This window comes from Nymphaea colorata, chromosome 13 (genome assembly GCF_008831285.2).
Source record: "Nymphaea colorata isolate Beijing-Zhang1983 chromosome 13, ASM883128v2, whole genome shotgun sequence".
Lineage (NCBI taxonomy): Eukaryota > Viridiplantae > Streptophyta > Magnoliopsida > Nymphaeales > Nymphaeaceae > Nymphaea > Nymphaea colorata.
The window spans coordinates 14,793,720-14,937,898 of NC_045150.1; the positions used below are offsets into that span (position 1 = coordinate 14,793,720).

The 144,179-nt window shown below is 37.9% G+C and overlaps 4 protein-coding genes and 2 pseudogenes across 5 annotated transcripts; 3 read left to right on the forward strand and 3 right to left on the reverse strand.

Moving 5' to 3' along the window:
- Window positions 1-43,755: 43,755 nt before the first annotated feature.
- LOC116266707 (proline--tRNA ligase, chloroplastic/mitochondrial-like) lies at window positions 43,756-68,456 on the reverse strand. The gene is given in 10 exon segments (XM_050081128.1): window positions 43,756-44,215; window positions 44,311-44,394; window positions 44,954-45,153; window positions 45,692-45,853; window positions 46,279-46,416; window positions 47,038-47,244; window positions 47,332-47,445; window positions 48,512-48,598; window positions 48,738-48,802; window positions 68,414-68,456. Coding segments are annotated over 10 exon segments (1,242 nt in total). The 3' UTR covers window positions 43,756-44,073.
- On the reverse strand, window positions 54,736-63,244 carry LOC116266708 (cationic peroxidase 2-like). Its single transcript, XM_031648019.1, has 4 exons — window positions 63,097-63,244; window positions 60,375-60,625; window positions 59,983-60,162; window positions 54,736-59,874 (listed from the first exon to the last, which is right to left on the reverse strand). Exons 1-4 carry the CDS (start codon window positions 63,242-63,244, stop codon window positions 59,683-59,685), a joined length of 771 nt encoding a protein of 256 aa, XP_031503879.1. The 3' UTR covers window positions 54,736-59,682.
- On the reverse strand, window positions 63,705-67,451 carry LOC116267059 (proline--tRNA ligase, chloroplastic/mitochondrial-like; annotated as a pseudogene).
- Window positions 68,457-71,305: 2,849 nt separating the features above from the next.
- LOC116267249 (uncharacterized) lies at window positions 71,306-120,291 on the forward strand. 2 transcript variants are annotated; one of them, XM_031648875.2, is made up of 9 exons: window positions 71,306-71,556; window positions 71,649-71,779; window positions 73,055-73,185; window positions 74,110-74,254; window positions 74,384-74,424; window positions 117,569-117,628; window positions 118,146-118,262; window positions 118,376-118,616; window positions 119,956-120,291. In XM_031648875.2, exons 3-8 carry the CDS (start codon window positions 73,182-73,184, stop codon window positions 118,378-118,380), a joined length of 372 nt encoding a protein of 123 aa, XP_031504735.1. In that variant the 5' UTR covers window positions 71,306-71,556; window positions 71,649-71,779; window positions 73,055-73,181; the 3' UTR covers window positions 118,381-118,616; window positions 119,956-120,291. The 2 variants fall into 2 exon arrangements, with proteins under 2 accessions (XP_031504735.1, XP_049937116.1); XM_050081159.1 differs by having other exon boundaries at window positions 71,312-71,431.
- On the forward strand, window positions 103,404-104,821 carry LOC126410680 (uncharacterized). The gene is made up of 2 exons (XM_050081158.1): window positions 103,404-104,211; window positions 104,508-104,821. The coding sequence occupies exons 1-2, from the start codon at window positions 103,440-103,442 to the stop codon at window positions 104,543-104,545; spliced, it is 810 nt and encodes a 269-aa protein (XP_049937115.1). The 5' UTR covers window positions 103,404-103,439; the 3' UTR covers window positions 104,546-104,821.
- Window positions 120,292-134,188: 13,897 nt separating the features above from the next.
- LOC116266581 (pentatricopeptide repeat-containing protein At1g73710-like) lies at window positions 134,189-137,566 on the forward strand (annotated as a pseudogene).
- The last annotated feature ends 6,613 nt before the right edge of the window (window positions 137,567-144,179 follow it).

Genomic DNA, 144,179 nt, shown 5'->3' on the forward strand with positions numbered 1-144,179 from the left:
AGTTTTGGATATGGTTTGCAAATTGCTTATATGAGATGGCTGCACATTGCCCAGCATTCAAAGCTTTTGTAAGACCTACTTTCTTTGATCCATTCCACATACTTTGTATGCATGAATATATTTATTTGGACAATACAATCTACTTATTTATTAAGAATTTTATGACTTTGTACTTTTTGATATGCCACCTTATACTGAACAACTTCAAGGCCTTCCTCCTGCAACACATGGGTAAGATGATTATTCAGTCTCATTACTATGTAGCACTGGTCTGGATGTAAGAATTCCTCTTTGCCAATGTCTGTACCCTAATTGCTGCTCATGGAGCGTCCAAGATCTTTTGGGCTTATAGCCTTTATACTGTCTATTACCTTCTTGCTATTTTTAGTAACCTTACTTGGTCTGCTTAATCCTTTCTCTCGATCTTATCTTGGTATATCTTCTATTAATGCTGATTTTATTTCTAGAATGTGGTTACAGGTGGCCAATGCACTCAACAAATAGAATGTATTGGTGAAATTATAAATATAATTCTTAAGACTGGTGGCACACCTATAGCTATTGGAAACAAGTTACATGTCACAGGTGTAATCTACTTACTAAGCATAGTTGTTGAAACACATAGTTGCTGTTTGAGACATGGTGCATTTGCAAAGAGCTGCCACTCTTTAATGTAACAGTATATATTCTCATGATTTGGTTTGTAAACTACTTTGCTCCTAATACCTTAAGACTGTAACAGTTTGAATTTCTGAATTTCCTCCTTTTCTTTGTAGTTTCATCAGTATCAAGTCAATTTTAGTCGGAACTTGCATTTTGTCCCTTGGTGGCATGAAGCTGGTTTTGACTTAGTGGATCATGAGTTAATTTCTCTTCTAGAGAACATCTGAGTCATCTCATCAGATCTGAACTAGTTATGGTCCAATCAGGCACTGCAGATGTGGATGTCAGCAAGGAGCAGAGAGTTATTCAAGATCTAGACTCGATGGGCATGATTGATTCACAGAAGCTTGTCCTTTCTAAGGTGCATGCTAGATTAGTTTCTTCCACTTGTAGAAGCTTGTCCTATCGATTAAGGCTGGTTAGTTTCTTTGTGCTGAAAACTGATCTATTCTTTGATCTTGGATCTTGTAGGCAGAAGTTGCTGTGGAAATCAAGAAGCTCCCGCCCAATATTGTTGAAGGAAACCCATCCTTGGATTACATCAAATACATCATTTTTCCATGGCTGGGAAGTTTGAAGTAGAATGGGAGGAATGGTGGAAACAAGTAAATTTTAACGATTCTTTATTTTATAAATTTATTCTTCATTCAGATTTGATAGGGATGTCTAATCTGAATCTGTCGTTATCCATGTAAATTTTCAAATTTACATTTATTTGTCAAGTTTTCTCAACACGGGCATGTCATTGGATAAATGCTGGGAATGACCAGTCCGTGCACTTCTAAAATGGTGGCAGGTGATCTGAGGCTAACGAAACGTTTTTGGCAACACTGCAAAGGGCAAGGACTAGTATTGGTCTTTTGTGAGTTGGCAATAAACTTATTTGCAACGACAAAAGGCATTGCCAATAGCTTGTCTTCATTGTTGTGGTTGTATTTGTTTCACCAGGGACCAGAGCAGGTCGAAACTCCCCCCCGTCCCACCTTAAATCTATCATTTTTAATATACGTAGATTTAAGATCCATGCTACATAAATCTTTGGTTTGTTTAAGCTGAGGGTCTTTTAAAGCTTACCTTTTAATGCTACAACGAACTATCAAGCACAACTTAAAGTACGAAGGAGGATCGAACCAATCTCTCAAACCATCCGGACATGAGTACACCATCACAATTTTCTTTGTCACTTTCGATGCAAACTCTGCTGGGAGTTAGGCTGCCATCCCTTTTAGTAGGAAGAATAAGTAATGAATCTACATCAAAGATTAACTTTGTCAATATTACTTGAACATCCCCTTCCTGACGATATGGGTGCCCACGCACTATTTTCTTTGTCTTTATATGTTTTTTTTTATCAATATTCTATTGATAATGATTTTGTTTTTCTCAACTTCAGCAGTACATTATAATAACCTTCGTACACGTTTGCAAAATAATATACTTTGTTATTTTTTTGAAATTTATATCTATCAGTTTGATCTAATTTTATGAAAATGTTTTTGACGATGATATTTGCAGGGCCGGGGAAAAGAAAATGTGGATGAAGTTGGTGCTATGCTTTAAGAGAGAACCAATTAAAATTAAAATATAGAGATCTTCCCTAGTGCCAGAGCCTATTATGTATAAGGTCATCCACAATTGCAGGTACATTCAAATTCAACTAAATCATCTTGTGTGATGGTAAGTCCCGTGGTGGAGCTACATGATGGATGGTGCCGCACAAACTTTAGTTATGTTCATGTTAATAACTTCACACATTTCAGGCAGCCACTTCTGCAGTATAATTTAAAACTGCTTTCAAAAGACCGTGCTCAAACAACTGATCAATGCAAATGCACTGTGATGGTTTTTATCCACATAAAACAAAATAAATAGCTGATTTCAATTCCTTTATATATATATATATATATATATATATATATATATATATATATATATATATATATATATATATATGTATGTATATATATATACATATATATATATACATATATATGTATATGTATATATATATATATATACATATATATATATGAACATATGTTGTACTTGTAAGTTTTAGTTACCAGAAATTAATTGTATCGGTTCGTCTTAATTGGATGCAAGGGCCAGTTGAAGGAGAAAAAATTGGCTGACTTTTCTTTGAATCCCAGGACTGACTTTTCTTAAACGACGATGACATGCTTTCAGCTTCCATTCGACCTGGTCGGATCGAGAGCAATGTGCTATACTAGTGCAAGGATGGAACTTGGAAGCACTATGTATGCCAGTTGAAGGACATTTGACTCTACTCACATGGGCATGGGCATTATGGAAAGCCGGATCTAAAATTAGTGTCTTATATGGTCTTATGCATGAAAATTTATGCATATGGGTGCTTAATAACCTAGATAACATGTCTAAGTAAAAAAAAAAAGTCTTCTAGAAGGACAAAAAGGGTTTATGAAAAAGTAAATATTCCAAAATATACACTTCTTTATAAAAAAAAATAAAAAATACTCCAACCTTGCACCAACCTACACGATCCAATATCATTGGACATGCGTAGGGGTGTAAAAAGGGAGGCCCAGGCAATCACCGAAAAGAAATCATGGGACTAGGAATAAGATTATTTAATAAAATATAGAACTCTGCATGCCAATTATAATGTGATCAAATGTCGGGCCGATAACAAACTGGTACAATTCAAATTGGTTGATCCGAATCAATTTTCACAGATAAAATGAAAAAAAATTATAAAATAGATGACAAGAAAGCACCAAATTACAAATTAAGAACAGCAAAGAAACGACAATAGAAGCAAAAAAGAGGAGTGAGAAAGACAAAGGATGTCTAGAAGGCTATGAGCTAACAACAACCAAAAGGTCGACCCATCTTCTGAGGACAAGAGTTTGACTTCAAACATATAGAGAGAACAAGACCCAGCCCTGATGTCAAGATTGTTCCAGCTAAGTTTTGATTCTCTTAACCTAGCAGAGGGTTCGCCACCACAAAAAATTTGTCGGTTAATAATATTTGTGGGTCTTTCATGTGAAACCAAGTCCTTCTCAACGCAATCTGGAACCTTTCACAGTCTTAAGGTTGGATAAAATTCACCCAGTGCGTGACTTTTGTTAATATAAGATATTGCTAGTGGCCATACAATACCTGCTAATAAAAAAGACTTCATCCTTTTTTCTTGAGAAAGAACACCCAACTCATCCATGATTTGTCATCTTTTAATAGGAGAAAGTATCTGAAAATAGAGTTGGGCCCCATACATCGGCCTGAGCCAAGTTGAAGCAATATTGGCTTTTTATTTCAGATTCAGGAAATGATTGTCCAGTCATCTTTGCGTAATTGCATGTCTCACATACTGGAAAATTGTAGATGAGCAAAAGAAACACAGTTTTGAGAATTAGATCACACAAATGTCCCAACCTATAGTGCCATAGGAGTGATTCTTCATTCTTCTTGTCAGCTGGAAGTGCCTTGTTTGTGTTCAAGTTAATGTAGTAGATAGAGCTCATCTCTCTCATAACCATCACCAAGCCTCTTCCGGGATTTCTGGTCCAGCAAAATGACCTTCTAGTTGGAGAAAATATTCAGAAATTTCTGTAACATAGAGCTGTGCTTGATTTGTTAAAAATGATAAGATCTATGGAACAGATACGATCAGGATCAGTTACAAAGGACAGGGTACAGTTTCCAATACTCAAGAGCTATCCAAAACTGACCAATCTTCTCTAAATGAGAAAGAAATCATTTCCCCTATCTTCTCCTATAATTCTGCCCAAATCTGTCATGTAAATCAAGATCCTAAAATCAAGAATCTAAATTGTATAAAGTGATTATAAATATCTATACTCTCTCTATGTGGTTTTTGAATAGAAGAGAGAGTTTTTGTGTGGATGTAGGCCGATTTTAGCCGAACCACGTTACACCTGTGTGTTCATCTTTTCTTTTAACTTGGTATCAGAGCCTGCAACTGCTTTCACCATGGTCTTCCGTATCCTGCATCTTTCTAGAGCCACGCTTCACCTGTCTGGTGCACGACCATTGTTTGATGCCGGCACCATCGTTTTCCAGCCACTCTCTGCTGCGTCCCCTGTTGCGTCTCCTGTTCCTCTTCCTACATCCAGAGTTTTTTGCGTAACAAGGGAAACCACCGAGGAGTGTGCGGTTTCATGCTCTTTTTTTTTGTGGTGAGCAAGTGAAAGCCACCAAGGCCTTCACTGAGGAGCGTGTTGCTTCCTGTCTGCATCGAGGAGCGCATTGTTTAACTAAGGAGTGTGCTGCTCCTTTTAGTGTTTGAACAAGAGTGTGGCACCGAGTGTGTTGTTTTTTACCTTCATCGAGGCACGTGCCTTCCTTTTGGAGTGTGTTATTCCCTGCCTTCAGCAAGGCACATGCCTCCTTTTTTGTCTAAGGAAGGCCATGCTCTTTCCAGCCATCACCAAGGAGCATGCTGTTGACTTCCTTTTCTATGTCTCAACAAGGGAAGGTCATGCTGTTTCCTTTTGTGTTCACATGTTCATCGAGGAGCGTGCTAACATGGGAGTGCCACCGAGGCGTATCTGCCCCTTCAGTCACCCGATCCGCCTCCTCAGTCACCTTTTTTTTTTATCAGACTCAAATCGTATTGACTGTGCTTGTCGGCTGTTGATTGAACGAGTGAGATTTTCTAGTATAACATGGCTGCATTGTCCTCTTCTAATGCTCCTTGCACTCCTACTCCACCAGGTACACAATGGAATGCTTTCTCAAGCTTGATCAATCAAATTATCTTCTCTGATGTTCTTAAATTGAAAGTGTTATGAAAAGTCAAAATTTGATCAAGTATGTTATTGGAAAATGTTCTGCTCTACCTGAATTTCTTGATGAAGCACACACATAATAAAATACTGCATATGATTTATGGAATCGTGAAGACCAACTTGCAATAAGTTGGATCAAAGTCACTGTGACTCAACCAGTCATGTCACAACAGGTTCGTGTTGGCATGGCTATAGATGCTTGGTGCATCCTTGAAAAACAGTATGCCTCACAAAATAATCTTCATATTATTCAGTTGAAAAGAGAATTACAAAACATAAAAAAGGGAGGAATGTCTATGACTGAATACCTTCCACATATTAGTTTCTTACATGATTCTCTTAGCAGAGTGCAGCACTTTGTCTCAGATATAGATGTTGTTCTCTATAACTTGAATGGACTGAATTCTGAATATGAATCTTTTATTACCACGGTTACTGCATTCGAAGATCTGCCTTCATGGTCTGAATTATATGATATGTTAATTACTCAAGAGCGATGACTTGGAATGCTTTCTTCATCCCAGATGACTCAGGTTGATGCCACTGCCACTGCCTTTATTGCAGAACAATTGCTGAACAAGGGCGTGGGCATGGCAACTATAATGGTTGTAGGGGTGGAGGCTGTAATGGAGGAAGAGGAAACTATGGAAAAAATAATAATACTAACAAGTCTAGCCAAGGAGTAACTTGTCAACATTTTGGTAGAAGAAATCATACAGCTCGACAATGTTATGATATTCCAAAGTCGCTTATGGCCATGGCACTCAACATAGGAAAATCTGATAATGCATCTAGTAGCCGAGAAAATGTTAGCAATACTCAAGACTCAGCCTGGTATCCAGACGTAGGTGCCTCCCACCATGTGACAAATTCAGAACAAGATATGCAAGGTAAAGTTCCATATCATGGTTCTAATTCTACTATAGTTGGCAATGGTAGTAAGATGCAAATTAAAAATATGGGGAATGTGTACCTACCTACCAAGACGTGATCCTTTGTTTTGAAAAATGTGTTGGATGCTCCTAAAGCACACAAGAATCTTATGTCAGTAGCAAGGTTTACCAAAGACAACCAATGCTCTATTGCATTTTCCTCTAATGGTTTTATTGTTAAGAATATGCAGACAGGCAAGATTCTTCACACAGGGCCGCTTGAGATAGGAGGACTCTATAGATGGATGAGAGAAAGGAATGACTCTACTAGCAATCCTATCAGTATTGGAGATGACGAACAATAAAAGACTGCTAATACTTCTTTGGTTTCTCAAAATTCTTACTCAGTCATTTAGTTATGGCATTTGCGTCTAGGACATGCTCACTTTCAGTTGTTAAACTCGTTGAAAGTTGCTGATTTAATTTCTGTTGATGAAAGAAATAAATTAAATTTTTGTTCTTCATGTGTGCTTGGAAAAATGCATAAAATTCATTTTCCTAAAGCTGAGTTTCATGTGACCAAACCTCTTGAAGTGTTACATGCTGATATTTGGGGACCAGCACCATGTGCTTCACGAGAAGGTTACATGTATTATTTTTTAATGGTTGATGACTACTCTCACTTCTCATGGATCTTTCCCTTGTCAAAGAAAAGTGATACGCTTCCATGTTTTAAAACCTTTTTAAGCATAGTAGAGCATCAACTTGAAACAAAAATGAAATTTTCCATTCAGACGGAGGAGGAGAATTCATGAGCAAAGAATTTATCACATTTCTTGAAAATCAAGGTATTTGTCGATGGATAACATGCCCTTACACATCCCAGTAGAACGAGATAGTAGAAAGGAAGCATAGGCATCTAGTGGAAATGGGACTCACCATGATTATTCATGACAATATGCCACAAAAATTTTGGTTTGATGCTTTTAAAACTTCTGTTCATCTTATTAACAGGTTGCATATTGCAGACATGCAAATGACGCCGTATGAGAAGCTCTTGCATGAAGTTCCCAAATATAGTCATCTAAGGACCTTTTGGTTGTACTGTCTATCCAGTGAATGGCTTCAAAACTAGAACCCAAAGCTCAAACCTGCGTCTTCATTGGGTATGGGAGCTGTCATAATGGCTGTGTTTGTTACAATCCAATCTCTAATTGTGTCATCATATCTAGACATGTTATTTTTGACGAAAGAAATTTTTTATACTCTCATTGTGGTCCCTCTTTTACTGCCTCAAACATTTCAAGTTATCTAAGGTCATCATCCAGATCTGAATGTGTTAAGCCTAGACCTATTGATAAGCTAAAAGAGAGTTTACCACTTATTGAGTTGCCTAGAATCATTCCAAGTTCCTCAAGGTCCTCAGCAGTTCAAACTGGTTCCAATCACTTTCATGTGCACATACCATCAATTTCAGCATACTTAGACCTTCATGGAACTAGAAACACATGTTACAGACAATTCCAACACAAGGGTGTCACAGTGTGCTTCATATATCTATATTATGAAAATAGTACCACATTATATATATATTCATTCACAAACAGCTCATGTATTACCCTAAAAATACCCATTTATTTTTCCCAAACAGGTAATTACACCTCATACATGCATATATATATATTTATTTTTAGGCAATCAGAGATGTCTAAGACTAAGAGTGTTGTGTATCATTTCCAGAATATAACACTTCACACATCTATTCATATCTAGGCGCATAAATACATAGATTTGCTACTATAACAAGCATACATATATATATATATATATATATATTTACAAACAACAAAGGTACAAGGTTTACATTTTGCAGTCATAGCTGAGTATTGCCATACCTTATTGCTCTATGCTGCAATCAATTCAGTCCGCCAAGAGGGCTGCCATTCCAAGGCAGTGTAGCATGATTTCCTTGCAAAACATGCATTTACATGTATAATTTCAGCCCCACCAAGTAGAATTCTCTTTGCTTTATATATATATATACCTACCTATATAGATTATTTATAAAAGAAACATTATAACACTTACGAGGGTCTCTCTAACTGTACAGCCCCTGATTTTTTACTGTCAGCACCCTAGCTCCTTGGCGTTCTTGATCCTCCAAGCAGCGGATAACAGTCACGTGGACCAGTGCCTCTTTGCTCTTGATCTTCACCCCAAGGTGCAGGAAAACAAGGGTTAGCTCTCAGTTTTTCCTAATTTCTAACTGCTGGAACCCTTCCCCCTATGGCTGCACCAAATGGGAACCTGGGGTATGGGGTTAAATAAGGCCAATACATGGTGAGCAACACCCCCAAATGATTTTTCTCAGGAAGGCTTCTCGGCTGCACTCAATCATCTTTTAGTTTCATTTAATATTTTCAGTTACCACTTCTACCTAGGTATATATTTGGTAACCCATTCATTTCTTTCCATGACTGCCCTCTTTATGATATAATTGACAGTTTCAACTATTTTTATCAGTTATTGAATCTACCAATTATAGCCTATACTCTTATTAAAATTTTTGTGATAATAAAGAAAAAGAAAAAGAAAAACGTGGGCATTACAGCAACCATCCGGTTTGAGCCGAAAGTATTGGTTAGAAGGCGATCAGTTCTTAGAGATGATGTTAGCGACCATCAGTTTGTTTGATCAACTTTCAAAGGTCGCGAGTTATAATGACAAATTCAGCTTTTGGTATTGTTTTGGCTGCAAGAATGATATGTATAGAGGGATAAAATTTTGATATAGAAAGCATATTTAGATGGGTGCTTTGTGATGTTAGAGGTGCTTTCCTTCCAGTTTTCACTTTTCACCTGTACAAATCAGACCTTAGGCATGCAATATATTGGATCATATAGATATATATCCCTCCACGTACATCATTAAAAGGATCTCAAATGCCCACCTAAGCAAAAAATTAAGTCTAAGGTCACCTAGGTTCTTTAGAGAGACCTTTGCCGTTGACCATCTGTGTCGAAAACTCAAGCTGCATCGACTGAAAAAATTGACAAGCGACATCCCATGACAACGCTGGTGGCTAAAGTTCAGTTTCTCCTCCACCACAAACCCCCTCTCCTCTTTATTCTTCTTCGGCCACTTGAATCTGTGGAACTGGTCAATGCCCGATATGAGATATGAGATCGAGTTCCTGCACACTTCTGTGGATCGACATGTATACAGTATCATAGGAAAAAAGATGAAGATTGGGTTATTTCTGAATTTTTTAGTGACGTACTATGTCTATTTTACACTTTTTAAGTTTTTCATAACCTTTTTTTACCCTTTTAAAATGTTCCTTTTCTACTATAAACAGGGATATTTTGGTCATTAAGTACCAATATACACAATTTTTTTCATATAACTTGTTTTGACAACCCGTTTCTACAAGATATATATATATATATATATATATATATATATATATATATATATATATATATATATATATATATATATAATCAATCTTCCTAGTCATCTTTTTCTTACAAGATATATCTTCTCTATATAGAGTACCTTCTTGGACCGGACACTCTTTTTCGCTACGACTGTGTTATTAATGCAAATATGTTCGTGTTGGCCCATGTCCAAATGAACTCAGCTGAACACTCTCCACTCATTGCTTTCATCATGTGCAACTGTCATCACCCTCTTTCTCTCTCTCTCTCTCTCTCGCTCTCTCTGATTTGGCCTGATTTGTTTTTTTATTCTGAAACAGCTCTTAAGGTGGAAAGATTAACGGAAGATGTGGACTGCAAAAGAGTCATGCATGGAATCTTCTTCTGCCAGATTTTTCTTTCTTTGACAAGTAGCCTAAACCAGTGTTGTTAGAGGTGCACACCTGTGTGTATCGAAATCGGGTCAAGCAACTGACTGTTGCAAATAAATATTGTTAGTATGTAACGCCAGCCAATTACTGCTAATATATATATATATATATATATATATATATATATATATATATATATATATATATATATATTCAGGCCATATTCACATTCACCCACTTAACGGTTGAGAGAAAGATGAAGAAAAAAAAGTATAAACTAATACTAGATGACAAAAATACCCATTACTTTTCTTTCTTAAGTTTTCTCATCCATTCATTATAATGAATCAAATAGTCCTTATGAACGAGTAGAGTAACATTGAATAATCAGAGTCACCATTTAATTTTTTGCTACATATATAAAAATATAAAAGAGGCATATGAAGAGCCTCAAGAGCAGTTGTCCAGGGCGCTGGGCAAAAATTGAGCTGGGAAATAAAGCTGCTACTATCTGGGAGGTTGTTCCATGTGAAGAATTGACTGAGTCTTATGGGGAGGAGGATGAAATTTGGTGCAGAAGGCAAGAAATTGTAGATGCAAGGTGTGATAGAAATCCAAGTTGTTTTCAAGTTGTGGTTCAAATAGAAATTATTTTTAATGATGATTAATTCTAACATTTAATTAAGAACTTTATTTTGATTTGCATGCTGGGAAGGCACAAAATGACAAGAAAATGTGGATGAAGCTGGACTAGGGCTAGATGATAAAATCTTGAAGGGTCTGGTAATTAATAGGCTTCATTTTCTTTCTTAATAAGACTAGAAAAAATATGTTATCAATTAAACATTTTCATGATTTGGGTCAAATGACTCATAAATCCAGTGTTTCTTTGGTCAATGTTTGCCATGAGCCAAACCCAACTAGCATTCAATCGACCATATTTTTTGTGTTAATACTGAACCAACTTAAAAAATAAGTACACTCTATAGAGATCTTCCCTTGTGCCGGGTGAGCAAGACGGGTATTTCATCCTACCGCTCAACAAGAAGGGTATTTCATCCCTAGAGCCAAATGCTGTGTCAGGTGTCCCACAGTTGCAGTTTCATTGAAATTTGACAGAATCAGCCTCTGTGATGGTAAATCCTAAATAAAATGTACTTATTTCATTGACAGAAAATAAATAATGAATCATGACTAGTTTACACATATAATTGAGCAAGGTCATCTGTAGACTTAGATAATGTTTGTTATTTTTTGGGTTAGTCATCTTCCCGGATAGAAAACATACTAGAAGCATCAAATAAAGCAATGCTAGTGGGAATATATATATATATATATATATATATATATATATATATATATATATATATATATATATATATATATGAGTGTGTGTGTGTGTGTGTGTGTTGAAATTAGGCAGCTATTTCTGTGCCCAGATGGTTATTTTGTATTGTTAAAAACTGCCATAAAAGTTGGATTCCATAATTGAAAAGCATGGTCAAGCAATTGATCGTTGCAAATGCATCTTTTGTGATGTTTTTTATGGACACCAAACAAACAAATAACCATCCAGCCGTGGAGGTTCATCTTTGAATCACTTGAATATTCAGAAATGATCGCCCCAATCTATTGTTAATCACCCATTTTAATTACCCTTAAACATGTTTAAAGTATGATGACATTCGTTTATTTTCCAGTCAACCTTGTACAATAGCTGGACCATATGAATATCCCATCAAAGGATGTAGGATGGCCCAGCAAGGCAAAATTACTATGATCTTTCAAAAAATTGTTTCCTCATGACTTGAATAATTTCACGCTAGCCCTCCAACTTGTTATCTCAAACCCTTCTTTAGTGGTGGAAACAAGACTTTTTGGATGAAGGGCACGTGAGTCACCGACCTGGGTCTGATGTGGGTCAATGGTGCACAGCAACCCACACTTCGCTTCAATACTTCCCTTCTTACAGCATGTTCACCGCTTATTGTGGTTACCTAATGAATACATTAAGATGTCTCTCTTATTGATCAAATGGTGATTGGAATTCTTCAACACAAGAATATTCAAACGCTATTACTTAAAATTGCTTGGATTGTGGATAATGGTGCAGAAAACACAAAAAGTTGCATGCAAACCCTGGTAAATGACGCAAGAACTTGTTACATCACTAGCTAATGTCACCAGCCACCGTAAGTCCCGTAGCAAAATGTTCCAATCTTGGTGTCTATAAATTATGACATAGAAAGAGGATTAATTACTGTCATTTGTATATTTAATTACCTGTTTGATGTCTCATGAATAGAATGAGGGGCTCCCTCGACAGTTTCCAAATGCAAGAAACCTATTTGATTTCACAAGCAGTGGCTGCTGGAAGTTCATGCAGTGCAATTACATTATTATACAAGAATTTTTGTTAGTTACTGCAAAACTATATATTTTGAACTTAGAACATGGTAACTCCTCAACTTGATTGCAAGATAAGCTAAGCAAGGTTATAATCAATCACCAAAATATGGAGTACATCACTAACTTGTGGAGTTTGGTGCATGTTGGAGAGTCTATGCTTCACGCCTTCAAACTAAGCAGAGTCCAAAAATCACCAAAATGGTTTTCAGCAAGAGATCAAGCTGAAGAAAAATAGAACCCTAAAGGCGTAGTGGCAAAGCCGAATTTCTGACTGGGGGTAGTATTAGTTTAACTTTCAACTTTAAGGTACATAAAAAAAAATTAAAAAAAGAAGTATCAATGACTGGTATGGGAAATTGCTTACAAAATCCGCAACACGGCTCCACTACTGTTAAGTAGTCATTTGGCAGCAGGGACCACTCATACAGTTTTCATAGTAAGAACAACCCCTAAATATGTAGACAAAATGGGGGATGCTTAGCAGAAGTCTAACCGAGCATGAGTGACTATACACAATTTCCCTGGATCTCTTTCCTCCAATGAAAAAGATTGAAAGCAGAAAGTGACAAAACAGAACACATAACAACTATGAACCATGAAGAAGAGAAAACAGATCTACTTAGATTGGTGCTTTACGTTACATCATGCCTAAGAAGGTGCGGTCCTTCCAGTTTTCACTTTTAACCAATATAAATCAGACCTTAGGAATGCAATATATTGGATCATATAGATATGTAGCCCTCCATATACATCATCAAAAGTATATCAGATGCCCACCTAAGCAAGAAATTAAGTCTAAGATGTCTGAGAAAACTTGTTCCTATAGATGGATCAGCAAATGCTAGTCCATCAATTAAAGATCCAATTCCAGATTTTTTAAAGTAATATCTCATCCACAGCATCGCATCGATTGAGGAATCAACAAGCGATAACCCATGACAATGATGGTGGCCAAAGTGCAGTTTCTTCTCTCCACCGCCTGCGGACCCGAAGCCCAGATATGAGATTGAGTTGCGTGCACATCCGAACTCACAAGTATGCAGTGGAAAAAAGATGGGGTTTTGATATGTTCAATTTTTTTAATAAAGAAATGTTTATTTTAGACTTTTTCAACCTTTTCATAACCTTTTTTCTACTCTTTTAAAATGTTTCTTTTTATTATATATAGAGAAAAAAGATGGGGTTGGGGTACTTTTGAATTTTTTAATAAAATGATGTTTATTTTAGACTTTTTAACTCTTTCATAATATCTTTCATATATATATATATATATATATATATATATATATATATCCTCTTCTTTGAAGATATGTCATTTCTATAATACCTTTTCTTGGACCGGATTCTCTCCTTTCATTATGGCTGTTACATTAATACAAATATGTTCATGTTGTCCCATGTCCACCTGAACTCTAAACCTGGTTATATATGTCATACTAATGCAAAAAAATTTTGTGCGCTGGTTATGATGAAAATAGTCCCAATTCACACCAAAAAAAAATTGGGAAGACAAAAGTGGAAGTCCAAAAAAAAAACCTATCAAGGTCATACCTTTTGAAAATTACTAAAATGTCCCCTTACTCTTGGGTATGTACATTGGGTACCCTTAACCGGGCACTCAACTCAATCTACCCGAACTCAGCTGAACGCTCTGCACTCACTACCTCTTCATGAGCAACAGTCACCACCCTTTCTCTCTCTCTCTCTCTCTCTCTCTATATATATATATATATATATATATATATATATATATATATCTCACTTTCTGATTTAGCCTGATTTGTTTCTTTATTCTAAAACAGCTCTTAAGGATGGTGGAATGATTAATGGACGATATGGGCTATTAGAGACAGAGACATGCATGGAATATTCTTGTGTCAGATTTTCATTGCATCCATGGGTCACATTTTTCTTCCTTTGACAAGCAGCCTAAACCATTGCATCCGGCATTGTTAGCCGACATGAGGTCTGTGAGCATGACCTAGAAGAACGCCTCAGTAGGAAGCATATAAATATTAAACATCAATCAAGAAGAAGTTGCATGGTGGGTCCGGCCATCTGAAGAGCATGGCTGGACCCTCGATGTAACGAGCCCAGTTTCTTGGACTGGCCTGCCCTGATTCCGTTTTGAGAAATCCAGGACTTGTCAAAAACTCATCTTTACTCTGACAACGCCAAAAATGACTGACAATTATGGTTTGCAGCTAGATATTTATCACCTGTTTTACATATTGTCCACATTCTTGTTTATAGAATACCTCACAACATGAGTGTCAAACTTCCCTCTTAGCAATCTCATCTAGCTTAACCACCTCTTTATGCACCACCTGATTTTTGAAACACCATAGCTTCCAGATTATGATATTGAAGCAGGAATGCCAACACCATCCGGATTCTTTACATGAGAACCTCTTCGTCCACCACCAGTTTCAGACAGAGAAAAAGTCTGATGTATGGAATTTACCAACTCCAAGCCATGAATAGATGTATTGCTAAATGTTCATAGCATTAGTATATGATAAAAGAAAGTGAGATAGATCTTCACAAGCCCTCCACATAACTTAAACACAGAAACAATGGAAGACCCTACATGTTGAAGTTTGGCATCAGCAGGTTGAAGTTAACAACTACAAACAAACACAACCAGTTAGCTCTAGGTAACACTTTTGCGTTCCACAATCTACTGTGCCATGTAACTACCATTCCTTTAATTTTACATGGTTCCAAACTTGGCTCCTGAGCTTTGCAGGTTTACGATTTTCTTTAGAACAAAGAAAATCTGCACTTTGCATGAGCCTAAGTTGAAGGCAATCTCCAATGCATTGCACATGTTGCCATAGATTTAGCTCAATGTGGTGTTGTATTAGCATTTACTTAACCGACTTTCGAAGGAAAGGTTCTACTTGCCAAGCAGATCCAATGGAATCTACTTGAGTAAAACATCCTCCGTAGAACTTAGCAAGCTCTCCATTCATGACATTTCAAGTAACAGATTTAGATCCCACCAAGAGAAGAAATATTGGGAACCATTTCGACATCTGGTGAAAAATTAATGTACACCCTGGAAACAACCGATTAGCTTCATTGACCTCTTTAAGTTTTCTAATGTCGAGCCCACCTTCCTATTTAGGAAAAGCCAAGACATTCCAGGCAATTAAATGAGGCTTACCCCTGCATCTGACTCTTCCTATAAAAAACTGCACATAATCTGTTCCATTTTCTTAATAACACCAAGATGTGTCTCCACTGCAACGATTGTTTGGCAATGGGGATAACAATTAATTGTTTTATGAATCTGACAAATATTAAGATAGGTTCGTAAAATACTGGAATAGTATTTCAGAAATTTAAACTAATCTTCAAAGCAGATTCATAAAATATTTGGTTACTGTTTTCATAGCCAAAAACCCCTTATTATAATACATCGATATTTTTTTTCACATCTGTAGTTTGTTGGTGACTTTTTTTCACATTTTTAATTTGTTGGCTTAGTTTGTAATCGTGACCATATAAGCGTGATCTCCATATCCAAAAGCACATGATATATGAATGTCGTGTCAACGAATATATAGAATCTATAACAGGAGAAAGTTCAACAGTTAATTTTTTAATACTTGTGAAATCTAGTCTACATGTTGGAAAAATATTTTACGTCCATTCGTGGTTTCTAATTCACGGAGGTCACAACCATCTAAGTAGAAGCTCGATAGTCAATACTTATGAATATGCCTTTTTGCATATGCGTGTGTACAAATGTATACATAATCCGCCATTTGTGTAATGTGGATTACACATTTTTCTTCTTTCAATTGTGGGAAACAACCATGTAGCAAAGCAAAATTTTCTAACAAAGATAAGAGAGCCGTAGAAGAAAAAGTTGCTTCGTAGATTATTGATTCCACTTGAAGCTACAAATAAACAGTAGATGTGCTGCCTATAGTTCAGCTGATCCTCGCAGGATTAGAGTATGCGAAATCACTATTCTGAATTGGCAGAACATCAAATGCTTCTAACAAATTTTTCACTGTACAGTAACTATGATTCATCGACGAATAGGTATAGGTACACCGACCACCCTTATAAACGACTGCTTAGTTGACAGCACCACCTCAAAAAGCAACATCATGTAACTTGGGCTGCCAACCTCGTCTAATGCTATTTGGAAGTTTGCCACGCTATGCAGAGTCCCTGTGATTAATGCAACAGGAAAATCAGTTCTGGGACAAAGTTTTGAATTGTATGCTTCGTGAGTTCGTGGCAACCTTTTGTTCCAGATAGAGTTGTGAAAGCTACCATCAGCAATTGCCACTCTGTGAGCATGTAATAGGCAAATGTACTAAATGAGAATATCAAGTTGAATCGTGGTGATGCGCAGCAGGATTCTTATATTGTTCGTGAAGAGACGTCAGTTGTCACCAAGCCTTCAGCAACAAGGTACATTCTGCTGTCAAAGTTTTCATGAAGTGATTCATGGTTCTAATCTAATTCAGAAAGGTATTGCGACCGCTAAAAAATAAAAATAAAAAGATATGGTCTCGATTAATTATTGCTGACCGGATGAACAACTCCTTAGCATACAGACATTTCCTAAGAAAGAGTGCTGTTTAATTTATCAGTTATCCTGCTCCTAAAGCCTTCAACAATCAAGGGTTCACATAGACTAATAATTGTTCGTCCACGAAAGCTTTCTCTTAGTATTATATTACAAAATTCATCAAAAATTTCCAATTTCTGCACTGGAGGAGAATCCATGTACCCATGTCAAATAACGCAGAAATCAGGCGCCTTTCATACTTGAATATATATATACATATATATATATACACACACACACACATATATATATATATACAACAAAGAGAACAAAGAAAAGAAGGCAATTCGTACAGGAGTCAAATTTCAAGGACGTACATCCATTTAAGAAAAAAAGCTTAAGCTCTCTCTTTGACCTTATTTTACCTTCATTTAGTGATTGAATTAATTGCACATCTATAGAAGATATATAATGTGTGTGTGTGTGTATATATATATATATATATATATTATTCGATATCCTTCAACATAAAGATCGCATTTGACTTTGCAATATCAACAATAAAACTTTGTTCAATTGAAACTTTCCCGATTCTTATAAATAGATATTTACTTTAATTTGCTAAAAAAAATTGGAGTTCTCATGACAAGCTACAAGCCATCTTTAATTTTCCGTCTAATGTTAGTTAAACATGCTCAACCTCTCTATTAAGAAGACGATCAAATAATTTTTTCATAACACATAAAAGAAGTGAGAAATGTGGCTAGTTTTTCTAGGATGAAATAAATTAACAAGAAGTATCTTTTAGACCTTCATAATTAACAAGAAGCAACAGAGTTTGCCACGTTCCTCTGCAGCAGAGTTTGCCTTTGAGCAACATAAGCCAATGCAGTTTTGATAGTTTCGATATGCATCTCAATATGCTAGTTATGTTAGATATTTCAGCCTACTAGTCAAACATGCATGCATAATCTTTACCTAAAAAGTTCAAAAAAGGAAAAAACAAGACAAGATAGAGCAGCATTAAAAAACATAAGAGTTCAGAAAATAAAAACAGGAAAAACAGTGAGAGCAAGAGCAGGCATCATGATTCATGGCACCATTGATCAGGCATCATTCAACAAAAGGCTGATACAAGATTGGCCTCTCTTGTATGCTAGCAATTAAAGAAAGAAAAGGAAAATTTTGTTGTTTTGGTGTGTAGACCAATGTCTTGTATCCTTGGTCAGTAAAATCTCGGTAGCTTTGTGAAGCATCAACAATGCCATTGTTAATTGGGCACCTTACCATTGTTAATTCAAAAGATTTGTTTTTTGTCTTGCACGGGAAGAAGAGGACAGCCTGAAAGCACAAAATGCTATGGGTCAAATCTGCTGCATTTCTATGGCAAGGAGGTAAAGAACCCTATTTCGTAAAAGAAGACTCTTCGTCTTGCCAAACTATGTATAATATTCGCTACAAAAAGTGAACATGAGGCCGAGACTTCGAGCCTCTCACACCGCAAATGAGTAACAACTTTTTTTTTCTTTTCATTTGTCCCTCATGTTCGCTGCCTCTTCTGTTAAAGTTGAGATCTCATTCTCTTTCCATCCGCCTTCTCTTTTATTTTTTATGGGTTCTCCAAAAAGATCAGCAAGAGGAAAAGATCAATTAAGTTTTACTCATTATTTGGTCATAATTCATAATTCATAATTCTTTTGCCATTACTTAACATAATAGAGAGTTTACAAACAAAACCTAGAATTGCTACTCAATTGCTCAGTGAAGGCCACTCTATGTACAAAAATATCAATCAAATGCAAGACTCCGATTAGATTGGATCAGGCAAATGACAAATTTGAGCCCTTTACGTTTCCTTGAAGAGGCCTAGGAGGCATAGAATTAGGATAATGGAAATTATGCAGGGGGAAGGGTGGATTTATGCATCCACAACTCGTTTTTAAGGTTTCAACCTAACACCATGTATACATATACATATGAACTTGTGATTTCAATCATTGAATGATATTCATTATAGATGTAATAACAAGTGAGACGCATTACATTAAATATAAGTGAGTAAATGAATCGCTTGAATCTCATTCATTTTCTTTTAAACATGTAATTTCTATCCACTAAATCATTCAATATGGATGTAACAACAACATAAGCACATCTAGTTAAATAAGTGTGGTTAAATGAATCACTTAAATCCCATTCGTATTGATAGGAACTTGTGATTTCAATCCCTTAAATCGTTCACCATAAATGTAATAAGAAGTTAAACTCATTGGATTAGATACAAGGGATCAAACAAATGCATTGGTCCCAATTGTATCCATATAAACTAGTGATTTTAATCATTTAAATAATTCATTATAGACATTGTAACAAGCGAAATATATTAGATTAACTATGTGCGATGACATGAATGAGTTGAATCTCATTCAATTTCATACAAACTTGTGGTTTCAATCCACTAAATCATTCAATGTGAATATAACAACAATTTAACCACATTCAATTAAATATGTGTGATCAAATGAATTAATTAAATCTCTCTCGTATTGATACAAACTTGTGATTGAAATCTTTGAGATCATTCACTGGATATATAACTACAAGTTAAACTCATTCGATTAACTACAAGAGATCAAACTAATGCATAGATCACATTTTAATTCATATGAATTTTTGATCGCAATCATTTAAATCATTCACTATAAATGTAATAACAACTGAAACACGTTATAATTACTGTGATTGAGCAAATGAATCACTTGAATCTCATTCGTTATCATTTAAACTTGTGATTTCAACCCACTAAATCATTCAATAAGAATTAACAACATGTTAAGCATATACAATTTAATATGCGTGATCAAATGAATCAATTAAATCCCACTATTATTCATACGAACTTGTAATTTCTTTCCCTTAAATCATTCATTATAGATGCAACAACAAGTTCAACTGATTGGATTAACTACACTGTTCTAACTAATGCATATACATATGAACTTGTGATTTCAATCATTTAAATCATTCATTATAGATGTAATAACAAGTGAGACACATTACATTAAATATAAGTGAGCAAATGAATTACTTGAATCTCATTCATTTTCTTTTGAATTTGTGATTTCTATCTACTAAATCATTCAATATGGATGTAACAACAAGTTAAGCACATTCAATTAAATATGGGTGATCAAAAGAATTACTTAAATCCCACTCGTATTGAAACAAACTTGTGATTTCATCCCTTAAATCGTTCACTATGGATGTAACAAGAATTTAAACTTTTGCATTGGATGTAAGGGATCAAATAAATGCATTGGTCCCATTTGTATCCATATAAACTAGTGATTTTATTCATTTAAATCATTCATTATAGACATTGTAACAAGCAACACATATTAGATTAACTATAAGGGATCATATGAACGAGTTGAATCTCATTGATTTTCATACAAACTTGTGATTTTAATCCACTAAATCGTTCAATGTGAATGAAACAGCAAGTTAACCACATTCAATTAAATATGTGTGATCAAATGAATCAATTAAATCTCTCTCGTATTGACACAAACTTGTGATTTCAATCTCTTACATTATTTATTAGAGATGTAAGAACAAGTGAAACATATTATATTTACTGTGATTGAGCAAATGAATCACTTGAATCTCATTCATTATCAATTAAACTTGTGATTTCAGTCTACTAAATCATTTAATATGGATTAACATGTTAAGCGCTTTCAATTTAATATGCGTGATCAAATGAATGAATTAAATCCCGCTATTATTGATATAGAATTAATATTTCTTTCCCTCAGATCATTCATTATAGATGTAACAATAAGTTCAACTGATTCAAATAACTACAAGGGATCTAACTAATGCAAAGATCCCATTTATATACATATGAACTTGTGATTTCAATCATTTACATCACTCATTGTAGATGTAATAACAAGCGAGACACATTAGATTTAATATAAGTGAGCAAATCAATCACTTGAATCTCACTCATTTTTTTTTAACTTGTGTTTTCAATCCCCTAAATCATTCAGTATGTATGTAACAACAAGTTAAGAACATTCAATTAAATATGCGTGATCAAAAGCATCATTGAAATCCCACTCGTATTGATAGGAAGTTGTGATTTTAATCCCCTAAATCGTTCACTATAGATGTAACAAGAAATTAAACCTATATGATTAGATACAATGGATCCAAACAAAAGTATTGTTCCCATTTGTATCTATATGAACTAGTGATTTTAATCGTTGAAATCATTCATTATGGATATTATAACAAGCGAAACATATTACATTAACTATAAGTGATCAAGTGAATGAGTTGAATATCCTTCATTTTAATACAAACTTGTGATTTCAATTCACTAAATCAGTCAATGTGAATGTAACAATAAGTTAACCACTTTCAATTAAATATGTGTGATCAAATGAATCAACTCATTAGATATGTAACTACAAGTTCAACTCATTGGATTAACTGCAATGGATCAAACTAATACTTAGATCCCATTTGTATCTATATGAACTTGTGATCGCAATCATTTAAATCATTCATTTTAGATGTAATAACAAGTGAAACACATTATATTTATTGTGATTGCGCAATTGAAGCACTTGAATCTCATTCCTTTTCCATTAAAATTGTGATTTCAATGTACTAAATCATTCAATATGGATTAACAACGTCTTATCCACATTCAATTTAATATGCATGATCAAATGAATCAATAAAATCCCACTATTATTGATACAAACTTGGGATTTCTTTTCCATAGATCATTCATTATTGATGTAACCACAAGTTCAACCGATTGGATTAACTACAAGGGATTGAACTAATGCATAGATTCCACTTATATACATATGAACTTGTGATTTGAATCAATTAAATCATTCATTATAGATGTAATAACAAATGAGACACATTAGATTAAATATCGATAAGCAAATCAATCACTTGAATCTCATTAATTTTCTTTTAAACTTGTGATTACAATCGACTAAATAATTCAATAAGGATGTTACAACAAGTAAAAAAAATTCAATTAAATATGCGTGATCAAAAGAAACACCTAAATCCTACTCGTATTGAGGGAACTTGCGATTTCAATCCCTCAAATCATTCGCCATAGATGTAACATGAAGTTAAACTCATTAGATTGGATATAAGGGATCGAACAAAAGCATTGGTCCCTTTTGTATCCATATAAACTAGTGATTTTAATCTTTTAAATCATTCATTATAGACTCTATAACAAATGAAACATATTAGATTAACTACAAGAGATCATTTGAATGAGTTGAATCTCATTCATTTTCATACAAACTTGTGATTTTAGTCCACTAAATCATTCAATGTGAATGCATCAACAAGTTAATCACTTTCAATTAAATATGTGTGATCAAATGAATGAATTAAATCTCTCGGGCATTGATACGAACTTATGATTTAAATCTCTTAGATCAATCATTAGATATGTAACTACAAGTTCAACTCATTATATTAACTGCAAGGGATCAAACTAATGCGTAGATCCCATTTGTATCCACGTGAACTTGTGATTGCAATCATTTAAATCATTCATTATAGATGTAATAACAAGTGAAACACATTATATTCAGTGTGATTAAGCAAATGAATAACCTGAATCTCATTCAATTTAATTTAAACTTGTGATTTCAATCCACTAAATCATTTAATATGTATTAATAAATTATTATACACATTTAATTTAATATGTGTGATCAAATGAATGAATTAAATCTCACTATTATTGACACAAACTTCTGATTTCTTTTCCTTTGATCATTTATCATAGATGTAACAACAAGTTCAACTGATTGGATTAGCTACAATGGGTGTAACTAAGGTAATGATCTCATTTACATTCATATGAACTTGTGATTTCAATTATTAAAATCATTCATTATATATGTAATAATAAGTGAGACACATTAGATTAAATATGAGTGAGCAAATCAATCAGTTGAATCTCATTCATTTTCTTTTAATCTTGTGATTTCAATTCACTATATCATTTAATATGGATGTAATAACAAGTCAAGCACATTGAATTAAACATGTGTGATCAAAAGAATCACTTAAATTCTACTCGTAATGATAGGAACTTGTGATTTCCATTCCTTAAATCGTTCACTATAGATGTAATAAGAAGTGAGACACATTAGATTAAATATAAGTGAGCAAATGAATCACTTGATTCTCATTCATTTTCTTTTAAGATTGTGATTTCAGTCTACTGAATGATTCAATATGGATGTAACAACAAGTTAGGCACATTCAATTAAATATGCGTCATCAAAAGCATCACTTAAACTAACTCGCATTGATAGGAACTTATGATTTCATCTCTTAAATTGTTCCTTATGTATGTAACAAGAAGTTAAGCTCATTGCATTAGATACAAGGGATTAAACAAATGCATTGGTCTCATTTCTATTCATATAAAATAGTGATTTTAGTCATTTTAATCATTCATTATAGACATTGTAACAAGCGAAACATATTAGATTAACTATAAAGAATCATATAAACGAGTTGAATCTGATTGATTTTCGTACAAACTTGTGATTTCAATCCACTATAACATTAAATGTGAAACAAGTTAACCACATTCAATTAAATAGGTGTGATCAAATGAATCAATTAAATCTCTCTCATCTTGATACGAACTTGTGATTTCAATGTCTTAGATCGTTCATTACAGATATAACTACATGTTCAACTTATTGTATTAACTACAATGGATAAAACTAATGCATAAATCAAATTTGTATTCATATAAACTTGTGATTGCAATCATTTAAATCATTTGTTATATATGTAATAACAAGTGAAACAGATTATGTTTACTGTGATTGAGCAAATGAATCACTTGAATCACGTTCTTTTTCCTTTAAACTTGCGATTTCAATCAACTAAATCATTCAATATGGTTTAACAACATGTTAAGCACATTCAATTTAACATGTGTGATCAAATGAATCAATTGAATCCAACTAATATTGATACAAACTTGTGATTTCTTTCCCCTAGGTCATTCATTATAGATGTAACAACAAGTTCAACTAATTGGATTAAGAACAAGGGATGTAACAACAAGTTCAATCATTCTTAATAGATGTAATAACAGGCGAGACACATTACATTAAATATATGCGAGCAAATGAATCTCTTGAATCTCATTCATTATCTTTTAAACTTGTGATTTCTATTCACTAAATCATTCAATATGTATGTAACAACAAGTTAAGCACATTCAATTAAATATGCGTGATCAAAAGAATCACTTAATTCCCATAAATTGTTCACTATAGATGTAACAAGAAGGTAAACTGATTGGATTTTAGAAACAATAGATCAAACAAATGCATTGGTCCCATTTGTGTCCATATAAACTAATGATTTTAATAATTTAAATCATTCATTATTGACATTGTAACAAGCAAAATATATTAGATTAATTATAAGGGATCATATGAATGAGTTCAATCTCATTCATTTTCAAGCAAACTTGTGATTTCTATCCACTAAATCATTCAATGTGAATTTAACAACAAGTTAACCACATTCAATTAAATGTGTGCAATCAAATGAATCAATTAGATCTCTCTCGTATTGATACGAACTTGTGATTTAAATCTCTTTGATCGTTTATTAGAGATGTAACGACAAGTTCAACTCATTGGATTAACTACAGAAGATCAAACTAATACATAGATCCCAATTGTATCCATATGAACTTGTCATCACAATCATTAAAATCATTCATTGTAGATGTAATAACAAGTAAAACACATCATATTTTCTGTGATTGAAAAAATGAATCACTTAAATCTCATTCGTTATCATTTAAACTTGTGATTTCAATCAACTAAATCATTCAATATGAATTAACAACATGTTAAGCATATTCAATTTAATATGCGTGATCAAATGAATCAATTAAATCCCACTATTATTCATACGAAATTGTAATTTCTTTTCCTTAAATCATTCATTATATATGCAACAACAAGTTCAACAGATTGGATTAACTACATTGTTCTAACTAATGCATATACATATGAACTTGTGATTTCAATCATTTAAATCATTCATTATAGATGTAATAACAAGTGAGACACATTACATTAAATATAAGTGAGCAAATGAATCACTTGAATCTCATTCATTTTCTTTTAAACTTGTAATTTCTATCCACTAAATCATTCAACATGGATGTAACAACAGCATAAGCACATCTAGTTAAATAAGTGTGGTCAAATGAATCACTTAAATCCCATTCGTATTGATAGGAATTTGTGGTTTCAATCCCTTAAATCGTTCACTATAGATGTAATAAGAAGTTAAACTCATTGGATTAGATGCAAGGGATCAAACAAATGCATTGGTCCCAATTCTATCCATATAAACTAGTGATTTTAATCATTTAAATCATTCATTATAGACATTGTAACAAGCGAAATATATTAGATTAACTTTGAATTACTTGAATCTCATTTGTTTTCTTTTGAATTTGTGATTTCTATCTACTAAATCATTCAATATGGATGTAACAACAAGTTAAGCACATTCAATTAAATATGGGTGATCAAAAGAATTCCTTAAATCCTACTCGTATTGATACAAACTTGTGATTTCATCTCTTAAATCGTTCACTATGGATGTAACAAGAATTTAAACTTTTGCATTAGATGCAAGGGACCAAATAAATGCATTGATCCCATTTGTATCCTTATAAACTAGTGATTTTATTCATTTAAATCATTCATTATAGACATTGTAACAAGCAAAACATATTAGATTAACTATAAGGGATCATATGAACGAGTTGAATCTCATTGATTTTCATACAAACTTGTGATTTCAATCCACTAAATCATTCAATGTGAATGAAACAGCAAGTTAACCACATTCAATTAAATATGTGTGATCAAATGAATCAATTAAATCTCTCTCGTATCAGATTCATATTCACACGAGCTTGTGATTTCAATCTATTATATCATTGAATATAAATGCAATAAGAAGTTCAACTCATTGCATTAACTATAATAGAGTAAATGGATGGCTTCAACTCTATTTGTACTCATATGAACTTGTGATTTCAGTCCTTTAAATCATTCAATATAAATTATAACAAGTTGAACACATATTGGTTAACAATGACGGATTAAATGATTGGCAGAAATTATATTCGTTTTCAAACAAAGTTGTGATTTCAATCTCCTAAATCGATAAATATAAATGTAACAACAAGTTGAACTCATTGGATCAACTATGATGGAGAAAATGAATGACTTATATCTCATTCATAGTTACACAAACTTGTGGTTTCAATCACTTAAATTATTCGATATAAATATAATAACAAGTTTCATTCATTGGATTCACTATAATGAATCAAATGAATGGCTTAAATCTCATTCGTATTCATAGAACTTACGATTTGAATCCCTTAGTTCTTTCAATATCGATATAAAAACAAGCTACACACTGGATCAAATATAGGAGATGAAATGAATGGCTGAAATTTCATTCATATTCATATGAAATTGTAATTTCAATCCCTTAAATCAATCAACAGAAAGATAACGACAAGTTTGACTCATTCGCTTAACGATAATGGATCAGATGAATGTTTTGGACCTCATTTGGATTCTTACAAACTAGTGACTTCAATCCCTTATGTTATTGAATGTAGATGAAACAACAAGTTATACTCGTTCGATTAACTATAAGTATCAAATGAATGTTTTAAATCTCATTCATGTTTGTATGAACTTGTGATTTCAATCAATTAATTTTTCAAATATAGATGTAGCAACAAGTTGAACTCATTGGCATAACTATAAGGGATTCAAAGAATGGCGTAACTCTCATTCATGTTCATACAAACTTGTTAACTCAATCATGTAATCATTTAATATAAATGTAACAACATGTTGACTCATGGATTAACTATATGGGATCAAATGAATGACTTCAATCAGATTGGCATTCATACGTACTTGTGATTTCAATTTATTAAATCAGTCAATATAAATGCAACAAAATGTTAAACTCATTTGATTAACTGCAAGTGACCAAATGAAGAGCTTAAATCTTATTCATATTCGTACAAACTAATGATTTCGTTCCCTTAAATCATTAAATATAAATATAACAACATATTTAACTCGTTGGATTAACTATAAGTGATGAAATTAATGGCTTAAATCTCATTCGTATTCACATGAATGTTTGATTTCCATTCCTTAAATCATTCAATATAGTTGTAGGAGCAATTGAAACTCATTTGATTAACTATAAGGGATCAAATGAAAAACTCAAATCTCATTTGTGTTCATATGAACTTGTGATTTCAATCCTTAAAATCATTCAATATTTATATAAAAACTGGTTAAACAAATATGATTAATTAATTACGATTGTATAATTGTTCAAATTAATGACTGAAATCCCATTCGAATTCATAGAACTTGTGATTTCAATCCTCTAATTCATTCAATATCGATATAAAAGCAAGTTAAACACATTGAATCAACTATAGGAAATCAAATGAATGGCTAAAATTTCATTCATATTCATACGAAATTGTGGTTTTAATCTCTTCAATCAATCAACAATATAAATGAAACGACAAGTTAAACAAATTGGCTTAACAATAGTTGATCGAATGAATGTTTTAAACCTCATTTGAATTAGCACAAACTAGTTGTTTCAATCCATTAAATCATTGAATATAAATGTAACAACATTTTATATTCATTACATTAACTATAAATATCAAATCATACAAAAATGTGGTTTTAATCTCTTCAATGAATCAACAATATAAATGAAACGACAAGTTTGACAAATTGGCTTAACAATAGTGGATCAAATGAATGTTTCAAACCTCATTTGAATTACTACAAACTAATTGTTTCAATCCCTTAAATCATTGAATATAAATATAACAACATTTTATATTCATTAGATTAACTATAAATATCAAATGAATGTATTAATCCCTTAAATCTTCAAATATAAATAACAAGTTAAACCATTGGATTAACAAAATGTCTTGGAATCTCATTCGTATTAATATGAACTTGTTATTTCAATATCTTAAACTATTCAATATAGATATAACTAGTTGAACACATTGAATTAACTATAAGCGATCAAATGAATGTCTTAAATCCCATTTGTATTCATATCAGCTTTTGATTTCAATCTCTAACATCATTCAATATATATGTAACAACAAATTAAAGTCTTTCGATTAGCTATAAGTGATCAAACAAATTGCTTAAGTCTCATTCGTATTCATAGAAACTTGTGATTTGAATTCTCTAGGTGACTTAATATAAATATAAAAACAAGTTAAACTCATTACATTTACTATAATGGATCAAATGAATGACAAAACCCATTTGTATTCATGATTTCAAATCATTTAATAATCAACATAGATATAACAAGGAGTTGATCTCATTTGAATAAGTATAAAGGTGTGCGTACGAACTTGTGATTTCATTCCCTTAATCATTCAATATAGATACAACAAGAAGTTAAACACATTGAGTTAACTAGTGATGGATCAAGTCATTCATATTCATACGAACTTGTGATTTCAATCCCTTCAATTACTCAATATAGATAAAACAATATGATAAACGCATTGGATTAAACATAAGGGATGTAATGAATGACTTAAGTCTCATTCGTATTCATATGAACATGTACTTTTAATCCCGTAAATCATTCAATCTAGATATAACGACAAGTTAAATACGTGGTACAAACTATATCGGATCAAATGAATGCTTTAAATCCCATTCGTCTTCATGTGAACATGTGATTTAAATCTATTAAATCAATCAATATAGATATGACAACATGTTCAACTCATTGTGTTAACTATAATGGACAAAATGAATTACTTAAATCTCATTCATATTTGTACGACCTTATGATCCCAATCTCTTAAATCAAATTGAACAACAAGTTGAACTCATTAGTTAACTATAATAGATCAAGTGAATGACCTAAATCCTATTCGTATTCATATGAACTTGTGATTTCAATTTTCTAAACCAATCAATATAGACGTAACAACAAGTTGAACTCATTGGCATAAGTATAAGGGATCCAAGGAATGGCTTAAATCTCATCCATGTTCAAACAAACTTGTTATTTAAATCCCTTAAGTCATTCAATATAAACGTAATAACATGTTTAACTCATTGAATTAAGTACAAGGGATTGAAATAAGAGCTTAAATTTCGATCCCTTTGATACATATTTTACAACAAGTTAAACACATTGGATTAACTTTAAAAGATCAAATAAGAGCTTAAATTTCACTCAAATTCATACATACTTGTGAAATCTCAAGGATTCAATGAATGGCGTCTCATTTGTATTCATACAAACTTGTTATCTCAATCCCGTAAACATTCAATATAAACGTAGCAACAAGTTCAACTCATTGGATTTACTATAAGGGATCAAATGAATGACTAAAATCAGATTCATATTCACACGAGCTTGTGATTTCAGTCTATTATATAATTGAATATAAATACAATAAGAAGTTCAACTCATTGCATTAACTATAATAGAGTAAATGGATGACTTCAACTCTATTTGTACTCATACGAACTTGTGATTTCAGTCCTTTAAATCATCAATATAAATTATAACAAGTTGAATAAATCATTCAATATAAATTATAACAAGTTGAACACTTATTGATTAACAATGACGGATTAAATGATTTGCAGAAATTATATTCGTTTTCAAACAAAGTTGTGATTTCAATCTCCTAAATCGATAAATATAAATGCAACAACATGTTGAACTCATTGGATCAACTATGATGGAGAAAATGAATGACTTATATCTCATTCGTAGTTACACAATTGTAAATGAAACATGTTTAACCCGTTGGATTAACTTCATGTATGAAATGAATAGCTTAAACAATTGCGTTCATTTGAACTTGTGATTTAAATCCACTCCTTAAATCACGTAATATGGATGTAACAACAAGTTGTAGTCATTCGGTTTTCTATAAGTATTAAATAACAAATTCAACTCATTGGACTAACAATGAGGGAGTAAATGAACGGTTAAATCTCACTGGCGTTCAAACGAACTTACGATTTCAATCATTTAAATCGTTTGATATAGAAATGACAAGTTTAAATCTTTGAATTCACTACAAAAGATCAAATGAATGTATTAAACCCAATTGTAGTCACTTAATTTGTGATTTTAATCCCCTAAGCCAATCAATGTGAATGAGACAACAAGCTGGTCCCACTTGATTAACTATAAGGAAGCAAATGAATGACTTAAATCTGGTTCATATTTATGGGAACTTGTTGTATCAGTTTGAACATAACAACATGTTTGACTCATTGATTGAATATAAGGGATGAAATGAATGCTTAAATCTCATTCGTATTCATTCAAACTTGGGATTTCAATTTCCTAAATCAATCAGTACAAATGCAATAAAATGTTAAAATCATTCGATTAACTATAGGTGATCAAATGAATGTTTTAAATCTCATTCGCAGTCTTGCAAACTTATGATTTCAATCCCTTAAATCATTAAATATAAATGTAACCTGTTTAACTCATTGGATTTGCTATAAGTGATGAAATAAATGGCTTAAGTTCCATTCCTATTCACGTGAACCTATGATTTCCATTCCTTCAATCAATCAATGTAGATGTAAGGACGATTGAAACTCGTTGGATTAACTGTGAGGGATCGAATAACTTGTTTAGTGTGTTGGATATCAAATGATGAAAGGAATGGCTTCAACAATTGTGTTCATATCGACTTGTGATTTAAATCCACCCCTTAAATAACGAAATATAGATGGAACAACAAGTCATACTCATTTGATTAACTATAAGTATCAAAGAACAAGTTCAACTCATTTGATTTACTATAAGGGAGTAAATTAACGGTTAAATCTCATTGGCATTTGAACGAACTTATGATTTCAATCGTTTAAATCATTCGATGTAGAAATAACAAGTTTAAATCTTTGAATTCAGTACAAAAGATCAAATGAATGCCTTAAATCCCATTTGTAGTCAAGTAAATTTGTGATTTTAGTCCCCTTAGCCAATCAATGTGAATGAAACAACAAGCTGGTCCCACTTGATTAACTATAATAGAGCAAATGAATGATTTAAATCTCATTTATATTTGTATGAACTTGTTGTTTCAATCCCTTTACTCATTCAGTATAAATGTAACAACATGTTTAACTCATTGCATTGACTATAAAGGATGAAATGAATGGTTAAATGTCATTCGTGCTCATTCAAACTTGTGATTTCAATTTCTTAAATCAATCAGTACAAATGCAATAAAATGTTAAAATCATTCGATTGACTGTAGGCGATCAATTGAAGGTTTTAAATCTCATTCGCAGTCTTACACACTTATGATTTCAATCCCTTAAATCATTAAATATAAATGTAACCTATTTAACTCATTGGATTTGCTATAAGTGATGAAATAAATGGCTTAAGTTCCATTCCTATTCACGTGAACCTATGATTTCCATTCCTTCAATCAATCAATGTAGATGTAAGGACGATTGAAACTCGTTGGATTAACTGTGAGTGATCGAATTACTTGTTTAGTGTGTTGGATATCAAATGATGAAAGGAATGGCTTCAACAATTGTGTTCATATCGACTTGTGATTTAAATCCACCCCTTAAATAACGAAATATAGATGGAACAACAAGTCATACTCATTTGATTAACTATAAGTATCAAAGAACAAGTTCAACTCATTGGATTTACTATAAGGGAGTAAATTAACGGTTAAATCTCATTGGCATTTGAACGAACTTATGATTTCAATCGTTTAAATCATTCGATGTAGAAATAACAAGTTTAAATCTTTGAATTCAGTACAAAAGATCAAATGAATGCCTTAAATCCCATTTGTAGTCAAGTAAATTTGTGATTTTAGTCCCCTTAGCCAATCAATGTGAATGAAACAACAAGCTGGTCCCACTTGATTAATTATAATAGAGCAAATGAATGATTTAAATCTCATTTATATTTGTATGAACTTGTTGTTTCAATCCCTTTACTCATTCAGTATAAATGTAACAACATGTTTAACTCATTGCATTGACTATAAAGGATGAAATGAATGATTAAATGTCATTCGTGCTCATTCAAACTTGTGATTTCAATTTCTTAAATCAATCAGTACAAATGCAATAAAATGTTAAAATCATTCGATTGACTGTAGGCGATCAATTGAAGGTTTTAAATCTCATTCGCAGTCTTACACACTTATGATTTCAATCCCTTAAATCATTAAATATAAATGTAACATGTTTAACTCATTGGATTTGCTATAAGTGATGAAATAAATGGCTTAAGTTCCATTCCTATTCACGTGAACCTATGATTTCCATTCCTTCAATCAATCAATGTAGATGTAAGGACGATTGAAACTCGTTGGATTAACTGTGAGGGATCGAATAACTTGTTTAGTGTTGGATATCAAATGATGAAAGGAATGGCTTCAACAATTGTGTTCATATCGACTTGTGATTTAAATCCACCCCTTAAATAACGAAATATAGATGGAACAACAAGTCATACTCATTTGATTAACTATAAGTATCAAAGAACAAGTTCAACTCATTGGATTTACTATAAGGGAGTAAATTAACGGTTAAATCTCATTGGCATTTGAACGAACTTATAATTTCAATCGTTTAAGTCATTCGATGTAGAAATAACAAGTTTAAATCTTTGAATTCAGTACAAAAGATCAAATGAATGCCTTAAATCCCATTTGTAGTCACGTAAATTTGTGATTTTAGTCCCCTTAGCCAATCAATGTGAATGAAACAACAAGCTGGTCCCACTTGATTAACTATAATAGAGCAAATGAATGATTTAAATCTCATTTATATTTGTACGAACTTGTTGTTTCAATCCCTTTACTCATTCAGTATAAATGTAACAACATGTTTAACTCATTGCATTGACTATAAGGGATGAAATGAATGCTTAAATTTCATTCGTACTCATTCAAACTTGTGATTTCAATTTCTTAAATCAATCAGTACAAATGCAATAAAATGTTAAAATCATTCGTTTGACTGTAGGCGATCAATTGAAGGTTTTAAATCTCATTCGCAGTCTTACACACTTATGATTTCAATCCCTTAAATCATTAAATATAAATGTAACCTGTATAACTCGTTGGATTTGCCATAAGTGATGAAATGAATGGCTTAAGTTGCATTCCTGTTCACGTCAACCTATGATTTCCATTCCTTTAATCTATCAAAGTTGATGTAAGGACGATTGAAAGTCGTTGGATTAACAGCAAGGGATCGAATAACATGTTCAATGTGTTGGATTTCAAATGATGAAAGGAATGGCTTCAACAATTGTGTTCATATCGACTTGTGATTTAAATTCACCCTTTAAATAAGGTAATATATATGTAACAACAAGTCATACTCATTTGATTAACTATAAGTATCAAAAAAGAAGTTTAACTCATTGGATTTACTATAAGGGAGTAAATGAACGGTTAAATCTCATTGGCATTCGAACGAACTTATGATTTCAATCGTTTAAATCGTCCGATGTAGAAATAACAAGTTTAAATCTTTGAATTCAATACAAAAGATCTAATGAATGTCTTAAATCCCATTTGCAGTTATGCAAATTTGTGATTTTAATCCCCTAAGCCAATCAATATGAATGAAACGACAAGTCGATCCCACTTTATTAACTATAAGGGAGCAAATCAATGACTTAAATCTCATTAATATTTATACGAACTCATTGTTTCAATCCCTAAAATCATTCTGTATAAACGTAACAACTTGTTTAACTCGTTCCATTAACAATAAGGGATCAAGTGGACGCTTTAATCGCAATCCCTTTCATTCAAACTTGCGATTTCAAATTCTTAAATCAACCAGTGCAAACGCAATGAAATGTGAAACTCATTCGATCAACTATAAGTGATCAAATGAAGGTTCGAAACCTTATTAATAGTCTTGCAAGCTTGTGATTTTAATCCCTTAAATCATTAAATGTAAATGGAACATGTTAAACCCGTTGGATTAACTTCATTTGATGAAATGAATTTCTAAAACAATTGCGTTCATATGAACTTGTGATTTAAATCCACCCCTTAAATCACATAACATGGGTATAACAACAAGTTGTACTGATTCGGTTTTCTATAGGTATCAAATAACAAATTCAACTCATTTGACTAACTGTGAGGGAGTAAATGAACGGTTAAATCTCATTGGCGTTCAAACGAACTTACGATTTCAATCACTTAAATCGTTCGATATAAAAACAACAAGTTTAAATCTTTGAATTCACTACAAAAAAGCAAATGAATGTCTTAAATCCCAATTGTAGTCACGTAAATTTGTGATTTTAATCGCCTAAGCCAATCAATGTGAACGTAAAACCAAGCTGGTCCGACTTGATTAACTATAAGGGAGCAAATGAATGACTTAAATGTCATTAATATTTATACGAATTTGTTATTTCAATCCCCTAAATCATTCAGTATAAACGTGACCACTTGTTTAACTCGTTGAATTAACAATAAGGGATCAAGTGGACGCTTTAATCGCAATCCCTTTCATTCAAACTTGCGATTTCAAATTCTTATGAACGCAATCCGGTGCAAATGCAATGAAATGTGAAACTGATTCGATCAAATATAAGTGAGCAAATGAAGGTTCGAAATCTTATTCATAGTCTTGCAAGCTTGTGATTTCAATCCCTTAAATCATTAAATGTAACTGGAACATGTTTAACCCGTTGGATTAACTTCGTGTGATGAAATGAATGGCTTAAACAATTGCGTTCGTATGAACTTGTGATTTAAATTCACCCCTTAAATCACATAACATGGATGTAACAACAAGTTGTACTGATTCGGTTTTCTATAAGTATCAAATAACAAATTCAACTCATTTGATTAACTATGAGATAGTAAATGAACAGTTAAATCTCATTGGTATTCAAACGAACTTACGATTTCAGTCATTTAAATCATTCGAAATAGAAACAACAAGTTTAAATCTTTGAATTCACTACAAAAATTCAAATGATTGTCTTAAATCCCAATTGTAGTCACGTAAATTTGTGATTTTAATCGCCTAATCCAATCAATGTGAATGAAAAACCAAGTTGGTCACACTTGATTAACTATAAGAGAGCAAATGAATGACATAAATCTCATTTATATTTATACGAACTTGTTGTTTCAATCCCTTTACTCATTCAGTATAAACGTAACAAGATGTTTAACTCATTGCATTGACTATAAGGGATGAAATGAATGCTTAAATTTCATTCGTATTCATTCAAACTTGTGATTTCAATTTCTTAAATCAATCAGTACAAATGCAATAAAATGTTAAAATCATTCGATTAACTGTAGGCGATCAATTGAAGGTTTTAAATCTCATTCGCAGTCTAAAAAACTTATGATTTCAATACCTTAAATCATTAAATATAAATATAAATTGTTTAACTCGTTGGATTTGCTATAAGTGATGAAATGAATGGCTTAAGTTGCATTCCTGTTCACATGAACCTATGATTTCCATTCCTTTAATCTATCATAGTGGATGTAAGGACGATTGACACTCGTTGGATTAACAGCAAGGGATCGAATAACATTTTTAATGTGTTGGATTTCAAATGATGAAAGGAATGGCTTCAACGATTGTGTTCATGTTAACTTGTGATTTAAATTCACCCCTTAAATAACGTAATATAGATGTAACAACAAGTCATACTCATTCGATTAACTATCAGTATAAAAGAACAAGTTTAACTCATTGGATTTACTATAAGGGAGTAAATGAACGGTTGAATCTCATTGGCATTCGAACGAACATATGATTTCAATCGTTTAAATCGTCCGATGTAGAAATAACAAGTTTAAATCTTTGAATTCAATAGAAAAGATCCAATGAATGTCTTAAATCCCATTTGTAGTTATGCAAATTTGTGATTTTAATGCCCTAAGCCAATCAATATGAATGAAAGAACAAGTCGATCCCACTTTATTAACTATAAGGGAGCAAATGAGTGACTTAAATCTCATTAATATTTATACGAACTCATTGTTTCAATCCCTAAAATCATTCAGTATAAACATAACAACTTGTTTAACTCGTTGCAATAACAATAAGGGATCAAATGGACGCTTTAATCTCAATCTCTTTCATTCAAACTTGCGATTTCAATTTCTGAAATCAACCAGTGCAAACGCAAAGAAATTTGAAACTCATTCGATCAACTATAGGTGATCAAATGAAGGTTCGAAATCTTATTCGTAGTCTTGCAAGCTTGTGATTTCAATCCCTTAAATCATTAAATATAAATGGAACACGTTTAACCCATTGGATTAACTTCATTTGATGAAATGAATGGCTTAAACAATTGCGTTCATATGAACTTATGATTTAAATCTGCCCCTTAAATTACATAACATGGATGTAACAACAAGTTGTATTGATTCGATTTTCTATAAGTGTCAAATAACAAATTCAACTCATTTGACTAACTATGAGAGAGTAAATGAATGGTTAAATCTCATTGGCGTTCAAACGAACTTACGATTTCAATCATTTAAATCGTTCGATATAGAAACAACAAGTTTAAATCTTTGAATTCACTACAAAAAATCAAATGAATGTCTTAAATACCAACTGTAGTCACGTAAATTTGTGATTTTAATCGCCTAAGCCAATCAATGTGAATGAAAAACCAAGCTGGTCCTACTTGATTAACTATAAGGGAGCAAATCAAGGACTTAAATGTCATTAATATTTATAAGAATTTGTTGTTTCAATCCCCTAAATCATTCAGTATAAACGTAACAACTTGTTTAACTCATTGAGTTAACAATAAGGGATCAAATGGACGTTTTAATCGCAATCCCTTTCATTCAAACTTGCGATTTCAATTTCTTAAATCAACCAGTGCAAATGCAGTCAAATGTGAAACTGATTCGATCAACTATAAGTGAGCAAATGAAAGTTCGAAATCTTATTCATGGTCTTGCAAGCTTTTGATTTCAATCCCTTAAATCATTAAATGTAAATGGAACATGTTTAACTTGTTGGATTAACTTCATGGGATGAAATGAATGGCTTAAATAATTGCGTTCATATGAACTTGTGATTTAAATCCACCCCTTAAATAACGTAATATAGATGTAACAACAAGTCATACTCATTCGATTAACTATAAGTACCAAATAACAAGTTGAACTCATTCGATTTACTATAAGGGAGTAAATGAACGGTTAAATCTCCTTGGCATTCGAACGAACTTATGATTTCAATCGTTTAAATCGTCTGATGTAGAAATAACAAATTTAAATCTTTGAATTCAATACAAAAGATCAAATGAATGTCTTAAATCCCATTTGTAGTTATGCAAATTTGTGATTTTAATCCCCTAAGCCAATCAATATGAATGAAACGACAAGTCGATCCCACTTTATTAACTATAAGAGAGCAAATGAATGACTTAAATCTCATTAATATTTATACGAACTTGTTGTTTCAATCCTCAAAATCATAAAGTATAAACGTAACAACTTGCTTAACTCATTGCATTAACAATAAGGGATCAAATGGACACTTTAATCGCAATCCCTTTCATTCAAACTTGCGATTTCAATTTCTTAAATCAACCAGTGCAAACGCAATGAAATGTGGAACTCATTCAATCAATCCCTTAAATCATTAAATGTAAATGGAACATGTTTAACCCATTGGATTAACTTCATGTGATGAAATGAATGGCTTAAACAATTGTGTTCATATGAACTTGTGATGTAAATCCACCCCTTAAATCACGTAACATGGATGTAACAACAAGTTGTAGTGATTCGGTTTTCTATAAGTATCAAATGACAAATTCAACTCATTTGACTAACTATGAGGGAGTAAATGAACGGCTAAATCTCATTGGCATTTAAACAAACTTACGATTTCAATCATTTAAATCGTTCGATATAGAAACAACAAGTTTAATTCTTTGAATTCACTACCAAAGATCAAATGAATGTCTTAAATACCAATTGTAGTAACGTAAATTTGTGATTTTAATCGCCTAAGCCAATCAATTTGAATGAAAAACAAAGCTGGTCCCACTTGATTAACTATAAGGGAGTAAATGAAAGACATAAATGTCATTAATATTATACGAACTTGTTGTTTCAATCCCCAAAATCATTCGGTATAAATGTAACAACTTGTTCAACTCGTCGAATTAACAATAAGGGATCAAATGACCTTTTTTCTTTTTTCCCCTCATTGATTGCCAACAGCAAGATGGCATTAATGGTCCTTTGTCGAAGAATAACTGTAAATTTGATAATCTAGGAGGAGATAAATGCTAGTCTCCAATCCCTTAGCCTGATTTATAAATGTTCCATGTCATAAACACTAACGCTCAATTCTGCCAATGATATCTTTGTGCCATTGGAATGCCATATTTTCATCAATCATGATAGTTTTACACTTCACAGAGTAAAATCTGCATCACAAAGCCCTATTGTAAAGGGTAATCAAGTAATGGGGCATGTTAGACATGATTTCCAACATTAAATTTTTTGTTATTTTTAGCCTGACAGTGAAATGGTGGTTGTCATTGATCATGCTGTTGGCGTATTTCCCATGGCAAGCGCTGCTGTGCTGCTGGTTAAGTTGTGAATCTGATGATATTAAAGATAATGGAGGACGTGGTCATGTGAAGTTTTGGAAAAAGGGAAAGCTGAAGCTGCTAAATTTGGCAATTTAATGGCGTAAGGTAATTATCAGCTGCACTTCTAACTTCTAAGTACTGCAGAAATTCATCTGATCGAGCACCGCTGAGTCCTGCATTCTAGCTGTCTACTTCTTAATGAGCAGTAATTTTCCTTAAACAACATTAACTTCTACTGAAGAATCTGGCACGGTTCACACAGTTGCTAGAGTACAGAAGTCAATGGTTCACTCATTATCTGACTCTGCCGAAATTTACTTAGTTAGAATAAATCTAATTTACTGCGCCCATTCATGCACCTACTGAGCTGCCATTCTGTGGGCTTATGTTTGAACGTGGATTTAAATACAATTGAAGAGAAATCATATCCGGATTCGAAATCCAATTTCACAATCAAGAATTTTACATTCATGAATCTGAATTTTGGATTGAAGTCGATTCATTCGAAATCATTTTTGAAATGTAAGAGTATTGGATATAAGATATTTATTTAAAATTAAATTCGATTTAAAACTTAATTCAAATCTAATCAGATATTTATTTATATCTGCATATGTCATTCTTTAATTTTCAATCCGAACCTAATTTACTAATCAGATATTAATTTTTTTATATCTCATTTTTTATGTCATATTTAAATTAGATATACTGCCATCCCTGTTTCTGTTTCGAATGCAAAACAAAAATCAAGATTCGCCACAGTTGGCAGCATAAATAACATGGTGGACATATGCACCAATGGCGTGGACGGGACTGACATCGTTCCCCTCTTAAGCGGACAATCCTGAAACGTCCACGAAGCTCATTGATTTTCCGCCACAGGAGATAAAAAGAAATAAATGCACGCATACTTAGGCATTTACACAAACATACATAGATGCTGCTGTCATTTATTCCTGCGACCTATTTGATTTTCTTCTTTATGTTTTGATAGTTCATATTTCATGTAAATGTGATGATAGAGATTTGATATGCAGGGTTGGTTTGGTGACAAGTTGATTCCTGAATCAATGAAAGCTGAACTTGAATGGAGGACCATAAATGAAAACGCATCAAATTTATTGGGATTTTCTACTAGGTTATTTTCCTTATATTATATTATATATATATATATATATATATATATATATATATTTGTGTGTATATGTTATTTGCATTTGGTATTTATAGCTCTATATTCAAGGAAGAAAAAGCTTTCAATGAAAAAAACGTTTATTATCACCATAATTTTTTCTAAAAGAATGTATTCCTTTTATTCCAACAAGATTTCAGTTATTTCAACAATTTTTACGGCGATTGGATCTAATTTCAAAACTTGGGCTCAAGCTCACCCCAAAACAGACTTCTGGATCCATATCCAAATTCAAATCGAGATCCTAGACCCAAGACAGACTTCTAGAACTATATCTAAATTCAAATCTCGACCCTAGACCCAAGACAGTCTTCTAGATCGATATCCAAATCCATTTCTTGATCCTAGATCCAAAACAGACCTTTAGATACATGTCTAAATTCAAATTTCAGCCGTCGATCCAAAACAAACATTTAGATCCATATCTCGGTCCAAATTCAAGGTGTAGATCCAAAATCTAACTTTAGATCAAGATTTGGACCCAAATCCAAGTCCTAGATGCAAAATTCAAACATTGATCCAATATACGAGGCCAAAGCCCATAATCGAGCCCAATAAATGAAATCGAGCTCAATTTTGGAAAATGGATCCACAAAGCTGCTCTCGAATACAAATTAGACCCAAAATCAAAGTTTGGATTCAAATCAAGAATATCAACTGAAAATCCCAAGTTGAAATCAAAATAACAATGTCCAATCCCATTTAGCGTCACCCATGCGCGCACAAACCTTCCATTCGTTTTGCATCTCAATCTTGCATTGAGACTTTAAAAGACATGTTTTAAACTCAAAACATTTATCTAACCCTTGATCCCAGCCTTGGGCATCGATCAGAATGCTTTCGCGATCAAAGAAGCCCAAAACAAGCCCGGAACAATCCAAAACGAAGTTAGATCCATTTTTTACGAAGAGACCATTTTACCTTTCAAAATATATATTTTAATATATTAAATTAATTTTAGTTGGGACCCATCTTTGGAGGCCTGGAAGGCAAAAGCCACCTATTCTCTGCCAATAAAGAGGCATTTTGCCCCCATCAGCATGCCTTGGCCGAGCGCACAATAATGCTAGGGCCGTGCACAGGTAAACACCTACCCCCAAAGGGTGGTTTTGGCATGTTGGGTGGGCACTACCCTGCCAACATCTCCAAAGGGGTATTGGCAAGGCTAAGTGTCAATCTTCTTTGGTCAATGCCTATTAAAAAATTAAAAATAATTCAAAAAAAATTAAAGTTCGCATGAAAGCCTTATTAAATTAAAAATAAATAAATTTTGAGTTTTGGCTTCAAAATTCTCTATAAATACCCCTCAAATATTCTCTCTTAAGTATCTACTAACCCTTGAAGAATTTCTAGAGTTTTTTCATTTGAAATTTTGAAAGTTCTAATCTCTTTCTCTTCTTCTTCTTCTTCTTTCTCTCCAACCTTTGGTGCAAGCTTCTTCCTCAACCCCAACACCACAAAGGCTCATTTGGAACGTTTTGGGATCATCTGGAGAAGAATATTCGTTTTCTCAAGCATTTTAATTACCGGTATGTAGTTAATATCTTAAGTCATCTCCTCATGGCCATATAAGTTAGTTTTAAGATCTTTTCTTCGAACTCAAGAGCTAATCTTGAGTGCACCGAGAGCATGAGCAAAGTGAAATAAGATTTCATTTTCTTTCTAGGTTTGAAATATTTCTTTTTTTTGCTCACTCAATGTGTGCATTATTCATGTTTAGATAATGTTAATGCATAGTTAATTGATTTTCCAATTAATATGAACTTAAGAACCAGTGCTTGGGTTGTGATGTCTTTGTTATTACATTAATTTTTGAAGTTGAGATTTGTTCAACCTGAAAAAACCCTTACGAATGTGTATATGTTAAAATGTATCTTCATGACATTCTTATGTTTAGCATTTCTCTTAATCTCTTGATTAGAGATCCCGATAAGAGCTTTCTTACATTATTAACTTTTTATTTCACGTATATTTGATTTTCTCTTATATCCAATGGTAGGAAAATTAGTTTCCTTGTAATAAATGCAATACCTATTGCTTTACATGCTCCTATAAAAATATTTTGAATCTTATTTTCAAAATAATTTAAAAAATAGGAACATATTTAATGAAGTCTTAGTCTAGGCTCTTGTATGAGTCCAAGTTCCTCTCTGGCCTACATAGAAAAATCGAACTCGAAAATTATTCAAATTTTCTATTGATTTTAATTTTCATATATGCATATATGTTTATACATGTGTGTATACATATATATATGTACATGAATATCTCTCTCTATTTTTTTCTTTTTGATTTAACATATTTTTTATCGACTTTCACACACATACACATATTATGCATCTCTCACTATCTTTTTAAAGTCTTTTTTTTCTTTTCAAAAGATCTCTTTCTCTCTCTCTCTCTTGTTTTAAAATCGTTTTTATGAATGATCATATATGCAAGTGCATTTATGCATATGCATATATACATATAGATGTATGTAATTGTATGAATGTTTTTAGATGAATGTTATGGTAGGAATGAATAATTATTTTTCAAGCATATAGAATTAATACATTTATGCATTCATATTCACTTGTGGAATTCACGAATGATCACAAGCACTTCTCTAAAAGAACTTAAGTAAAATAAGATGAAGCTCTTGCTAGGCAATAACCGAATTAGAACAAAAACTTAAACATATTTAAGTTCGTAAGGAAACACTAAATTGTTTCTAAAAGAAATCTTCAAAAACCTACATTTGTTTTCAAAGATCTCCAAATGATACTTGCAAAGATTCTTGATTCAAAAGTCTCAAATCAAAATGGCTTAATCTCTTAAATGATCTTTCAAAATTTTCTTATCTAAAAGTCTTTGAAATATCAATCTTCAAGATTATTTATAACCACTACACCACATTTAACGTAAAAAAGATATTTAAGTAAAAATGAAATGCATTAAGAAAAATATAGCCTTTGAATTAGTTACCTTCGGTAAAGGCGTCATAAATGACAAGTCTTTTTCTCTCTTTTCAAAACATAACCTTGTTTTTCTGAAGCACTAAAAAACCAAAACAAAATTTGGAATGTAAAACGACGTTTAACAGAAAGAAAAAATTATGCTACACACAATATAGATATCACCAGCACACACACAGTTCGACCAAAGGATTTCAGCTCCTTATATATATAAACTGTGACTCTAACATACTTTATCAAGGAAATGCCTAACAAGGTCATCCTATTTTTTATTTTTTATTCGTTTATAATGCAATGCACGATGGAAGAATGCTCCCCCCCCCCCCCTCCTTCTCCAAAGCCAGATTTTTTTTGGCTAAGAGGTAATGTTGTACAAATTTTCGTTTCTCCCACACAAAACTGTCCGGGAGATTTCTCCTTCCTGCTCCTCCGCATTCATCTCGCTCATTGCAAACTCTCCCGGAATCTCTCCCTATAATCTCCTTCTCGCAGGCATTCTCCATGTCTCTCCTCACGTTGCCAAAGTAACCCTCACACACGCTCACAGTTGCTGTCGCAGGTTAAATATCTTTCTCTGTCTCTCTCTCCCTCACGGTGCACGAAGACGAGAGATGTTAGATGAGCCGCACAATCCACCACCTGTTGTGAACTGCCATCATGAACTTGGAATTTCATAATCCTTACATGACCTTTAAGTTTTATTGGATACTATTGAACATAAATATCTTGTCTTCATCTTACACAAACTACGCTGACACAGCTGAAGATTTCACAAGTTGCTGTTGAATTGTAAGCACTACATCAGCATTATGACCAAGGACTCAACTGGGTATAGCAGTAAAATAAATTCTTTAGACGTCAAGCCCACAAGTTTACAATTCTTGAAAGAGCGGAAGGAAAAATTATCTTACAAATTATTGGAGAGTGTGAATGGTGACCCATAAATTAAAATGGCATTTAACATAAATAACAAAAATGCAGATGCAATGGCATCATAGGAACAATACAATAGCATGGCACAAGGGCTCTCTAATATGATTTTGCAAATATAGCCACCTCATTTGCACGGTTTCCCGTCATGAAACACGTTTTCAGCCCTTCTGGCTGCTCAAAAGGAAAGCACCTAATAGTTGCACCTGTTTCTTCCTTTATCCGTAATTCTTCAGCATCGCTGTTTTCAACAAAGAAGAAAGTAACTTATGGTGAATAATCATAAAACTACAAATATAACATGGAAAAGAAAAGCATACGGAGAAAAATTTTAACCTGGCCGACCAAGGACCCCTTGCCCATCTGCCCTCAGCAATCGCTGCCTTAAGCTCATCATAGGAACTCACGTCAACAATATTGCTGCATATAAATTCAGAAGTTCAAATTAAGTCAACAACACCAAGATCACTTGAAAGTGAAACACAAAAACTGGAAACGAGGCTGCAGTTAAATCAACTTCAAATACTAACACATACGCCAGTAAGGCCATGCTATTTTGTAGAAGGTGTCTTCTGCTGGAATCCACTGATGAATTAAGCCACAGTTTAGTTGTCAAAAGAAAAGAAAAGAAGGAAATAAATGAATGAGCCCTGAGGAGGATTTGTGGGTCGAGGGACAGACTGGGCACTTGTAAATGAGGAAATGGCTTTAGCCATGGTTCTTACAGCTTATTTTCGACCAAATGTACCAATAAACACAACAATTTAATACTATAATATGTATTCTCCTTCTGAAAGGAGACCCAGCCATAGTTCTTACAAGTGAAAGCAACAATGTTAGCTTCACTGTTAATCTTTGTTTAGGCTGCCAGCAAAGGCATCGTACGCATGAAGGCTACCATTCTGACAGATCTTAATGTCATGATGATGCAGGATAACAAGAATTTAATATTTAAACAAAGCAAATATAGATCACACACCTGTCACGGAATGTAATAGCCCTTTCAAGAACAGATGCTTGAACATCTTGCAGCCTGTCCCTGATATATGGGACCAAAGTTGAAGGTTCCATTGATATTCCAAAAACTTTTCCTTGTTTTCCTGGGATGTCTCTTCTAGAGATGACTACACTTCCATTTGAAACATCACGAGGCCCAATCTCAATCCTTAATGGTACTCCCTGGTTAGTAACATGTATTCACTGAGCATTATAAGCAGTACACAGATATTGACACAAAGACTATCAAAAGCCTTGGCCAATCTACTTTTCAGCCATCAAAAACCTCAAAAAGTATTTGATATTCAATAAGCAAACTTATGCAACTTCAGTGCAACAACTTTTACCAACCGTAGGTTTGCACCAGGAACAACAGATATTTGAGTTCTTGTGATTTTCATGTGCGATGAAAAGACATAAACCATCAAATTATGGCATCGCATGATAGCAGCATAGTAATTGTTTTACTTTTACCTTAGCATATTTCTATTTTTTGCGATAGAAGTACGGGAAAATAATTGTTAATATCTCTAGCTGTCTGTTCCCTAGCGATGGAGAATTTGCTTCTGCTCTGTATACATAGATACATAAATAAAAAAGCTTGTTCTTTCAGGACCTACATTACACAAGTTAATATAATGAAATCATGATTAAGCGGCACAATTTGTATCTTCTTAAGGATAGAGTTTTCTGGAACAAAGAAGAAGAATTGTGTACATACTTTCATCTCCCAGAAGTTGAATTTCCATCCAGGGGTCTTCTGCTCTGAACTGTCAACCTTAACTTTCACACCAGCTGATTTAAGTGCCTCCTCCACATGTGTTGCAGCACTAAGAACACCTGCCTTTTCATCACTTTTTTTCCAAATGGGAACAATTATCACCTAACAATCAGAATTTTCATTAGTCCAGGAGAAAGACATAAGCATCATCTAAGGATAATCCTTGCAAGTAAAATACGTATAGAATGGGACAAAATTTGAAAAAGAAAATTTTCGCAACTTTGTCCCCTTTATCTGATCAAAATGAGAAACATTCTGCTCCACCCAATGTCGTTGATTAAGTTTGGAATGAGCCTTCAAACAGTACTTTTGGTCACAATAGGTTAAATCAAAATCAGGTCAAGTGCATAATTTACCCGCGCGGGTCAAGCACAATTAAGTGCCATAGCAGCTCATGTTCCATAATTTACATGCCTATATGAAAGCTACTACACAAATTTTAAACGAAGAGGTTATCCATGCACAAGCTTAACCAACAATAGGCATGACAAATCATGAACATGAAGCACAGAAGAAGTTGCGATCACCTGTATTGGTGCTATACGAGGAGGCAGCATCAAGCCAGCATCATCTCCATGAGTCATGATAATACCACCAATGAAACGAGTGCTAATTGCCCACGATGTCTGCGATACATATTGTCTTTGTCCATTTTCATCCATGAACTGCACATAACAAAATTTCAGTTTATCAAAAGGAACAGATTTTAGTTTCAATTAAGCTAGAATAACCACCAAGTTAGCACATGTGCTCTACAGAAAATAAACATAAGAAAGGTGTCACTGATCTTGCAGAGGTAATTGATGTGGTTAGTGTATAGGCAATTGATATGTAAACATGTACTCTCAAACGTCCATAGTAATTTGACACTTGGTCAAAGTTAGCAGTTTGATGAACTATGCTCCTTTCCTGAACTGCCACAGGCATTTTGCTAATCCAACATTCTTGTGATCTAAAAGTGTAGAGAAAATCTTGCTTGATGAATACAGGTGCATGCATGCACTTCAAAGGGTTTATAAGATTTTTCCAAATGATCTTCTTTGGTTCTATGTCTTCCCAGATATATCTAACCATGTGCATTGATCTTTAGGTGCTATGCCTTGTTTATCTCTTTCATTCCTCCTTTTGACGTAAGACACACCCATGTTATGGCCATAGATTGTATATCAAGGTATTAACTATGATAGTCAATTGTCAAATTGGAGGGATTGCCAATCACAAAAATTAGTTGGTGCCAATCCTTCATATATCTTGGAACAGCAAAAGCTTCATGAAATTCTTATCACCTGAGTGCCAAAGGCATGGGAAAAATTCTGTCCAAGATTGTGACTTGTTCCAGCCTGCAGAGCCTTTCGATCACCCATCATTTCTTCAATTGTTTAGGTTCGGGAAGCACCTGCAAATGTTTCAAGTCTGGACTTTTGTCCTGTAATGACAGGCATTGCAGCTTCTTCATAAGCAAATTTTGTATAAATATCAATCATTTGCAATGCCTGCAGCAGAGGAATATCAAAATCTTATTTGAACATGATATATTATGTGTTCACTGGTCTGAATCATCCTGTTTACTAAATAGATACCTCTTTCTCTGCTTCAATTTCTGTTGCATGAGCTGTATGCCCCTCCTGCCAGAGAAATTCAAGAGTCCTCACAAATGGTCTTGTGCGCATTTCCCACCTTGTGACATTTGCCCACTACCAATGCATTATGCAACATATAACAGCCAGATCAGACATTTTTGTATACAAGGTAAGAAAAAAGAAAACCCCTCATTAACGTAGGAGGCAGAAATCATAGAAAAAAAGCAGCAAACTCCAAGATAGTGCAGGTATAAAGTATAAACACAAAGAACATAAAGATGTGCAGGAATACTAGATCCTGCCAACCACATTAAAAGGAAGACTTTTCAATATCCACATTGAATGCTCTGAGTGGCTAGGATTCATAGAAGTTTGGATTTAGTATTCCAATTTCCACGCAGCTATACAAACCAATGCTTTAAATCCCAGTAAGGACTCGATCATGACTTGATAGGTCAGCTTGGTGGCTTGAGCCAGGTGTACTTAGCTATTGTTTTTGAAAAACAGACTATATAACTTGTCATTTAAACATAAAAAAAGGGTTATAGAACGATTTGATCTCTTGTATAATTAAAAAATAAGTGAAATTAACGTCAAGGCCATGACTAAGATATTTTTACTCATTTAATAAAAATAAACCAGACCATTAAGCTGATCTATAGTCTATAGTTGCATGCTTTAACATAATTGAGTCACACCTATCAACGATTCAACATGTCAATGAAAAGTAACAACCAAACAGAACCACTAAAGTCATGATAGCATCTGTCGCCAAACTTAGAGAAAGCCTTACTGAGTTTTGGATAAAACCAAGCCCCCTTATTGGATTGACCTGTCAAGGGGTCAAGTCAAGCCGAGTCAATGAGTTGACTTGGCAAGTTTTTAAATATTGATACATGTGTATATACATGCAAGGAATCTACAGAAAACTTGGCAAACTAGAAAAACTTAATGGAGACAGCATGAATGTTGTTTATTTTTTTCTTCTTCTTCTTTTGTGTGTGTTTATCTGTGTGTGATTTATGTGCAATTCGAGGATCACCATGATTGCATAGTAATGTCTGTATGTATACAAGTTTGTGCTTTTGCATGTGCAAAGAATATAGGCACACACACAAAGGGGATGAGATAGTTGGAAGTGTATCCATCATACACCTACCTAAACAGAGACGGAACTTACTTGATTAATCATGAGAGGAAGATCCCGATAACTATGAATCCACTGGGTGAACATATGGTTCACAATAGTTTCACTAGTTGGTCGAACCTGTCCATAACCTCAAATGTGCATTTCATAGAAACCAAATGAAATGTCTAGGCTACATACGAAGAGAATCTAAATTGCATATGTGCAATCTGAAATTCAAAAGCTAATGGCTTAAATCAAGTCAATAAATAAAACTTACCACGAGCTTTTCCTCAAGTTCTTTTCCACCACCAATTGTTACCAGTGCTAATTCTGGGCTCAAACCTTGGCAAGGTAGCGTACTGGGTGGCAAAGTAGTCCGGCTCTTATAAGGACTCAGGTTCGAGTCTTTAAGTGGTCACTGTCACGTTTCGGTGCGTTTTACTTCTAGTCCGTAAAAGGGCCCGAACCATGCTATGTGAAAACCCGGGGAGGGGGGACAGTGATCTTTCTTAGGGACGGTAGAATGAACCACTCACCCTTTAAAATAACAAAAAAAAGAGGGGGCCAACTTGGGATGTGTTATAGTTCGACTCTTACTCTTGTACCGTACATGTAAAATAGAAGAAGAGTTTTGGCTCCCACTTACCCAAAACGTATGCAAAATTTCATATTGTTCATACAATGTTAATAAGAATCCAATAGGAGGCTCCTCTGGTCAAAACTCATCAAAACATGACACATGAATAATTAATATATAAAGTGATAAATGAGGATTAGCAAAAGCAGTACCATCACATTCCACTCAGTTATATGCTTAGAGAATTTATGAAAACATTATATATTCCAAAATTATCAAAACATTGTATACCCATACAGAAAAAACTAAGAAAAGACACCCAATATTATTGGGATGAAAAAGATAGAAAACATACAATTAGAATACAAGAGATGCAAAAACCATCCAAAATTATATTTCCCACACCAAACATGAAATTTCATTTGGAATAGAATCGGACGCATAAGCAAAAGCTACGGATCAGTATTAAAATATACAAATGAAAACGAAACACACATATATTTAAGCAGGCATCATTCAAGAAGTTTCAAAGAGAATCAAACCAAGTGGGAAATAAACCGCAATGCAATTTATTATGCATTACTACATTTTGAGATATATGTTGTCTTCACAAAATTCATTGTGAGAACAGATAACACACAGGTAAAACACTGGATTAAATCGAAATTAGAAAATTCCATTGTCAAAAAAGATATTAGAAGGTTAGTTAATGAAATTAAATTATTTGACTTCTCCATTGAACTACTAACGTCAGCTGAGAATAGTTATGCCAATATATTGTACAGGAACCCACAGCTGGATGGATAAAAGAAACAGATATAAGGATAATGGAATGGAGAAACCCATATCACATCTGAAAATCATATAAGGATTTATGAGGAGTTGCGGCATTAAGCCAAGTCTATCAGAAATAATATCTGAACACAAAGATACACATCCACTTGCAGAAACGTAGAGTTGCGGGATAAAACCCAAGTCTCTCTATGAATACAGATTTATAATAACAAGACTCCAACTTCCAGTTACTGAAGAATGAGGTCCTTAACCTCAAAGAGAAAGTGGAAGTATTAAAAACACAAATTACTAAACTTATGTCCTTTGTGAGAGATGTACAAAAACAACTGAAGAAGTATCAGACCCAGATCCAGAGAGAATCTAAAAAGGACCAGTCCCAAACCCAAATAGAAGGAGCCCAGACCCAGAACACAGAGGAAAATCTGCCCGCACAAACAGAAAATCAAACTAAACCCATATTCTTCAAAAACCATAACTTGAATGCTTGGTTTTATATGAGATTTTCTGTTCCAGATCTGGCTTCTTGATTCAAAACGGATGGTTAAATGGACCTGTTTATTCAGCTTAGTGATTGGTTTCACATTAAATTTCCTAATCAAAACCGGGTCACTTTGAAACATTGCAGTTCTTTGGACCTGCTTATTTTGTAAACGCATTAAAAAATTTCCAGCATAACAAAACGCGGATTTTTTTTTTTTGACCATTCCGAAAGCATGCCCGTTAGGGCACGCACTCTCCCGTCGGGCTCCCCTCGTCTTCCTCTTTTCTCTTCGTCGACGCCTCTATGTGAAATGGAACTATGGAAGGCAAAGAGTACCTTTTCCTCCGACCATTCCTCAAAGTTGCACCTACAAATTATGTGTCGTGGGCTATGGAATCCATCCTTTCATCTTATCAACCTTCAACTTTCGCCTCAGCTTTGGAAGTGGTGTTTTAGTTGGATAGGAGCGCTGGAATTAACTTTTTCGCCTAGTCATTTTTTTTCCTTTTTCTCAAGGAACCCTTTTAATAGGAGAAGTATGAGGAATTCATCTTGTTATGAACCCTTCCACCACAAAGCCCTATATTTACACGAGCAGTTCAAGGGGAATGATTTCTTGCGATGTCTAGTTTGCAAAAACCATCCTAGTCGGTTTTCTACTTCCAACCATAGGTCACTTGGTTTTATCAACGTACTCATTTTGAAGGAAAAGGGAAAACAATCTAGGTAATATATCACTTGACGTCAAGAATTTTTTAATAAACTTTACCAACTATTTTGAAAAAGAATTTTGCTGCACTACGATGTACCTTCGCTTTGTCTTAGATATTCCTTTGAGTGTAAAGGAGGAATTTTCAAGCCCTTGCTATCAGTCAATTGAAGGAGAAGACTGGAAAGATTCTTTGTGTGAGCTATCAAGATGGGTTCAGTGATGTCGAGGAACTCAAGGATTAGGAAATGCTATTCGCCTTTGCAATCAAACATCTACAAGAATCAAACATGAAAGTGTGATGAGGTGGAAACCCGAGTGTTCTTTGAAACCTTGACAGATAGCAAAATTAGTGTTGAGAGATGGGCTCGGGGCGAGTGTAGTTGTTCCTCTGGGTTAGTAATCGAGAGTATTGAGTATGCATAAAGGTGATTTATGTGTATTCCATGAAGATAGCAACCTATGAACATTTTGTCTCGTTGAAACTCACAAGTTGAAGTGGGTATGAGGCGTGACAAAGCTACACAAAACCATCAAAGAGAGATGGTGTTTTGTAGTAGCCTTTGGGGTGGTGAGGTACTTCCCTCAAAGGTGAAGGTCGGCCTAAAAAAAAAAAAAAATCAAAACGACAAAGAAGGCAAGTAAAAAAAAAAGAAGCAATAATAGAAAAAAGAAAATCAATGACAAAAGAAAGCAAGAAAAAAAAAGTGTCTGCCAAGGGATGAAGGACATGAAGGCTGAAGTCTCTAACATTGATTGTAGATCCTTTGTGGGCGAATGATTCAAGGTTAATATCCACTCCTTTTCTTTGGTTTCCTATGAAGCTGAGAACAATTTCTTTATTCTCATACCTTGAAAATGGAAAGAAATCCCTTCATGAGATTTGATAGCATCGGTGCGATTCCAAATCCTAATACTTCATCGAATACTTTAGGTAAAAGAAGGTTATGTCTTTTGCACACAACATGCACTAAAAGCCCATGGTGAAAATTTTTGAAAAGAATAAGCCATTTCAAAGTTCAATTCTTTGCAAAGAAAACTTGACGTCTTTTGCTATATTCCTAATTGGTGAGGATACGAGGCAATACTATTTTAGTTGAGGTTTGGTCTTATTGTTGAATGTCAACCTGGTTTAGAGTCCTTAGACTTTGAGACCCATGTTCAATATTTATTTATGGTCATGCTTCGTTTGAGTCCGTTTTATGAAGTGCGTAATTTGGTCAGAGTACTTATTGTGTATACTCTAGCATAGTAGGGACATGGGTTAAAGTAGTGTTGTGGTTCCATGCTTGTTTAAATCTTAATTATAGTAGTTCTTGTTTGATTGTTAACTGTCGTGTTCTTTTCATTGAGCATTTGATTCTGTTTAAAACCATGTAGCTAAGTTGCACATGTCCTAGCTATACCAAGGTATGGTTCAGAAGAACTGTGAATGTTGGAGTTGTTAAACCTTGGTATTGATTTAATGTGTTTGTTGGTCTTCACTAGGATTATCAGAAGTTAGAGCATATGCTTATTGATTGTATTTTTTAAGGCTTGAACCAAGTTAGTTAGCTGAGGTGGCTAGCCAAGCTACTTGGCTATGATTTTAGCATTGAATATAAGCGTGGGCCTGAAAATACAGCAGTTGATTCGCTGTCATGCCTAAACGAGCCGTTGATGACATTTTCAGTCTTGGAGACCGATGTATGGAGTCGGATTTTAGCTGCACTTCCAATATATGGAGTCGGATTTTAGCTGCACAAAACGAGGACCTAAGTTTGAGATTATTGATAGTTTCCTTGCGCCAAAACCCAAGATCTATACTCCATTACAGCTTGAAGGGCGAGTTATTGCAGCACAAAAAACGAGTTGTTATACCTAAGGGATCACCCTTGAGGCATGAACTTTGCACACTTCCATACTTCGGCAGCCGTGGGCCATGTGGGTGTGACCAAGACCTCCAGCCGCATCAAGGCACAATTCTGGTGGGAAGGCTTCAAATCGGATATACGTGAGATGGTGAGACAGTGCCAAGTCTGTCAAAGGGAGAACAAAGGGAGAAATACGAGGCAGAGTGCCAAGTCTGTCAAAGGGAGAACAAAGGGAGAAATACGAGGCAGTCAAGCCTTATGGATTATTGAATCCCTTAGCTATACCGACTAGGCCTTGGGTAGACGTCCCGATGGATTTTATAGATGCCTTGCCTAAGTCGGAATACAAGGAAGCCATGCTTGTAGTCGTAGATTGCTTAACCAAGTAGAGTCGCTTTGCTATGTTGCCCAAGCATTATCATGGGCCTATGGTGGCTGAGGTATGCCAAGACTACATTGGAAAGTTGCATGGATGCCACACACTATTGTGTGTGATCGTGATTCTATTTTTCTAAGCTCATTTTGGAGGGAGTACATGGAGATGGCGGGAACTACACTTCTTTTTAGTACCGCACACCATCCCCAAACCGACGGTCAGAGTGAGATCGTCCATCGCACTGTAGAGACATGGCTGAGATGCTATGCAGTGGATAGGATAGACCGAACACGTGGGTTCGATATCTCTCTTAGGCTGAGTGGTCATACAACTCCAGCCAACACTACAGGACATGGGTAACCCCATATGAGGCTTCGTCCACCGATGATCACGAGGTATGAGGGAGGCATGGCAGTAGATGATGAGATCGATAGCAACCTGCATACCCACGATGAGGTATTGGCTTCTTTGAAACAAAACATCTGCAGCATTGGATGAAACAGACCTACGACCGAGGCGGGAAGGATAGGGAGTTTGTAGTCGGCGGTTACGTTTGGTTAAAGAGGCTTCCAATGAGACAGAAGTCCCTCTTAGGCCAGCCATATTCCAAACTCCTCCCACAGTAGAGTGGGAAGGACCTGACAGCGGGACCTCATGGGAAGAAATGGATCAGATTTGTCTCTAATTTTCGGATGCGCGAGCATGGGGACAAGCTCGTTCTAAGGACGGTGGATTTGTTACAAGACTACCTAGGACTATGCCGAGAGAGGCCAACGAGTGCCGAGAGTGAGTACCGCAAGTAGGCAAGGCCAAGGGCGCCGCAGTGCGTTGGAACGAGGATGTGGGTAAGGTCTACAACGGGCAGACTGCGGAGAGCATATCACCAATAACAGGAGATAGCAGCATGGAGTGTCCAGGGGGCAGTGAGGCTAACAAGGCTACAGGTTCAGCCGAGGTGCGGGGCTGAACATATTGTGAGGCTATAGCGCAAGAGGTGGCAATAGTCGCCTATGCCGCGAATCAAAGTGAGGTTATACGGGAGCATGAGCGCCCAGCAGCCTTGGCAGCGACAGTCCAAGGTGCAGGGGGGGTTGAGTCAAGAGCGCAGCGAGATAGTAGTCAACAGTCAGCAGGTCAACGAAAACCAGACCACCGAAAATGGGTTCAAGTCAGCGGAAGACTCTAGCAGCCTAGGGCGAACCTAGGCAAGTGGTGAGCCTTGTGCTCACACGTTCAGCGAAGACCAGTTCGAGGCGCGGACTCAGCAGGACATAGAATAAAACAAACCGACTCGGTCAGTCCGATACGGTTGTAAATGATTTACTTTGAGTTTTGGTTCCTTCCTGATGTGTCATTCGCACGCAGGGCTAGGGCTTTCCTTGTATCGTCTCGGAATGAGACACGGGCTTGACCCAGAACGACGTAGCACTATAAAAGCTACAGTTGATGTAATAACCTAATCATCTTTTAATCATAATGAAGATTTGAGTTCGTTTTCTCCCGCGGGAGTTCTCCCCTCTTGGTGGCGAGCTTGGCGCCAGCCTCACCCTCGTCGGAATCCCATTTCCGTGAGGAGAGATTGGCTGAAAAACCAGAGGGGCGACGCCGGACATCGCCACCAGAATCTCAGGCAGCGTGTTTTCCCCGATTTCGCTCAGAAATTGGGATTTGAATGCGATATGGTGACTTGTTCTACTACCCCTTGATGTTAATTGATGATCTGAACTGTTATTAACTGATTTTGTAATCAATTCGGGAGAAATCCCCAAATTCTGCTGAAGAAGGATGAGAATCGTCACGGGAGCTCTCTGTTCGTCATCGGGCAGAGACTGTTGTTTCAAGCAGGAGTTTTTCTGCATGTGATTCTTCTGGAGAGCTAACTTGAAGCTGAGCTTTGGGGTGTCTAATCCTCATCACTTCGGCAAGCTACTGCCCAAATTTCAGAAGCAACGCTGCAGGGATTGAATTTATAAAATTCGGAGAGCGTCTACAATCCCTGTGCATCCCCTGAACCACCTTGCGAGGGGGGATCCTCGCTTGCGCCCCCATTCTGTAATCTGTTTGGGTAATCTTTGAAATCTGGTGATGACCCTAGCTTCTGAGCATTTCATTCCTATTACATTGTTTGGATTTGATGCTGTTATGTTTTGGATGCTGAACCTATTCGAGAGGAGCTGTTGAAGAAGAGGACGAGCGCTGCACTGAACCTGAAGATGGAGAATATGCGCTCGCCTGTGCTACCGGCAGTTGCCACGCCCCAATTCCGAAATCTCCTGGGGTTCTATACTATCTCCGGTGACGTATTTGTTGATTAAATTTCCTAACTTATTGTAATCAATAGTGACTTCTCTGCTTGCTGTTTTGGGAGAATCCTGCGGCTGTTCAGCAGCGGGGAGCTTGGCCAAGTCGTGGGATTGCGTGGAGATCGCAGCGTTCGCCGGCGCTTCCGGCGATTGCCTCCCCTGGATCAACACTTGACTGGGGTTCAATCAGTCACACGGTGACGATCTCCACTACTGAGGTTCATCAAGCGACAGCCATTGCAGCAAGAGAAGGGAAAGCTGCTGGCGGTAGCCTTGAACCGGTTGTGGCAGAGAGAAGGAAGGGCATCCGCCGGTGCCATACCAGCGACCGCTTCCTCCAAAACGTTAATCAATTTGGGGCAAACTGGACCGCACTGAAGTGCATACCCTTCTCTCTGCCATAGTAACTTGTCAGACAGTAACTATTTGCTCCTCTTGCGCTAAGCAAGGACATGCGGCAGCACTGCCCGATTGTAGCCGAGAGCAATCAATGCCGAGGAGAGGATTTTGCTGGATACCAAGGAACAACTCTTGCTGTGGACTTTCTTCCTTGGTGGCGTCGCCGGACTAGCTCCGGCAGGTGAGCTCTAAGACACCCTGTAGCTGCGGGGTGGGAGTTATTTGATTTCAGCTTGCCTTCTTGCCTTTTAGCCGGGCCGGCAGGGTTCCCTCCAAAGCTATAGCTACTTTGACCTTCCTAGAGCACTTGGTGATGGGTTACACGCACTAGGGATTGTATAGCAGGATTTATGTGTGTGGACGGAATGCATGGGAGTGAGCTGAGTGATATTTAGTAAATGCTCGCACTTGTAAAGCCTTGCAAACACCAGCTCTTGTAGTAGGTTGAGACCCGGTTTTGGGAAAACCCTTCTTGTATCTCTCACCTACGGGCTTCATTTGGCTGGGGTTGAGATCTTGGGCAGGAGTGCAGTCTTTGGCGTCATTTTTGGCAGCTACAAGGCGACACCCTAACAGTATTTCACCATGAAGACGAACTCTGTCCTGGATGGTACTGTCGCACCATTTTCATCCTCTCCATAGCTATAATGCTTCTTCCGATTCTGTCGCCCCCTCCAAATCTCTTTCAAAAACGAGTTCTCCAACGAATAGAAATAATTGTATGGCTTCACGTGCTCTGTGGGAGCCGTTCATTGTGAGGGATGACGTTGGATCAAAGTACACATTATGCCTTCTATGATTGTCAATCAAATCGTATCAATAATGAAAATAATCTTGATGACATTTAGGGTAAGCGTATTGTCCTTTACTATCCCTGATCGACCTACAGTGCTAATGTTAGAGTAAAGGTCCTCCTCTTAGAGCGAGGCTATTTTGCATGGCTGATATAATTCACTACATGGCATACATAATCCATCACTGAATGTTTTCAGTGGGGAAAAAATCGTTCCTCTCTTTTAAACCTCTCAGCCTCAGGCTTCCCCTGCGTCGCCCCTCTTCTTCTTCAACTGCCATTCAACCCGTCTTCCTCCGAGCTCCCGCTCTTCTGTCCAGCGCTAATCGCTGGTGGGTGTTCTCATATGAGGTCGTTTCTGAAACATCTAGGTTAACCTGTTCTCTCTCTCTCCCTCCCTCTCTCTGTCTTGCTAAAGGCTCTGTGTCTGCCATGGCGGATGCAGCTCTTGTATGTTATCTTTTCTTGGGTCTCTCACTCATTTGTTGTCTTCAATGTACTAGTCCTCAAGTTGTTTGATGAAATTTTTGTGTGTATGTACACTTTGTTTTTTTATGTTTCAACAACACTTTTTTGTATTTCATTCACAATGGAGTACGTTAAGTCTGTCATTAGCTTTCATAAGTGTATTCTCAGTTAATTTAATTCTTTAACTTCCCTTTTTTCATGTTATTCTTTGAGGCGTCCGAGGAGAAGCAGAATTATTTAAATCAATATTGATTTTTTTCTTGTAGTTGTTAAAAGTGAGTGAACATATATGTATATAATCATCATGTGATCATCGATTGTTTTCCAATCCAGTTATGATATTTGTATATCTGTATGCATTCATTCATATGAGTTCTTCTGCATTGGAATGCCAAGGGATTGGTTAAACGAGTCTTGATCTGTTGTGGTATACATGATTTTCAAATATTGCAATGAAACATTGAATATCTTTTACTATAGATGGCATCTACCATGTTAGGAAGTCAGCAGTATGTTTTTTTTTTTTTGGTAATCTCTTATTTTTTATTTTCTTATCTTTGTAATATTTTATTATTTTTTTTATTTTCTGCTTTCGCAGCTGAATATCTTAGCTGTAGAGAGCCGAGGACTCTGCAAAGGCTATGTTTCAAGCCGTTGGAGATCCTGTTCTTTTCTGTTTGTTGGCTGATCAAGCTCTTAAAGAACTATTTTGTGAGATATTTAATAAATTAATTTGGAATTCAGACATGTGATAGATTTGCCTGTTCGTGAGATATTCAGTTTGTTCACATGGTATCATAGCTTGGCTATGTGTGATTAGTTTTGTTCGTCTGCAGCTTTAAATTTTTTTGATTGATTCTGAATTAGTTGTCGACTGATTTGAAGATCTGCATCAGTACCAATTGCTGTGGCAATTAGAAGACTGGTTGCATATGTTTGTAGTTTTTGACAAGAAGTAGATTGAATCTTGCTGCTGCTGATTAGGTTGAGAAGATTGACCTGTCATGTTTTTCATTTCTAGTGTGTTGTTATATCTTTTCAATAATCTGAGTTAATTATTCTATGTGAAATGGAACTATGGAAGGCAAAGAGTACCTTTTCCTCCGACCATTCCTCAAAGTTGCACCTACAAATTATGTGTCGTGGGCTATGGAATCCATCCTTTCATCTTATCAACCTTCAACTTTCGCCTCAATTTTGGAAGTGGTGTTTTAGTTGGGTATTAACTTTTTCGCCTAGTCATTTTTTTCCCTTTTTCTCAAGGAACCCTTATAATAGGAGAAGTATGAAGAATTCATCTTGTTATGAACCCTTCCACCACAAAGCCCTATATTTACACGGGCAGTTCAAGGGGAATGATTTCTTGTGATGTCTAGTTTGCAAAAACCATCCTAGTCGGTTTTCCACTGCCAACCATAGGTCACTTGGTTTTATCAACGTACTCATTTTGAAGTAAAAGGGAAAACAATCTAGGTAATATATCACTTGACGTCAAGAATAGGAATTTTGCTACACTACGATGTACCTTCGTTTTGTCTTAGATATTCCTTTGAGGGTAAAGGAGGAAGTTTCAAGCCCTTGCTATCAGTCAATTGAAGGAGAAGACTGGAAAGGTTCTTTGTGTGAGCTATGAAGATGGGTTCAGTGATGTCGAGGAACTCAAGGAAGAAACATGCAGTGGTGCCTATGGTATGTCCACCTGCCAATTTGCAAACATAGTACAACATTAGAGACTTGAATGAAGTATCTTTGAAAGGAATTTCTTTGTGAGCAGGACCAAAAACAAGGAAACCCTGTGTGTCTTACAATTTTGAGACAATTAAAATGGCTTTCTGCAATTTTTTTCACTTTTAATGCTGGAAGCATATTGCTTTTTACTGTGGTAGATGCTGAAGACTTCACTGGATTCACAAATTACAGGTCCAGCAGTGGCTGTAAAGGGGTCTTCTTTTGAGTTATGTTCTGTCTGATGATTGAAGTTTCCTTTTTGGGTGGTCAGGTTCATATTCACTGGGTGTCTGGAGTTGAACCTAACTGCTGGGGCCTATTGCTTTATACAGTGATAAGATCAGAACTACTTCTCTGAATTCACAAACTACATGTCCTGCAGAGGCTTGTAAAGGGAGAACAGGGTCTTCTTTGACTTCTGTTTCTGTCTGACGATTGAAGTTCTGTTTCGGTGGTTATTGGTAAGTTTAAAGATTCATTCAATTCCCAAAATTCATCCAATCTGAAGAAAATATCCAACATTTTCATGATGGCAGAGCAATTTTCTTTGTACTAAAGTCAGCAGTTGTTGAGATTGAAGGTTAAAAGAAAAACCTGGTGGCATCTAAGACGCTAAAATACCTTTCAATGCAGTTAAAAAGAACATGATTTAACCATTCACACTGAAAAAATAAAGAGACAAACATTGAATTGCAGTTTCAGCGTCATTGCCACACCACTGCGACTCAGGATTATCAAAATCAATGAAGGTAGAGCTTCTTTTTACCTCCACTCAGAAGAACCAAGTCTGCAGCAGAGAGTCCCTTCGTTGCGAACTTCGATTTAAGTACATCAATCGGATCATCGACGTCCGGCATGATGCTTGCATCAGAAATCGCAGAAACGCGGCCATATCTTCTTCCTGTCTCAACTTCGTAACGTGGTCCTCCACTCTGCAGCAAAGAATTTGACTTCAGTTTCCCCAGTCTTTCTCTTTTATGGATTCAGATAAAATAGTCTGCTAGTACACGAAATGCCAACTTAAAAATTGAGATTTTTACCAATGCAATTGCGTCCCTTGCTGCCATTGCCACTATGTCTGAGCGGGAGACAACACCAGGGCATGTCTGTTCCAGCTGAGATTTCACACCCTCAATTAATTCATACCCTCTTACACCGGCATGGGGGCCGCTCCTTTTCTCTGCATTCGGCCCATCAATGAGAATTGAGCCATCACATCCCTGTCAAAGAAGCACAGAGCGTTCCAGTTGATCAAATTGCAGAACGTAGCAGACAATGCACTTGACAAAGGAACAGCCTCATGAAATTTTGGTTTTTCTCCCTACAATTTCACTAGATAGCAACAGATTGGCAACATACTGGTGCCTCTCAGGCAGAGCATTAGGACTTTGAAGAGAATATCTACAAGATGACGGGGGAATTGTGCTGTTACCTGAACGAAGCAGTCATGGAAGTGTAGGTGGAGAAGGGAAGCGGCTATGGTCTTGTCGGCATTGACAGAAGACTGAACGGTGGAAGCCACAATGGACTCTGCAGAAGGGCAGGTTGAGGCATAGAAGCCTACCTGAAGTGCACCCCATGAATCACATAGCAGAAACTGAGAGAGAAGAAAAGAATGATGGCCTCTGCAGCCATTAAAGAGAGGTTTAGAGAGGTGCCCAAGTAGATCAACTGGGTGCAGCTCTTATAAAGATCTTAATAGGTAGGGCAGAATATTATCTTTTTGAGAAAAATATTATTCTAGTTTGCCTTTGTGAAAATTTGCATAATGGTTTGGTTTTGTTGTCACCAATTTTTTTGTTGTATTATTTTGATAAGGACACCAAGGATTTAACCTTTTTTCTTTTTTCCCCTCATTGATTGCCAACAGCAAGATGGCATTAATGGTCCTTTGTCGAAGAATAACTGTAAATTTGATAATCTAGGAGGAGATAAATGCTAGTCTCCAATCCCTTAGCCTGATTTATAAAAGTTCCATGTCATAAACACTAACGCTCAATTCTGCCAATGATATCTTTGTGCCATTGGAATACCATATTTTTATCAATCATGATAGTTTTACACTTCACAGACAGTAAAATCTGCATCACAGAGCCCTATTGTAAATGGTAATCAAGTAATGGGGCATGTTAGACATGATTTCCAACATTAAATTTTTTGTTATTTTTAGCCTGACAGTGAAATGGTGGTTGTCATTGATCATGCTGTTAGCGTATTTGAAAATTTGAAAGTTCTAATCCCTTTCTCTTCTTCTTCTTCTTCTTCTTCTTTCTCTCCAACCTTTGGTGCAAGCTTCTTCCTCAACCCCAACACCACAAAGGCTCATTTGGAAGGTTTTGGGATCATCTGGAGAAGAATATTCGTTTTCTCAAGCATTTTAATTACCGGTATGTAGTTAATATCTTAAGTCATCTCCTCATGGCCATATAAGTTAGTTTTAAGATCTTTTCTTCGGACTCAAGAGCTAATCTTGAGTGCACCGAGAGCATGAGCAAAGTGAAATAAGATTTCATTTTCTTTCTAGGTTTGAAATATGTTTTTTCTTTTTTTTTGCGCACTCAATGTGTGCATTATTCATGTTTAGATAATGTTAATGCATAGTTAATTGATTTTCCAATTAATATGAACTGTAAGAACCGCTTGGGTTGTGATGTCTTTGTTATTACATTAATTTTTGAAGTTGAGATTTGTTTAACCTAGAAAAACCCTTACGAATGTGTACATGTTAAAATGTATCTTCATGACATGTTTGGCATTTCTCTTAATCACCTGATTAGAGATCTCGATAAGAGCTTTCTTACATTATTAACTTTTTAATCTTATTTTCAAAGTAATTTAAAAAATAGGAACATATTTAATGAAGTCTTAGCCTAGGCTCTTGCATGAGTCCAAGTTCCTCTCTGGCCTACATAGAAAAATCGAACTCGAAAATTTTTCAAATTTTCTATTGATTTTAATTTTCATATATGCATATATGTTTATACATGTGTGTATACATATATATGTACATGAATATCTCTCTCTATTTTTTTCTTTTTGATTTAACATATTTTTTATTGACTTTCACACATACACACACACACATATATTATGCATCTCTCACTATCTTTTTAAAGTCTTTTTTTTCTTTTCAAAAGATCTCTTTCTCTCTCTCTCTCTCTCTTGTTTTAAAATCGTTTTTATAAATGATCATATATGCAAGTGCATTTATGCATATGCACATATACATATAGATGTACGTAATTGTACGAATGTTTTTAGATGAATGTTATGGTAGAAATGAATGATTATTTTTCAAGCATATAGAATTAATACATTTATGCATTCATATTCATATGTGGAATTCACGAATGATCACAAGTACTTCTCTAAGAGAACTTAAGTAAAATAAGATGAAGCTCTTGCTAGGCAATAACCGAATTAAAACAAAATCTTAAACATATTTAAATTCGTAAGGAAACATTAAATTGTTTCCAAAAGAAATCTTCAAAAACCTACATTTGTTTTCAAAGATATCCAAATGATACATGCAAAGATTCTTGATTCAAAAGTCTCAAATCAAAATGGCTTAATCTCTTAAATGATCTTTCAAAATTTTCTTATCTAAAAGTCTTTGAAATATCAATCTTCAAGATTATTTATAACCACTACACCACATTTAAGGTAAAAAAGATGTTTAAGTAAAAATGAAATGCATTAAGAAAAATATAGCCTTTGAATTAGTTACCTTAGGTAAAGGCGTCATGAATGGCAAGTCTTTTTCTCTCTTTTCAAAACATAACCTTGTTTTTTTGAAGCACTCAAAAAACCAAAACAAAATTTGAAATGTAAAACGACGTTTAACAGAAAGAAAAAATTATGCTACACACAACCATACACACAATATAGATACCAGCTTCTCACACACACAGTTCGACCAAAGGATTTCAGCTCCTTATATATATAAACTGTGACTCTAACATACTTTAGTATCAAGGAAATGCCTAACAAGGTCATCCTATTTTTTATTTTTTATTCGTTTATAATGCAATGCACGATGGAAGAATGACCCCCCCCCCTCCTTCTCCAAAGTGATGGAGCCAGATTTTTTTTGGCTAAGAGGTAATGTTGTACAAATTTTCGTTTCTCCCACACAAAACTGTCCATCCCCTCACCATGACCATCCGATAGCACCTGCGAATCAACAAAATCGGATGGTGTAAATGGGAGATTTCTCCTTCCTGCTCCTCCGCATTCATCTCGCTCATTGCAAACTCTCCCGGAATCTCTCCCTATAATCTCCTTCTCGCAGACATTCTCCATTTCTCTCCTCACATTGCCAAAGTAACCCTCACACACGCTCACAGTTGCTGTCGCAGGTTAAATATCTTCTCTCTGTCTCTCCCTCCCTCACGGTGCACGAAGACGAGAGATGTTAGATGAGCCGCACAATCCACCACCTGTTGTGAACTGCCATCATGAACTTGGAATTTCATAATCCTTACATGACCTTTAAGTTTTATTGGATACTATTGAACATAAATATCTTGTCTTCATCTTACACAAACTACGCTGACACAGCTGAAGATTTCACAAGTTGCTGTTGAATTGTAAGCACTACATCAGCATTATGACCAAGGACCCAACTGGGTATAGCAGTAAAATAAATTCTTTAGACGTCAAGCCCACAAGTTTACAATTCTTGAAAGAGCGGAAGGAAAAATTATCTTACAAATTATTGGAGAGTGTGAATGGTGACCCATAAATTAAAATAGCATTTAACATAAATAACAAAAATGCAGATGCAATGGCATCATAGGAACAATACAATAGCATGGCACAAGGGCTCTCTAATATGATTTTGCAAATATAGCCACCTCATTTGCACGGTTTCCCGTCATGAAACACGTTTTCAGCCCTTCTGGCTGCTCAAAAGGAATGCACCTGATAGTTGCACCTGTTTCTTCCTTTATCCGTAATTCTTCAGCATCGCTGTTTTCAACAAAGAAGAAAGTAACTTATGGTGAATAATCATAAAACTACAAATATAACATGGAAAAGAAAAGCATACGGAGAAAAATTTTAACCTGGCCGACCAAGGACCCCTTGCCCATCTGCCCTCAGCAATCGCTGCCTTAAGCTCATCATAGGAACTCACGTCAACAATATTGCTGCATATAAATTCAGAAGTTCAAATTAAGTCAACAACACCAAGATCACTTGAAAGTGAAACACAAAAACTGGAAACGAGGCTGCAGTTAAATCAACTTCAAATACTAACACATACGCCAGTAAGGCCATGCTATTTTATAGAAGGTGTCTTCTGCTGGAATCCACTGATGAATTAAGCCACAGTTTAGTTGTGAAAAGAAAAGAAAAGAAGGAAATAAGTGAATGAGCCCTGAGGAGGATTTGTGGGTCGAGGGACAGACTGGGCACTTGTAAATGAGGAAATGGCTTTAGCCATGGTTCTTACAGCTTATTTTCGACCAAATGTACCAATAAACACAACAATTTAATACTATAATATATATTCTCCTTCTGAAAGGAGACCCAGCCATAGTTCTTACAAGTGAAAGCAACAATGTTAGCTTCACTGTTAATCTTTGTTTAGGCTGCCAGCAAAGGCATCGTACGCATGAAGGCTACCATTCTGACAGATCTTAATGTCATGATGATGCAGGATAACAAGAATTTAATATTTAAACAAAGCAAATATAGATCACACACCTGTCACGGAATGTAATAGCCCTTTCAAGAACAGATGCTTGAACATCTTGCAGCCTGTCCCTGATATATGGGACCAAAGTTGAAGGTTCCATTGATATTCCAAAAACTTTTCCTTGTTTTCCTGGGATGTCTCTTCTAGAGATGACTACACTTCCATTTGAAACATCACGAGGCCCAATCTCAATCCTTAATGGTACTCCCTGGTTAGTAACATGTATTCACTGAGCATTATAAGCAGTACACAGATATTGACACAAAGACTATCAAAAGCCTTGGCCAATCTACTTTTCAGCCATCAAAAACCTCAAAAAGTATTTGATATTCAATAAGCAAACTTATGCAACTTCAGTGCAACAACTTTTACCAACCGTAGGTTTGCACCAGGAACAACAGATATTTGAGTTCTTGTGATTTTCATGTGCGATGAAAAGACATAAACCATCAAATTATGGCATCGCATGATAGCAGCATAGTAATTGTTTTACTTTTACCTTAGCATATTTCTGAGAAAATAATTGTTAATATCTCTAGCTGTCTGTTCCCTAGCGATGGAGAATTTGCTTCTGCTCTGTATACATAGATACATAAATAAAAAAGCTTGTTCTTTCAGGACCTACATTACACAAGTTAATATAATGAAATCATGATTAAGCGGCACAATTTGTATCTTCTTAAGGATAGAGTTTTCTGGAACAAAGAAGAAGAATTGTGTACATACTTTCATCTCCCAGAAGTTGAATTTCCATCCAGGGGTCTTCTGCTCTGAACTGTCAACCTTAACTTTCACACCAGCTGATTTAAGTGCCTCCTCCACATGTGTTGCAGCACTAAGAACACCTGCCTTTTCATCACTTTTTTTCCAAATGGGAACAATTATCACCTAACAATCAGAATTTGCATTAGTCCAGGAGAAAGACATAAGCATCATCTAAGGATAATCCTTGCAAGTAAAATACGTATAGAATGGGACAAAATTTGAAAAAGAATTTTCGCAACTTTGTCCCCTTTATCTGATCAAAACGAGAAACATTCTGCTCCACCCAATGTCGTTGATTAAGTTTGGAATGAGCCTTCAAACAGTACTTTTGGTCACAATAGGTTAAATCAAAATCAGGTCAAGTGCATAATTTACCCGCGCGGGTCAAGCACAATTAAGTGCCATAGCAGCTCATGTTCCATAATTTACATGCCTATATGAAAGCTACTACACAAATTTTAAACGAAGAGGTTATCCATGCACAAGCTTATCCAACAATAGGCATGACAAATCATGAACATGAAGCACAGAAGAAGTTGCGATCACCTGTATTGGTGCTATACGAGGAGGCAGCATCAAGCCAGCATCATCTCCATGAGTCATGATAATACCACCAATGAAACGAGTGCTAATTGCCCACGATGTCTGCGATACATATTGTCTTTGTCCATTTTCATCCATGAACTGCACATAACAAAATTTCAATTTATCAAAAGGAACAGATTTTAGTTTCAATTAAGCTAGAATAACCACCAAGTTAGCACATGTGCTCTACAGAAAATAAACATAAGAAAGGTGTCACTGATCTTGCAGAGGTAATTGATGTGGTTAGTGTATAGGCAATTGATATGTAAACATGTACTCTCAAACGTCCATAGTAATTTGACACTTGGTCAAAGTTAGCAGTTTGATGAACTATGCTCCTTTCCTGAACTGCCACAGGCATTTTGCTAATCCAACATTCTTGTGATCTAAAAGTGTAGAGAAAATCTTGCTTGATGAATACAGGTGCATGCATGCACTTCAAAGGGTTTATAAGATTTTTCCAAATGATCTTCTTTGGTTCTATGTCTTCCCAGATATATCTAACCATGTGCATTGATCTTTAGGTGCTATGCCTTGTTTATCTCTTTCATTCCTCCTTTTGACGTAAGACACACCCATGTTATGGCCATAGATTGTATATCAAGGTATTAACTATGATAGTCAATTGTCAAATTGGAGGGATTGCCAATCACAAAAATTAGTTGGTGCCAATCCTTCATATATCTTGGAACAGCAAAAGCTTCATGAAATTCTTATCACCTGAGTGCCAAAGGCATGGGAAAAATTCTGTCCAAGATTGTGACTTGTTCCAGCCTGCAGAGCCTTTCGATCACCCATCATTTCTTCAATTGTTTAGGTTCGGGAAGCACCTGCAAATGTTTCAAGTCTGGACTTTTGTCCTGTAATGACAGGCATTGCAGCTTCTTCATAAGCAAATTTTGTATAAATATCAATCATTTGCAATGCCTGCAGCAGAGGAATATCAAAATCTTATTTGAACATGATATATTATGTGTTCACTGGTCTGAATCATCCTGTTTACTAAATAGATACCTCTTTCTCTGCTTCAATTTCTGTTGCATGAGCTGTATGCCCCTCCTGCCAGAGAAATTCAAGAGTCCTCACAAATGGTCTTGTGCGCATTTCCCACCTTGTGACATTTGCCCACTACCAATGCATTATGCAACACATAACAGCCAGATCAGACATTTTTGTATACAAGGTAAGAAAAAAGAAAACCCCTCATTAACGTAGGAGGCAGAAATCATAGAAAAAAAGCAGCAAACTCCAAGATAGTGCAGGTATAAAGTATAAACACAAAGAACATAAAGATGTGCAGGAATACTAGATCCTGCCAACCACATTAAAAGGAAGACTTTTCAATATCCACATTGAATGCTCTGAGTGGCTAGGATTCATAGAAGTTTGGATTTAGTATTCCAATTTCCACGCAGCTATACAAACCAATGCTTTAAATCCCAGTAAGGACTCGATCATGACTTGATAGGTCAGCTTGGTGGCTTGAGCCAGGTGTACTTAGCTATTGTTTTTGAAAAACAGACTATATAACTTGTCATTTAAACATAAAAAAAGGGTTATAGAACGATTTGATCTCTTGTATAATTAAAAAATAAGTGAAATTAACGTCAAGGCCATGACTAAGATATTTTTACTCATTTAATAAAAATAAACCAGACCATTAAGCTGATCTATAGTCTATAGTTGCATGCTTTAACATAATTGAGTCACACCTATCAACGATTCAACATGTCAATGAAAAGTAACAACCAAACAGAACCACTAAAGTCATGATAGCATCTGTCGCCAAACTTAGAGAAAGCCTTACTGAGTTTTGGATAAAACCAAGCCCCCTTATTGGATTGACCTGTCAAGGGGTCAAGTCAAGCCGAGTCAATGAGTTGACTTGGCAAGTTTTTAAATATTGATACATGTGTATATACATGCAAGGAATCTACAGAAATTTTGTGTGTGTTTATCTGTGTGTGATTTATGTGCAATTCTAGGATCACCATGATTGCATAGTAATGTCTGTATGTATACAAGTTTGTGCTTTTGCATGTGCAAAGAATATAGGCACACACACAAAGGGGATGAGATAGTTGGAAGTGTATCCATCATACACATACCTAAACAGAGACGGAACTTATTTGATTAACCATGAGAGGAAGATCCCGATAACTATGAATCCACTGGGTGAACATATGGTTCACAATAGTTTCACTAGTTGGTCGAACCTGTCCATAACCTCAAATGTGCATTTCAAAGAAACCAAATGAAATGTCTAGGCTACATACGAAGAGAATCTAAATTGCATATGTGCAATCTGAAATTCAAGAGCTAATGGCTTAAATCAAGTCAATAAATAAAACTTACCACGAGCTTTTCCGCAAGTTCTTTTCCACCACCAATTGTTACCAGTGCTAATTCTGGGCTAAAACCTTCAACATGGGCCGCCTCTTTCTCGATAAAAGAATAAGGCATAAACTGGTTGGAGGTTATGAATGAAGTATTAGATATGAAATGTCGAAGCAAGAAAAGAGGATCTACAGCATCTTAAGTTTACAAAAATAAATAAAAGCTTAACTCTGAAAACGTCTGGTCATTATTTTAATTTTCAATAAGGAAATATCCTATCAGGAAGTTTTAAACTTTCAATACAGAACAGGTGCAGAAACAGAAAGACAAGGATCTCTTGACCATACTTATATTCTACGCCACAAAATTCTTACAGAAGAGCATCAATTTAAATAATCATGTGCATACATACATTTATGCATTTAAGTAGGCAAACATAAAGTCAACATCTCAATGTCTAGTCTATAGAACACACTTTTGAACATAAATCACTAAGGGATGAGCTTGACAGCAGTTCATCTTGGTAGATGACTCTCAGCAGAACTAAGGCATATATCTATATGATTAAAAAGACAAATATATAAAAAGTCAAAGATTACAAGAAACTCATATAAGAACTGTCTGTCACTCAACAATATAGGGAAACCCACAAATACATTAAAAGCCACTTGAATCAACAAACAGCCAAGTTCCCTAAAAACAAAATGCTGAGATGGGCATGCAAGTTGCTGGGGAAAAAGATCCTACAACTAGATCCTATTGGCTAGGTACCGGTTGCATCTATTCTCAGCATCTACATATAGATAATCGATCACATCAGACCAACATCTATATAGCTAAACACACTGCACATGAACCTGAAAAACAAAATCTAAGAGAAAACTTCCAATGGACAATCCTCCAAAGACCTGCTTCTTGTTCGTTTATGACCATTTATAAGGTATGCGCTAACAGTGTAAAGGAGAACGCAACTCACAGGACCTGTGACGGGCAAGGACTCACAAAAGATAGGTGAAACACGAAAGAACTGCCCAATTTTGAACAGCAACAACATTTTATATAATTTAATTTCAAAGGGCATAGATTAAAGGGGCAAGGTAGCGTACTGGGTGGCAAAGTAGTCCGGCTCTTATAAGGACTCAGGTCCGAGTCTTTAAGTGGTCACTGTCACGTTCCAGTGCGTTTTACTTCTAGTCCGGAAAAGGGCCCGAACCATGCTATGTGAAAACCCGGGGAGGGGGGGCAGTGAACTTTCTTAGGGACGGTAGAATGAGCCACTCACCCTTTAAAAAAAAAAAGAAAGGGGCCAACTTGGGATGTGTTATAGTTCGACTCTTGTACCGTACATGTAAATTGAAGCATGTGTAGATAGAAGAAGAGTTTTGGCTCCCACTTACCCAAAAAGTATGCAAAATTTCATATTGTTCATACAATGTTAATAAGAATCCAATAGGAGGCTGTGGGTTCCTGTGACGAGCATGACACATGAATAATTAATATATAAAGTGATAAATGAGGATTAGCAAAAGCAGTACCATCACATTCCACTCAGTTATATGCTTAGAGAATTTATGAAAACATTATATATTCCAAAATTATCAAAACATTGTATACCCTTTCAGAAAAAACTAAGAAAAGACACCCAATATTATTGGGATGAAAAAGATAGAAAACATATAATTAGAATACAAGAGATATGCAAAAACCATCCAAAATTAGATTTCCCAGACCAAACATGAAATTTCATTTGGAATAGAATCCGACGCATAAGCAAAAGCTACGGATCAGTATTAAAATATACATATCAAAACAAAACACACATATATTTAAGCAGGCATCATTCAAGAAGTTTCAAAGAAAATCAAACCAAGTGGGAAATAAACCGCAAAGAGCTAATTGCAATTTATTATGCATTACTACATTGTGAGATATATGTTGTCTTCACAAAATTCATTGTGAGAACAGACAACACACAGGTAAAACACTGGATTAAATTGAAATTAGAAAATTTCATTGTCAAAAAAGATATTAGAAGGTTAGTTAATGAAATTAAATTATTTGACTTCTCCATTGAACTACTAACGTCTGCTGAGAATAGTTATGCAAATGTATTGTACAGGAACCCACAGCTGGATGGATAAAAGAAACATATATAAGGATAATGGAATGGAGAAACCCATATCACATCCGAAAATCATATAAGGATTTATGAGGGGTTGCGGCATTAAGCCAAGTCTATCAGAAATAATATCTGAACACAAACATACACATCCACTTGCAGAAACATAGAGTTGCGGGATAAAACCCAAGTCTCTCTATGAACACAGATTTATACTAACAAGACTCCAACTTGCAGGTACTGAAGAATGAGGTCCTTAACCTCAAAGAGAAAGTGGAAGTATTAAAAACACAAATAACTAAACTTATGTCCTTTGTGAGAGATGTACAAAAACAACTGAAGAAGGATCAGACCCAGATCCAGACTGGACCAGTCCCAAACCCAAATAGAAGGTGCCCAGACCCAGAACACAGAGGAAAATCCGCCCACACAAACAGAAAATCAAACTAAACCCATATTCTTCAAAAACCATAACCTGAATGCTTGGTTTTATATGAGATTTTCTGCTCTAGATCTGGTTTCTTGATTCAAAACGGATGGTTAATTGGACCTGTTTATTCAGCGCAGTGATTGGTTTCACATGAAATTTCCTAATCAAAACCGGGTCACTTTGAAACCTTGCAGTTCTTTGGACCTGCTTATTTCACCCGGGATACGGATCCTAATTTATTGGATAAAGGTTTTGTAAACGCATTAAATCGATGAAATATTCGAATACGAACATCCTTCTTATCCTGTAGCTGAGGAAATATATTTATTTTTAAAAAATTTCCAGTGTAACAAAACGCGGTTTTTTTTTTCGACCGTTGAGGTCGATTCAGAAAGCATATTTGTTTTGCCCGTTAGGGCACGCAATCTCCCGTCGGGCTCCCCTCGTCTTCCTCTTTTCTCTTCGTCGACGCCCTCTTTTCTCTTCGTCGACGCTGCTGCTGCGTCAATGCCCTCGTCGTCTCTTTCGCCCTCTCACTCTCCTACTGTGTAGGTAATCCTCTCTCTCTCTCTCGCTCTTTGTCTTGCGAGTTTCCCCGTGTACCTGAGAAACGAGGTCGCTGAGGGCTTCGAGGGCGCTACTCCATGCCCTCTGACTTACCGTGTGCGATGTTGTTGGTAGGTCGTCTGGTGATCTTGTACGCACGTCACATCTGTTTTCTGCACTTATCAGATCTTAATCCCTACTTGGGTTCGGTTCTATTTTGCAGAGATCGAAATCCCAAAGAAAAGCGGTGGCGAACTCGATCTGGGTTTTCTTCTCCACCCTCCTTTGCATCGTCTTCTTATCCTCCAAGTCATGTCTGGCTTTGTACGAAGATGAAGTTGGGGTCATGGACTGGTGAGTGGTTTTGGCTCATACTTCACCTAGTAAAAAATTTTCTTGGATTGTTCTGCTTGGAGGATTTTTGTATTGGCGGCAGTCTAGTGGAATTGGTCATAGGATTAGTATTGTCTAATTCCTAGTGAAATTCCCATTGATTATCAATTGATGATGCTTAATTCCGAGTGAAATTCGCATCTCTTATCAATTGATGAGTCGGTCTTTTACTCTGTTGGGTACCTGTTCTGTTCGAGCCATATTGCCAGAAGAGAGTTTGAAGCAATGAGGATGCTATAATGTATTAGGATTTCTATAATCCATCAAACAGGCTTCTTCTTCACCACCAATGTGATAGTTAGGAAGCATAAACATACAACTTAAGGCTTAAACAGGAAAAAGGTTGGCAAAGGCAGTTCTTAATTTATGAAATCTGAGGCAAAATTCCGTGTTGTAATGTCTTTATTTATTTTTTTCGTTATTCTTTTCTTTTTTGGAGTCAAGATGAGCCGTGTGAACTATAGTTCATATATGGCAGCGTGGAGGCTGAAGGTGTAGGATGAATTTTGTCAAATTTGAGTATGAAAATTTGGATGGCATGTTTTTGGCACCCTTCTTCTATTTTTTTGTTTTCCAATATTCACTTCCAATTTAAATGCAAAGAAAATGTCCACTACTATTCTCAAATTCCAGATCAAGCTCAAAGTGGAGGCTTGAATATGACCACTATGTTTCGTTAAACCTTGGAATGGGATGTCATGGAAGACTGTAACTGGTGGCAGCCTTTTTCATCTCTCAAAATATTGCTACAGTTATAATTAAATCACGCGAAACTACTAATTGCAGCTGGGGGAAATGATCTGGAAACTAATAGCCTTACAAATTTGAGATTCAGACCGGTTGGGCCTAAATATCAAGATTGTCTACAATATGCCAACATGATGACTTCAACAAAAATACATTACATAGAATATCCATATCAGTAAAAACCACAGTTAATGCAACAAACCTCAAAACCATTATTTTTTTGAATGAAGGGGGTTTGTACTTCAATATTATTCATATAGTAATTGCAATATTTAGCAACTAATTCTTATGTTTCTGCTAATATCATTGAATTTTCTGTCGTCAGTGTCATTAGTTACTGATTTCTAGTTCAGCCATTGCTATGCCCTTATCCTTGTTGTTGGTTCAACTGCTCAAGAATTGGCCATTTGCACAAGAAATATATTGCATTACTTGAATTACTGTTGTATGTGAACAAACCGAGTGAGTGGACCTTTTTCCTGATTTCAGGTGATAAGCATTTAGCAATGTTGCCTGCTTCAAAGATCAAGAGTGTGGATGCAGCCAGTGAGTCTGGAGTTTGGATACCAGCAAGCTCATTGATGATTGAACCTCTGAAGCCACATTCTTGAAGTTTATGAGTATCCCTCTATTTCTCTGCATCCGTAAAATGTTTTCATTGATAACACTAAACTTTAAGAAGTGATGCTTTGTCCGGATGCAGTTCATTTTAACTGTTAATCAATTGCTTCTTTGCTTGGGGAGCATTGATAATGTAGAGGTCACATGTTTCATTCTGTTCAGCTAAGAAAAAACTAGGATTTCTTGCAGTATCATTTATGTTCACTATTTATGGAATAAAAGAGAAATGCAACTGTTTGATAACTGCATCCAGTTGATAAGTGAAGCGTAGGTCTTTTTTTGTCAATTTTCATTGTGCAGTACTGATCTTTTCAGTCATCTAAGGCATCGATTCTATGAAGTTCACTTTTGCATCTTCCAGAAGCTTGATGGAATTTAGAAAGCTATTTCCAGTTTCATTAACTGCAATGCTTCATACAATCCCAATCGTTCTCGTTTCTTTATAACTTAATTCCTTCCATGTGTTTTTAGTTTCAAACTCACCAGCTTTTCTCTTATGAAAGTGGCGACTCCTGATTCTGTTCTCTTGTGTAACTGACAGATTTTTTCTGCCAATATACTTTTAAGGCATTTTTGTCTTCAATGGAACAATCTTATTTGTGTTTCCTCATTGATGATGGAGCTTTTGCTTGTTACTCTTGTTTATGTGCGCTAGATCAATCTTTCTCTTCCTAGAAAATCTGGAAATATGTTTCTTTTATCAAACTAAGAAATAATTTTTTGGAAATATGGAAATTTATTTCTCAGTCATCACACACACATCAAAATGGGAATCGGAAAGTTTTTTATCACTTCATTTTTCCAGGAAATATATTTCCAATTCCACATTTCCAGCCCATCAAACGGGCCCTTTATGAAGCCAAAAAGTTATCCAACGGCCATTGTATTTAGAATTATTTGCTTTCCTTAACATGTAAATCCAGACAAGCTTCCAAACTCCCGCCAACACACTCTCTCCCTTTCCTCTCGATTAAACCTCTCAGCCGCAGGCTCTTCCCCTGCGTCGCCCCTCTTCTTCTTCAACTGCCATGCAACCCGTCTCCCTCCGAGCTACCGCTCTTCTTCAAGGTATGCATTAAACCTTCTTTCTCCATTACCTCTCCCTTTCTCTCGCTCAATCCAGGTTCTGAGTAGGCCATGGCCGACACAAAACGCCTTTCTCTGCTTAGATACTCATTATTTGTCTCTGATTTACAGCCCTGACCAGCGGAACGAAGGTGGTCCAGCCCTAATCGCTGGTGGGTGTTCTCATATGAGGTCGTTTTTTAAACATCTAGGTTAACTTGTTCTCTCTCTCTCTCTCTGGCTAAGGCTCTGCGTCTGGCATGGCTGACGCAGCTCTTGTATGTTATCTTTTCCTGTCTCTCTCACTCATTTGTTGTCTTCAATGTGCTAGTCCTCAAGTTGTTTGATGAAATTTTTGTGTGTATGTACACTTTGTTTTTTTATGCTTCAACAGCACTTTTTTGTATTTCATTCACAATGGAGTACGTTAAGTCGGTCATTAGCTTTCATAAGTGTATTCTCAATTAATTGAACTCTTTAACTTCCCCTTTTTCATGTTATTCTTTGAGGTGTCCGAGGAGAAGCAGAATTATTTAAATCAATATTGATTTTGTTCTTGTAGTTGTTAAAAGTGAGTAAACATATATGTATGTAATCATCATGTGATCACCAATTGTTTTCCAATCCAGTTATGATATTTGTATTTCTGTATGCATTCATTCATATGAGTTCTTCTGCATTGGAATGCCAAGGGATTGGTTAAACGAGTCTTGATCTGTGGCATAAGTAAATGAAAATGCTTGCTGTGGTGGACATGATTTTCAAAATTGCTATGAAACATTGAATATCTTTTACTGTAGATGGCATCTACTATGTTAGGAAGTCAACATTATGTTTTTTTGGCTTTGTGTAATCTTTTATTTTTTATTTTCTTATCTTTGTAATCTGTTTTTTTTTCCTATTTTCTGCTTTCCCAGCTGAATATCTTAGCTGTAGAGAGCTAAGGGCTCTGCAAAGGCTATGTTTCAAGCTGTTGGAGATCCCAACAGCTCATGTGGTTTTATGTTTGTTGGCTGATCAAGCTCTTAAAGAGCTATTTTGTGAGATTCTTAATAAATTAATTTGGGAGTCAGACATGTGATAGATTTGCCTGTTCGTGAGATATTCAGTTTGTTCACATGGTATCGTAGCTTGGCTATGTGTGATTTGTTTTGTTCGTCAAGTTGGGCTTCTTTCTCAAAGGAAAAATGAGACGGTCTGCAGCTATAAATTTTTCTGGTTGATTCTGAATTAGTTGTTGACTGATTTGAAGATTTGCGTCAGTACCAATTGCTGTGGCAATTAGAAGACTAGTTGCATATGTTACAGTTTTTTACAACAAGTACATTGAATCTTGCTGTTGCTGATTAGGCTGAGAGGATTGAGCTGTCATGTTTTTCATTTCTAGTGTGTTATATCTCTTCAATAATCTGAGTTAATTTATTCTATGTGAAATGGAACTATGGAAGGCAAAGAGTACCTTTTCCTCCGACCATTCCTCAAAGTTGCAACTACAAATTATGTGTCGTGGGCTATGTATGGAATCCATCCTTTCATCTTATCAACCTTCAACTTTCGCCTCAGCTTTGGAAGTGCTGTTTTAGTTGGATAGGAGCGCTGGAATTAACTTTTTCGCCTAGTCATTTTTTTGCCTTTTTCTCAAGGAACCCTTTTAATAGGAGAAGTATGAGGAATTCATCTTGTTATGAACCCTTCCACCACAAAGCCCTACTTCCACCACAAAGCCCTATATTTACACGGGCAGTTCAAGGGGGATGATTTCTTGTTATGTCTAGTTTGCAAAAACCATCCTAGTCGGTTTTCTACTTCCAACCATAGGTCACTTGGTTTTATCAACGTACTCATTTTGAAGGAAAAGGGAAAACAATCTAGGTAATATATCACTTGACGTCAAGAATTTTTTAATAAACTTTACCAACTATTTTGAAAAAGAATTTTGCTGCACTACGATGTACCTTCGCTTTGTCTTAGATATTCCTTTGAGGGTAAAGGAGGAAGTTTCAAGCCCTTGCTATCAGTCAATTGAAGGAGAAGACTGGAAAGATTCTTTGTGTGAGCTATGAAGATGGGTTCAGTGATGTCGAGGAACTCAAGGATTAGGAAATGCTATTCGCCTTTGCAATCAAACATCTACAAGAATCAAACATGAAAGTGTGATGAGGTGGAAGCCCGAGTGTTCTTTGAAACCTTGGCAGGTAGCAAAATTAGTGTTGAGAGATGGGCTCGGGGCGAGTGTAGTTGTTCCTCTGGGTTAGTAATCGAGAGTATTGGGTATGCATAAATGTGATTTATGTGTATTCCATGAAGATAGCAACCTATGAACATTTTGTCTCGTTGAAACTCACAAGTTGAAGTGGGTATGACGCGTGACAAAGCTACACAAAACCATCAAAGAGATGGTGTTCTGTAGTAGCCTTTGGGGTGGTGAGGTACTTCCCTCAAAGGTGAAGGTCGGCCTAAAAAAAAAAAAAAAATCAAAACGACAAAGAAGGCAAGCAAAAAAAAAAATAGAAGCAATAATAGAAAAAAGAAAATCAATGACAAAAGAAAGCAAGAAAAAAAAAGTGCCTGCCAAGGGATGAAGGACATGAAGGCTGAAGTCTCTAACATTGATTGTAGATCCTTTGTGGGCGAATGATTCAAGGTTAATATGAAGCTGAGAACAATTTCTTTATTCTCATATCTTGAAAATGGAAAGAAATCCCTTCATGAGATTTGATAGCATCGGTGCGATTCCAAATCCTAATACTTCATCGAATACTTTAGGTAAAAGAAGGTTATGTCTTTTGCACACAACATGCACTAAAAGCCTATGGTGAAAAATTTTGAGAAGAATAAGCCATTTCAAAGTTCAATTCTTTGCAAAGAAAACTGGACGTCTTTTGCTATATTCCTAATTGGTGAGTATACGAGGCAATACTATTTTAGTTGAGGTTTGGTCTTATTTTTGAATGTCAACCTGGTTTAGAGTCCTTAGACTTTGAGACCCATGTTCAATATTTATTTATGGTCATGCTTAGTTTGAGTCCGTTTTATGAAGTGCGTAAGTTGGTCAGAGTACTTACTGTGTATACTCTAGCATAGTAGGGACATGGGTTAAAGTAGTGTTGTGGTTCCATGCTTGTTTGTTAGCTGAATTATTTTTTCATCACTTGTTCACTGAACTTATGTATGTATTTATGTTCTTAAGGTGTTGCTGGTTTTGATAGTCTGGTTTTTAGTTTAAGATAGTTCAAATTTTTTATTGATTTGAGTATTATACTTTGCCAAGTTGAATTGTCTAATAGTGCTTTTGATCGGTTTGGTTTCAAATTTTATAGAAAGTTAGTTTCTAAACCATCATGAAGCATCTCTTGTTTGAACTTTGCCTGAAGAGAATTTCTTTTCTGTTTGCCTTTTTTTGGGGTGCGTACTAAGTGCTCAGTTACTGTTTATCACTTTATTGTTCTTGGGTAATAGGTTAGTCCTGTTGATGGAATAACATTGAGAGTTGCAAGATCCTGGTGATATGATTGAGCAAGTGAAGGGATTTTTCTATTCTACTTCTTCTCTTCTTGGCACAAATCTTTGCTTTCCTCTTCTGGCTGCTCATGATGAATATGGAAAACATAATACTGCAGAAAACCGATAGAGTGCTAGTCCAGAAAAAAAATCATGGTGGTAGATCTCACTGGCATCACCTAGAGTTCGTGGTCTTGATGTACTGAGGTAGTCTTATATGTTTCTTGTTGTTGCTAGCTACATTTTGCTAGTAAGAGAATTTATTGGAACTATAGGCACCACAGCAACGATTCATATTTGTTGATTATGCAACGCTATTGGCGTTTTTATGAGTTGTATCTGCATGTTTGCAAGGTTGTAATACGCTTGGGTGGTTGTTGGATGCCACCCAAAACCTGGTCTTGGTAAAAAATCAGGTTGTTGGTGTCAATGATGATCGGATTACCCAACTGGAAAATAAAATGGCTGGAATGGACACTAAGTTAGACCCTCTAATAAACCTCATGGCAAACGTAGATAGCGCAAGCCAGCAACTTAACCGTCGGGTAGAACAGGTAGAAAAGACGACCCAAAGTGTCCTAGCCCGTGAGACTAAGGGGAAAGATAGCTCAAGCCTCAAACTCTCCGAGCACTTCTTATGATGCACGTAAGGAGCAAGTAGACACAGAAAATCAGAATGTTTTGGTGGAAGTACTCTGAAGATTGTTGAACCAACCACAACCTCAACTGGAAGCTCAAGTTGAAATGAGACGGAATGATGCAAGACAAACCATGGCTAATAATCGAAACCAACGTGAAAGACCAAACCAGATTCCCGAGGCCTATATACATGATTTGGACAGCATGGAAGATGATCAAAGGCAATTAAACGGCCGCCCAAGCCTTTCACCCCACAAACTCACTATATCACTCAGCAAGAAAGGGAGCACCGAATTAAGAAAGGCATGTGTTTCTATTGTGATGATAAATGGCAGAAAGGACACAAATGCAAAACCTTGAAGATGTTTGTGTTTAAGGATGAGGATGATGAAAACGAACAGCCGTCTAGACCTACCAGCGGAAGAGGACAAGTCTTGCCATTCCTTAACCGATCCTACTAAGCCCAAGGCTATGCGAATGGTAGGGTACGTGAACAAGCAAAGAGTGTTGGTTCTCCTTGACTCAGAGACACACACAATTTCATGAGCCTAGAAGCAGCTCAAAAATTGGGATGTTCAATCAATTCTAGATGAAGCAACTGTCAAAGACAGATATCCCATCCCGGTCATAAACGAACTTCTAGATGAGTTAACGGGGTCATCCATCTTCTCCAAACTTGATGACGCGCCAGATATCATCAAATAAGGATGGAGGAAATGGACGTACCGAAGACGGCGTTTAGGACTCATGATGGACACTATGAGTTCCTAGTGATTGCCATTTGGCCTCATGAATGCACTAGCTACTTTTCAGCGGTGAATGAATGATATTTTCCGGCAGCACCTACGGGATTTTGTCTTGATGTTTTTTGACGACATCCTTGTTTACAGTAAGAGCATTGAGGAGCACGCATCACACTTAAGGCAGGTCTTGCAGATTTTGAGGGACCATACGTTATATGCTAAGAGGTCTAAATGCAACTTTGGGTAGACCTCTATCGGCTATTTGGGTCATATTGTGTACCAGGAGGGGAAAAAAGCTGATCCCAAAAAACTTCAAGCGATGAAGAAATGGCCATTGCCTAAAGACCCGAGAAGACTTCGAGGCTTCCTAGGCCTAACGAGTTACCATAGGCAATTTATTCAAGGTTATGGCATGACCCGTATGTTGAAGAAAGGCTCGTTTTCATGGACGGAGCAGTCACGATAGGCATTTGATCAGCTGAAAACAGCTATGCTATTAGCTCCAGTATTAGCCCTTCCCGATTTCACCAAGGAATTTGTGGTAGAAATCGACCCTAGTGACATGGGTGTTGGTGCTGTCCTTCGTCAGTCCGGCCATCCCATAGCCTTCATGTCTAAGGCCCTTACTTGCAGAGCCAAGCCTCTGTCAACATATGAATAGGAGTTATTGGCGATAGTGTTGGCATTAGAGAAATGGCGTCCTTATCAATTACTTGATCAGTAGGAAATTCACAATGAGAACCAATCACAATAGCCTATGCTACATGGTAAAACAACGGGTTTCAACTCCTACGTAGCAAAGGTGGCTAGCCAAGCTACTTGGCTATGATTTTAGCATTGAATATAAGCGTGGGCCTGAAAATACAGCAGTTGATTCGCTGTCACGCCTAAACGAGCAGTTGATGACATTTTCAGTCTCGGAGACCGATGTATGGAGTTGGATTTTAGCTGCACTTCCAATATATGGAGTCGGATTTTAGCTGCACAAAACAAGGACGAAAGTTTGAGATTATTGATAGTTTCGTTGCGCCAAAATCCAAGATCTATACTCCATTAAAGCTTGAAGGGCGATTTATTGCAGCACAAAAAACGAGTTGTTATACCTAAGGCATGAACTTTGCACACTTCCATACTTCGGCAGCCACGGGCCATGAGGGTGTGGCCAAGACCTCCAGCCGCATCAAGGCACAATTCTAGTGGGAAGGCTTCAAATCGGATATATGTGAGATGGTGAGACAGTGCCAAGTTTGTCAAAGGGAGAACAAAGGGAGAACAAAGGGAGAAATATGAGGCAGTCAAGCCTTCCGGATTATTGAATCCCTTAGCTATACCGACTAGGCCTTGGGTAGACGTCCTGATGGATTTTATAGACGCATTGCCCAAGTCAGAATACAAGGAAGCCATGCTTGTAGTCGTGGATTGCTTAACCAAGTAGAGTCGCTTTGCTCCGTTGCCCAAGCATTATCATGGGCCTATGGTGGCTGAGGTATACCAAGACTACATTGGAAAGTTGCATGGATGCCACACACTATTGCGTGCGATCGTGATTCCATTTTTCTGAGGTCATTTTGGAGGGAGTACATGAAGATGGCGGGGTCTACACTTCTTTTTAGTACCGCACACCATCCCCAAACCGACGGTCAGTGAGATCGTCCATCGCACTCTAGAGACATGGCTGAGATGCTATGCAGTGGATAGGATAGACCGAACACGTGGGTTCGGTATCTCTCTTGGGTTGAGTGGTCATACAACACCAGCCAACACTCGAGGACATGGGTAACGCCATATGAGTTCTGTAATCTGTTTGGGTAATCTTTGAAATCTTGTGATGACCCTAGCTTCTGAGCATTTCATTTCTATTACATTGTTTGGATTTGATGTTGTTAAGTTTTTGGATGCTGAACCTATCTGAGAGGAGCTGCTGAAGAAGAGGATGAGCGCTGCACTGGACCTGAAGATGGAGAATATGCGCTCGCTGGTGCTACAGGCAGTTGCCACGCCCCAATTCCGAAATCTCCTGGGGTTCTATACTATCTCCGGTGACGTATTTGTTGATTAAATTGCCTAACTTATTGTAATCAGTAGTGACTTCTCTCCTCACTGTTTTGGGAGAATCCTGTGGCTGTTCAGGAGCAGGGAGCTTGACCAAGTCGTGGGACTGCAGCTGCATTGCGTTGAGATCGCAGAGTTCGCCGGTGCTTCCGGCGATGGCCTCCCTTGGATCAACACTTGACTGGGGTTCAATTAGTCACACGGTGACGATCTCCACTGTTAAAATATAAATCCTTCACCAGCACGTTGAAGAGGAGTCTCTTAGGATTCCACCTCCTTGTAGAATGTGTTAAGATATTTAATGTCCTTGTAACATGTGAAGAGTCTCCTAGGATTCTATGTTGTAGTTAATATCCTTGTAATATGTGAAGTCTCTTAGGTTTCTATGATGTAATTAATGTCCTTGGAGCTTGTGAAATCTCCTTGGATTCTACGATTGGAGACTCTTAGAATTCTGGAAATGGGATTATAAATAGAGGCCGTGCAAACCATTTTGGCCACGGCTTCTTCTCCTCAGTTTCTTCTTGTTTTCTCTCTCTCTCTCTCTCTCTCTCTCTCTCTCTTCCTGCGTGAGTGCTGTTTTCTGGTTACAGATATTGGTGCTAGATTTCTATCATGGTATCAGAGAGCCAGGTTACGTTATCTCTACCAAACGAAATGCCCAAACAGGTCTGATCTGGTTAGAACTATTTTCTCATCTTGTCTCTATCCTGAATTTACTTTTCTCTTGCGCAATTCTTGTTCGTTTTTTTTCTTGCTTACCCAAGGACACATCTTGTTATATAGTGTCTTCTTTCCCTCTCATCTTCTACCTATATACCATTCCTTTCTGCTGTCATGGAAAACCTTTCGCATTCTGGCATGTCCTCAAGTTTTCTTCCTCACCTTATTACCGAAAAACTCAACTATGAGAATTATCTGATCTGGAAAAGGCAAATCATGCCTTTCATAAGAAGTCAAGGCCTCTTTGGACATCTCGATGGTTCAACAAAGGCTCCACCAATAAAATGAGGCAGGAGAAGTTATTGCTGTTCATGAAGACAACAATCCTGAACATGCTATGTGGATGAGACGTGATCAAAGTTTGGTTGCGTATATTTTGTCCACTTTATCTCAACAAGTGTTACTTTCAGTTGCAGAAGAATTATGGGAAACCCTTGGTGATACATTTTTCCAAATATCAGAAGCTCGAATTATGTACTTAAAAGAAAGAATTTCTGAGCAAAGGTTCAACGTCTATCATTAGGGGTGCACAACGAGTCGAGTTACTCGAACTCGACTCGTTTAACTCGACTCGTTAGTGTAAACGAGCTGCTTCATTAGTTAAACGAGTCGAGCTCGAGTTCACGAGTCAACTCGTTTAACTAATCGAGTCGAGCTCGAGTTCACTTTGCGAACTCGTTAAAGCTCGACTCGGCTCGATTAACATACCGGTTTTAAAAAAACCGGTTCACTAGTCACGACTCACTTTGCGAACGGGAAAGGGTTTTTTTTCGTTCTAGGGTTTGTTAACTTTGTTTTCGTTCTCCCTCTCTCTCTCCGACTCCGACTCTCCCTCTCTGGCCTCTCGGCTCTCGCCTCCTTCTCCGCCTGTGCTCCCGCCCTGCTTCACTGTGCTTCTTCTCCGCCCGCCTGTGCTCTGCGCTCCTGCTGCCCTGCGAGGCTGCGTCAGTGTGCTCTCCGCCTCTCCGCTTCTCCAGTCAGTGATATCCAACTCTCAAGGAAGAGGTTCTGCCAGCAGTGTAGCAAGTTCGGTGGCTCTTTTTTCCTTCTTTGTTTGCCTTAATCTCTGCTTTTTGTTGGTTTCGTTGACGCATCAAAAGTCTCTTTTCAGATGTCTATGGTGAATTCTGACAGTAGCCTATTATTTTCATGGTTTGTGCTTGATTTAAAGAGTCTTACTTAAGATTCCAAGGGTATCATGCATAATTTAAATTGAGTATATGTGCGATATGATGCTTGGCTTGCTCGTATTTCTGCCGCTTATTTCATGAACTATGGTCGGTCGTTTGTTAAACTGGGAATTATGGATTTATGCTGAGGTTATCGTCTGGTTTTTCTGGGTACTTCCCTCGATTCTGTAACTTTTACCGAACTGTGTTAAAGAGTTTTCTTTGTTTTTATTGCTTTATCTTGTTTGTGTTAGGTGGAAGTACTGATGAACATCTGAAGTCTCCTTTTCCCCTATAGTTGTCGTTGTCATCATTAGCAGCAGGACCATTATGTCTATTATGGATAATGTCGTTCTCCTGTTGACAGATTCCTTTATGGCTTCTTTTACAAATGGCACTCTAGTTTCTTATGATGAAGTTGGTTAATTTGCTGCTAGCTTGATAACTGATGCATTTTTATTGTTTAACGTGTTGTGACGGAAAGTTCTCATAATGGATCTAGGCAGCAGAAGAGAAATAGGGAAGAAAAGGAAAAACTGTGGAGAAGATAATGTCTTTCTCTGCCTTCACCTAATCCCAAAATATGCTCTGTTTTACTCTTTCTTTGGTCTTGGTTATTTGTCTGTCATGCTACTTATATGTGCTAGCAAAGGTATATCAACCAAATAGGGTACAAGGAAAATTAAGTGGACCATTTTCTAGTTGATAAGTTACATGACCAGGTTCTCTGATGCTTAGTCATCTGATGCTTTTGGAGAGCTCTCGGGTGTTTCTAGACTTGCTGTTTTCTTCTGTGTGATCCATCACAGCAGTTCGAAATGTATCCACGGTAGCACTTTCCTTGAACTTCAAAGCAAATGTAGAGAGGGTGTTCCTTCCTTTAACAGAACTGTTAAGGATCAGCCTATAGTTCCCTTTAGTCCTCATTATCAGTCTCGGCTTCCCAATCCCATCTGTGGCAATGTTTAATTTCAACTCGCCTTTGCCTCTTTCCTTCCAACCACCATCCAAGAATTCATACAATGAGGCATCAGCCACAAAGAATGCCTTCTCATTTTCTTCACTAGTTTCAACTGGGACCTCCTGCATCACAAGCAGAGCATTTCCACTGGATTTGTTAACCTCTGTAGATGAAGAACCAAGACCCAGAGGAGATGAGCTTCCATTGTTTGAGCTTCCAGTACCAAACAACGGCAAGGATGTGCTGCTGCCCTTTAAGCTAAAGGTAGAACCTGAACAAGAACCAAATCCTGATGTGCTGAAGCTGAAAGAACAATCTGTTTTAGGAAGTGTCCCAAACGAGAAAGATGGGTTAGAAAACCCACTACCTGCAAGACCAGTAAAAGCATTCCGGCTGCCAGATAGCTGCTGAAATGAATTCAGAGGAGCTGATTCAGTTCGGGTTCCCCCACCATTGGCTTCTCCTTCACTACTCATAGCTTTTTCATTTAAATATGCTGCCTCAGTTTTATTGGTCGCACCAGGCTCAGTCAAATCTTGAGCAGAATCATCCATAAATATACTTAGATTCTTGTTTACAGTCAAATCTTTATACTAGGTTCTTTCAGTTTCTGTCATGGATGCATCTAAATATATGTCTGTCACACTATTTCAGTTTATGTCTTATGCTTTCTGTTGAAGTATGTTAGATGGGTCTCGGGACCGGGTCCGGATCCGTATCCGATCCAACTTGTAGCCCTTGTTGGGCATTATTTAAGTCGTGTAACCCTAATCCTTATGGTGTGAATGAAAGACTAAGGAGAGAGAGAGTCTGACGGCTAGTGGGCACCGGCTCCTCCTCATTCGTGGTTTTTTCCCTCTTGTTGAGGGTTTTCCACGTTACATCGTGATCGTTGTTTCTCTTTCTCTTCTTGTTCGTGTTTCTACATGGTATCAGAGCCGACGAGTTTGGGAAATTTTTAGGGTTTGTGAAGTTCCAACCCTAATATCTCTCACCGCTACCGCCGCCGCCGCTGCCGCTGCCGCTGCCACTGCCGCCGCTGCCGCCGCCGCCGCTGCCGCCGCCGCTGCTGCCGCCGCCGCCGCCGCTGCCGCCGCTGCCGCCGCCGCCGCCGCTGCCGCCGCCGTTGCTGCAGCAGCCACCGCCGCCGCTGTACCCAATACCACCGTCGCTGTTTCCGCCGCCGCCGGTGTCACCCTTTGCGCCATCGCCATCGCAGCCACTCTTGCGGCGTCGCTCTTGCGCCGTCGCTCTTGTGTTGTTGACCGTCGCCGTCACCGTTGTCCCTTGCGCCACTGCCTTTTGCGCCGTAGTCTTGCTTCCCGGAGAAGAAAGAAGATATGCGTGCTTAGGCGCTTCCTAAGCTTGCCTCCCCCTATTCACGTCACTTCCTAGGGGTCTTTTGCAAATCCGGTGAAGTGCATCCGCCTCTTACCTGCAATATATTGCTTGGTTGATCTTTGATTCCATCTTCTTGTTTTTGTTTGGCGCCCACCGTGCAAGAAGAGGTGGCTGGTCCGTGACTTGGTAGAGGGCGTAAAGGAGGAGAGGAGCATAACTTGAGGATTGCCTCAACGTCCGCCGGCGCTCCGGCGATCGCATCCCCCTTTCCTTACAAAAGACCGGGGTTAAATTGGTCTTACTGGTGAAGGCTTTCCTTGTCTCCAAGTTGATTTCCTATTCACTTCTATACCTTGATACTTGTTGGGTTTTGCCTCTTGGATCTTGATTCCAGCAAGGAGAACGTGTGGCGCAACCTCTACCCATGGGAGATTGCAGCCCGAGAGAGAGAAGGCACCGCTTCCGTCGAGCGACATCGACGATCGTTTCCCCCAATCGACATTCTGTTCACTCTTGGGGCTGATTGGGAATCCGGTGAAGATATTACCTCTCTCTTTATCGTTCCTTTCTAGATAGAACTTGATTTTTCTCTCGTTCTTGTGATTCTATCCAAGGATATTACTGCCCGTTGGTGCTCTCTGTTGTCATCGGTGCCTCTCTTGTTGTATCGCTGCTCGTGCCTCCTGTTGGACTATCTGTGATTATGGCAGCTTCTTCATCTATAGACGTTATGGCGGATTGCCGTATGGGAGAGTGGATCATTGATAGTGGCGCTACTCACCACATGACCGGCGATCCTAAGGTCTTTCATGGGTATAAGCTTTCATCAGGAAAGGATCGTGTTTCCCTTGCCGATGGTTCATCTATCTCTGTGGCTGGAAAAGGGAGTCTCCCACTTTTGAACAAGTTCTTAGTCCACAATGCTCTACATGTTCCTCATATTCCCTTGAATCTCTTGTCGGTTAGCAAGATCACGAAGGAGTTAAATTACGAACTTATATTTTCCGCTGATCGCTGTGTTATGCAGGACTTGGTGACAGGGAAGAGGATTGGGATTGGCCTAGCTTCTGACGGGCTCTATCGTTTACCTATGCGTGCTGCTCAGGCTCTCATGACGGCAGTCAGCCAAGCCACGAAGAATAGAGAGGACTCCCTTCAGTTGCTTCTACGGTGGCATGAGCGCCTTGGACACTTGCCTTTTGGCTTTCTTAGACAGTTGTTTCCTGATATATGTTCCAGGTTAGATATGACTATGGTGTCTTGTGATGTCTGTCACCTGGCCAAACATGTTAGGGCTTCATACCCATTGTCTAGCCATCGGTCTAATGAGGTATTTGCCATGATTCATTCTGATGTGTGGGGGCCTGCAGGGATTCCTTCTTGTCATGGTTTTCAATATTTTATCACCTTTATAGATGATTATTCTCGTAACACTATTGTCTACTTGCTGAAAGACCGTAGTGAAGTTCCTACTGTCATAGAGACTTTCATTGCCTATGTGGAAACTCAATATGGAGCATCTGTTAAGACATTTCGATCTGACAATGCTCGAGAGTATATGTGCCAGTCTGTTGATAGCTTCTTTCGAAAAAAGGGAATTGTTCATGTGACTTCCTGTAGTTATACCCCTCCTCAAAATGGAGTTGCTGAACGAAAAAATCGTCAGTTATTGAATATGACTCGGGCTCTTCTTTTTCAACGTCATGTTCCAAAAAAGTATTGGGGGGATGCTGTGCTGACCAGTGCGTATCTTATAAACCGGTTGCCTAGTCGTGTGTTGAATGGGAAGACGCCTCACTCTCTGTTACCGGGGACTCGTGAACCTTTCTCTCTTCCACTCAGAGTTTTTGGTTGTGTTTGCTTTATTCACAACCATAGTCCTCACATTAAAAAGCTTGATCCAAGATCTATTAAGGGCATTTTTTTAGGGTATTCTCCCACTCAAAAAGGGTACAAGTGTCGAGACCCTTCCACTGGTCGGGCCTATGTTACCAAAGATGTCACTTTCCTTGAACATGTTTCCTATTTTGGTGAGAATCCTCTTCAGGGGGAGTACTCTATGTCACGGGAAGAGTATTCTCCGAGTCAGGAAATTCAGTTTACAGATTTTTTGGACTACAGGCGTGACTCCGTTGGTCCATCTAGTGAGGTGCATGAACAAGAGAAAAATGGAGAGTGTTCCACTGAGGCAGAAGAGAAGTGCAATCGTTTATTTGGGCAAGTTTACTCTAGGCGAAGAGTTTGTACAGATGAGATGACAGGTGGTGAGAATTCTACTCCCAATCCAATTAGTCCTTCCCTGGATGACCCAAGTCGTGCGCAGAAGCAACCTGTTGAAGAAGAGATTCAGACTGTTGCTGCTAGTGAAGAGCTTCCCATCGCCCTGCGAAAGGGTGTCAGGTCATGTACTCAACATCCTATTGGTAACTTTGTTTCATATTCTAGACTGAGCAAGGACTACAAATGCTTTGTATCTTCTCTTTCTTTGACTATGATTCCCAGGAATGTTGCTGAGGCTCAGAGTGATCCTAAGTGGACCTATGCAATGCAAGAAGAGATGGAAGCCTTGCGAAGAAACATGACATGAGAAGTTGTAAAGATTCCTGAGGCGGCTCACTTGGTTGGATCTAAGTGGGTCTACACCATCAAGTACAAACCAGATGGGAGTGTTGAAAGATACAAAGCTCGTCTTGTGGCAAAGGGGTTTAGTCAGAAATATGAGATTGATTATTTGGAGACCTTTGCTCCTGTTGCGAAGATGAAGACGGTCAGAGTCATTATCTCTTTAGCTGTGATGAAGGAGTGGAAGATGTACCAACTTGATGTCAAGAACGCATTTCTCAATGGAGACCTTGAAGAGGAAGTATATATGTGTATGCCTCCAGGATATGAGGAACCTGGAAAATGTTGCAAGCTAAGGAAAGCTTTATATGGGCTCAAGCAATCTCCTCGAGCGTGGTTTGAACGACTCAGACTTGTCATGAGACAATGTGGATACCATCAAGGGAATGGAGATCATACACTTTTTGTGAAGAGAAATAAGCAAAAGGTTACTATTCTGTTGGTATATGTTGATGATATGATTGTCACAGGTGATGATGAAGATGAAATAATGAAGTTAAAGAAACTGTTGGCGATCGAGTTTGATCTTAAGGACCTTGGTAAGTTGAAATACTTCCTTGGCATAGAAATTGCTAGGTCTGGGACTAGCCTTGTGCTAAATCAACGGAAGTACACTCTAGATTTGTTAAAGGAAACTGGGAAACTAGGGTGTAGACCAGCTTCTACTCCTCTAGATGCTGGCCATAAGCTAAGTCTTAGAAACGGGGAGCCACTCTGTGAAGAGGCAAAAAGAAGATATCAATGTCTTGTAGGGAAGTTAATTTATCTTACTCTCACTAGACCTGATATTACCTTTGCTGTGAATGTGATGAGCCAGTTCATGCATGCTCCCACGGATGCCCACTTGAAGGCTATTGACAGGATCTTGTGCTACTTGAAGAGGAATCCTGGCAAAGGTCTCTTATATGTCAAGCAAGACACTCTTGGGATTGAAGGTTATTCATATGCAGACTGGGCAGGCTGTATTGACACTAGGAGGTCCACCTCCGGCTATTGTATTTATTTGGGAGGGAATCTCATAGTGTGGAGAAGGAAAAGGCAAGATGTTTGTTCGCGTTCCAGTGCTGAAGCAGAATACAGAGCTGTTGCTATGGGAGTTTCCGAGCTTTTGTGGCTGAAAGTATTGTTGACTGATATTGGTATAAAGGTTGAAGAACCAATGAAGATGTATTGCGATAACAAGTCTGCAATTAACTTGGCCAACAACCCTGTGCTTCATGACAGAACAAAGCATGTTGAGATTGACCGGCATTTCATTCGAGAGAGAATTGATGCTAAAGAACTTGTACTTCCTTACATGAGATCTGAAGACCAAACGGCTGATGTTCTGACGAAGGCTTTATCTTCGACCTCATTTGAGAGAAATGTATCCAAGTTGGGCATGTTTGATATGTATGCGCAACTTGAGGGGGAGTGTTGAAGTATGTTAGATGGGTCTCGGGACCGGGTCCGGATCCGTATCCGATCCAACTTGTAGCCCTTGTTGGGCATTATTTAAGTCGTGTAACCCTAATCCTTATGGTGTGAATGAAAGACTAAGGAGAGAGAGAGTCTGACGGCTAGTGGGCACCGGCTCCTCCTCATTCGTGGTTTTTTCCCTCTTGTTGAGGGTTTTCCACGTTACATCGTGATCGTTGTTTCTCTTTCTCTTCTTGTTCGTGTTTCTACACTTTCAAATAACATACCATTTGCTTCCATGTTGCATGATTGTGATCATGTGAGCAGAATAGAATGAGATTCTAGTCTGCCCACCTCAAGTATCTCATTATGATGATTGAACAATCTTCTTGTTTGATTAGACGTAACTGGTAATATGCTTGTTGATGAGTAGTTTCTTTTCATGTTCAAATAGGAGAATAGCTTGAGCAGGAGGGAAAATTACTAGTTTGAAGAATGACAAATTTAGGAAGTAGAGCATTAATAAGGGCAAACAAGTATGTGATTCAAGACCGAGTTCAGATGATGTCCCAATCGGAGTACATTCCTCTAATGAAACTCCTATAGATTCGCAAGACCCTGACTATGAAGGGGTTTCAATAGATGCTCATGAAGTACGTATAAGTGGTGCAAAAAGGTCAAGGTCAAAGACTTCTACAATATGGAATGATTTTGACGAGGTTGTTATAAATGGTATCAAAAAAGGAAAATGTAAATACTGCAGTGCACTATTTTCGATAAGTGGAGGAGGCTCTACATCATCAATGAGAAGACACAAATGTTTGACACGTTTTGCTAACAAAAAGCAAACGACTTTAAGTTTTAAATCTGAGACTACTTCAGATGTCACGAAGAAGCTTATGGAAATTGGTTCCAACATTGATGCTCAAGCAATAAGAGAGTTAATTGCAAAACTAGTGGCAACCGGAAAACATGCTTTTTCCATAGTGGATAATTGTTGGTTTAGGTTCATTCTTAGGCTTGGTTTTCCTAATTGGGTGCCAGTTTCAAGAACGACAGTTAAGAGAGATGTCATGAAATTATATGAAGATGAAAAGAAGAAATTGCTTCTTGTCTTCAAGGGTGTTGAGAAGATTGCTTTGACTACAGATATGTGGACATCAAACCAACAACTTGGATATTTGGCATTAACAGCACATTTCATTGATAAAGATTGGAAGATGCAACAACGTATCATCAACTTTACCGAAGTTGAGCCACCTCATACTGGGTTAGTTTTAGCAAATGTAATTGCTAAGCATCTTGCAGAGTGGGAGATTAAAAAGAAAATAATATCTATTACAGTTGACAACGCTTCATCAAATGATGTTCTTGTCAGAAAATTAAAAGAAAACATGGAAAAGAGCGGCATCAACTTGTATCATGGAGGTAAATTTTTTCATGTGCGATGTTGTGCACATATTTTGAATATAATGGTACAAGATGGGTTGAGTGCCATTAAGGATGAAATCATTAGCATTAGAGAGGCAGTTAAATATATCAAAGTTTCACCTTCAAGACTCCATGGTTTTGCAGCTGCAGCTAGAGAGTTGGATCTTTCAACGTCAAAGAAGTTAGTGTTAGATGTACCAACTCGATGGAATTCAACATATTTTATGTTGGAAAGAGCTCTTTTATATAAAGATGCTTTTGCAAGATATAGCATGGAAGACCCAGGTTTGGTATGGTTGCTTGGACCCGAGGATTGGGAAAAAATTGCAGTGATATGTGATTTTCTTCAAGTTTTTTATTCAGTGTCGACCCTATTTTCTGGGTCATCTTATGCAACAACAAACTTATATTTTCTTGAAATTTGGAGAGTTCAAGCAATATTGCAGGAAAAAGTTGAAAGTGAAGGTGGGTTTATGAAGGCAATGGCAGTGAAAATGAAGGAGAAATTTGATAAATATTGGAAATCCTGTAACTTGATAATGATTATTGCATCCATATTAGATCCACGCGTGAAACTCACATTATCAGAATTTGTCTTTTCAAGAATTTACCAATCAAGAGAAGAAAGGGAAGAACAAATGCAAATGGTAAAACAATCTTTACAAGATGTATATCAAAGTTACATTCAAAGAAATGAAGTGGATGTCAATATTTCTACTGCTTCAACTAATTCCTCTAGTATTCAAAGTCGAGAGAGTCGAGACACCCCACAATGTGGAATAAATCTATTTTTTAACTTGTTAGGTAAAGCTGAGAATGTTGCTTTTCAGGTCACCAAATCTGAGATAGACACATATTTGGAGGACGGATTGATTAAGCATGATAATAATGGTGATGCTTTTTCTTTCAATATTTTGCAATGGTGGAAGGATAAGGAATCTAAGTATCGAATTCTTTCACAAATGGCACGTGATTTGTTGTCAATTCCAATAACTTCTGTTGCTTCAGAAAGAGCTTTCAGTACAAGAGGTCGAATTGTTAATGATAGTCGTAGTTCATTGGTGCAAAAAACAGTTGAAGCTTTGGTTTGTTTGGGTAATTGGGTAAAGAATGATGGTGATCCAATGCATGAAGTTGTAACACAAGTAAGTATATTTTGAATAAATTGTATTCATTAAATATTTTGTGAATCATTTGTTAATTGACTATATGTATTTCTTTCAGGTTGAGGATGAATCAAGTGAATATATATCATTAGAATGATTCAAGTTGCCTCTTGGTAATGCCTTTTTTTTTGTTATTTTGTTTTCTTCTTTTTCTTGATCTAATTAATGTGATTCTAGTGTCTGTTTCAGTTGCCTCTTGTAGTTTTTCTTGATCTTTTTCTGTGTACTGGTTTTATTCATTTGCTTATTGTTCTAGTGTCTGTTTCAGATGGAAAACTTCTTGCTTCAAAAGGGTATGTTAATCGAGCCTTAAACGAGCTCCAAAAGGATGGGCCACCTGAATTCCAGATAATTTTCTGAACACAGATTGTGTACTGAATTGCCTTCATGGCTGTGGATCTTGTATTCCACTTTCAAAGATCTGATAGTTTTTTCTTGCTAGAATATTATCTTGAGAACAATCACATTTAGCTTAACATTTTTTTGTCTATGAAATTTGCTTTGTTTTCTTTGAACCCTTCACAATTTGCATTCAGTTTTGCTCCTTTTTTTTCTTATTGCTTAGTGAATGGTGGAAGTACATAGCATTTGAACCCATCTTGTTTTATGCAAGTAGTCACATATGTAAATGTGGTAACACGGTAACAGGTTGCCAAAATTCTTTACCCGTCCAACTGGTTTGAATTTAACCTTCCCTATTACTGTTTTCTGAACTTCATTCTTTTGGTCAGGCTGCAATGATCAGCCATGCAAAATACAAATGAGGTATGAAAGCAAGGTCGATAAATGTTGGATTGTCTGCATGTCTTCGATAAACCCCATATTGGTTTATATTTCTGATAAGAATGTGATTCATGTAGGTGAGCAACTGACACCATATTGATTAAGCCTTGCCTCCATATTTCATTTTACTGGTCAAGTTATGATATAAGAAAGGAACTTAATTACTTAGTTTTGCAACTTTATAGTTTATTTTCATGTGCATAATCTGTTGCCCATTGGTAATGACCGAGAATACAACAAAAATTCTATGTGTTAATAATATCCTAAATTCTAGTATTATCTTGATAATGTTTTGATATTCTTGCAAGTTGTTTGAAAAAGGATTCATCTTTTCGGTAATTGTTAAACTTTCTATTGATTTTCTATTCTCTTTGAGAAAGCCTTGTTGAGAATTTGTTGAGATTATTTTGCCTTTTTTTTCCTTTCTTCTCCAATGGATTTTTAGTGTCTTGTTTAATTCTTTCATAGTTCTTAGTTTATTGTCTCTCCTTCTTACAATGTTATTCTCACTCCTTGTGGTCTTCCTGGCTCTCAATTCTTTCGTCTTAGAACATACCATCTTGTACTATAATGCATTGTAATTGTTTCTTTACCAATTCTACTTCTCTTTCTACTCGTTTTCATGTGTTTTTTAATCTCTTTCAGCTTGCAAAATGATTGTTCTTCATCGTCGCTTAGCTTTGGGTTTCAATTATTGCATCTAAAGTTATTTGACTTCTTAGGCGGCAGGAAATTTTATGAGCCTCGGTTAGTTTTTTAATTACTTAAATGCCTTGTATTAATGATGCTTTGAAAAGGTAGAAATATCTATTTTGGCCTGCATGCATGGTTTAGGTGCAGTCAACAGGGTAATCCATGGTCAAATTTGTTCCTTTTTCCATGATCTCTCTCTCTCTCTCTCTCGCATCTGGACGAGTATGTTAAATGTGTGTCAGTTGCTCCCCTTTTCTTAGTCCTTGAATGACTTTTGTTTGCCATTCTTTATAATTGCACTTATCCTTTTTATTCATACTATCCAATTCTGCGCGCTTATTGATTCCTATTTGCTATTTAGGTGATCCGAGGTACAGGAGTACATCACCATATTTTTTTATTTTTATCTTTTATTTTATCCCGTAAACGAGAAATGAATTGCTCTTGTGATGTGATCCTAGCATGACAGACTTAGTGGCCTCCTACCATTACTTTTGAATTTTGTTTTATTTTGTTCACTTTTTGCATGACTTTCGCTTTCTTGCCTTTTTTTTCGCGTGATTTCTGGGTAAGGGTTACAGTCTTTGGTCCCACGATGCTTTGTTGATAGAAGGCTTGCTACGTCCCAAGTTGATGGCTTGGTATACAGTTTGAATTGGAATTTTTATAACTTGCCATACAGACTTATAGTTTTACAATTATCCTTGTACTTTTATGTTTGTGGTTTTACAGTTTTACAATTATTGTACTTACAGTTTTACAGTTTATGCAACCTGTGAAAACACAGAAAAACCAAACCTATGTACAATTATCCTTGTACTTACAGTTTTACAGTTTTACAATTATCCTTGTACTTTTATGTTTTACAATTTGTAAGCATTTTGACTGACATAGGTTTGGTTTTTCTGTGTTTTCACAGGTTGCATTTTAGAAGTCTCCGCTGGTTGTGTTATTCTGAATCTCTGATGGAGACATATAGATGTGGATGCTAATTTGGTGTGCAGTTCTTGTGGAGATGGGCTGTTTGGAAACTTGGTTTAACCATTGAAATGGACTTGGTTCCAGGAGATCAGTGGCCAAAGACGGACTGGGTTGGCTTTGTCAAGCGTTTGTGACTTCTGTTTAGGCACTGATTGTTTATGCTATTACTCTTAAAATGAACACAACAATGGCTACTATGGGCACCATTCATTCTGTTTTGGCGAAGATAGGGCTTGTAAGCGCGTCTGATCATGCCTCTGTTGTTTCAATCATACCTCCTGGATTATGTGAGATTATCAAACTAAAGAGCCTCAGATTTTTTGATGTGTCTGACTGTGCAACCATCAGTAGCTTCCCTGATGAATTTGGTGACCTGACAGGTTTGAGAAAGATCAACATGAGGTGGTGTTTGCAGTCATTGCTTGTATGTATAATGTATCACGAACTTGAAATTTTCCACTATGCGTCTATGCCCCTCAGATTGTTCTTGCTGTGATCTCGAACTTGATACAGTCATTGCTTGTATGTATAATGTATTCCAAAAATTGTTGACAATCTGAACATAATTAATGCCAGGTGGTTTTATATATCTTTTTGATGAAACTGTTAGCAGTAATACAATTGGTTTGATTCAGTAAACGAGTTAAACGAGTCGAGCTCGACTATTGGTTTAATTCTTAAACGTTAAACGAGTCAAGCTCAACTAAACGAGTTAAACGAGTCGAGCTCGACTATTGGTTTAATAATTAAACGTTAAACGAGTTAAACGAGCTGAGCTCGACTATGTATAGTTGAGTCGAGCTCGAGCTCGTGTTAGGAACTCGACTCGAGTTCGAGTTCGAGTTCGAGCATTTCGAGCCGAGTCGAGTTCGAGCTGGGCGAGCTCGAGCTCGACTCGGCTCGTGTGCAGCCCTATCTATCATGGATTATTTGGGGCGTATTAAGGCCGTCGCAGACCAACTTGCTGCCTCAGGGAATAACATTTCTGATAAGGAAAAGGTGCAGCAAACCTTGAATGGACTTGGGCATGATTATCATGCTTTTATTACAGCTCTTGAGGTCCTTCCTGTTCTGCCTTCCTTCAACAAACTACAAGGTAAATTTCTCCAACATGAAATGAATATGAAAAGAGTCATTGAAAGGACTGATCAAGGGGACTCCCAAAATGTGTTGGCTATGAATGTAAAGTTTGGTAAGAGCCATGGGAACTCCAACCATGGTGGTCGTGGCATTCTACCAACACCACATAACCAAGGTATGTCTCCTTTGGATACTTCAAGAAAAATACCAATTTGTTTTCAGTGCAACAAGAAAGGACACATGAAGGCACAGTGTTGGTTTAATCCTCAAAATAAAAACAAAGGGGTAAGACATGATTATAAACAAGGAGGACAAAGTTCTAAATCCACCGCTGAAGATATGCAACAGCTATTGATGACCGCATTCTCAAAGACGACTATAAAGCAAAATGAGCAGGGAGAATGGTTCTTGGATTCAGGTGCAGCTACCCATGTGACAGGAAATGCAGGTAAATTGACTAACTTATCCCCTCATTACGGTAGAAGTTGCATTATAACAGGTGATGGAAAATCTCATCCTATTACACATATTGGAAATGCACATATTCCATTGTCATCCTCGTCTCTATCACTGTCTAATGTTGTTCTTGCTCCCAATATCAAAAAGAACATCATATCCATTTCTAAACTCATTGATGATACAAGCTCTTCTGTTGAATTCACACCTTCTTCTGTCTATGTCAAGGACCTCCAAACGAAGAAAATGTTCGCTAGAGGGGAGCGTCAAGGGAATATGTACGTCCTCAAGGAATGTCTACCCAAGGATTCATCCACTTTTGATATAGGATTGAAGACATTTTCTCTTTCTCATAATGCGTCATCAGTGCCAAGTTCTTGCCATTTTCAATCAAAAGTAAGGGGCCCTAACCAATTTTTGGAGTCTGATTTGTGGCATAGTCGGCTAGGACACTGTGGTCGATATTTCATTGAAAAACTTGTCACAGATAGTCTCATTCCAAGATCAAGTTTACCTCTTACTTCAAGTGTCAAAAAATGTTCAAGTTGTGGACTTTGTAAGAGTCATGTTTTACCTTTCCATAATATAAATCAAAGGGCTTCCAAACCTTTTGAAACTATTTTTTCTGATGTATGGGGGCCAGCCCCTATTGATTCCATGTCTGGGTCAAGATATTATGTCTTATTCATTGACTCTTACTCACGATTCACCTGGATTTACTTCATGAAACACAAATCAGAAGTACCTCACATATTTCGAAACTTCTATGTCATGATTCAAACTAAATTTTCATCCAATATGATGCATTTTCAATGTGATGGAGGGGCAGAATATTCCTCGCTTGATTTTATTGAATTTCTACGTGAAAAAGGGATAACTAGACAAATTTCCTGCCCTTACACACCACAACAAAATGGTGTAGTTGAGCGGAAACATCGACATATAGTTGAAAGCGCCATGAGCGTGATGCATGATACTAATGTGCCCATTTCCTTGTGGACTGAAGCCTTCCATACTGCTGTATACATAATAAATTGTTTGCCTATGACACTCTTGATGTCTAAATCGCCATATTTTACACTCTTAGGCAAACAACCTGATTACAAGAACTTGAAGGTTTTTGGTTGTGTATGCTATGTTCACGTTGATGCTGCCTTGAGGAACAAGTTTCAAGACAAAGCTATTCAATGTAGATTCGTTGGATATGCTGATGAATATAAAGGTTTTCGATGCTATGATCCAACAACTAAACGTATCAAAACTTCAAGAAATGTCATTTTTGATGAACATAGTTTTGATAATACAAATGAAATGCCTATGACCATTGAATCTTATGATCCCTGGACCAGTACACAGTTATTCAATGCAGATCCTGTTATAGAAAATGATGTGCCTCAAAATGAAGATCCAGAGAGAGCAATACAACCGTCGGATATGGCTCAAAGTGAAAATCAAAAAGATCCAACACAGTCATCAAGTCATCATGAAAACTGTAGAAACACGAACCACAAGGAGAGAGCAGAGAAAGCACACACAATATACGTGGAAAACCTCAGAAAGAGGTGAAAAACCACGGGAAAGCTCTGACCTAGGGGCAAACCGCAACCCTGGGAGAGAGAAAATTATATTCACTTAACTCAACAATTACATGTAAGTGAAGAATATATAGGAGGGAGAGAAAGAGTGCCGCCTAGGGTACCGAGTCTGCTTCGGTATCCGTGCATGACCGGATTAAGACCTAGTACCCATTACAATATATTCTAACACTCTCCCTCAAGCTTGGCATACATGTCAAACATGCCAAGCTTGCTAACATTTTTCTCAAATTGAGATGTACATAAAGACTTAGTTAAGACATCCGCAACTTGATCTTCAGACTTCATATAGGACAGAATCAACTCCTTTGAATCTATGCGTTCCCGTATGAAGTGGCGATCGATCTCTACATGTTTGGTCCTGTCGTGCATGACCGGATTATTTGCCAAGTTAATAGCAGACTTGTTGTCACAATACATCCTCATCTTCTCTTCCATTTTAACCCCAATATCTGCTAAAAGAATTTTGAGCCATAACATCTCTGTAACCCCCATAGCAACCGCCCTGTATTCAGCCTCAGCACTGGACCTGGAACAAACTTCTTGTCGTTTACTTCTCCAGACCACAAGGTTACCTCCAAGAAAGATGCAGTATCCTGTGGTAGACCTCCTAGTATCTGTGCATCCTGCCCAGTCGGCGTCAGAGTATCCTTCAATGCTTAGTCGATCTTGTTGAGTGTAGAGCAGTCTTTTCCCTGGGTCATTTTTTAAGTATCCCAATACTCTTTCAGCACTTTTCCAATGACAATCAGTAGGGGCATGCATAAACTGACTTAACACACCCACAACATACGTAATATCTGGGCGAGTAAGAGTGAGATAAATAAGTTTACCAACCAGCCGCTGATACCTCCCTTTTCCTTTCTCATCCAAGATAGTCCCAGATTTGATACTTATCCTTGTGCCAGACTCCATTGGGGTAAGAAAGGGCCTGCATCCCAGTTTACCTGTCTCTTTCAGAAGATCCAAAGTGTATTTTCTTTGGCTCATAACAAGCCCAGTCTCAGATCGCGCGATCTCAATTCCCAAGAAATACCTTAGTTTACCCAGATCTTTGAGATCGAATTCTGCAGCTAACGTTTCTTTCATCTTCCTTTTTTCCCTTCCGTCGTCACCTGTGACAATCATATCATCAACATATACAAGTAGAAGGCTCACCAGACCATTTCTCTGCTTGATGAAGAGGGTGTGATCACCATTTCCCTGTTTATACCCATTAGTCTTCATAACAACCCTTAGTCTTTCAAACCAAGCTCTAGGAGACTGCTTGAGACCATACAAAGCTTTCTTGAGATAGCAACACTTCCCGTTCCAAGCATATCCAGGCGGCATGCTCATATAGACTTCTTCCTCAAGGTGACCATTCAAGAAGGCGTTCTTGACATCCAGTTGGTCCATGCTCCACTTCTTTTACATTGCAAGAGCTAAGATGACCCTTACGGTCTTCAGTTTCGCCACGGAAGCAAACGTCTCAAGATAGTCAATCCCATATTTCTGGCTAAACCCTTTAGCAACAAGACGAGCTTTATAGCGTTCTACAGTGCCATCAGGTTTGTACTTCACATTAAACACCCACTTGGAACCAACTAAGTGAGTTCCCTTGGGGATATCAACAACCTCCCACGTATTGTTCTTTTTCAGGGCGTCCATCTCCTCTGTCATAGTCTGTAGCCATTTAGGATCCTTCCTGGCATCTTCCACTGACCTGGGAATAATAGCCATAGATAAAGAGGTAACAAAGCACTTGTAGTCTTTACTGAGTTTTGCATATGAAACAAATCTCTGAATAGGATGAGAAGTACATGACCTGGTGCCCTTGCGCAGGGCTATGGGAAGTTCTTCATTCATTGGACTTGGATCATCCGGGGAGGTCACAAGATTGGGAAGATTGGGATTGGTAACATCAACGTCTTCCATCACATCCTTCTTCTTTCTGCTGTAAACCTGACCAAATAGGTGACCTCGAGACTGTTCTTCAATAGGGCCCCCCTCCATCTGACTGTCTCTGTCCTTACTGACAACGTCTTCCACACTTGGAGAACTAACCGTATAATCCAAGAAATCCATGAACTGAATCAACTGATGCGAAGAATACTCTTCCCTTCTGTCACCTAAACACTCCCCCTGAAGAGGATTCGCAGGAAAGTATGCCTCATGTTCATGAAAGGTAACATCCCTGAAGACATATACTCTGGAAGTGCTAGGGTCAACACACTTGTATCCCTTCTGAGTGGAGGAATACCCCAAAAAGACCGCTTTGATTAAGTTTCTTGAGAGTGGGTCTATGGTCATGGACAAAGCAAACACACCCAAACACCCGAGGGGTCAAAGGCCAGGGATTCTGAGTAGGCCACAAAACAGAATAAGGGGAATGACCATTCAACACACGAGTAGGCATACGGTTAATGAGATGAGCACTAGTGAGAAGTGCATCACCCCAGTACCGCTTAGGGACATGACGTTGAAACATAATGGCCCGGGTGACATTTAACAAATGACGGTTCTTCCTTTCAGCCACGCCATTTTGAGGAGGTGTGTAGCTACAGGATGTTTCATGTATAATACCCTTGCTTCGCAGGAAGTCATCAAGGGATTGGGAGACATACTCTCGAGCATTGTCAGTACGAAGGGTCTGAACAGGGGTCTGGAATTGAGTTTCAACAAATGCCACAAAGTTTTTGACAATGTCGAGAACTTCACTACGTTCTTTCAACAGATACACGAACGTACACCGGGAGTAGTCATCAATAAGAGTCATGAAATAGTGAAAGCACACACAATATACGTGGAAAACCTCAGAAAGAGGTGAAAAACCACGGGAAAGCTCTGACCTAGGGGCAAACCGCAACCCTGGGAGAGAGAAAATTATATTCACTTAACTCAACAATTACATGTAAGTGAAGAATATATAGGAGGGAGAGAAAGAGTGCCGCCTAGGGTACCGAGTCTGCCTCGGTATCCGTGCCCCATAGGACCGGGTCCAGATATGGACCCGGTTCCCCATTACAATATATTCTAACAAAAACAATAATGAAGAACAGAGCAACGATGCACATCGGTATTCGGGTCTTATCTACAGTCGACGACTAAGGGACAGAGATGCTCACAGTGAGGAAGACAACATGCCCCACCTTAGAAGATCCCAACGCATTCGTCATCCCATTCACAGGTGGGTTAGCTATGATTCTTTATCACTTGATTTTCAGTTATTCATGGCAAAAGTTGGCAAGGAGGAAGAACCTACTTCATTTGATCAAGCATCAAAATCACATCATTGGAGAAAGGCTATGAAAGAAGAAATGGATGCCTTGCATGAATGTGGAACATGGGAGATCGTTCCGAGGCCACACGAAAAGAACGTAGTGGGCTCCAAATGGGTATACAAAATTAAATACAAACCTGACGGCAGCATAGAAAGACACAAAGCAAGGTTAGTAGCAAAAGGGTTTACACAACAATATGGAGAAGATTATGATGAGACATTCAGCCCTGTGATCAAAATGGGAACAATTCGCGTGATTATATCATTGGCAGTTGAATATGGATGGAGACTACATCAAATGGACGTGAAGAATGCTTTTCTTCATGGTGATTTAAGGGAGGAAGTATATATGGAACAACCTCCAGGATACACGAAAGGAGACTCTCATGCATGGGTTTGCAAACTAAGAAAATCTATTTATGGACTTAAACAGGCCTCACATTCGTGGTTTGACAGTTTCTCTTGCAAGATTCAAGAATGTGGTTTTCGGAGATGTCCTCTAGATCACTCTCTTTTCATTTATCGAAAGGAAAGCATATTTACTTTACTTCTTATATATGTTGATGATATTGTTATCACAAGCAATTCAGAAAAACACATAGAAGAAGCTAAAGTTTTGATGATGCAAAACTTCAAAATGAAAGAGCTTGGTGATTTATGATTCTTTCTTGGAGTGGAGATTGATAGGCACAATAATCATCTCACATTGACACAACAGAAATACACGTTGGATCTGCTGAAAAAGTCAGGTATGTCTGATTGTAAGCCTGTTGGAACTCCTAGTGTTCTAAATCAAAGACTAAGTGCTCAAGATGGGGAGTTATATGAAGATCCTACGCAATATCGAAGTATTGTTGGGGCACTTCAATATCTTACATTTACTAGACCAGATATTATATATGTTGTGAATCAAGTATCTCAATTTATGCATGCACCTAGAGATACTCACATGGATGCTGTCAAAAGAATATTAAGATATCTTAAAGGGACAGTAGGAGATGGCTTAGTTTATGGTAAGAGTGAAAATATAACTACTGGACATCAACTTATGACATTCACAGATGCAGATTGGACTGGAGATCCCGATCAAAGAAAGTCCATTTCTGGTTTTTGTATTTTCATTGGACGTAATCTTGTGTCTTGGAGTTGTCGAAAGCAAAAGGCAGTAGCAAGATCCAGCACTGAAGCTGAATACAGATGCATGGCTGCAGGTACTGCTGAAGTTACATGGGTTAGACATTTGCTAGAAGACATTGGAAAAAAGATTAAAACATCAATGTTAATGTGCGATAATCAAAGCGCTAATAACATTGCCTTTAATCCCGTACAACATGGTCGAACAAAGCACATTGAAATTGATCAACACTTTGTTAGACAAAAGGTGGAAGACAAGGAGATTCAGCCTATTTATGTTCGTACAGATGAACAAGTTGCAGACTTATTTACAAAAGGATTAACTGTTAAGATGTGTTTATATTCAGTTTTAGGTTTAAGAGGGTACTTTTGTAATAACTTTTTCCTTTAGATGTTTCTCTTGTAACTTCTCTCTCTCCTCTAGTCTATATAAAGAGGAGTTAGGGCAGATTTCGAGGTTAATCAAAGATTATTCTTTCTAATCTTATCATGGTATCAGAGCAGCAGCCGTCTCCTCCTCCTTGGCGCGCCGATTGAGCGGCGCCGCCCGCCGCCTGACCGCGCCCATCGCTGCGCTTCCTCCACCCGCTCGTGTCCACCCATCTCCGCCCGTCGCTGACCTCTCCACCCGACGCCTCCGCCAGTCGCTGTCCTGACCTCTCCGCCCGACGCCTCCGCCCGTCGCTGACCTCTCCACCCGACGCCTCCGCCCGTCGCTGACCTCTCCGCCCGACGCCTCCGCCCGTTGCTGTCTTCTCCGCCCGACGCCTCCGTCAGCTGTTGCAGTCATCTTCGCCGCTGCCCGCCGTGGCTGTCACCTCCGCCCGCCGCCACCGTCCGTCGCTGTTGCTTCTCCGCTGCCGCTGAATCGCCGCTGCACGCTGCATCGCCTCTGCTGTCTCCACCACTCTCCTCTGCTCCGCCGCTGCCCTGCACGCTGATTTTCTTCTCAGCGTCTTCGCTGCATCGCCTCTGCTGTCTCCACCACTCTCCTCTGCTCCGCCGTTGCTCTTCACGCTGATTTTCCTCTCAGCGTCTTCGCTGTCGCCTCTGGTAATCTGTCTTCGTTCAGTTCTGTTGTTGCCTCTTCCAGCCGATCAGACTTATGGATTGCTGCCTGTGTTAACTGCTTCATGATCAGCATGTTGTCTTTCGATATGTGATTGTCTTCTTTTTGCCTGCACTTCCTATTCCGTGGCTCGGTTTCCTCCATTGTGTTGAGCGATGTCTGAAATTAGCAGCGGCGCTAATACCTCTTCCTTTGTGTCGTCGGGAGAGATGAAGAGTTCCCCATTTTCCAGCTTTATCACCAAAATGGATGGGGGTAATTACGAGATGTGGGCCATGCAAGTAAAAAGAACCTTGATCGCTCATGAGAAGGAACATCTTATATTGGAGCTCGAGCCCGTACAGAAGGTAGGAAAATATACTACTTGGTTTAAAGATAATTCGTTGGTTATGGTATGGATTGTTGGTACTCTTACTCAAGACATTGCCAATGAAGTCCTGCATAAGGAAAGTGCAAAGGATATGTGGGATTCCCTTGCAGCCACCTATTCACAAGCAAGGAATGAAACAAGAATTATGCAGCTTCATCATGATATTCATCAGATGCGCCAAGATGGTCGCCCTCTACATACTTATTATTCTAGTCTCAAGTCCATGTTTGAGAGACTAAACAGCTACTTTCCTGCATGTAAGTGTGAACAACAGAAGGCATACAGAGATATGCTTATGGTCGGAGTATTTCTGTCTGGATTAGACTCTGTTTATGAATCAGCAAAGAATCAGATGCTCACTAGTCCATCGATTCCTCCTATTGATGAAGCTTATAGTAGGCTAAGCAGAATTCCAATCCCTTCATCGACTGTTCTTGATACCACTTCTGCTATGCTTGCTACTCGTGGCAGAGGTGGGTCCCTCTTTGCCAGAGGACGAGGATACCGTGGCCGTGGCAATACCCCTTCGCGCCCAGTATGTCAGTTTTGTCATCGCATTGGTCACACTGTGGATAAGTGTTGGCAGAAACATGGTCGTCCAGCTGTTGCCAATCAGACTGTTTTTACTGATTCTCCAGAGCAGCCTAAGACTCAGCATCCTGTTTCCTCCAGTGAGTTACGTGCAGATGATATTATCTCTCAGTTGAGACACTTGATTGGAGATAGACCTCAACAAGCTCCTGATCCGACCACCTCTACTATCACTACTGCTGCCAGTGCATCTTCATCTGGTATGTATTCTGACACTACAGATTGGCTCATTGATTCGGGTGCATCGACACATCTCTGTGGAGACAAGGCACAGTTTACTTCTTATGTCCCTACTCCACCTGGTCGCTCGGTTATTCTAGCAGATGGCAAATATTCTCCCGTTGTTGGACTTGGAGAGGTCCAACTTACTTCATCATTACCATTGCAACATGTTCTTCATGCACCAGAATTCACACATAGCCTACTATCTATCAGTCAGATTACCAGAGATTTAAACTGTCGTGCGATATTTGACTCCTCTTCTCTTGTGTTTCAGGATATACTGACGGGCAGGGTGATTGGCAGTGGCCGTGAACAGGGAGGTCTTTACAGGCTAGTGCATCCCTTTCCCTTTGCTGGGTCTACCTCTGCAGGGTCGTCCTCATCCTCGGCTTATACTTGGCATTTACGTTTTGGACATCTACCGTTTCAGAAACTGCTGCATGTTCTTCCTCAGCTGTCTCCTAAGTCTTCTTTTCAATGCGAGTCTTGTCAGTTGGGCAAACACCATCGGTCATCCTTTCCTCCGCGGCCCAGTCGAAGTAGCCATTCTGTGTTTGAGTTACTTCATTTTGATGTTTGGGGTCCGAGTCGTACACCTGCTCTTCATGGTCATCGATATTATCTTGTTGCTGTCGATGACTATAGTCGTGTTAGTTGGGTTTTTCTTATGAAGCATAAATCTGAAGTGGGTCATGTAATCAAAAATTTTATCAATGAAATTCTGACTCAGTTTGATACTTGTGTCAAAATTGTGCGCTCTGACAATGCTCTTGAGTTCTGTGCTTCCTCTTTGGAACAATTTTTCAGGGATAAGGGTATCATCCACCAAACTTCTTGTGCCTATACCTCCCAACAAAATGGGGTTGCTGAACGGAAACACCGTCATATTCTTGATGTTGCCAGAACCATTATCATACATAGCCATGTTCCCCATTCTTACTGGGGCGATGCTGTTCTCACAACCTGCTATCTTATTAATCGTATGCCGTCATCTGTGTTGGGAGACCTTATTCCTATCTCTGTCCTCTTTCCTGACAGAGACTTGTTTTCTGTTCCACCTCGTGTTTTTGGATGTGTTGCCTTTGTTCAGTTGCTTGGTCCTGGGCGAGATAAGTTGTCTCCTCGGGCCATCAAAACGATCTTTGTTGGTTATTCCCGCACTCAAAAGGGATATCGATGTTATGATCCTTCTACTCGTCGGTATTATGTGAGTGCTGATGTTACATTTTTTGAATCAACCTCTTTCTTCTCCCCAAATGGAACTCAATTAAGGGCGCCTGAATTAAATGATGAAGTCCAATTTCCTCTACCTCTCATGAGTTGTCCAAACCCAGTTGATCCACGTTTTGGGGCTGTCTACCAACGTCGTACTAAGCCTGCTGCGCCTGTTCAATGTGCACCTGTGCCTTCACCCAGCACGCCCAAGGTAATTCCTGACACAAACTCAACTGACAATGTTTTATGTAATGATGACATAGGAGTATGTCACGAGCATGTTCCTGCTCCTAATGAACTTGATATGCCCATTGCTCAAAGGAAAGGCAAACGCAGTTGCACTTTGCATCCTATCTCTGGTCATTTATCCATGGATAGACTCACCCCTATGTACCGACAGTTTGTCAAGGGGCTGTCGGCTATTGCTCTTCCACAGAATCCCATGGATGCTCTCTCTGATCCCAAATGGGCAGCAGCTATGCAAGAGGAGATGGATGCTCTTCAGTCTAGAGGCACCTGGACACTTGTTACTCCTTCAGCTGATGCAGCCATTGTTGGTTGCAGATGGGTCTTTACTATCAAATACAGAGCAGATGGCAGTCTTGACAGATATAAGGCTCGTCTGGTTGCAAAAGGCTATACCCAAACTTATGGGGTTGATTATTATGATACCTTCTCTCCTGTGGCACGACATGCTTCTTTACGGATTCTCCTTGCTGTGGCTGTCAGCAAGAATTGGTCCCTCTCACAGCTTGATGTCAAAAATGCCTTTCTCTATGGTGACTTACATGAAGAAGTGTATATGCAGCAACCACCAGGGTTTGTTGCTGAGGGGGAGTGTCAGAAAGTGTGCAGATTGAGAAAGGCGATTTATGGTCTGAAACAGAGTCCTCGAGCTTGGTTTCAGAAATTGTCAGAGAATATTGAGAATGAGGGCTTCAGACGTTCTTCGGCCGACCATTCCCTCTTTGTCAAGAAGACTTCTACAGGTACGGTGATAGTTCTTGTCTATGTTGATGATATCATTGTTACAGGGGATGATGATAAGGGGATTTCCAACATCAAGGATGTCCTTGGACAACACTTTGTCACCAAGGACCTTGGTGAACTACGTTATTTCCTTGGTATTGAGTTTGCCAGAAATCAAAAGGGCCTTATCATGTGCCAGAGGAAATACGTTACTGATGTTTTGCAAGAGACAGGGATGCTGGGGTGTCGGCCTGCATCCATGCCTATGGATATCAATACCCGCTTGTATGATGATGATACTGAAGATGTTGATGCGAGACAGTATAGAGGGATTGTTGGGAAGCTCCTATACATCACTGTTACTCGACCTGACATTGCCTATGCTGTTAGCAGAGTGAGTCAATTTATGGATAAGCCCAAGAAAGTTCATTGGGATGCTGCTATGATGATTCTTAGGTATCTAAAGAATTCACCAGGAACGGGACTCTTCTTTCAGAATGGTACCTCACTCACTATATCTGTGTATGTTGATGCCGACTATGCAGGATGCCCCTCGGACAGAAAATCCACTACTGGATTTTGTGTGTTTATTGGATCCAACTTGGTTACATGGAAGAGTAAGAAGCAAACTGTGGTTGCCAGATCAAGTGCAGAATCTGAGTATAGAGCTATGGCTCAGGGTACTACTGAAGTTATGTGGGTTAGATCCCTTATGTTGGATCTTACTGTCGAAGTGCCTCTTCCTATGCAACTGTTATGTGATAACAAAGCTGCACTGTTTATTGCTAATAATCCGGCTTTTCATGAAAGAACCAAGCATGTTGAAGTAGATTGTCACTATACTAGAGACTGTGAAAAGTGACTATAACAGTCACAAAGAATACATATAATACCAAAAAGGCACTAAGGCCAAGTGAAGAAGAGTAATACTCATTCAATAAACAATATAAAGGCTGTAAAACACAGCTTATGCTTTACAAAGACTGTTACAAGGATATTTATAAGAGAGAATAAGAAGAGATGAGCTAAACTAGCCGTTGGGCTAGTTCCAACAGCTCTTAATAGAGCTGTTGGAACTGCCAACGGCTAGTTTGGCAGAAATAATAAAAAAATAAAAAAATAAAAAATAAAAAATAAAGAGAAAAGAAAGAAATAAACTAAATCCTAAACTAATTCCTAACTAATCCTAAACTAGCTCTTAACTAAGATAATACCTAATTAAGAGATAACAACAATAAGAAATCATATTTCTTAACACCCCCCCTTAAACTTACGGTGCTATCACCGAAAGTTTATCTAAAAGAAAGTTGAATCTGGGAGAACATAGAGGCTTTGTGAAGAAATCAGCCAGCTGGAACTCGGAGGAGACATATGGAAGTTTGATAGTCTTCTTCAAAAATTCTTCACGAACATAGTGACAGTCCATTTCTATATGCTTTGTTCGTTCATGGAATGTTTGATTCTTGGCAATGTAGATAGAACTCTTGTTGTCGCAGCATAAATCAGTGGGTTCTTCTATCTTTATTCCCATATCAAGGAGCATTTGGCGAAGCCAGACAATTTCCATAGTTGTAGAAGCCATGACTCGATATTCAGCTTCAGTAGAGGATAGTGAGACTTTCTGTTGCTTTTTGCATTTCCATGAGATGAGTGATTCTCCTAGAAAAACACAAAATCCAGTAGTTGAGTGTCTATCATTAGGATCTCCTCCCCAATCAGCATCAGTATAAGCAATCAAGTTCAAGGAGGAAGAGGAAGACATAAATACTCCCTTGTTTATTGTTCCCTTAATATATCTGATGATACGAAGAACAGCTCCCATATGAACGGTTGATGGAGCATGTTGAAATTGACTCACAGTATGAACTGCATGAGCAATGTCAGGCCGAGTGATGCTAAGGTACATCAAGGATCCCACAAGTTGTCGGTAAGGAGTGGGATTGGCAAGTGGAACTCCATCATCAATCTTCATCTTGCTTCCTACTGCTTCAGGAGTTTCTGTGACCTTATCATCTGTTATGCCTGATTTAGCAATGATCTCTGCAGCAAACTTAGTTTGTGACAAAAAATATCCTCTAGTAGAGTATGCAACCTCAATACCCAAGAAGTACGTTAGAAAACCTAAATCTTTCATTTCAAAAGTTTCTTGTAGTAATTTCTTACATTCTTTAATACCTTCCTTATCACTACCTGTAATGATCATATCATCAACATACAGTAGAAGAATTATGATACCTGCAGTAGTATACTTAACAAACAAGGCAGTGTCAGTTAAGCAAGAATGAAACCCATAATCAGAAATAACAGAATTAAAACGGTCAAACCAAGCTTTAGGAGCTTGTTTGAGGCCATAAAGAGCCTTCTTAAGTCTAAGAACTTTCCTTTGAGGAACAGACAACCCTGGTGGTACTTCCATATAAACCTCTTCCATAAGATCCCCATTTAAAAAGGCATTTTTAACATCCATTTGATAGATATTCCAGTTTTTAACAGATGCTAAAGCAATAAGGGTCCTAACAGTAGTCATTCTAGCTACAGGGGCAAATGTTTCCTCATAGTCAATACCATATTCTTGAGTGTAACCTTTGGCAACAAGCCTTGCTTTATACCTTTCTAGGGATCCATCACTTTTAGTTTTCACCTTGTATACCCACTTGCATCCAATAGTCTTTTTCCCTATAGGTAAATCTTGTATTTCCCAAGTTTGGGCTTTTCTCAAGGCATCCAATTCTTCTAACATGGCATTCTTCCACTCAATATATTTGGATGCTTCATTAAAAGTAGAAGGTTCAAAGTGAGAGTGAATGGCATTAATTCTAGCTCTATGAGATGGAGTAAAAGTTTCATAAGACACAAACCTATTGGGTTGTCTTACATTTCTAGTGGATCTCTTAAGGTTTTCTCCACTTTGAGTTGGTTGGAGATCAATGGTCTCATGATGTTCTTCTTCACCAACTTCTTGTTGCCGGTTTCTTCTATGATAAGTGATTATATCCTTGGCCATTCTACTATCATTACCACCAGTGTTGCTATCATCACCATCATGCATTTCATCATCACATTGAGAAAGGAACTTAAATAAAAAGGAATAATCATTATTGTGTTGTGACTCCCCACAATTTTTAAAACCACTTTCATCTTCACAAAACCTTACATTCCTTGAGACAATGATCTTGTCTTTAATTGAGTCATAACATTTGTAGCCTTTTTGGGTTTCAGAATAACCAATAAAAGCACATTCAATAACTTTTGAACTTAGCTTATCAGCCTTGTCATTAAGAACAAAACATTTGCATCCAAAAATACGAAGTCTATTGAAATCGGGTTCATACTTGAATAATTTTTCAAACGGAGTGGTATTATGTAAAACTTTTGAAGGCATTCTGTTTATAAGATAAACAGAGGCAAGTGCGGTTTCAGCCCAAAAGTTTTTAGGCACATTTTTGGAAATAAGAAGGGTTCTTGTTGTTTCAATTATGTGCCTATGTTTTCTTTCTGAAAGTCCATTTTGTTGAGGTGTTCTTGGACAAGATTTTTGGTGGACTATCCCATAGTTTTTCAAATATCTTTCGAACTCATTTGAAATGTATTCACCTCCGGAATCAGTCCTTAAAATTTTTAATTTAGCATTGAATTGTGTTTGTACTAACATGTGAAAATTTTTGAATATCTCAAAAACTTCGGATTTATGTTTTAGGAAATATATCCAACAATACCTAGTGAAGTCATCAACAAAGATCACATAATATGATAGCCCTCCTTTTGACATGATAGGAGAGGGTCCCCATACATCGGAATGAACAAGCTCAAAAGGCAAAGAAGAGAAGAAGTTCCTTTCTCCAAAAGATAAAGATTTCATTTTTCCATGTATACAATCATTACATTTAAAATTTTCAATACAAATATTCTTGGTAGGGTTCATCATAGACAATTTTCTAACATTTGGATGACCTAATCTTTGGTGCCAAACATTGATGTCCACATTTTCAACATAGTGACAAAACTTTTCTTTGGGGATGCATAAATTGTCCATGTAGTAAAGGTCCCCTTTTCTAAAACCTTCCCCAATCAATCTCCCGGTTTGGTGATCCTGCACCAAACATTTATTTGATGAGAAAACAACATCAAATCCAAGATCTGAGATTTGTGACACAGAAAGTAAGTTAAGATTAAGTTTAGGAACATAACTAACTTTTGGAACAAAAAATTTTTGTTTTCCAAATTCTTTTTCAAAATTCCCAATCCCTTTAACACTTAAAGAAGTTCCATCGGCGGTAACAACATTTGATTCTTTTCTTGTTCTTTCAAATTTGGTCAAAGATGATATATTTGGTGTCATATGAAAAGATGCACCAGAATCTAAAAGCCAAGAAAACATACCAGGAGTGTTGGAGATGGATGCCGTTGTTGCTAGTGCTCCGGAATTTGACTCCTTGATCATGGGTTGAAGGGCTGTCATGATTTGATTCAACGTTGTGGATATAGATGATAGATCACATCCTTCATTTGTGACATTTGCGGCCTTTCTTTGATCAAATTGTCTAATGTTGTAATGTCCACCTTGAGGAAATGAAATTCCCCGGTTGTGTTGCCCTCCTTGTGGATATGAAGTTCCTCCTTTGAGAAAATTTCCTCCAAGATTCCGCGATTGTCCTTCATTGTTGTTCAACTTTGGGCAACTAGGTCTTATGTGACCCGGTTCATGACAAAAGTGGCAAATAACTTTATATTCTCCTCTAATTTGATTCTTAAAGTGAGGAGGTCTAAAAGACTTGATGTTGTTTCCAGGTCTAGAGGCGGCTAAGGCTCTTTCTTCTTCTTGTTTTGAGACAAGAACACTATCTTTATCCATTTCTTTGGATAATTTCATTCTAGTTTCCTCTCCACTTAGCTTTGTAAGAAGTTCATGAATGAGTGGAGGAGAGGATGAAGAAAGAAGGGCTGACCTTATTTGTTCAAATTCGGGCCGTAGCCCTTGAAGGAATTGAAAAAACCGAAATTCATCTATTTCATTTCTTCTAATCTCATGGCATTTGCAGTCCAACCCTAGTTCGGGACTTAGTTGATCTAACTCATTCCATACACTAGAGATTTCCATGAAAAATTCTCTAACATTTTTCTCTCCTTGCTTGATACTTTGGGCCTTTTGAATCAAAAGATACTTTCGGGCCATATCTTTTTGGGTGAACATTCCCTTAAGATATTCCCAAACTTCACTAGCCTTTTCATAATACATAAGATTTTGGGCAATTCTAGGTTCAATACTTCCATAAATCCATTCTTTAATCCTAGAATTTTTAGCTTCCCAATCGTCTAATTTTTTGTAATATTCATTCATAGCATTTTGTCTTTCCACTCCATCTAGTTGTTTTTCAATCCCATTTTCTATTTTGGTCAACTTGAGAGTGGGAGGGATAGACGTACCTCTTATGAAGCCCCATAAATATTTTCCTTTGATATGCATTTCCAAACATTTTGCCCATAGTGTATAATTGGTTCCGTCAAGCTTGTATGGAGCATAATAGCTTCCTCCTTCAATTGAAACTTTGGAGTCTTCCATGAGAGCAATACTTGAAACAATAATCTCCAAGGAAGTCAAGAAAAAACTCTTCTAGAAATTTCACCAAACAGTTGGTGAGCAACCGCAGCAAAAAGGCCTTCAAGAAATTATATCCTCCAGCAAAGAATCTCTTCAATCAAACCAGCAACATAAAATCTCAGCAGCAGCCTTTAACAAGCTTTGAGAATCAGCCCAATGGCTCTGATACCATGTGAAAAGTGACTATAACAGTCACAAAGAATACATATAATACCAAAAAGGCACTAAGGCCAAGTGAAGAAGAGTAATACTCATTCAATAAACAATATAAAGGCTGTAAAACACAGCTTATGCTTTACAAAGACTGTTACAAGGATATTTATAAGAGAGAATAAGAAGAGATGAGCTAAACTAGCCGTTGGGCTAGTTCCAACAGCTCTTAATAGAGCTGTTGGAACTGCCAACGGCTAGTTTGGCAGAAATAATAAAAAAATAAAAAAATAAAAAATAAAAAATAAAGAGAAAAGAAAGAAATAAACTAAATCCTAAACTAATTCCTAACTAATCCTAAACTAGCTCTTAACTAAGATAATACCTAATTAAGAGATAACAACAATAAGAAATCATATTTCTTAACAGAGACATGATTCAAAAGGGGTTTGTAAGTACCTCACACATTTCAACTACAGGGCAAACGGCTGATATCTTTACTAAGGCTCTTGCAAGGGGACCATTCCAAAGCTGTTGTTCCAAGTTGAGCCTATTTGACATATACGCTCCAACTTGAGGGGGAGTGTTAAGATGTGTTTATATTCAGTTTTAGGTTTAAGAGGGTACTTTTGTAATAACTTTTTCCTTTAGATGTTTCTCTTGTAACTTCTCTCTCTCCTCTAGTCTATATAAAGAGGAGTTAGGGCAGATTTCGAGGTTAATCAAAGATTATTCTTTCTAATCTTATCATTAACAAAAGAACGATTCTGATTTCTAAAAGGCAAGTTGTACATGGTGCAAAACCATGCACAACTTGAGGGAGGATGTTAATTTTATGCTTCAACAACACTTTTTTTGTATTTCATTCACAATGGAGTACGTTAAGTCTGTCATTAGCTTTCATAAGTGTATTCTCAGTTAATTTAATTCTTTAACTTCCATTTTTTCATGTTATTCTTTGAGATGTCCGAGGAGAAGCAGAATTATTTAAATCAATATTGATTTTGTTCTTGTAGTTGTTAAAAGTGAGTGAACATATATGTATATAATCATCATGTGATCATCGATTGTTTTCCAATCCAGTTATGATATTTGTATTTCTGTATGCATTCATTCATATGAGTTCTTCTGCAATGGAATGTCAAGGGATTGGTTAAACGAGTCTTGATCTGTGGCTTAAGTAAATGAAAATGCTTGCTGTGGTATACATGATTTTCAAATATTTCAATGAAACATTGAATATCTTTTACTATAGATGGCATCTACCATGTTAGGAAGTCAGCAGTATGTTTTTTTTTGGTAATCTCTGATTTTTTATTTTCTTATCTTTGTAATCTTTTATTATTATTTTTTATTTTCTGCTTTCGCAGTTGAATATCTTAGCTGTAGAGAGCCGAGGACTCTGCAAAGGCTATGTTTCAAGCCGTTGGAGATCCCAACAGCTCATGTTCTTTTCTGTTTGTTGGCTGATCAAGCTCTTAAAGAACTATTTTGTGAGATTCTTAATAAATTAATTTGGGATTCAGAAATGTGATAGATTTGCCTGTTCGTGAGATATTCAGTTTGTTCACATGGTATCATAGCTTGGCTATGTGTGATTTGTTTTGTTCGTCAAGTTGGGCTTCTTTCTCAAAGAAAAAATGAGACGGTTTTTTTGATTGATTCTAAATTAGTTGTTGACTGATTTGAAGATCTGCGTCAGTACCAATTGCTGTGGCAATTAGAAGACTGGTTGCATATGTTACAGTGACAAGTAGATTGAATCTTGCTGCTGCTGATTAGGTTGAGAAGATTGAACTGTCATGTTTTTCCATTTCTAGTGTGTTATATCTCTTCAATAATCTGAGTTAATTATTCTATGTGAAATGGAACTATGGAAGGCAAAGAGTACCTTTTCCTCCGACCATTCCTCAAAGTTGCACCTACAAATGGTGTGTCGTGGGCTATGGAATCCATCCTTTCATCTTATCAACCTTCAACTTTCGCCTCAACTTTGGAAGTGGTGTTTTAGTTGGGTATTAACTTTTTCGCCTAGTCATTTTTCCCCTTTTTCTCAAGGAACCCTTATAATAGGAGAAGTATGAAGATTTCATCTTGCTATGAACCCTTCCACCACAAAGCCCTATATTTACACGGGCAGTTCAAGGGGAATGATTTCTTGTGATGTCTAGTTTGCAAAAACCATCCTAGTCGGTTTTCCACTGCCAACCATAGGTCACTTGGTGTTATCAACGTACTCATTTTGAAGGAAAAGGGAAAACAATCTAGGTAATATATCACTTGACGTCAAGAATTTTTAATAAACTTTACCAACTATTTTGAAAAGGAATTTTGCTACACTACGATGTACCTTCGCTTTGTCTTAGATATTCCTTTGAGGGTGAAGGAGGAAGTTTCAAGCCCTTGCTATCAGTCAATTGAAGGAGAAGACTAGAAAGATTCTTTGTGTGAGCTATGAAGATGAGTTCACTGATGTCGAGGAACTCAAGGATTAGGAAATGCTATTCGCCTTTGCAATCAAACATCCACAAGAATCAAATACGAAGGTGTGATGAGGTGGAAGCCCGAGTGTTCTTTGAAACCTTGGCAGGTACCAGTTGTTCCTCTGGGTTAGTAATAGAGAGTATTGGGTATGCATAAAGGTGATTTATGTGTATTCCATGAAGATAGCAACCTATGAACATTTTGTCTCGTTGAAACTCACAAGTTGAAGTGGGTATGACACGTGACAAAGCTACACAAAACCATCAAAGAGATGGCGTTCTGTAGTAGCCTTTGGAGTGGTGTGGTATTTCCCTCAAACGTGAAGGTCGACCTAAAAAAAAAATCAAAACAACAAAGAAGGCAAGCAAAAAAAAAAAGAAGCAGGAAAAAACAAAAGAAAATCAATGACAAAAGAAAGCAAGAAAAAAAAAGTGTCTGCCAGGGGATGAAGGACATGAAAGCTGAAGTCTCTAGCATTGATTGTAGATCCTTTGCGGGCGAATGATTCATGGTTAATATCCGCTCCTTTTCTTTGGTTTCCTATGAAGCTGAGAACAATTTCTTTATTCTCATACCTTGAAAATGGAAAGAAATGTCTTCATGAGATTTGATAGCATCGGTGCGATTCCAAATCCTAATGCTTCATCGAATACTTTAGGTAAAAGAAGGTTATGTCTTTTGCACACAACATGCACTTTAGGTGGGGGTTTCAGTCTTGCTAGTTTTGGTTTTGATTAGTATTTGGGGAGAGACGCTGTTGAGTATGGCGAGGTAGAGGGGTTTCCAAGGGATGGGTCAGGTCCATTCGAATTAAGGTGTGTTTTGTGCATTGGGTTAGGACTGGTTTAAGGAGTGTTAATCTTTCTGTCTCCTTCTCCCTTTCCCTGTCTAGTGTCTCATTTATTTGTCAGTCGTGTCCTTGTTAATGTTCCTCTTCTTCTTTGTCGGTTGTCTTCTTCCTAAGTTACTAATGGGTGATGAAAATGTGCTGATTTGGGACTCAGCGGGCCCTAAATTTTCGTAGTCATACATTTGCAAGGTAAATATATGCTATTCCGGACCCTTAAATCCAATCTTCATTATCTGCCCAACATGTTGGGAAAGACCATATAAAGTTTGACCATATAATGCTACGGTTTTGATAATTGTGCAGCTCTCTTCTTGTCTATTTCTGTATGCATCAATTTGTATTACAATTGCTCAATTTTTGGCATGTTTGTGTGGTTGCCATCCTCCTTTTGACTTTTTCTCCATGGCTGCACTTCTTTACCCATTCACCGAGCCAATATTACTTTACCTATTCACCGAGCCAATATTACCAGACGTGGGCTGTTTTTGTTTGTCCTTTTCATTCCCCATTGTTGCCGTGCTCAGTGCCGTTGAAAAGATATGGTGGTTCTAGTTCATGTTCATGTCCTAGTTTCAACAGGAGATAGTAAATTGGATGTGAACTTGCTTATTATTGCATTAGCTTTCTCATGGATAACAAACTTCAAAATGTCTTTCGTGACTTTAAAACTAAAAGTTGTAATTTCTGGGCTGTACAATGGCTGAGCTCCATCTCCTTGTCTTACTCTTCTTTCCCAACATATTCCAGGCTGCTCGGGTCACCATCCGCCATCCTCCTTTCTTTCATCCGAAGATTCCTCCATGTATTTTTGTAAGGGCCTTTTTTGTAATTTTATTATTTGCAGGTGTGCCCAACCCCCTTGTTTATATGGGGGAGTCTGAGAAGATGCTGACAATTTCGGGGTTGACTTCGTGGTCGTTTGAGAACAAATGAGAACGGAAATAAGATGCATATTCAAACAAGAGTGCCCAGAGGTGCCACACGGGAATTGCTCAAGAAGCACAACTCCTTGGATTGTTGGATTAATTTGGAGAAATCAAAGAGATGGCATGTCAACATCAAGATAAGTTTTGAAATACAGGAGTAGATGTCTTCGTCACATGATCTCCCTCCCCAGTTCGTGGATGAAAAATGTTTCCCATCAAAGAAATGACCCGAATTCTCCATTTTTAGTCCCACACCATCCTAGAAAGAGGACAAGAAGATGGGTTGGGTTGTGGGCCACTTGGGTACAGAGTCAATGCAGCAAAACTAGCCCATCCATATCAAGGTGTAGTGGACAAGGCTTGAGCTGTCCAACCCCACCAAAACAGATTGAATCCTCCGTGGTTACTCCAGGTTCTAACTCAATGCTAGAGCCAAAAAGACGAAAATGCTTCTGAACTGTAAAAGGTAAAAAATGAACTGAGCCCCCATTGAGTCGCTTAAACGTCGTATCTCGTAGTGTAAGCTGCCTTCCGCCTGATTATAGTCATACATTTATATACTTGTTTATAGCGCTCTGTATAGTGTGATGATGATTTTGTATGAAACACGCACAGGCCTACATGTGTACATATCAGTACTATAGATCTCTTCTTAGATGAGAAATGTTCATGGTTAGTGGACCATGGTTTTTTCTCCAATCATTTATGTCTCATTGAACTCCCTTTTTATTTCACCAGTAAAAGAAGCAGTTCTCTTCAAAGAATGTATGTAAAAGGAAGCACTGTTCAGCAGCTGTCATATAAAACCTTATACCTGAATTGTCATGTTCGTGACAGCAGTATTTTTTTGGGTATACTTGATTTCTTGTTGTACAGCTCCTGGGAAAAAATACATTTGTAGTTTCTGACCTAATGAGCTGTTGGTTTAGCATCTACTTCCATTTATTCAATTCCCGTGCTTCTATTTTATTGCATCTGGCAGCTGCTAGGTGTTTCTGTACTTTAGTCTTCATTAGTATCAAATGTCTTTGTATTGTAGATGTAGCTGACCAGAGACATGAATGAACTTTGCTCTTTTCTTTCACATAAAACTTTTGACCAGTTAAACTTTTAATTGCAAGTTTACTGGTTTCTTGCCACAGGAAATACCAATACCTTTACGATCGTTGGTATACAAATGCCGGGCTCGAGCATTTCACAGAGTAAGGCATCTTTCTGCTATTTGCATTGCCTTATTGCGTATATACAAAGCAATCTACAGACTACAAAGTATGGCCTTACAAACTTAATGTGCCAATTCATATTACATTGATAACATGCCAAAGGGGTTCTGGCGTTTGATTCGTCTACTTCTGTCTTTGAATAATCTTGAGGTTATGTGTGTTCTTGTTGTCTAATATGTGAGTAAACCTTAAGGACTGTCCTTTTTATGACCAGAGAACTGTGGTACATGCTATTTAGTTACTTGGAATGGTAAGAATCGTGCCCTTTAAAAATGTCATCATGCTATGAATTTTGGGATTGTTTACTGTGAACTTTGTATTGTCATCTTCTGAAATGATATGATTTGCAAAAGTGTACCTGACTAATAAAATATGTAATCTTGGATAATAAAATATGTAATCTTGGACACCCTGTATTGTCGTTGCTATGCTACATTATGTCTATTTCAGGTATTCTAAGGTTGAAAGAGTATCGATAGCCGTCTCTTTTTTGTAGATCTTGAAGAAGTTGGTTTCCTGTTGGAGGAATATGCTTCATTACAAGAGTTTTTTATGCACTCTCTTAAAGTAGGCTCACGTCCTATTAACCCTGATCCAAATTGTCTGATAACTGGTAACCTGCCATTGTATCCTGTCTCCTGTAATATTTCTTTTCTGTTTGCTTTTTTTGGGGTGTGTACTAAGTGCTCAGTTACTGTTTTTCACTTTATTGTTCTTGGGTAATAGGTTAGTCATGTTGATGGAGAGAGTTGCAAGATCCTGGAGATATGATTGACCAAGTGAAGGGATTTTCCTATTCTGCTTCTTCTCTTCTCGGCACAAATCTTTCCTTTCCTCTTCTGGCTGCTGATGACGAACATGGAAAACATAATACTGCGGAAAACCGACAGACCGCTAGTCCAGAAAAAAATTCATGGTGGCGGATCTCACTGGCATCACCTAGAGTTCGTGGTCCTGATGTACTGAGGTGGTCTTATATTTATATGTTTCTTGTAGTTGCTAGCTACATTTTGCTAGTAAGAGAATTTATTGGAACTATAGGCACCATAGCAACGATTCATATTGTCAACTTTTGTAGATTACGCAACACTATCGGTGTTTCTGTAAGTTGTATCTGCGTGTTTGCAAGGTTGTAATACGCTTGGGTGGTTTTTGGATGCCACCCAAAACCTGGTCCTGGTAAAAAACCAGGTTGTAGGTGTCAAACCCGATTTCGCCATAAAAACGGGTTATATGGCATGTTTGGGCGCCACCCAGCCTTTCCAAAAGTCAGTTCGTCGAGGGAGTGGGTTGATGACCCCCTTCTTCCTTTCTCAGTCCCGCCACCATTAAAAGAGGTGGTGGGATGGGAAAAATATAATATTCCAGCCGTCCATGGCTGGACAATGTTTTTCTGTATGAAAACAGCCAGAAAATCAAATGAAACTTTGTCTTTTTCTTTCATTGTGCCGAGCGAGAAAACAAGTTGCTGGAAAATAGGTAGTCTTCTTTTTCTTTTTTAAGTATTGTGTCCAACCTGCCACCAACCTGAAAATTGCTGTTGAGATCATAGAAGATGGGTAACCATAGCTGAGTTATTTTCCAGCTATAGGTTGGAAATGACCACCATTTTCTTTTTTTTTTTTTGTTCTTTTTTTTTTCCAGAAAAGTGGATGAAAGACCTGTTTTCAAGGAATCCCAGTTTTGCTTCCTTATCCAAACACTACCTGAGATTATTTTTTTTTTTATAAGAGTAAACAACACTGTCCTGTGGTTGATGTCCATTTTAAACTTTAAGCTGGGTTTCCCATCATTTGTGTTGCTTCATTAATTTTTTTGTGCTGGATACATTGGTAATTCTTATTGGTCTTCTGGTTGATTGATTCAGGTGTTACGAGACTGAGTTTTCTTTGGTTCTCTGTATGATTTGACCCCTGTTGCATTGAAGTGGACATTATTGATGCAATATTCTTTCTGTGTCTTTGACAGTCCAGTGAAGGGGGTATTTACTGTGTCATATATTTAAAGCCTGGATACTACCATCGTGTTCACTCACCTGTTGATTGGAATGTGCTTCTTCGTCGCCATTTCTCTGATAATTTAAGTGAGATCTGTTTGGAAATGGAACCTTGTTACCTTTTCTCGTTCAGATGTTTCTGTTCACATTTTAGAGCATCTACAATTAAATTTTGATATTCTAATTGATTGATATTTGTATAAGCTTGGAACTGTTGGATCTATGCTTCAAAATTATGTTTCTTAATGGGATAATGATAATGGCTTCTTAAAAAGAAAATGAATTTATGGCAACCTTTTTTTTGGTGTAGGAAACCATGAAGTACTGCTTTGTTCGTCATCGGGCAGAGACTGCGGTTTCAGGCGGGAGTTCTTCTGCACGATTCTTCTGGAGAGCTAATCTGGAGTTGAGCTTTGGGGCGTCTAATCCTCGTCACTTCGGCAAGCTACTGCCCAAATTTCAGAAGCGACGGTGCAGGGATTGAATTTATAAAATTCGAGCGTCTACGTTTCCTGTGCATCGCCTGAACACCCTGCGAGGGGATCCTCGCTTGCACTCCATTCTGTAATCAGTTTGGTAATCTTTGAAATCTGGTGACGACCCTAGCAATTGATTTCTATTACATTGTTTGGATTTGATGCTGTTATGTTTTGGATGCTGAACCTATCCTAGAGGAGCTGCTGATGGAGAGGACGAGTGCTGCACCGAACCTGAAGATGGAGAATATGCGCTCGCCTGGGGGAGTGGTCCAGTAACGACGCAGCTGTATGGGACCTGGACGTGTGGTGGGATGGAGAGGCGAAAGAGAAAGGAGAAGGCGTGTGTTTGTGAGAGATTGGAGGACGTCTGACAGGGATGGACCTCTACATGATTGGTGGGAAGAGATAGGCATCTTGCCGCCGTCGGTCTGGCTGCTGCTACTTTTTGAGAAAGAAGAAGGGAAAGGGAGGGAATTCTAAATTAGAGTGGAGGTCTTTTGCCCGCTGCCGGCAGATGGGCCTTTGGATATAATTAATTAGAGTTCAGATTCTACCCCATAACAGATCGGTGCAGGCTATCTAAATGAAGTCAGATTAAGGCAATTTCAGATTCCAATCTTGGCCAAAAACTCGAACATCATTATTGAGATATATTTTTTAGATAAGAGCAACAAATGAGTTGGATCTCATGTATATATGTGTGTACCGTGTACCATCATACTTGTACTCGCACCCGTACCCATACCTATGTGACATAGATCACATCTATATGACACATAGGTCACATGGTGATGATCTCCACTATTGAGGTTCATCCTTTGTCATTCTGCCAAACATGTCATTATGTCAAACAGTGACTTGCTGTGTTCTTAAGGGGACAGCCATTACAGCAAGTGAAGGGAAAGTTGCAGGTGATAGCAATCACCTGTGAACCAGTTGTAGCAGAGAGAAGGAAGGGCGTCCGCGTGTGGCGATCGCTTCGATCAATTTGGGGCAAACTGGACCGCGGTGAAGTGCATACCCTTGTTAAACAGTAACTATTTGCTCCTCTTGTGCTAAGCAAGGACCTGCGGCAACACTGCCCGATTGTAGCCGAGAGCAATCAGTGCCAAGGAGAGGATTTTGCTGGATACCAAGGAACAGCTCTTGTTGTGGACTTTCTTCCATTGTGGTGTCGCTGGACTAGCTCCAGCAGGTGAGCTCCAAGACACCCTATAGCTGCCGAGCTACTTTGACCTTTCTAGAGCACTTCGTGATGGCTTACACGCACTAGGGATTGTATAGCAGGATTTATGTGTGTGGATGGAATGCATGGGAGTGAACTGAGTGATATTTAGTAAACGCTCATGCTTGTAAAGCCTTGCAAACACCAGCTCTTGTGGTAGGTTGAGACCCGGTTTTGGGAAAACCCTTCTTGTATTGCTCACCTACGGGCTTCATTTGGATGGGGTTGCTGTCCAGCTGGGTAGAAAATAGCTGTCTCACTCCAAGAGATCTTGGGCAGGAGTGCAATCTTTGGCAGCTACAAGGCGACACCCTAACCGTATTTTACCATGAAGATGAACTCCTCCTGGATGGTACTGTCGCACCATTTTCATCTTTTCCATAGCTACAACTACAATGCTTCTTCCGATTCTGTCGCCCCCTCCAAATCTCTTTCAAAAACGAGTTCTCATGTGGTGCATATGATGATCAAGTGGATCTATGTCCTAGTCAAACTAGTAAGCCCATTGTTTGGGGCCAATATTGTAAACCCTTTAAGATGGAAAAAAAAAAAAACTAACGGAGCCCGCCATCGGAGCCTATCCAAAAAGAAATTACCAAAATGTTCCTCCCGTAAATCTAAGACCAGCAAATGAAATATATATATATATATATATATATATATATATATATATTAAAAGTTGGAATATGATTCTGACTTTAAATATCCTTAGAGGTCGTTTGATGGCCACAGGACACGCAGAACAGGACACGCGTGTCCTGTTTAGTAGATTTTTTCATCAAACGTTGGACACCGGACAGACTGGACAGGACGGACGACTGAAGGAGGGTATAAATAATTTTTTTGTTCCTATCCGTTCCGACTAACCCTCGGAACAGACAGGACAGAAATTCGTCTCCTGCCCCCAATGACCCCGATCCCTCGGCCTCTGCCCCCATCTCCTTCTCCCTGAGCCCTCGACCTCTGCCCCCATCTCCTTCTCCCCGAGCCATCGACCTCTGCCCCCATCTCCTTCTCCTCCACCTCCGCCTCCATCTCCCTTGCCTTTCTCCTCTTCTCCGCCCCCATCCTTACTTTCTCCTCTATCTCCGCCCTCATCTACGCCCCCGAGCTGCCCTATTCCTATTTCTCTCCTTCTCCTCTGTCGCCCGAGCTGCCTTAGCCGTCACCCTGTAGCCCCTTCTTGTCTTCCTTGCCCCTCACGCTTCTTCACCCTCCTTCAACCTCTCGCCTCCTTCAGCTGCCCCTCGCCCTGCCTATCAAGCAATCTGCAACCTCTCCGCCTAGCAGCTCCTCAGCTTCCTCTTCTCCTCTCCTTAGCAGGAACGACAGCTCTCTGCAGCAGCAACTCTTCCACATCTCTGTCGAGGTTAGGCGCAGGCTGCTTCTCTCTTTCTTTCTCTCTGTTGTTTTCCTTTTCCCTGACCGCAGGCTTACTCCTTTTTTTTGCCCTTTTTCCATTGCCAGTTATCGTTTACAGGCTACCAGCAGACCAGTCGTAGCTTCCATTGCAGCCCAACAACAGCTTCTCGTCGAGGTAAGGGCGTCCTCTTTCTCTCTGCTTGGTTAGTGTTCATTGATCCTTTGTAATTATGATATGCATCTCCTGAATCTGTATATAAGTCAGGCCGGTAACTACGAATGACACTCAAGCTTTGCCTTTTGAACTGCATATTTGCCCTTGTTTTTTTTTTCTTTTTTCCTGAATTACTCTGTTGGTACTCGTTAAGTTCAAAGAAGATGAAGTGCCTGAACACCAACTCGTTAAGTTCCTTCTTTCCTCCTCTTTTTTTTTTTGAATGATGATCGACCAAACTTCCAAGCACTATATATCAGGCCTGATGTCTACAATAATAAATAGTATTAATTGGCGTCCTCTGATTACCAGCTCCTAAAGATTGGTGCAGTTAGGGCGAACTCTAAGAAAAGAGATTGATATACGAAAGCTAAAAGTCCAATAGCAGTCAATTGAATTTTCAGTGAGTTCAATGGCAGACATTTAAGTTTTAAGCGTAAAACAACTCTAAGAGATATGCTTGAATGCTTGTTTATATGGTGTGATCTCTTGACTGTTGATATCATGTGTTTTCTTTTGATTCATATTATCTCACTGTATTATGCTCACTGAGTCAGTAAGACCCACCACTTGTGTATTTCTCTTTTTCAGCTGATTAAGATAGCCTTCTGAGAAGGCAACTAAGCCTCAGTTTATATTTAAGCCCCTGAGTTCCCAGCATAATAGGTGCTACACTATTAGCTATAAATTAGACTCATCTTTATTGAAATTGCATTGCATATCATGTACAAAGTAGCCATTACATTTCAATTTCCTGCTCATATTTTCAGTTTTAAATTGAAATTGTATCCTAGTGACCATTAGATTTTGAGGTGACATTATTTGCCTTTCTGTTGATGGGAGAATACCAATGTCTGTTATATGTCAGTGCAGTTATTCCTGCAGAGACAGTTGCATCTCATGTAATGAAAAATCTAATAACTTCTTCCTTAATTTTCTTTTATTTTCCTCCAATCAGGGGAATTGGCGGCATAAATTTTTTATGGTACCTTCTTTTCATGTTTGTCTGTCGTTTTATATTTGATAAATGATAAATCCTTGCAATCTCTCTCTCTCTCTCTCTCTCTCTCTCTAGACAGCCTCCTCCCTCGCCGACCAAAGGAGTTTGACAAATGAAATTTGTGCATTATGAAATTCTATGCCATCTAAGATGAATGAGTAAAAGAACCAGGAGATAATTGAGGGACAGATCAATGTGTAGTTTTAATCCTATCTGTTTCCTCTTTTCTCAATCTATGAGTTTAAAACTGGAGTTTGATTGCAAATAAGTGTTCAGCTTTAAGATAAAGGATTGTAGTTTTTTCTTTGTCTAAGGTCTTGCCAACGTGACCAAATAGTTTGTCATTTGCATTTCATTAGGTTGGTGTTTCTCCATTTGTTGCTGCATATCGAGAATTATCTCTGTTCTCAACGTGTGGGTCATGGAAATCAGTCGCTCTGTTTTAGTAAATTACATATCAGAAGAAACAAGTGGAATAGAAACGAGTTTATCTATCTGTGCTTCTTTATAGCAGAACATTTTGGATGTACTTTATGTCAATACTCTGAATTTGCCAGGTCCTTTTCCATTTTCTTTTTTGTCCTTTCTTTGAGGTTGGGAAGGGCAGAGCAAAGAAGATGAAGTGTTCTGCATATTTGCCCTTGTTTTTTTTTTCTTTTTTCCTGAATTACTCTGTTGTTACTCGTTAAGTTCAAAGAAGATGAAGTGCCTGAACACCAACTCGTTAAGTTCCTTCTTTCCTACTCTTTTTTTTTTGAATGACGATTGACCAAACTTCCAAGCACTATATATCAGGCCTGATGTCTACAATAATAAACTCGTTAACCTGTGCATTTTTTGTGTGACTGTGATATGAACCGATTTGTTTAAGTGCATGGGGTGAACTTTTTGATTTGAGATTAGGACTTTTGACGTTTCATAGAGTGAATTGTTATCGATCATAACTGCACGTATGTTAAATAACACTTTTTTAAAAAGTTGTCAGTTACAATCTTAGCAGTAGCAAATTAAAAGATGCGAGAGACTAGATGGTGTAGCCCAAAGTTTCCTGTGCTGAAAAGTGCCTATGTGCGTATCTGAGACGTTTCCAGCTGTGTGTAATTTAACATATGTAGTTCACACATGCACGTACCATAGAGTAGATGAGATTTGCCTATGAAAAGACATTGACAGTAAAAGAAAAAGAGAGAGAAGTAACATGTATTCTTGGTTACAACTGATATAACATATGTTGAGAGACAGTAGATCAGAAGAGATTGACAGTAAAAAAAAAGGAAGTTAAAATGTGTCTTCTTAGTTACAACTGATGTGACACATATTGAGAGACAGTAGATCAGAGGTTTACTTGAAAATTCAATTCTTTCTGTGGGCTGCTGTCACCTGTGAAAGTTGATTAGAAGTTCTGTCAACAAATTCTCCTTTGGCTGCTTTGAAGCCCAGACATGCTCTTGATGATGAACAGTCAGCATCTGTTCTGAGTAGTTTGAATATTGTATATGTCTTACTGAAATATTTTCTGTTTTTCTGATCTAACCTCATTCATAGTTCATAAAACAAAAATTTCTAATCTCTGTTCTTTCACAAATGTTTAAATTCCCCTATCTATGACGCATTTGATATCTTTTCTTCTTCATAAAATAATCTCTTCTTACATGCAGCGGTTGGGATTCTGAATCCCTCGTAGAAAAATATTAAATATTTCATTTATTATAAGATGAAATGCTGGATACCCAATTATTGTCGGATTATTAACTTCATATAAAAGATGTCGGTACCATCTATCAGAGTTTAATGTGTTTGGATCTAGGCAAATTGAGACAAAAGAAGAAAATGCTGAACAAACGCAAATACGTGGTAGCAACAATGAACTTCGTGAGCAGATTACTTCAACAATATGGAATGATTATGTTTCAAGTAAGATATTTGATAAGATTAGAAAGAATAATCTTTGATTAACCTCGAAATCTGCCCTAACTCCTCTTTATATAGACTAGAGGAGAGAGAGAAGTTACAAGAGAAACATCTAAAGGAAAAGTTATTACAAAAGTACCCTCTTAAACCTAAAACTGAATATAAACACATCTTAACACTCCCCCTCAAGTTAGAGCGTATATGTCAAATAGGCTCAACTTGGAACAGCAGCTTTGGAATGGTCCCTTTGCAAGAGCCTTAGTAAAGATATCAGCCGTTTGCCCTGTAGTTGAAATGTGTGAGGTACTTACAAACCCCTTTTGAATCATGTCTCTAGTATAGTGACAATCTACTTCAACATGCTTGGTTCTTTCATGAAAAGCCGGATTATTAGCAATAAACAGTGCAGCTTTGTTATCACATAACAGTTGCATAGGAAGAGGCACTTCGACAGTAAGATCCAACATCAGGGATCTAACCCACATAACTTCAGCAGTACCCTGAGCCATAGCTCTATACTCAGATTCTGCACTTGATCTGGCAACCACAGTTTGCTTCTTACTCTTCCATGTAACCAAGTTGGATCCAATAAACACACAAAATCCAGTAGTGGATTTTCTGTCTGAGGGGCATCCTGCATAGTCGGCATCAACATACACAGATATAGTGAGTGAGGTACCATTCTGAAAGAAGAGTCCCGTTCCTGGTGAATTCTTTAGATACCTAAGAATCATCATAGCAGCATCCCAATGAACTTTCTTGGGCTTATCCATAAATTGACTCACTCTGCTAACAGCATAGGCAATGTCAGGTCGAGTAACAGTGATGTATAGGAGCTTCCCAACAATCCCTCTATACTGTCTCGCATCAACATCTTCAGTATCATCATCATACAAGCGGGTATTGATATCCATAGGCGTGGATGCAGGCCGACACCCCAGCATCCCTGTCTCTTGCAAAACATCAGTAACGTATTTCCTCTGGCACATGATAAGGCCCTTTTGATTTCTGGCAAACTCAATACCAAGGAAATAACGTAGTTCACCAAGGTCCTTGGTGACAAAGTGTTGTCCAAGGACATCCTTGATGTTGGAAATCCCCTGATCATCATCCCCTGTAACAATGATATCATCAACATAAACAAGAACTATCACCGTACCTGTAGAAGTCTTCTTGACAAAGAGGGAATGGTCGGCCGAAGAACGTCTGAAGCCCTCATTCTCAATATTCTCTGACAATTTCTGAAACCAAGCTCGAGGACTCTGTTTCAGACCATAAATCGCCTTTCGCAATCTGCACACTTTCTGACACTCCCCCTCAGCAACAAACCCTGGTGGTTGCTGCATATACACTTCTTCATGTAAGTCACCATAGAGAAAGACATTTTTGACATCAAGCTGTGAGAGGGACCAAGTCTTGCTGACAGCCACAGCAAGGAGAATCCGTAAGGAAGCATGTCGTGCCACAGGAGAGAAGGTATCATAATAATCAACCCCATAAGTTTGGGTATAGCCTTTTGCAACCAGACGAGCCTTATATCTGTCAATACTGCCATCTGCTCGGTATTTGATAGTAAAGACCCATCTGCAACCAACAATGGCTGCATCAGCTGAAGGAGTAACAAGTGTCCAGGTGCCTCTAGACTGAAGAGCATCCATCTCTTCTTGCATAGCTGCTGCCCATTTGGGATCAGAGAGAGCATCCATGGAATTCTGTGGAAGAGCAATAGCCGACAGCCCCTTGACAAACTGTCGGTACATAGGGGTGAGTCTATCCATGGATAAATGACCAGAGATAGGATGCAAAGTGCAACTGCGTTTGCCTTTCCTTTGAGCAATGGGCACATCAAGTTCATTAGGAGCAGGAACATGCTCGTGACATACTCCTATGTCATCATTACATAAAACATTGTCAGTTGAGTTTGTGTCAGGAATTACCTTGGGCGTGCTGGGTGAAGGCACAGGTGCACATTGAACAGGCGCAGCAGGCTTAGTACGACGTTGGTAGACAGCCCCAAAACGTGGATCAACTGGGTTTGGACAACTCATGAGAGGTAGAGGAAATTGGACTTCATCATTTAATTCAGGCGCCCTTAATTGAGTTCCATTTGGGGAGAAGAAAGAGGTTGATTCAAAAAATGTAACATCAGCACTCACATAATACCGACGAGTAGAAGGATCATAACATCGATATCCCTTTTGAGTGCGGGAATAACCAACAAAGATCGTTTTGATGGCCCGAGGAGACAACTTATCTCGCCCAGGACCAAGCAACTGAACAAAGGCAACACATCCAAAAACACGAGGTGGAACAGAAAACAAGTCTCTGTCAGGAAAGAGGACAGAGATAGGAATAAGGTCTCCCAACACAGATGACGGCATACGATTAATAAGATAGCATGCTGTGAGAACAGCATCGCCCCAGTAAGAATGGGGAACATGGCTATGTATGATAATGGTTCTGGCAACATCAAGAATATGACGGTGTTTCCGTTCAGCAACCCCATTTTGTTGGGAGGTATAGGCACAAGAAGTTTGGTGGATGATACCCTTATCCCTGAAAAATTGTTCCAAAGAGGAAGCACAGAACTCAAGAGCATTGTCAGAGCGCACAATTTTGACACAAGTATCAAACTGAGTCAGAATTTCATTGATAAAATTTTTGATTACATGACCCACTTCAGATTTATGCTTCATAAGAAAAACCCAACTAACACGACTATAGTCATCGACAGCAACAAGATAATATCGATGACCTTGAAGAGCAGGTGTACGACTCGGACCCCAAACATCAAAATGAAGTAACTCAAACACAGAATGGCTACTTCGACTGGGCCGCGGAGGAAAGGATGACCGATGGTGTTTGCCCAACTGACAAGACTCGCATTGAAAAGAAGACTTAGGAGACAGCTGAGGAAGAACATGCAGCAGTTTCTGAAACGGTAGATGTCCAAAACGTAAATGCCAAGTATAGGCCGAGGATGAGGACGACCCTGCAGAGGTAGACCCAGCAAAGGGAAAGGGATGCACTAGCCTGTAAAGACCTCCCTGTTCACGGCCACTGCCAATCACCCTGCCCGTCAGTATATCCTGAAACACAAGAGAAGAGGAGTCAAATATCGCACGACAGTTTAAATCTCTGGTAATCTGACTGATAGATAGTAGGGTATGTGGGAATTCTGGTGCATGAAGAACATGTTGCAATGGTAATGATGAAGTAAGTTGGACCTCTCCAAGTCCAACAACGGGAGAATATTTGCCATCTGCTAGAATAACCGAGCGACCAGGTGGAGTAGGGACATAAGAAGTAAACTGTGCCTTGTCTCCACAGAGATGTGTCGATGCACCCGAATCAATGAGCCAATCTGTAGTGTCAGAATACATACCAGATGAAGATGCACTGGCAGCAGTAGTGATAATAGAGGTGGTCGGATCAGGAGCTTGTTGAGGTCTATCTCCAATCAAGTGTCTCAACTGAGAGATAATATCATCTGCACGTAACTCACTGGAGGAAACAGGATGCTGAGTCTTAGGCTGCTCTGGAGAATCAGTAAAAACAGTCTGATTGGCAACAGCTGGACGACCATGTTTCTGCCAACACTTATCTACAGTGTGACCAATGCGATGACAAAACTGACATACTGGGCGCGAAGGGGTATTGCCACGGCCACGGTATCCTCGTCCTCTGGCAAAGAGGGACCCACCTCTGCCACGAGTAGCAAGCATAGCAGAAGTGGTATCAAGAACAGTCGATGAAGGGATTGGAATTCTGCTTAGCCTACTATAAGCTTCATCAATAGGAGGAATCGAGGGACTAGTGAGCATCTGATTCTTTGCTGATTCATAAACAGAGTCTAATCCAGACAGAAATACTCCAACCATAAGCATATCTCTGTATGCCTTCTGTTGTTCACACTTACATGCAGGAAAGTAGCTGTTTAGTCTCTCAAACATGGACTTGAGACTAGAATAATAAGTATGTAGAGGGCGACCATCTTGGCGCATCTGATGAATATCATGATGAAGCTGCATAATTCTTGTTTCATTCCTTGCTTGTGAATAGGTGGCTGCAAGGGAATCCCACATATCCTTTGCACTTTCCTTATGCAGGACTTCATTGGCAATGTCTTGAGTAAGAGTACCAACAATCCATACCATAACCAACGAATTATCTTTAAACCAAGTAGTATATTTTCCTACCTTCTGTACGGGCTCGGGCTCCAATATAAGATGTTCCTTCTCATGAGCGATCAAGGTTCTTTTTACTTGCATGGCCCACATCTCGTAATTACCCCCATCCATTTTGGTGATAAAGCTGGAAAATGGGGAACTCTTCATCTCTCCCGACGACACAAAGGAAGAGGTATTAGCGCCGCTGCTAATTTCAGACATCGCTCAACACAATGGAGGAAATCGAGCCACGGAATAGGAAGTGTAGGCAAAAAGAAGACAATCACATATCGAAAGACAACATGCTGATCATGAAGCAGTTAACACGGGCAGCAATCCATAAGTCTGATCGGCTGGAAGAGGCAACAACAGAACTGAACGAAGACAGATTACCAGAGGCGACAGCGAAGACGCTGAGAGGAAAATCAGCGTGCAGAGCAGCGGCGGAGTAGAGGAGGCGATGCAGCGAAGACGCTGAGAAGAAAATCAGCGTGCAGGGCAGCGGCGGAGCAGAGGAGAGTGGTGGAGACAGCAGAGGCGATGCAGCGTGCAGCGGCGATTCAGCGGCAGCGGAGAAGCAACAGTGACAGACGGCGGCGGCGGGCGGAGGTGACAGCCACGGCGGGCAGCGGCGAAGATGACTGCAACAGCTGACGGAGGCGTCGGGCGGAGAAGACAGCAACGGGCGGAGGCGTCGGGCGGAGAGGTCAGCGACGGGCGGAGGCGTCGGGTGGAGAGGTCAGGACAGCGACTGGCAGAGGCGTCGGGTGGAGAGGTCAGCGACGGGCGGAGATGGGTGGACACGAGCGGGTGGAGGAAGCGCAGCGATGGGCGCGGTCAGGCGGCGGGCGGCGCCGCTCAATCGGCGCACCAAGGAGGAGGAGACGGCTGCTGCTCTGATACCATGATAAGATTAGAAAGAATAATCTTTGATTAACCTCGAAATCTGCCCTAACTCCTCTTTATATAGACTAGAGGAGAGAGAGAAGTTACAAGAGAAACATCTAAAGGAAAAGTTATTACAAAAGTACCCTCTTAAACCTAAAACTGAATATAAACACATCTTAACAATATTGATTGTGTAACATTCTCATTATATTATATGTTATTGTTTTAATTATACTTGATTATTTTAATACTTTATGATGATAACCTAATTATTTGTTTGTCTTTTTAATTTCTGAAATGCAGGAACTAGACGGTGATGCATCTTCTCAAGTATTGCATGACTTCGATGGGAAGAGTAGTGTGCATGACAGAGGACTAGTTATTTAGCAAGATGTCATAGTTGTATTTTGCTTTTACAGTCGATGTAATAATCTCTGCTTCATTTTATGTTTAATTGAAAGCTTTTCTTGCTTGAACTGTAAAGATATTTGAAGAGATGTCATGTTGTGGCTAAGAGACCCGCCAGATCTCTTTCTTTCCATCACATTCTTCTTGTGAAAGTGTCAACTGTTCTTCCAGTTTTTCATAAAAGCTTTGTCACAACTATGGTTGTGACATTCTGGTTCATGTATATTTGATTAAATGTATGCTTTTACTCTTTACAAGAAGAGTTCATTTGAAATGAAGGGTGCACGCTCTTACATTATTTGAACATGTTCCTTCCAATGTGATGTGAATGTTTCTCCTTTTGTTCACTGGCGTTTTGTATTGCTTCCTGATAAAAGTGTTCTACGTTTTTTGTTTTTTCTTATTTATTGTTGATGAAGTTGAAACTGAAATTGAAGGTTTCTTTCAGTACAAACGTCAGACAGGACGGACAGAACGGATAGATCAGACAAGACAAAAACAAACGTCAGACAGGACGGACAAAACAGACAGAACAGACACACACAAAACAAACGCCGGACAAGAAGGATATAGTGTTCTATTCCTAAAATCATTAAACAGTGGACAAGGAACACCATTATCCATGAGGACAGGACATTGGTGTAATGGACAGGACGTCCTGTCTGTCCTGTCCCAATGGACACCAATCAGCAAGTCATGTAGCATTGAAAATAAAATTTAATTTTTAACAAAAAATTTCTTGCCCATCAATGAAAAAACTAACTGTTGGGTTGGTTTTCATAAATTTCTTTCTAGAAATTTTTGTTCTACCCTTTCGGGTGGAAAAAAAATTACAATCTCAAAGCATTTTTTTTAATCTAAGATTCTCTTTTTCCATCTTGGGGTTTTAGAAATCTGAATTTTGCATTTTCTTGAATCCCTGAGATAAATTTTTTGAAAACTTCTTTTCAACTCCATATTTCCAATACATCAAACTGCCCATAAGGTTTGCTTAGGAATGTGAATGAGTCAGTAGCATAATATTTCACAAACTTACACAAGGTTTAGATCCATGCAGTCAAAACTGGTGAACAAAACTGCGTCACCTAGAATTCGGGCACTATCTTGGTGGCGGAACTCCAAACTGAGTCTGAGATTTGGATAAGGATCCGACGTGATTATATGTAAGCTTTACACCTTATACCTGTTAGATCCGGAATTGCTTGTGGAGATCCAGATCTGGGTCTAGATCTAATTTGGTCCATCTCCGATTGGCTTGATGGTGATCAGTTTCTTTCTTCATTGCTCAAATTCTACTTTTCCCAACCGCTTGCTTTTTCTCATCACTTTTTTGTTTTTTTGTTTGTGTTTGTGTTTGTGTGTGTATGTGCATCCGAGCAGCAAGTGTATATGTACTTCAGAGGCAGCGGGAAAGCCGCTGAGATGAAGCGTGAAGCTGCACGTGGTGCAGCAAGGGTTGCACTGTAGAGATTGATGGACAGGAACAGCTTCTTTCATATGATGACGTATTCTAGAGAGCTGTTTGAGGTTCTCTGCTTCCCATGATAGGGTTGTGTATCATTTTCTTTCGTTTCTTTTCTTTTTCTTCTGTGCAGAGAAATAGGTCTAAACAAACAGAACACTGTAGTTACCAAATTCTATAATTTGTTTGAAGTGATTTTTCTCTCTTTTCTTAGGTTCATTGTCTCCAGGTTTCCCGTTCCTGAAAGTTGTTTCTGGATGAATTCTTTGACGCTGTTTTGTACTATCTTGGTTTACAATTTATGTAATGAATGTGTAAAGCTCTCGCACCGGAGATTTCATCATAAACAGAGTTGGACCAGCAGCAAGTTTCCTTAGTCTTTTTCTACTCATGATAGTTTTGCTAAAGGACGAGTGCTAACGATTACCGGGGTCGTTCGACAAGGGGAACAGTCACATACTGTCGATGAATCTTAGGGTAGATTTATCATTTAAGAAACAATTTGTTCCAATTGCCAAACAGCTCCGTTAAAAGACCATTCATGTTCCAGGATAAGTTGGGCATGGTCTCCAGTAGACTAGGGAAAACGTTTCAGTAACGCAAGTTATTGGAGATCAACGTCCCATTGGGTTCTTTTAAAACAGGAGACTTAAAGATAATTTCACGTGGATTGTGACTTTGGTCTGAGATTTGGATAAGGATCCGACGCGATTATATGTAAGCTTTACACCTTATACCTGTTAGATCCGGATTGCTTGTGGAGATCCAGATCTGGGCGTTGAATGTGTTTGTTCCAAATCGTAGAGGAAAATAGCCCATTTCCTTCAGAGTATGCAATACTTCAATTGCACAGTTGAACTTAACATGTCTCGCATCTATGGGTCTTCCTCGGGTTGTTCATGTTGGACCTTAAAGAGCGAGTTTGATGGCGAGGAAGCTTTCTTCTCCTGTTGAGAAATGTTAACATGGTGTACAGTATGATGGGAATAATCTTCAGATGATTGTCTTTCTTGGATTTTGAGTCATAAATGTCCAAGAACGGATTTTTTACATGTTTGTCGCTGCCCAAATTTGGTCGTCTATCATTCGACATCTTTTATGTATAACATGTCTTTTTCTCCTTTAAAGGTTGAATATATTTTTATAAAATTTTCAATAGGAAAATTGTCAGACAACCCACATATTAGAGGCATAAATGGCTGGCGTTGGAAGAAGTTAATAAGATGGGAGATGTGACCAGAATGCAGTCGGGATGCCGATCCGACCTGCTGTAGACGAGTCAGAGGAGGCATGTTTGGCTTTTATTTTAAGGAGTCGTGGACGCAGGTTTCGCGCTTGCAGCTGCACGGCGGGGCCGCGGGAAGGGGAGCGGCACGGCCAAGCTTATAATCACCACGACGCCCTAGAGGTCGCCCGGAAGTCTATATGACGGTTCAGCATTTCTCCTTCCTGCAACATGGGCATCGATGCCTGCAGGCTTGTGCTCAAGGTCCCAAACTTTCTCCTTGTAAGTTCGACTACCACTTATCTCCTTTCCTAGCTCTCTCCCTGTAAGTTCGACTACCACTCATCTCCTTCCTCTCTCTTCCAGTATCCAGGAAACCCGCTCATGTTTTTCCTAGAAAATCTTGCGCCTTGCAAGGGTTTAGGCTATGCTGCCACACGAGGACCCAGTTCTCGGAGAGGGGAGTGAGCAAAGCAAGAAAGAAGAGATATGGTGGTTGCATACCGTCAGTGTTGCGCTCTTTGGATGTTGACAGTGACGTGAGCAACGCCTTGAGGCCTTGGGTTGGAAAGCTCAGCCCAAAGGAACAGACCGTCAATCTTAAAGAGCAGCATGATTGGAATACAGCACTTCTGGTATTCCGGTGGTTCAAGTCTCAGGAAGACTACGTTGCCAATGTTATACACTACAATATTGTCCTTAGAATTCTGGGAAGAGCTCAGAAATGGGATCAATTACGACTTTGTTGGATTGAGATGGCCGCAGACGAGGTCTTGCCCACAAACAATACTTATGCAACGCTGATTGATGTGTATGCCAAGGGTGGTTTACCGAAGGAGGGACTTGAATGGCTCAGACACATGAAGTTCAGGGAAATTTTCCCTGACGAGGTTACCATGAACACTGCGGTGCATGTTTTGAAGGAAGCAGGTGAATTTGATCAGGCCGAGCGGTTTTTCAAGAACTGGTGTGTTGGAAAGATGGATTTGGACCAGTTGAACATCTGTACGGCTGATGCGGAGATGGGTCCCAAGTATTTCTTGTCGACGGAGCTCTTCAAGGCTGGTCGACCACGTTTATCTAATCATTTTAACGGCAGGAACTCAAACAAGGTAAGCAATCTTGCTGATTCTAGCACGGACCACATGGTTGCAATTCGCAAACCGAAACTTGCTGCTACATACAATACATTGATCGACCTATATGGGAAGGCCGGGCGTCTCAAGGACGCATCAAATGCCTTTGCGGAGATGTTGAGGTGTGGTGTGGTTCCTGATAAGGTAACATTCAACACAATGATTTATACTTGTGGATCCCATGGGAACATGAACGAAGCAGAGGCTTTACTGTGTAAAATGGAAGAAAGAGGTGTTTCTCCAGATGCAACCACGCTCAACACATTTATAGGCTTATATGCAACTGCTGGAGACATGGATAACATGCTAAAGTTTTATAGGAAAATTAACGGAATGGGTCTCTTACCTAACGTTGTGACATATAGGACTATATTGCAGGCATTTGGTCAGAGGAAGATGGATGCAGAATTATAGTTAATGTTGGAGGAAATGGAGCAATCTGGTATTAGTATTGATGAGCAGTCGGTAATCATTCAGATGTACATAGACTTGGGGCAGCTTGATCGTGCCCAGGAGTTTCTTGAAGGCTGTCAACGAGTACGAGGGCTGTCCTCCGTAAACCATGCTGCTGTTTTGGATGCTTATGCTGAGAAGGGGTTATGGAAGGAAGCAGAGGCTGTGTTCTTGGACAGGAGGGAGTCGGAAAAGAAGATGGAGACAATGGAATGCAATGTTATGATCAAAGCCTATGGAATTGCTAATATGCATGACCAAGCACTTTCAATGTTCGAGAGCATGAGATCTCATGGTGCTTGGCCAGATGAATGTACTTACAATTCACTAATCCAAATGCTATCAGATGGAGAATCAGCTGATGCTGCAGGAGATTTCTTAACAAGAATGCAAGAATCAGTGTTTAGACCTTCTCGTGAAACTTTCTGTGCTGTCATTGCTAGGTATGCCCGTGATAGTCGAGCTGCTGAAGCAGTAGATGTATATCGGCAGATGATAAGAGCAGGAGTTGACCCAAATGAAATTATCTATGGGTCTTTGATTAATGCATTTGCTGAAGCTGGAAATGTTGAAGAAGCTCTTCATTACTTCCATGTGATGGAAGAATCAGGTTTAAACACTAATCAGGTTGTGTATACCTCTCTCATCAAAGCATACAGTAAGATAGGTTCTTGGAGAGAAGCACAGGAACTATACGAAAAGATGCTCGATTTGGATGATGGCCCAGACATTATTGCTTCAAATAGCATGATTCGACTTTATTCTGAGCTTGGGATGGTACATGAAGCCAAGTCAATTTTTGACAAACTAAGAGCTGAAGGGTCTGTTGATGGGGTTTCATTCACCACTATGATGCATCTGTACAAGAACATGGGCATGGTTGATGATGCAGTTGAAGTTGCTCAAGAACTGCGACAGTCAGACTTGCTTGCAGATTCTGCTTCTTATAATGCAGTCATGTCTACATTTTCCACCAGTGGACAATTGAAAGACTGTGCAGAGGTCTTACATCAGATGTTGGTGATAAAGATCTCTCCAAACAATACCACTTTCAAGGCAATTTTCACTGCGTTGAAAAAGAGTTGCCTTCCAATTGAAGCTACAAGTCAGCTTGGCATGTTGAACAAGGACAGGAAACCATATTCTAAACAGGCAATAATAACCTTGCTCTTCTCTGCGGTCGGAATGCATTCACATGCACAAAAATATTGCGAAGGCATCATGATTGCTGAAGCTAAACTTGATGTTCGTGCATACAATGTTCTGATTTATGCATTTGTAGCCTCTGGAGAAGTAGATAAAGCGTTAAATTTCTTTATGAAGATGCAAGATGAGGGGCTTGAAGCAGATACAATGACTTATATTAATCTGGTGACATGCTATGGAAGAGCTGGACTAATAGAAGTTGTTAAGCGGATACATAGGCAGATGAAATCTGGAGAAATAGGACAAAGTGCGTCACTCTTAAATGCCCTTGTGGATGCATATAGAAATCTGGGTAAACGGGATCTTGCAGATTTGGTCAATCAGGAAAGGTGGTTTGATTCTTATGCTCAACCAGAGGATGAAACTAACGTGGAAAATGGTTCACCATCATAACCTTCAGATGAATACTACAAGATACTTGTGTTTGCAAAATGGAGAAGTGAACGCAGAATACGTATAATATTTTAAAATGTCGCTGATACTGAAGCCGCGTCAGCATTGTTCTATGGTCGAAGCATATTAATCTTTACCACCAAATGTTGCATGTTCTGGCGGGAGATAATTTATGGTCCATCATAAAGTGAAGTACAAGAAAGACTATTGCAAAAGATCCTTGGCTGTATAAAATGAATTATTGTTCTTGATAGCTTGTACGACTTGCCAAGGACTCTTTTTAATTCATATTATCATTTGCTTTGAAAGCAGTGGTTCCAGGATGGTCTTTAGTTGCATGGAGTGCTTTCAAAAAGTTATCAGTAGTGAAGAATCTTGTTAAATATTACATTCCTTGTATGTCCACTCGATGTTGTCTATTATGGAATTGCGTACATCACCACAAAGGAAGTGTATCTTATAGGACCCCATACGGCAGGAGCTTCTTGTTTTTGCTTCAGTCGACAGGGAAAAATAAGGGGCACGCGTGGGACTATCAATCTTTCATAGGCAAGATGGAATCTGTTCCGGAAAGCAAATGCGCCATATATTTCTGGAATGTAGGACATCAAATAAAAGTGTGGAGATGAACAAGAAGATTATACAGATACTATAGTTTTCTCATGGAGTTATATCATATCCAAATCTTCATATCACGCACAGATTTTTTTTTTCCCTCTGGAGTTGCTGAGGGTTCATGTTCATATAAAATTGACGCTATGGAGACAAAATCAAGGTTGAGTCTTTTCATCAGAATTCGTATTAGCTATCTTACGATGAGTACATTATCCTTGCTTGGATTCGGATGGGAATCGTTGCATGTGTTCCAGTCTGAGTTGCTGAGAATCTGGCCTCATAATTTCAGTTGATTTGCGTCATTTCTTATAGTAAAACTGTTCGACGAGATTTGTCTGTCATCGGTCCATGTCATGTCTTTGTTTCCTCTAGGAGATTGAACGAGACTCGTCCGACTTCATGTCAGAATAGGGGGCTAACGAATCTCAGGTGATATGGGACTTTGTGCAAATTGGTCCACCGGAGAGCTCGCTAAGACAGATTTGGGGCCCGACGAATCTCAGGTGTTTGTTGCAGCCACGGTCGTCATTAATCACGTAGTCATCGTCGAGGGATGGGAAGATGGTGGCCTACAGGCGATCTAAATTGAGTCTTTGTGGGTTGTGACACGATTAACTGCAAGCAACAGACTGCTGTTTGTTTTATCATTCAAAGGTAAATTAATTAGCAAGTCCTAGTGTGAAATATATCTTGAAGTTGTATTGCATAAAAAAGTGTATCACAACGATCACGATATGGTTGTTAGAATTTAGATGACTTGCAATTAGTTTTTTCATCTGCAACTGGACGATTTGCTCTCTATCGTATGTTCTCATCGATCTGCAACCATTGACCATCTACCCACAAAATAGACTGTAAATCCAAATGAAATGTAGAATTTGATATAGACAAATAGATTCTGCTAAATGCATCTACTTCAGATACAAAAGAGTGATGTTGCCAATAGGAGGAACAGATTGGCACTACCAAGTGCCACAAAGGTCATGTATACATCAAATATTTAGTTGGCAAATACGATGCTTACTGGGGCCATTCGTTATTCAATTTTGCGCTTTCGGATAAGGTAGTGCGACGTGCATTTACATGCTGAACAGCCTGAACTCATGTTTATTGATGTGAAGACTAAATTGCAACCCATTCATGTTATAAGTTAATGCCCTGCAATTCGTTCTATGTCGATCTTCTCCTATCCATCAGTATACCACAAGATTGACACTACAATCCAATTTCTCATTTCATCCCTCCGAAACAAATAATCAAACACTTTCACGGCAGTTCATCATCAATTTCTCAAACTCCTACATATCAGAAAAAAGCATCACCTACCCAAAATACATCAAGTGTTTATTTGCTGCGCTTAACGGCACGCTTGCCCTGTCCCTTCTTGGGCGGGCCCTTCCCTCGGCGCTTCAGCATCTCGAGCTTCGCCAGGCGCTCGTGCTCGAGCCTCCCCATCACCAGGGGGTCGTCCTTCTTGATGTCGTACGAGTACCACTCCGCCACCTTATCGCCGATCAGCTTCTTCCGAAGGATTTTGTGAGGAGATCTCTGCCCCGTCGGGTTGAGAACGTGCCCGAAGATCCCAGCCCTCGCCTCCGTCACTCCCTTGAGCGCCGCCGACGTCAAAATCTGCTTCAGACTCATCTCCGCTTACCGTTTCTCAGATCGAACAAGATCGCCTCCGATCGATCTCCCCTTCTTCACCAAAACGAATCGCCGAGTTGACAGTAGTCGATCAACCTCGAGGGATTCCTGCCTCCATCTCGCCCAACGATTTGTAAAACTGCAAAATGCGGCCGATTGAGGACTCGAAGTTTCAGCCTGTGAGTGAGCCGGGTTCGGGTACTTGAACCAAGGTATGTCGGGTCAAGAAATCGAATCTTAACCCGAGCAGTAAATCTTCGAGGAGCACTCTTCGAGGAGCCTGAAAATATATTTCTGAAAATATAGGAAATGGAAAAATGGAATGGGAAAAGTTTTTCCGATTCCAATTTTGGTGTGTGTGTGATGACTCAGAAATATATTTCCAATTCTATATTTCTGAGTTTGATGGTACAGAAATATATTTCCAGATTTTCAAAAAATTAATTCTTAGTTTGATGATAAGGAAACATTTGTCCAGATTTACAAAAATGAGATAAATAACCACACCAAGTACATAAATAACCGTAACAAACCTCATTCACTTGTGCACAGTTTGTCACACGTAATGCCCTGGTTGCAAATTGAAGACTGCTCCTTGTCTCATCAGTATGGACCTTCCATTACATAAAAAAATGTAAAGAAAGTCAAATAGACAACAAAAGGATTAAGGTTTGTTCCCTAAATATATCAAACCAACAACAGTAAGCTGGAGAAGTATCACTTTACTGTATAACAAGTAACAACTGATCTATCAGTTACAAAAAAGTTGTTTCCTATTATATTAAACTGAACAAGAACAGATGGACCATATACGAAATAAACAACAGCAAAAAATGGTAAACACACAAGACAAACAACAGGAAACCCCAAGATAGGAACAAAAAACAACTGCAGTAAAGTTCGACACAATCTACTCTCTCTTTCTCATTCTCAAGGAGATAGTCCTGATCAGTCCTTCAAGTTCTATTCAATTTGAAATAAGAATTGAAATGTCAGCATAAAAATAAAGCTGTTGAATCATGTAGTACTCTGCTTACTGTCATGTAAATAAGGAGGTCTTCTGATTTATCAGGGTTTTGAATGTCTTGTTCTGTTCTATTCTGTTTACTTCATATGGGCACTTCATCTTGTTACATCTCTAAAAAATATATGTAAACATTTTTGTTCTTCTTGGGGGAAAAAATGAAACCACCCAAAGATTGTAACTTCTGTATCATATAGAAAATTTGCAGAAATCAGAATTGTAAGTTGAGTTGCTGATAAGATCAAATTGAACCCATATTAAAAATCGAAATAAAAATCTCTTAAGATCATTCATTTGATCAACTATAGATCTTATCGTGGATCACTAGAAAACATATGATAAATCAGATCCATGGAAATAAAATTTGAGGTTAATACACATCTATATAATTAATTTTAAAAAATTGTAAACAAAATGTGACAAGATGGACCACTTAACAGCTCTCTCTCTCTCTCTCCATACATAAATTTGAGCATCATTTTGTTGACGTCTTACAACCTTGAGTTCATTAAGTCTAGCATTGTCATATTCATTATCAATATCCTCAATATCTATAGTTAACTCCTAAAATGGTGGGGAATGACTGTGACTTTCTAAGATTTGTCACAACAGGCGCTGGCATTGTATGGACAGGAGCTGGAGGTGCAGACGGTGACAGAGGTGATCCTAACTGTTCTGCCCTAGTAAGTAAAACAGTTCTTTTGCTGAAGCACCCTTCATTTACAAGCATAAAGAAGATAAATGGTTGCATTATGCAAAAGAACACACAAGTCAAATCAAAAGCTTCCAGATCAAAAAATGAATAAAAGCATTCCCCAAACTATAAAGAACAAGAAAATACGTAAAAAAAACTACGCAAAATTTAGTTATTGACAGACTGTGGGAGAAAGAAGCTTCATACCCTGGAAGGAAGTTTTATATCCATCAAAATGTAATAAACACCACAAAAAAGGTTTGGTTTGAAGAAAATATTGTCGAAGAAAAGAAAATAAAGACCGTCGCAGAACTAGTTATGTTTATTAACAGGATCACTTCAAGACCAATGTAACACAGTCAGTGCCATCTCAATTTGAATCTAAACTCCTCCTCATTGCTTTACTGTTCTGCAATGGCTTCTCATGACAAATAGGAACTGCGATAGTGAGTTGGGGAGTTGAAGAGCAGGGAATAAATTAAGGGGAGTAATTGCAAGGGGCACACTGATGCTATTGATTGTCTCGGTGCATCATCTGGACAGGTTCATTAAGTTTTGCAGAGGGGAGGAAGGGAAAAGGCACAGGAACCAAATTGCAGAAGAAGCACACAGGAACATTACAAAAGGGCATTTATTATACAAGAATGAGTAGTCCATACCATCAAAAAAAGCAAATGAAAAACAAAACAACTAATTGACGCCAAATAATAAGACATCCTAAATCCGTACCAAAATCTTAAGACACTCAAGGTTCATCCAGTGAACATCATACCGATCTAAGAACCAAATGGAAACATCACTGGTCATATGAAAAACAGAAATGAAGCAGCAGCTAATTTGGTCATTCATTAGAAATCTGGGCTGGCCAGAGAGTGAGAGCGCAGCCGGCATTCGCCGGAGAGGGAGAAAGGGGCACCCGAGACAGAGTTCCCCACCCGTTTGCTGCTGCCTCTGACTGCCACGCTATGTGGCCAAGTCATTCACACGCCTTAGAAAAGGGCGACAAAAGTGAGAGTGAGAGGGACAGAGGCCTACTTGGAGAGGGGAGCAAGAGAGAGAATGAGAGAGAGAGAGAGACACACTACCTTGCGAGAAAGAGAGGAACGGGAGGCTCGCGGCTGCACTGCTCGGGTGGAGTGGAGGCGTGGAACTCTGATGCAGAGAGGGAGAGGAGAATGGAGACGCGCCTGTTCTGTGTGTGAGACGACGAGAAAGAAGAGGGAGCCTCCATTCCACCCGATCCGTCTCTCTAGGTGGAAATTTTTTTCCGGAAAAAAATTTCCGGAATCGACCTCAACGGTCGAAAAAAAATTTCTACGTTTGTTAGGATGGAAAAATTTTTAATTTTTGAATTCTCGGTGAACAGTGGATTTCCGGAGCAACAAACGCCCCCTAATGTAAAAAATATGTCTTGTGCTAAGAAAATATTTTGACCAAGTTGAATTTTTGTTCTTCTTCCTTCTCAGCCAAGACACTAGTATCAGGTTAAGGAAGGACAAATGAAATAGTATCCCAAGCTTAACCCATGTTATTCAACTTTAACCCATGTTATTCAACTTAGGTTTAACTTAACCTGAATTGTATTTTGGTAAACTCTTTGGCCGTCAACAAGATCTCCAAGTATTAGGCTCAAGAAGATTCAATTAAAAGTTGTTGACAGAACCCAACACCTTTATAGGAGCGTCTGGTAGCATTGAAAAAAGTTTTTAGGTGAGCTTTATTTGATTCTTTCTTGCAAAAAAGTTGGACTTAACTTTAGGAACTGAAATACAGTTTTCAAGTGGTAAAAAATGTCAAGATGGTTTTCTTACCGTTTAGATAATAAGCTCTATACATTCCAAACCCAGTCATCCTATTGTCTGTACTTTCTGTTGGTCTTGTCATTGTAAAACTGATAAAAATCTAGCACCAATATCTGTAACCAGAAAACAGCACTCACGCAGGAAGATAGAGAGAGAGAGAGAGAGAGAAAATGAAAACAAGAAGAAACTGAGGAGAAGAAGTCGTAGCCAAAATGGTTTGCACGGCCTCTATTTATAATCCCATTTCCAGAATTCTAAAAGTCTCCAATCGTAGAATCCTAGGAGATTTCACAAGCTCCAAGGACATTAATTACATCATAGAAACCTAAGAGACTTCACATATTACAAGGATATTAACTACAACATAAAATCCTAAGAGACTTCCCATATAACAAGGATATTAACTACAACATAGAATCCTAGGAGACTCTTCATATGTTACAAGGACATTAAATATCTTAACACATTCTACAAGGAGGTGGAATCCTAAGAGACTCCTTTTCAACGTGCTGGTGAAGGATTTATATTTTAACACCGTCCCACAAGTTGTGCATGGTTTTGCACCATGTACAACTTGCCTTTTAGAAACCAGAATCGTTCCTTTGTTAATCCTTTTGTAAATAAGTCTGCAACTTGTTCATCTGTACGAACATAAATAGGCTGAATCTCATTGTCTTCCACATTTTGTCTAACAAAGTGTTGATCAATCTCAATGTGCTTTGCTCGACCATGTTGTACGAGATTAAAGGCAATGTTAATAGCGCTTTGATTATTGCACATTAACATTGATGTTTTAATTTTCTCCAATGCCTTCTAGCAAATGTCTAACCCATGTAACTTCAGCAGTACCTGCAGCCATGCATCTGTATTCAGCTTCAGTGCTGGATCTTGCTACTGCTTTTTGCTTTCGACAACTCCAAGACACAAGATTACGTCCAATGAAAATACAAAAACCAGAAATGGACTTTCTTTGATCGGGATCTCCAGCCCAATCTGCATCTGTGAATGTCATAAGTTGATGTCCAGTAGTTATATTTTCACTCTTACCATAAACTAAGCCATCTCCTGATGTCCCTTTAAGATATCTTAATATTCTTTTGACAACATCCATGTGAGTATCTCTAGGTGCATGCATAAATTGAGATACTTGGTTCACAGCATATATAATATCTGGTCTAGTAAATGTAAGATATTGAAGTGCCCCAACAATACTTCGATATTGCG

Coding starts and splice junctions, on each gene's coding strand:
- LOC116266708 (XM_031648019.1), bottom strand. CDS start 63,244: ATGGAGAATGTCTGCGAGAAGGAGATTATAGGGAGAGATTCCGGGAGA. Junction 60,626..63,096: donor GGTGCTATCGGATGGTCATG/GTGAGGGGATGG, acceptor GATCTTTATAAG/AGCTGCACCCAGTTGATCTA. Junction 60,163..60,374: donor TCCATGACTGCTTCGTTCAG/GTAACAGCACAA, acceptor CTTCTTTGACAG/GGATGTGATGGCTCAATTCT.
- LOC116267249 (XM_031648875.2), top strand. Junction 74,255..74,383: donor AGCTACCGCTCTTCTTCAAG/GTATGCATTAAA, acceptor TCTGATTTACAG/CCCTGACCAGCGGAACGAAG. Junction 117,629..118,145: donor GGGCTCGAGCATTTCACAGA/GTAAGGCATCTT, acceptor TCTTTTTTGTAG/ATCTTGAAGAAGTTGGTTTC.
- LOC126410680 (XM_050081158.1), top strand. CDS start 103,440: ATGGTATGGATTGTTGGTACTCTTACTCAAGACATTGCCAATGAAGTC. Junction 104,212..104,507: donor TGCCAGTGCATCTTCATCTG/GTATGTATTCTG, acceptor CTTGTGTTTCAG/GATATACTGACGGGCAGGGT.